At 42.5% G+C, this 144179-nt stretch overlaps 10 protein-coding genes and 1 pseudogene across 11 annotated transcripts in view; 5 read left to right on the top strand and 6 right to left on the bottom strand.

Moving 5' to 3' along the window:
• chchd6a (coiled-coil-helix-coiled-coil-helix domain containing 6a) overlaps positions 1-27226 on the bottom strand; it is a gene marked incomplete at its 5' end in the record, with an annotated part of 107429 nt that extends 80203 nt beyond the window's left edge. The window contains 4 exons of the mRNA XM_080734048.1: positions 19820-19958; positions 23625-23775; positions 24604-24790; positions 27143-27226. Coding sequence (XP_080590174.1) covers positions 19820-19958; positions 23625-23775; positions 24604-24790; positions 27143-27226 — 561 coding nt within the window. The remainder of the gene's footprint in view (positions 1-19819; positions 19959-23624; positions 23776-24603; positions 24791-27142) is intronic.
• On the top strand, positions 6598-7998 carry LOC308291769 (armadillo repeat-containing protein 6-like; the record flags this gene model as incomplete). The annotated part of the gene is made up of 1 exon (XM_080733897.1): positions 6598-7998. The coding sequence occupies one exon, from the start codon at positions 6598-6600 to the stop codon at positions 7996-7998; it is 1401 nt and encodes a 466-aa protein (XP_080590023.1).
• Positions 27227-30900: 3674 nt separating the features above from the next.
• Positions 30901-38898, bottom strand: LOC308291906 (E3 ubiquitin/ISG15 ligase TRIM25; the record flags this gene model as incomplete). Its single annotated transcript, XM_080734047.1, has 4 exons — positions 30901-31609; positions 31984-32151; positions 33371-33510; positions 38260-38898. The coding sequence occupies 4 exons, from the start codon at positions 38896-38898 to the stop codon at positions 30901-30903; spliced, it is 1656 nt and encodes a 551-aa protein (XP_080590173.1).
• A 7574-nt stretch (positions 38899-46472) lies between these two features.
• LOC308290939 (P2Y purinoceptor 13-like) lies at positions 46473-60022 on the top strand (the record flags this gene model as incomplete). Its single annotated transcript, XM_080732854.1, has 4 exons — positions 46473-46529; positions 56700-56825; positions 56924-57313; positions 59582-60022. The coding sequence occupies 4 exons, from the start codon at positions 46473-46475 to the stop codon at positions 60020-60022; spliced, it is 1014 nt and encodes a 337-aa protein (XP_080588980.1).
• Positions 60023-72088: 12066 nt separating this feature from the next.
• LOC308290938 (P2Y purinoceptor 12-like) lies at positions 72089-76095 on the top strand (the record flags this gene model as incomplete). The annotated part of the gene is made up of 3 exons (XM_080732853.1): positions 72089-72271; positions 73591-73980; positions 75670-76095. The coding sequence occupies 3 exons, from the start codon at positions 72089-72091 to the stop codon at positions 76093-76095; spliced, it is 999 nt and encodes a 332-aa protein (XP_080588979.1).
• A 1698-nt stretch (positions 76096-77793) lies between these two features.
• Positions 77794-82199, bottom strand: LOC308290937 (uncharacterized protein; the record flags this gene model as incomplete). Its single annotated transcript, XM_080732852.1, has 6 exons — positions 81881-82199; positions 80913-81052; positions 80037-80241; positions 79394-79498; positions 78965-79149; positions 77794-77892 (listed from the first exon to the last, which is right to left on the bottom strand). The coding sequence occupies exons 1-6, from the start codon at positions 82194-82196 to the stop codon at positions 77794-77796; spliced, it is 1050 nt and encodes a 349-aa protein (XP_080588978.1). The 5' UTR covers positions 82197-82199.
• A 13041-nt stretch (positions 82200-95240) lies between these two features.
• icmt (isoprenylcysteine carboxyl methyltransferase) lies at positions 95241-100150 on the top strand (the record flags this gene model as incomplete). Its single annotated transcript, XM_080733162.1, has 5 exons — positions 95241-95459; positions 96423-96511; positions 97513-97682; positions 98464-98681; positions 99433-100150. The coding sequence occupies 5 exons, from the start codon at positions 95241-95243 to the stop codon at positions 99610-99612; spliced, it is 876 nt and encodes a 291-aa protein (XP_080589288.1). The 3' UTR covers positions 99613-100150.
• Positions 100151-104491: 4341 nt separating this feature from the next.
• rnf207b (ring finger protein 207b) lies at positions 104492-116464 on the bottom strand (the record flags this gene model as incomplete). Its single annotated transcript, XM_080733705.1, has 16 exons — positions 104492-104570; positions 105120-105237; positions 105697-105748; positions 105851-106036; positions 106515-106692; positions 106996-107120; positions 107850-107918; positions 108001-108069; positions 109230-109302; positions 109950-109996; positions 110816-110941; positions 111487-111562; positions 111964-112045; positions 113187-113331; positions 113985-114117; positions 116274-116464. 16 exons carry the CDS (start codon positions 116462-116464, stop codon positions 104492-104494), a joined length of 1749 nt encoding a protein of 582 aa, XP_080589831.1.
• Positions 116465-119006: 2542 nt separating this feature from the next.
• On the bottom strand, positions 119007-120517 carry LOC308290936 (E3 ubiquitin-protein ligase TRIM35-like; annotated as a pseudogene). The gene has a single exon. The product of its transcript is annotated as an E3 ubiquitin-protein ligase TRIM35-like (transcript).
• A 4708-nt stretch (positions 120518-125225) lies between these two features.
• Positions 125226-130359, top strand: LOC308291354 (large ribosomal subunit protein eL22). Its single transcript, XM_080733348.1, has 4 exons — positions 125226-125270; positions 125866-125976; positions 126640-126764; positions 130165-130359. The coding sequence occupies exons 1-4, from the start codon at positions 125259-125261 to the stop codon at positions 130307-130309; spliced, it is 393 nt and encodes a 130-aa protein (XP_080589474.1). The 5' UTR covers positions 125226-125258; the 3' UTR covers positions 130310-130359.
• Positions 130360-132977: 2618 nt separating this feature from the next.
• Positions 132978-142724, bottom strand: rcc2 (regulator of chromosome condensation 2). The gene is made up of 13 exons (XM_080733564.1): positions 142585-142724; positions 140870-141095; positions 140505-140598; positions 138991-139134; positions 138706-138837; positions 137968-138056; positions 137620-137734; positions 137341-137507; positions 137062-137242; positions 135663-135768; positions 134876-134948; positions 134592-134669; positions 132978-134240 (listed from the first exon to the last, which is right to left on the bottom strand). The coding sequence occupies exons 2-13, from the start codon at positions 141071-141073 to the stop codon at positions 134136-134138; spliced, it is 1488 nt and encodes a 495-aa protein (XP_080589690.1). The 5' UTR covers positions 141074-141095; positions 142585-142724; the 3' UTR covers positions 132978-134135.
• Positions 142725-144179: the final 1455 nt, after the last annotated feature.

The raw sequence follows: 144179 nt of genomic DNA, 5'->3' as shown, positions 1-144179 counted from the left end.
ACACACACACACACACACACACACACACACACACACACACACACACACACACACACACAGAGCAGTGAATGGTCCTCAGGAGAGCTGTGTTCTCAGCCATCTCCTCGGGGAGGAGGTGCTGGTGTTGTTATGGAGGACAGATGGATGGAGGCTGCTAAGCTGTCACTGTGTGGGTTTACGGGGGTCTACTGTTTACAGTGGCACCGGCTCCATGTCGCTGGAACTCTGCTCCACACACACACGAGCCCGCGCGCGTGCACATGACGCGTGCGCGTATGCAGGCGCTTTACTTATTTGTTACTTAAGTAAACGTATTAATACTGCGATGCAGAAATACTCTGTTGCAAGTCAATGTCTGGAATGCAAAATGTACCTGGGTAAAAGTACAAAAGTATTGGTATCAAAATGTCTTTTAATTTGCTGTATCTTCTTTGCTCATTTTATTAATTCATCGTTGTATTTTATTTAGCGAAAGGGAATTGCTCTAGTAATGTTATTCCAGTGCTGTATTATTCATTTATTTGCAGAGGAATAGAAAAAATATTGAATATGTTTAACAAAAAAACCAAATCGTTATTGGCCTTGAAAAACTAAAACAAAAAACATATCAGTCGTACCCTGTAGTGTGTGTGTGTGTGTGTGTGTGTGTGTGTGTCTGTGAGTGTGTGTGTGCGTGTGTGCGTGTGTGTGTGTGCGCGTGCGTGTGTGCGCACGCTGTGTTGCAATCTGATAGCAGCAACAGTGTGCTCTCCGTTTGGTGCGTTTATTTAACACATAGCTCGCAGCGAGGCAATAAATTAGCACTCAATAACAACGCGAGTGATAATTAACCCCTGACAGACGCACAGAGAGAAGGCCACTACACCTCCCCTCCTCCTCCTCCCTATGTCCCCGTTTACACTCTACAATACCTCCTCCCTGTTTTCACGGCTGTTTAGCTCAGTGCTTTTCAAAGTGCGGGCCCCAGGGGGAGCAGCTGGATAAGAGAAAAGAAGAAAAAAATGAAAATAATCTCACTATCTATCTGTGTGCATGCATGCATGTGTGTGTGTGTGTGTGTGTGTGTGTGTGTGTGTGTGTATGTACTATGTATGCGTGTCATTTTAAGAGCGGCAGCAGCTAACGTAAGTTATCTATTTAGGAGGAGCGGGTGAGACTGTCACTGAATGAGAATGCCACTTGAACCCCAGCATGCCTATATTCTGGTGGGAAGGTTAGCGCAATATCATTAGCTGGTTAGCTCTATGACATCATCTATTTGGTAATACATGGGGATCTCGAACATTCGGCTGACAGTCTATAACGTCAGTCATCTATGACATGTCAGTATTATTTATGACGTTGTCAGTCATCTATGATGACACTACTATGACATCAGTACTAGTTCCTGCAGGGAGTCATGCCTCCCTGCAATCAGTACTTGTTTGTTTGGTTGCTTCCTAGTATGTCTGTCTGGCCTGTGTACATAGTGTATATTATGAGTACACAGCGTATATAAGTGCATGTGGGTTTACAGTGTATGTGAGCACATATAGTGAGCAAAGCCAGCAGAATCTAATAGCTTTACATGCAGAGCCATGTGGCCCACTGCAGATTACAATTACTGATACAACCACCACCTTATCAGTGCCCAGTCCTACTGCACACTCTCCTCTCCTCTCCTCTCCTCTCCTCTCCTCTCCTCTCCTCTCCGATCCTATTTCCATTATGTTTCCTCTGATTCACTCATGCTTGTTGTCTCCGCCAGGCTGAAAGGCCTGGCCGAAACGGTTTTGCACCCTGCAGCAGCGGCCCTGCTCCTAGGCGAAAAAGTTATGCCCAAAGGCGCAGAATTATGCCTGAAGGAGAGAGTGTAGAGAACGGGGTTCGATCCCATGTTATTGTGTCTAACACTGAGCCTAGCACACCACCGAGGCAGCTGACAGAATTGGGTATTGGTAATGATTTGAATGTCATGTTTCACAGCCTGGTGTGCTTTGCTTGCTTGAACCAGCCTCCCGCCCGCACCGCAGGCCCGGTTCCACGGGGGTGCTCAGTCCTGCTAAGCACCCTCAGTTTTCCAGTGGAGCACCCTCAGATGAGATTTAGAAAAAGTTCTCTTTTTTATTTTATTTATTTTTTCGTTTTGTCTTCTAAGTTAGCTAACAATGGCATGTTAGCTTTGAGAGAACCTGCAGCTTGCGCCTCCCCTCCCCACTCATTAGTGAAGCCAAAAGGTGTTAATAGTCGGCCAACGGCAAACATAGCTTTTGTTTGGCTCCTACATTTGCATGCACATGACATGCATGCACGCACGTGTGACGTGTGGGGGGCTGACTATAGGTTAACTTAGCCCCCCCCAGGTTAGAGACCTATGTTTAATATTTTTCTCAACATTTTCTTGTCAATTATACCAATTCAATGTAAAGGAGCCTTTGGCATGAGAAACATAAGTTTACATTGCCTAAGCAAGTATCAAAATAGTAATACAATAAAAAAAGTAGAAAAAGGGGACCTTTTTCTACTTTTATACCTGTACAGTTGGAGGGGGCAGGGGGTACAGCATTGTGTAAACAGGACTATGTCACATGTTGTCCTAATGTACATGTTAATAGTCAATATACAGGCTATAAAGTAGCAGTATGAAATATGAAATACCATTCCTTTTGCAATTTGTCTTTGGAATGCTTTCTACATAGTAGCCAATAGCCTACTGTGTTTTATTTGTCATTCAATTTAAACTAGTTTAAAAAGGACACCAATTTAAACAAGCCCAAAGACCATTTTTAATGTGTTTGTTTTGCTATTTTATTCACTGAATAATAACATGAAATAATACAGTAATACAATAATAGTACATATTGAGATCATTTATTTAAAATATTATTAATAGTATTGAATATATATTTTAACAAGCAAAATCTTATCTTGCAAAACGAATGTCTTAAAGTCTGTTCCTTTCAAATATTTAAGGGCAAAAATTACCTCATGACTGCTGCTGTTGTTTTGCTTGTAAAACCTCTGTCAGGGACTTAGTCACTTAAATGTTACATATAGCCTACATTTCTGTTGCTTAGTGTACTTTGTGAAACTATCAGAGGAGACTATTAACGACCTATAACGGGCTTCACCTGTGGACATTCATTAATCCAGCGTGTGGACTGGATACACCACAACGTTTCTTTTCAGCAACAGAGACACTGGAGCTGATTTTCCTTTTAAACTGGCTAAAATAAAGGGACTAATGGCTTTTTCTGTAGCTTGCAAAAGCTTTTGCAATGCTGTTGCATTCTGTTAAATGAAAGTTAAGTAGCCTAAACTCCTTCTGCATGGACCGTCTGGACAGGAGGCAGGAAAGCATGATGCAACGCTTTTTTTCCCCTTCTTTTTTGAGACGACATTGACACAGGATTATGGAATATATCCTTACATTGCAAAGGTAATCAGCACCATTTGTCAGACTGGCTGCTAAGTAGCCTACAAGTCGCAGTCCTGCAGCTGGTGGTCCCAGAGCATCATGCATGCTGAGTGAACAGTACTGAGAATTTATGTCAGTGGACGCTGGTTACTGATGCGGCCGCTTTCGGCGGCCGATTGACCGGCACATCTCTAATGAAAATAGATTGGACATCCATCCAAATTAAATTGACAAAGACGAAAACTAAGGACATTTTCTCTATCATTTTAGTTAGTTTTAGTTAGTTTTGCAAACACACAATACCGTTTCAGTTTAGTTATCGTTTTTTTTAAAAAGCTTAGTTTTAATTTTTATTTCAGTTAACGACAATGTTTTTCCATTCTAGTTTTCGTTTTTTCGTTCGTGTTCATTTACGATAATAACCCCCTGGTGTTGACGTCACAGGCAAGAGAAAGCGAGCGCTTGATTTGTTCAAAAATAAAACTACCATATTCCCCATCCACCTTCACCACTACTGCACTGACAAACCGGACGGAGCCAAGAAGAGAAAAAAAGCGCTCCTCTTCTCACTGCTGCTCAACGCAGCCTAGATGACATGACACCCCCCCCACCCCCCCTAAATATTTTTACATCGAATCTGAACGAATCACACAAACGATCAATTTGGATTCAAAACAGCGATTTTCGCCGAAAAGCTACAAGTTTGCATGCCTGAATAATAAAACAAAGCTTCCGATTGTTTTGCTAATAGTGATGGTTGGTTTAATTGTCTGGCTGTCATTGCCTGCGCAGTGGGCACAGTGGGCACAGTCAGATATAGACAGGCTACAGGGGGCGCCGCTGCAGCTGCCGCGCTTTATTGGACATAAAACATTTTTAAATATATGGGCAACCTCACTTAAAAGGGGGGCACCCTCAGCCATTATGGGCACCAGCCGGCCCTGCCGCACCGCCGTCGGCTCTCATTTCCATTTATTTGATTTAATAAGGATCTAAGGATGTCTTATAACGCCATAAAAGTAGCTTACTTATTTTCTAATAAAATATTTTATTAAAAAGTATCCATCCATTATTTCCAACCGCAATTTTTTGTAAAAGACCAGCATATCCCTCATTGTGTTGTAAAAAAAGAAGAAAAAAAAGTCAAATGGGCACTGCCGTTCCAATGAACGAGGCTGAAGTTTGTCCCTCGGTTGTAGACATAGAAATGGAGAAACTAGATCCAGGCATAGAAATCGACCAGAAAAGTAATCTCGCCGCCATGTTGTTTATGTGTGCTCCTGATTTGAGATTAGCGTTACGGGAGCTGCTGCTACTGTACACACCCGCGCCACAGAAGAAAAAGAACAAGCGTTCGTTCGGCGGCAAGAGAGTTAAATGCTTCTCTCAGAACACGGTCTAATGAATATACGTAAGTCACATCTCTGTCTTCTTGCACGATGTAAATGCTGAAATCAGTGAAGAGGGGGTCCCTTTAAATTAAAATAAAGAGTCAGAACCTGTGCTCTAAACAACAACAAGTGGACCATGTTGCCAAACACCTGACTACCAACACCACCCAACTAAACACCTGACTCAATACATGCACTACCAACACCACCCACCTGAACCCACGACACGATAAAAAAAAAAAGGCATTCTCCCCCTCATATGTACTGCTATAATGAAGGATGTCTCCATCTGCTGCAGTGCTTGGTGTGTGGAGGAGTTGTGCATTTGTGCAAGTGCATGCCTCTGTGCGTGCGTATGCATGCACGCGCGTGTGTGTGAATGCATGTGTGTGTGTGTGCGTGTCTGTGCGTGTAATGGCAGCTGTTTCTCTAGCAGCCCGAACTGAATGGCTTTCTTGAGTGTTGTGCGAGCAGAGACAATATTGTTTTTCTATCAGCAGGCAATCTGAGGCCGACTAGACGGGCGAGTTGCGGGTATAAACGGGAGAGGCGGTTTGCCTTGTGTCCAATCAGCGTAAACATCTGTCTCATTCCCCCAGACAGATAGACAGAGATCCCCACAGACAGCACTCTCACTCTCTCTCTCTCTCTCCACAGCTGCCTGGGAATTGTACCAAGAGGAACATTCTGACCCCAGAAGTACATAGTTAAAAATCCTGAGAGTTAACCACTTCACGTGATATACTTTCGCAGTACGTCGAATAGAGAAAAACGCTTCCCGTTGCGATGTGCTGTGAGCTTGTCGATCGGCTATATTTGCGTAAATGTAAAATCTTCGCCAAATGTTGACATGACCAAAACACGGATGATGTTCATGTGGCTAAATTAACTCTGGATTTTGCAGTGTACAGTACATGTAGTTGAATTGCTGAGGAGAGATGGGCCAATTGCAATTAGGCCAAGTTCATAAATCTTCTATAAAAAATTACGTTAGGGACGACTGGACGGAGGGCGGGCAGGACCACGTCGTCACACTATGTCACCATGACTCAGCCATAACCATTTGAGTTCCCAATGCAGCTACGCCCAAATATGAAGAGGGTGGTCTAACCTCAATGTGTCGTCATGGCAAATCGGTCAGCTCCATATAAGGGCACAAATTGGGCATGCCCAAATATGGGCGTATACCGATGATATTATGGGTCTCTCCAAATATGGGCATGAATTGGACAAGAACTGACAGATACAGAGATCTCCATATATGGGTATATCAGTGGTAGCACCCCGAACCTCTAGTTGCGACCGTTAGGTCGCAAGTTACTATGAAAAAAGATTATTGTGCAAAACACATTTTTGGACACTGCGCCTACAGATTTTGGCCTAAAATCACACATAGCGGTACATAGTATCTCTAAAGTCATGTCATCAACATGGATCTGTCCCATTTCCCATATTCCCTCCTGATTTGCAACGATTGCCTTCTAAAGTTTGTGTATGCAACGTGAAGGTCGATTAACTCCTGATTAGAGTGTCTTACTGGTATCTATAACTTCCACATATCTCTGTATGTGAGTATATTATGTCTGTGTACAAGGACCTCCAGAGCCCTTAGGCTCTGGAGGCAAATAAGGTCCCGCATCGTTGGGACCTAGTCGTCTCACCTCCTGACCTCCAGATATGCCCAAATATGGAGACAGACATCATACTGATGACGTAGTTGTCAGACATTTTATATTAACACCAAACAGCATAATACGTCCTTCATTATTTTCAATAGCTTATCACCGTGTGGTGTTAACAAGAATTACAATGTCCACACAAAGGATCACACAAGAGACCTTTGATGATGTAGTCAAGGAGAACATGGAGGAGTTTGACATGGATCCAGAAGACGCATTGAGAGACACTGTGGAGCAGTTTGTGTCTCAAGGTGTGAACCTAAGCTTCATAGTGAAGGATGTACCAACAGCCTCCTCTGATGGCAAGCAGGAGGGCAAAACTCACAAGGTCTTGCAGGCCTTGGAGGCCCTTCGAGTTTCCAACTCGAAGGGGAACATGACAGCAGAACTCAAAAGTTTTATCGAGCAATGCTCCTTGGGATTTGCACAGAAGTACCTGGCTGCTCAGAAAGGTGCATACCCCATCGTTCTGTCCTGCTGCGGAAAGAGTTTGGAGGACCAAGGAGTTCTGTTGGTGGCTCTTGCTGCCCTGGCTATGTTGACTGATGGACAGCCAGACTTGTTAGATAAAGCAGGCGTGGGTATCATTGTATCCATCCTAAGGAGATACATGTGTGACCCTGCTGTAATAAGTGCAGTCATTCGCACCGTACGCAACTGCTGTCTGAAGCACGAGAAGAATCGACAGGATTTGGTGACCGCTGGCGTTCTGCCACTTTTGACTGGCGCCATCTGCAAGCACATTGGATGTGCCAAGCTGGTTAAGGAGGCCAGCATGGCTCTCACGGTCATGACCTTCGATGATGACGTCAGAGTTCCATTTGGACGTGGCCACGAACACGCCAAGCTTATCGTAATGCAACACAGCGGACTGAAAGTTATCGTCAAGGCCGCGAAAGCTCATGCTGACAAGATCTCTGTCATCAGTGTACTCTGTTCCACTTTGTCCCACCTGGCCGTGAGGAACGAGTTCTGTCAAGACATCTGTGACCTCGGAGGGCTAAAGCTCCTGATGACGCTGCTCGCAGACAGCTTTGAGACCCAGGAAGTAGTTCGACAGGTACTGAGTGCCATACGAGCCATAGCAGGAAACGACGACGTGAAGGACATGGTCGTGAGCGCGGGCGGGGTGCAACTCATCGTGGTCGCCATGAACGCGCACGCGAGCAACGCCAACGTGTGCGAGCAGGGCTGCGCGTGTCTCTCCGTCCTGGCTCTCCGGAAACCCAGCAACTGCCGGGTCATCATGGACAGCGGGGGGGCCATGGCCGCCGTACAGGCCATGAAGGCTCACCCCGGTCAGGTCAACGTGCAGAAACAGGCCTGCATGCTCATGAGGAACCTCGTGGCGCACGCAAACGACTTCAGCCAACCCATCCTGCAGATGGGAGCCGAACACCTGATAGCGGAGGCTCTACGCTCCTATCAGGAAGACTGCGGCGATGTGTGCAGAGCGGCCCTAAGGGACCTGGGCTGCCGGGTGGAACTGCGAGAGCTGTGGACTGGCAAAAAGGGTAGCATCGCCAAATGAATGTGTGCGGTCCTGATTTGTTCTTTCTACGAGCTCACAATGTGTCGCTGACGATCTTGTGACACCCGCGCACTCAACCAAGTATAAAACAAGCCTTATAAGCAGAACGCAGCACTCAAGGCAGAAAACACCTTTTTCTATTCTAGCACCCGAACTCTTGGTAACTATAGCCTCTATGAATGAATGACCTTTATATATATAGCACCCTTCACAGCGCGAATGCACGGTGTGCTTTACAGATACACAATAAAAAAGTAAGCTTCATATGACTTAATGGTGGTAAAAGTAATGTTTTGGGGTGTTTCTAGGAATGATCTTTTGTTAAAAGTTCTGTGATCACAGCTATTGACTGTTCAGTAACAGAGGTCTCCTGGTCCTGACCAGAAACAATTATTTTTACAGGTCAGGATACCAATACTATCCAGTCAGGAAAGAGAACCTTACAAAGATTATTTATCAGCTTAAATAGTTTTTCCAATGGATCAATCGCGGAGGCCGCGCCCCCACCTCTCCACCTAGACCTCCGACCAGAATCACAGCCGCACCATTCACTTGAATGGACATACAGCGGATTTTACACATTAAATATTAATTCCGTTTTGGACCCAGAGCTTCGAAATCTTGGCCAATCCGTCAACAAGGCCTGGATATGTATTGGAAAAATATGTAGACCTTTAAACTTTTAAAACAATACGACAAAGGAATATATAAGGACGCAACAGCAGAATGAGGAAATCGCCTGTCTGCTGGACCTACAGAGCCATTTTCACTTTTCACTGATTTGTTTAGAGGCTATTACTCTCCATTACACAAACAACCAACCAGAATAAACTGCTTCAAATGTAGGCTACATGTTTCTTATCATGCCGATTGCTTATAAATCTATAACATTTGATATCTCTGGCGTGAAATGTTCGCGATTCCTGACAAGTTTAGCTGCCGAGCCGCAGAGGGAGAGGCAAGGGTGTCGCACCAAATTCTGGGCCCTGGGTACAAGGATTCGCTGTGGGCCCACATGAATGTTCTTCATCGTGGGATTTCAAAAATAGCAAATCTACATCTCGCAGCGCGGCACTCGGTGCCACGCTATGAGCTTGTATATCTGCTATTTTTCAATAGATAAAGTCTAAAATAATTAAGGCCCTTCCACATTGGGCTCTGGTAAGTCAGTCCCACTCCCCCCCCCCCCCCTTGTGACGCCCCTGCCCACAGCCTGCAGTCGAAAGCAGAGTTGAAATACAACACTTCGCGTCGCTACCCATGTTTATTCAGACATTCACCGACGTACATTACTTAATCAGTTGCTATTTAACATAACAAATAAGGTGTTTGTAGTAATGGGTTATTGCCGTTTAGGCCAATACAGTCCATTCATATTTAAATTGGTTTGAAACGACTTTCTGTGGTCCAGCAACCATGGACATGTTCCTTATTCCTCTGCTGCGACCTTATATATTCCTATGTCGTATTGTTTTAAAAGTTTAAAGGTCTAAATATTTTTTCCAATGCAGATCCAGGCCTTGTTGATGGATTGGAAGAGATTTCGAAGCTCTGGGTCCAAAACGGAATTCATATTTAACGTGTAAAAATCCGCTGGATGTCCATTCAAGTGAATGGTTCCTTTAGAGGCGGCTGTGATTCTGGTCGGAGGTCTAGGCGGAGGGGGGCGGAGTTGCGATTGGTTTATAACAGATATCTCTATACTAATATACAATACGTATGTACAGGTATAATATAATATACTAGACTGCACCCTGTCGAGGTGCCAACTTGCGCCTTGTGCACTTGTGGCCATATATGGCCTTGTGTGGCAGCAGAGTGCACAAGTACTGCGATCGGTGCTGTATGTATGTGTGTGGGTGGGCAAGCTGGCACTATGTTGAGGTGCCAACTTACGCCTTGTTATTTATATCAGATCGCACTTGTTGATGGTGACGTCACCAAGAATGCTGGTCCCTCATTGGCTAAAGGCGGCCGTAAACACAGACAGATACCGCTGGAAATAGACGGAACCGGACACAGTAGTTGCACTCTACTGGCGCAACTTAAATATGTAGCTATCCCAGCACATTGTGAGCTTGTAGATCGGATATTTTCCAGTGAACAACACTGCCATAGGACAAACACTAAATCAGGTTTCATTTAAACCCCAGCGTCTGTATTCCGGAGAAAACCGTTATGTCCATATTTAATGTCGAGCGAAAACAACAAACAAAAACACATAGTATAGACGAATCAACAGAGCGCTGCCCTGTGGTTGCGCAATCATTATTGCGGTGCTAGACTTTACCTGTTATTTTACTAACTAAATGCTCTAGCAGATGAACTTGCATCAAGTTATGTCACTCGTTTACATTGGAAGTGTCAAATAGTCTACTATATTCAAGGCGTAATTATTAATGAATAATGTAGTTACGGTAGTAAAATAGCAGGTAAAGGAAGCGGTTTCCACACCGCAACAGGAGCCTGACACAGGGCAGCACTCTGTGGATTATTTTATAAACTAGAGCAGTGGTTCTCAACCTGTGGGTCGGGACCCCCATGGGGGTCCCCACATGATTTTTTGGGGGGTCCCCAGATGACAGTGAAGTGACAATTTAAGGACTTTTAACACATTTCTAATACCTTAAAAAATGGGGGAAAAAGGGGGGCCATTACTGCATCAACAGTAATCATCAAACTATACTATAAAAACTTGTCAGATATTGGCCAAATTGTCAAATAATATAAGAAAGAGACAAACATTTAGAACATAGCCAATCTATAAGCTCACAAGACCTTGTAGAGCTGCTATTTTGATAATATTTAACGGTGGAACCGAGTCAAACTAAATTGAATGCCTTAACTTCTACAATTCCAAGTGCTTCTCAGGGTTCAAATAATTTTGGGGAGGTCACAGCAAAAGGTTGAGAATCACTGGACAATGTGAGGGGGGTTTAAGTTTTTAATATACTGTGGATGTGTGTTGGACTCACTACATATGTGTGTGTGTGTGTGTGTGTGTGTGTGTGTGTGTGTGTGTTAATATACTGTGGATATGTGTGGTGTGTGTGCAGCAGCATTCATTCTGCCTGTAAGCAGGCTCGCCTAATCAGAGGGAACATCTGTCTCATTGTGCTCCTTTAAGTTTGTCCGTCAGACACTCAACACATACCAGCAGCGCTATGCGCAGGGGTGGAAAGTAACTAAGTACATTTACTCAAGTACCGTACTTATGTAGACTTTTGAGGCGTTTTTTAACCTAGTATTTCCAATTGTCTATCTATACTTTTACTTCCACTCCAGTACATCTCAGAGACAAAAACATATGTATCTCCACTACAATTAGTAGTTATGTTACATGTTTAGATTGTTATTACCAAAATGTACAAAAACCTCTTCAGCCCTATACTGTGTATATACTCTGGATTTTCTAAAATAGCTCCCAATGCATGGCAAATGTAGATCGGCTATATTCAAAAATATTTTCAAACATTTTGAAAACTTGAAATGGGACATTTCTGTATAATGACTCCTTTACTTTTGGTACATTATCATGCCAATACTTTTGTACTTTTACACAAGTAAATTTGAATACCAAACTTTGACTTGTAAGGCTGAGGCCACACTAAAGTACCTATGAGAGTGGATTCAGCGTTTTCATGCCAGTAGAAGATTTCTGCAAAAAACGCTCCCTTCTCATTGAAATGCATTGGCGGAATGGGGAATCCACTCTCATAGGTACTTTGGTGTGGCTTCAGCCTAACAGAGCATTTTTACATTGCGGTACTGATACTTTTACTTAGGTAAAAACATATGAGTACGTCTTCCCCCACTGCCAGTAGCGCTATGCTATCTATCTCCTTTCAGCACTATACTCCAACCACCGTCTGTCTGGCAAACCACTGCTGCACAGCCAAATACAGTGTGTTCATGTAAGCACTTATAAACCCTATATTTTCTGTTGACCAGGGTCCCACAGGGCTCTTCTCAACCTGTGGGTCGAGGTCCCCAAATTATGTTGGGGGGTCCCAAGATCATTAACTTAATGTGAAACATTGTTTTCTCACACAACATTAAACAAACCAACATAAAGTGTAAGTGTATAGAGCGTATCGACTTTTTAATACCTCTAAAATGACAAATGAAACATTGGCCAAATTGTCGAATGTTAGAGTCTGAAATTGTGAAAATAGCCGATCTACATGCTCACAACACCTCGCGTTGCGAGGCGTTGTGAGCATGTAGATCTGCTATTTTCACAATAGAACCGCGTTATACAAAATATAATGGCTCAACTCTTAGGGTCGATTCAGACTCTAATAAGGTGCAGAGTTTATTTTGGTTCAAAGTTCAATTCATACTCTCTTAACGGCTAGCGCCGCAGTCACTTGTAAATATTGGATGTCCTTGGCATGAAAACGTTTGTCGCCGATAAATGAGCTTAGCAGGACGGATACATATCTGACTGGCCCTCGCGGCTGCATGCTGAATGACTGGAGGTTCAGTGAGCAGCAGCTCCAACCGCACCAGATGGAAACGGGGTCTCTCTCTCGCACATACGCGCGAGCTCTGTCGAAAACATTTAATCTACAAGCTCACAATATAGACGTGCCGCCTCTCTTTCTGCATGCCCACAGTCACAACTCGTCACGGACGCAACAGGTTTTAAGCTTGCAGATCGGCTATAAACCATAGAGGTAATATAGGAGGCTATGTCTACACGGAACACTAGCAAAGTTGTGTTTAAGCTCTTCTTTTCTCTTTAAAGCGGTCAGCGACTAGCGAGACACGCAGCAAAGCTGTGTGTGTGTGTGTGTGTGTGTGTGTGTGTGTGTGTGTGTGTGTGTGTGTGTGTGTGTGCATGCCTCCCAGTCTGCCTGCCATCACTCTCCAGCCAGAGCGAGAGCCAGCTGACAATGTATCCGCTATGCAACGCTCAATACACAGCCTCAATCATTTGGAGGTTGGCTTGTCTCCCTTCCAAACGACCGCTGTTTCCTTGACTTCACAGCCGAAATTATGAACTTGAAGCTGGGCTGAATGAATGAGAAGACACCGCTGAGCACGGAAATTAAGTCGGGAGGTCACAACATTTCGGCAGCACTGAGGAGCTGAGTTTAGTTGGTTGGTGCTCCCCCGAACCGGGGGTGGCGACCCATATTTGGGTCTGGACAGTGCCGAACCAAAATAAACTTGGCACCTTATTAGAGTCTGAATCGACCCTTAGTGCTCGTCATGGTGGTGGGGGGGTCCTCAGTCAAAATATGATTATTTTGGGGGTCGCGGCCTGAAAAGGTTGAGAACCACTGCTCTATAGGGTATTGCATAACCAGCAGGAATCATTCCCAATAGGTATCGTTCCCAATAGGCCTAGTAGGTGAAAATCTCCAGACATTTTCAAAAATGGCAGAAATGTGACATTTTTTAAAATGATTTTTTTTAAATAATATTTCACTGGTATATTTTTCACATAACCATTACACGTGCAAACCTGCACAGACTCTGGCGAGCACTCGTTTTGGAGCAGTATACACCATAGAAAGAAGAAAAGAAACTAATAAAATGAATGTTACACAGAGTGAAAATGGGATAATAATGTGGGTCCGTTTTCACACTTAGATTCATACTCTCCCATGCCACAACATCGCACATTTCGATCAGTGTAAACAAATGAAATATATAAGCCTCAATACCACAGAGTTCATAGATCTCCCAGTAAACCCATATAATAGAGCGGTAAGGATGGTGTCTAATCCAATAGGGGAGGCAAAATACTAGTGATAATGAAAAGAACTAAATTACCTTGCGAGACGAGGTATAAAGCAATTCGAGGAAACATGTGAGCTCGGTAAAAATAATGACACATGCCGTCTGCTAGAAATTACATTATGCATATGCACCTAGAGAGGCTAAGCATAGATAAAACACAACCCCCTTTGCTCTCTGCATCCTTGAAGATGCATGATTGAATGGTTATACCATTTCAACACCACAAACACTTCTAATTTGGGGAAAAACTAGAGAACAGAGCAATCACTGTATAAATGGCAAATGATTAGGCAGATTAGATGAACAAGAACCACCTTTTGTCTCTGGGAAAGAAAATGATGCACTTGAGACGTGATGTAATTCCTGGTACTGTACACTGTAACACCCTATATGAAGACACTGATGGGGAAAGAGAGAGAGAGAGAGGGGGGGGGGGGGGAGGAGAAGAGAGAGAGAGAGAGAGGGAGAGATACAGACAGACAGAGTAGGCCTAGGGGATACAGAATGCTTTTGCTGCCATCTAGTGTCTATTAAAAGAACTGCACCAATTCAACCAACAGACTCAAGTATCATCCTCTGCATTTTAGAGGGAGCTCGCATATGCCCATTTAAAAACTAAAATAAGGCCAATATGTTCAACAGAGTGTTACTGGAATCTTTTGGGAATGAAAATCATATTGGTAAAGATAACTACAACTATGTCATTCCCCATTGTATTTCTTTTATAGTCAGTCTGAACGCTGCCATCCACTTTTCTTTTAAACTATAGTTTTATAGTTATAGTTATAGTGCTCAGTGTGAATGGCCCTTAAGACAGATTCATAGTTAAAACACAAACACACCTGGAAGCAGTTTAGTCATGCGCGCTCGCACGTATGCAAATGCACCATGAGATCAGCTTCTACATATCTCTGTTCTAGTTCCATCTATACAGTTACTGTATAATAACATGTAATGTAAACCCTATTATGAACTTGAATCGATTGATTTAACCATGCAATTATCGGCCAAAATGTCAATATCATGCATCCCTAAAAGATTGCCTACTGGCAGCAAGGACAACAAATGTGGCACTGGTCGGTGCAGCGGTTTGTGAGATTAGCTGTGGACAGACATGGATGGACACACAACAATGTGGGGGACATATGTACTGTACTGTACATTGAACACTCTTAGGGCGCCATGTGGTAAAAACCTCACATGTGGTTGTCTTCCTTTCAACAAACGCAACCAAACATTCATATAGCCACCCATTTTTGTAGGTGGAGGTGCGTTTGTGTACTGTATGTGTGTCTCGCAAAAAGAGAGGATTGTTTTTATTGGCACAGCAGAACATTGAGCTGGAAACGGGAGTTGAACTGTGATGTTTGACAGAAGTGAAGCTATTCTAACCTGCGCTACAGTGAGCTTAGCCCGCTGCTACAGCTGACTCCTCCGCTGGCCCCGATTCTTCTTCGCTAGCATCAAAAAGAGCGCGACGCCGACAACCCCGCCAAGCACGGACGACGGTTGCGCGTGAGGCAGAGGCTCCATCACAGAGTGGGCTAAAGGCCAGTTAATAACACAGGCTTCCTTAAACGCTCTGAGCAAAGAGACAAGAGGGTGGAATCGAGCATATCATATGCTAATGAGACTTATCACCTTTTATTCTGCTTCTGATGGGCAGCAGGGGGAGGGGGGGGCATTAATACATTTCTTTAAAGAAAAAATCCCGTTGAGCCCTTTAGCTCCGCTCGCTCCCTTTCTTTCCGTTCTTCATCTGCCTCCTCCTCCTCCTTCCTCTCTCTCGCCCCCGAAAATTAATCTGCGGAACATTTGCTGTTAACAATGACTGTTCACGGGGCACGGTGCACAGCGGGGCGAGGGCACCGCCTGAAAGAGAAGGATGGAGGGAGGGAGGGAGGTCAGGCGGTTCGCCCAGAAGACAAAAGACGAGGGAGGGAATGAAAGAGGAATTAACCGATGCCTCACATTGCTGTGATAGCAGCCCACCCCCCAGCCCACCCCCACCCCCTCATTAACGTGTGTTCTGGTCCTTCGCCTTGACTCGTGACTCCGTGATTCACCCCGAGACCCGGCATATAGGGGACGGCTCACTTAGCCCACTGGTTCTCAACATGTGGCCCAGGGACCCCTAGGTGTCCTTGCATGGGGAGTTACAGGTCTGTAATGCAGAAAGTACAAATTGCTAAATCTCTGTGTTAGATTATCACAGAGGATTTTACAGGGGGGGTCCTTGAAATAAAAATTAAAACATTTTTGAATTACTAGCTTAGTAGTTCTGTCACATCTTAACTCATTGAATGCCCGTTTCAAGATGGCCGCCAAGTACCAGGATGCCACGTTCCTAAATTTCTAGTGCACGGATCAATTTTTAGTGCACGGATCGTGCACGCCCATGCACCATATATGCACCATATGTGTAGTACTTTTTAACAGCTTTCAAACAAAAAAATCCGCTTGGAAATCCGTTCAGGCATTCATGAGATAGAAGCCTTCAAAGTCAGACAAAACAAACACTGCCACCTTCCTAAATTTCTAGTGCACGGATCAATTTTTAGTGCACGGATCGTGCACGCCCATGCCTAGATCATGCACCATATGTGTAGTACTTTTTAACAGCTTTCAAACAAAAAAATCCGCTTGGAAATCCGTTCAGGCATTCATGAGATACAAGCCTTCAAAGTCAGACAAAGCCATTTTTGACATTTTGAAAGATGTGTTTGTTATGGGGCTAAACATGCAATTTCGCAATTGCGATCATGCCTAATACATTTGAGGCATTTTTAGATTTTTTTTTATAAAAAAATATTTTGATTTTTTTTTTTTTTTCAAAATGGCTTCCAACTCGGGAAACTCGGGCTGTGGCAGCCTGGGAGTACTGTAATAACTCGTGAAACTCGTGCCTTGGCAAATAATGATGATGATAATAACAATAATATTAATAACAACAACATTTTTTCTTCTGCATTTAACCCATATTACTGTTAGGAGCAGCTGGCAAGTGCCATTAATACAGCACTAAAAGTCCAGAGAGCAGTTACTGTACGTAGGTGTTCATTCATTGTCTTGCTCAAGACACTTTGACCAGGGCCGGGGCAAACCAGGGAACTTCTATTTCCCTTGTGGCCTCACTACCTATTCAGCTATGGCTGCCCCAAAGGCCATTCTTCATCCCTTTTCTCATACTCTTCACCCATGCCATGGAAAGGTTTGTTTGCATGCTGTTCAGTATGTCATGCTTTCTTTGGCTTTTCTCAACCTCCTGATTGCGTAAAAATCAACAGAGCCCTACATAATTGCTGGACTATAAGCCGCACCTGAATATAAGCCGCACCAGCTAAATTTAGAACAAAAAACTAATGTTTACATATATAAGCCGCACCTGACTATAAGCCGCAGGTGTCCTTCCTGCTTCCTGCTAGAGCACCCCTGGTGGCCTTTAGTTGTAAAAATCTATATATAAATCCTTGTTAAAGACCATTGTAAAACTAACTAACTGGCCGTTAGCTGTAAAAATCTCTGTATAAGCCTCACCGTTGTATAAGCCACAAGGTTCAAAACATGGGAAAAAAGCCGCGGCTTATAGTCTGGCAATTACACCGGTAATTAGCATTGGATGCATTTCCAGTGACATAAATGGTAAATGGTGCATTTATCCACGGCTTTACATTCACACACATTCATACACCGATGGCAGAGGAACCCATGCAAGGTCAACATGCTCCAACATGCTCAACGGCAGCAATTAGGGATTCAGCGTCTTGCTCAAGGACACTTCGAGGCCAACTCTGGGGGAGCCCAGAATCTAACTGGGAACCTTAACCTTGACCAAAATCATTGTGATTATGACCATAATCGAGCAGCCCTTTTCAAAAACGTCTCGTCCACTCGCTCGCTGACACTGAGAAACCACAGCATTCCCCATTGTTGCGGGAGTGCTGTCCACACGGATCACCATCAAAGTTTTCCTCCTCATCTCATCGTATCTCCGTCTCTCTCCGTGCCGAGTTACCCGTCATCACTTGCGTCTTTTCATCACAGGATATGAGATGAACGCTGGCCCTGAGCCAAGTGTTGCTGGCTTTTTAGCTGTTCCAGCCTGGCTGGGTTTATCTGCGCTGCTGCTGGGCCACGTTGGCAGTCACCCAGCCATCGTCTGGATGCTGCATTAGAAAAACCCACTGGAATGTTGGACAGGTGTACCTTAAAAGACTAGTCCAGGCCAATGATTCGCGACGAGAAGTAAGCGCTGCAGAACGTTGCAAAGACAAGTTGCAAGCAGGCTGAATTACCCTGTTGTAGGTAATTCTCAAACAACTTTCTAGGTTTTACTCACACAAAACTGCCATTGTAATGTAAAATGCTGTCTGCTGAGAGACAAGTAGACTCTGCTGAAATTATTTCAGGACTCAACACACATATGTAGGTAACTCTAAGCCTACAGTATATGTATACAGTAAGTTCCAACGATGGCTTCTACACTGCAAAATCCTGAACGTTAATTACTGGTAACTCAAACTGGAAAGTTATCCATAAACACTTCCAGACATGAGGCAAAGCCAGAAATATATACCCTCTGAAATCTTGCAATAACAAATGTAAAATAATTTCTGATGAGATTATTTTGCATTGCACCGATTCAGGTTAATGTCTCATTAACCAATGGCTGGTACAAAAACATCTGTACAAAGGAACATAAATTCACACATTTGCTGATTATTTTATAATAAGCGCCCCCGAAAAGAATGATAAAATTATGAATATCTGCACGCTCTGTCAGAGGCAGAACCACTGTTCTGGATTAATCTCTATAGGGAAGTGGGTTCAAGTGTGCGTGCGTGCATGCATACGTGCATGCGTATGTGCATATATTCATGAATTTGTGTGTGCCTGGCCTGCACACATCCTAGTGCACGTGCACACACGCATATGGGAGCTGTAATTACAACGCGGCCTCAACATTACAGGTCTGCCGGTGTCTCCATCGGTCATTCTGCTCACACGGTCCCTCCAGTGGTGTTCTATTAGCCGCCCCGCGCGTGTAGGAGACGAGATAAGGAGCTCGCTACAGCGTGTCTCAACACGGGAGGGAGGGAGGGGAGGGTCACATGAGAGAGAGAGAGAGAGAGAGAGGGTGGGTGGGTGTGTGTGTGTGAGGGGGGGGGGTAAAACAGCCCAACCCCCCGCTCCCCTCCTCCTCACCGCCGGCCACTTCCAATCTTAAGCCCCCGGATGGGAAAACTCTCCGGGTGCAATTTAGCGCTTGCACCGTGCTGATAATACAGTCTCCAGAGGAGGGGAGAGAGAGAGAGAGAGAGAGAGCGCGCGCGCGAGAGAGAGAGAGAGAGAGAGAGAGAGAGAGAGAGAGAGAGAGAGAGAGAGAGAGAGAGAGAGAGAGAGCAAAAAGGAGGGAGAGATTGAAAATGAGTGAAAAAAGGCAGGAAGCCCTGAGTGAAGGACGAGCGAAAAGACGAGGCAGGGAAAGAAAAAAAGGGTGAATGACGAGAGAGAAACTCAACAGAAATTACAGACTTGACGTGACCCAGGTGAAGTGTTGGGACGTGTGATTCAAGAAGAAAAAACTGTTCGGACTGAATCATTACCGACACCCCCACCCGACCCCCATCTCTTCACAGATAGGAGAGTCAAATTAATCCAGCACAACTCAACTCAGCTGGTGTGTAGCGCCTACAGCCAACTCTAGGAAAGCGCCACAGCTCCACCTGCTGTGCACTTGGGGTTAATACAACCAAGACAACTTCCACAGCTGAGGAGGAGCACTCTACACTGGATAAAACATTTATTCTATTGCTTAAAGGTGTAACTCTAAATGCTGTTATGCAGTTTTTTTTTCCATGTCTCAACAAGTGCTCCATGGCATATGTTTTTAAACGTTTTAAAAGACATTGTACCTACTGTATGTTATATGTATTTCAACTGAACGAACACTATAAAACATTACGAAAGTGAGAACGTAGTGAAAGCTTTCAGATACACAACAAGAGTGTTACCAACTGTGAAAGTGTCATAATGAACCCATAATAGTCATAAAAGTGTGAATCTTTACCAGTTTTTTGGCACCCTCTTCACATGTGCGTTGTCTCTCCTTGCTCAGCACCTTGCTCATCTCATCCTTCGTCGCCTCTCGTTCCCTCCTCAGCATTTTGGCCAGCTCCTCTTGCAGTATCGCCTGCTGTTGCTCAAACCTTGGGGATGGACAAACACACAACGATCTGTATACTAGAGCTCCTCGCGGGTCCCTCGATTCCGAAAATACGCGACAGGACCCGCATGGGTCCTGATCTGTGTTTTACCATAATCACTCAACAGTTCCGGTTCGGGTCTGTTTATCATTATATATAATACCTGAGTGGATCCGAGAAGACCCGTGCTCAGCGCTGATTGGTAGGAAAAAGCATGAAGTGCTATGATGATTACACTGACCTTGGATCAGATTACTGCAGCACAATATACGGGGGAACAATTTAGGAAGCAGAGAGCATACAGACTCATCAAAATATACCTCCATGGAATCAAAAAGAGCATGTTGCATATCATGAATTCCTTATTCATCAAGGGTGAAATCATTAAAGTTTGTCATTGTCTCTTATCCCATTAAGACCTGGAACGCATTATTACTTTTAACCATTATTTTATGCTATAGCTATTACAAAATAGCAGATTTACAAGCTCACAGCACGGCACTCGGTGCCGCGCTGCGAGCTTGTAGATCTTTGTGCAAGTCTTTCAATATTTTCTCTAAATCCTTCTAAGGTTTTTGAAAAACTCAGTGGTTCTCAAACTTTTTCATGTCAAGGAGCAAGGCCCCCCTAGAATTATATGTATTTGGCCGCCAACCCCCATCTCAAAATATTATGTATCAGGGACCCCCCAGAAGCAAATATTTACAATTGTTACAAATGTCCGCTTTAAAAAAGCTATATTCAAAGATTTGCAAAAAATTACATGATTTTTCAAAAATAGCAGATCTACAAGCTCACAGCATGGCACTCAGCGCATCTAGCCTGTTGGAATGGCATTTTTAGGTATGTCGGGTCTATAAAATAATTGGTATGTTATTATCTCGGATCTCAGTCTGTCTTAGAATGTCGGATCCACGCGGATCTTGAAACCAATTTCACGGGTCCATCTGGGTCCGGGTCCATTCTCAGAACCTGTCTGGTCTCGGAACAAACTGTCATAGTGGTTATGAACAATTACTCCAGTTTTAGTGTCGCTACACTGGCTCCCGGTTGCTTTTAGAATTGATTGTGAAATTATTTTACTTGTTTATAAAGCTCTCAATGGTCTGGCACCTTCGTACCTCTATGACAGCCTGCTTAGATACGTTCCAAACCGCCCCCTCAGGTCTTCTAGTGCAGACCTGCTGATTTTTAAATCCCTGTGCTGTTATTCATGTCCGCACTGTTCTGAAAATGTTTTGTTTTTATTGATGTTTTTAATATTGTTTTATGTTTTTACTTTTCTTTTCTGCTTTACTGTTAATCATGTGTACTTTTTCTGTTAGGCACTTGTGCTTCATTTCTGCTCTGTAAAGAACTTTGAGCTGCATTTCATGTCATGAAAGGTGCTATACAAATACAGTTTATTATTATTATTACATGTCCCTGGATGAGCTCTTAAGCGTTATTCATAATTTGTTGCAAGCCAAACATATTGCATCACGCCATGCATTGTGAGCTTTCAAATCTGCTATTTTAGGTGCGACACAATCATACAAGTACAAGGATTAAGCATTATCCAGGCTGGATAAGGAACCTGGTAACTTGGATAATTCAAATAACCTGGAATATTCATTATCTGACATATCTACGTTGAATTGCCTTGCTATTTACCTGCAAAGACGCAGAAAGAGGTTGTTGTATGTTTGTTTTTTACTTTTGTTTCTGGTTATCAAAACCCTGAACAATGACCAGATTTCCATGTCAAACCTCTTCCATCTTTAAACACCCTTTTGCACAACAGAGAACACACACTTTGTATGTATTGTCAAGCATACAGGCGACATAACAGTAACAGTGTAATCTGAGCATGTTGAAATTGATGACAGTATTCATTTCAATACTGTCATGATGTTTTACCACGTGCTACGTTGCAAACGGAGACAACCGTCTTCCATGAATCTCCTTCTAAAAAGGTCCTTAATACCCACTGGTATTATTGTACATCAGCCATTTTTATCTCAACTACGATATATGAACCTGGTGTCTCTATTTTGGGCATGTCATCATCATACTGTATGTAATGATTTTTTAAACTTGTAGATCTACTAGAGATGTTACCGATCAATCGGCAATGGATCGGATCGGGCCGATCAAAGCGTGATCGGCGATAATCGGTGGTTTAGATCAAAAGGTAAATTCACCGATCCGATCGGATCGGTGCATTCGATCAACCAGCCGTTCAGTATGCCCACTTGAGGCCATTTTGGGGTATTGATTTCCACAGTGCTGAAGGAATAATTAGTTACTGCTATGATAATAAATACATAGTAATGCTGGTAAATAACTATAAGGCAAATATATAAATGAATTCATGAGTGAATTAATTAATTAAAGTTAAAACATTAACATTTAGAAAATATAAATAATATATAAATAATAACTTGATCGGATCGGTGATTGATCGGTATCGGGTGATCAAACTTTTGTGATCGGTGCTCGGTTCCAAAAAACCTGATCGGACCATCCCTAAGATCTACGTTTTGAAGATAAAAAAAATAAAAAGACGACTTATAATGTGGGCAAGTTCTATGAAAATGGCCGTCCAAAATAGGGCTACTGGGCTGAAAGTGGCAAAAAATTGGCAGCATAAATATTGATACTGTCAGACAATGGCGACCAAGCTGATAACTCCAGCAACAGAATCCACTCGTTTCACCTCAACATATGCAGGGGTTGACACTAAGGTCTCAGAGGCACTTGCCTGTCGGGCAAGTACAGGTCATGTTCTACTTGGCCAAAGGTCATGCCCACTTGCCTTTAAAGTAAATTGTCCATTATAAAATGATAGGTAAAATTTGAATTACCGTTCAATTTAAAACGTTTTCTTTTTTACTTTCTGGGGCTGTGCGATAAAAAAAATCATACCTAAATTTGTATGCCAAATACCTGTAGCTATGAATACGACTATTGGTTCACACTTGTTATTTTATATTGTAGCAACAGTGAAAACAGCACATTATAGGTAAACAGTGCTCTTATTTTACATTCCACAGACAAAAGACAAAAAGCACTCTGGCCACGTTCAGGTGTTTTAGACAGGTATCTTGTGTTGTGTTTATAGACGGTTGCATCCCCTCTCAAATGGGCACTTGCCCGGTCGGGCAACCTGAAAGCAAACTCCAGCTGCCCGAAAGTTGTATTTACCTGCCAGGGGCAGGTAGGCAACCCTTAGTGTCAAAGCCTGATAAGTACACCCACCAGGGACGTGCAGAGAATGTTAGAGGGGCAGGGGCTGAAATTTCTAAAAGGGCCTTTTGGTATATTGAAAATAGCATATCTCCAAGCTCACAACGGTCGGCTATTTTCAGTAGCCTACTTGATATACGTATACACTAAACTAAGCATAAAAAAAGGCAATACTGGAGATGTGGCGTATGGCATGGATGTCTACACAGTGAGGGCAATTCTTTCAACATAAGATGCTGCATTCAAGTTCAGGAGAGTTTGGACAAGGCAATTCTCTTGAATGCTGCCCTCAGGTACGGCATGGAAAGAGGGCAGTTGCATTTCTTTCACCTCAATGAAAATGGCATTCATGATCTGGAGAGGGCACTTTTCACAGACTGTTAAAAGGGCAGTCGCTCCCGCCCCCTTTCATGTCTATGTGTGCACGTGCCTGACACTCACCTCTTCTGTTGATCCTCTGCATTGGCGGCAGTCGTGTTGGTGTCGGTGTTGGTACTTGGCGGTGGACTGGGCTGCAACGGAGGCGGTGGGCAGGGGCAGGGAGCGGGACTGGGAGCGGGAGCGGGAACGGGGCTGGGACTTCGTGAGGTGCCTTAAAAACAACCACAAAGACTATTAGCCGGTTTTACTTTTAAACATCACAATTAATCAATTGTAGAGGCTCGGTTTAATTGTGATTCATAATAATAACAATAATGCACTTGTGTTGTGGGGATAATGTAATAAAAACGCTACATAAACGCATTTATAAATGCTCATGTGATTTTATACATCCATGGTTTTGTGGAATAAATGATACACTTAACCTGTTTGGTGCCAATACCGAGTTTCCCGAGTTTGTATTGGTACCCTACCTGTGCCAACCCTGAGTTTCCCGAATTTATTTTATTTTTTTCAAAAAAAAAATGTTTGACCTAAAAAAATGTATTAGGCATGATCACGATCACGAAATTACATGTTTAACCCCCATACCAACCCATTCGTTCAAACATTGCAGCCATGTTTGTTCATCTGGAGAAAACATAATGGCTGCTATATCATGAATGCCTGAACGGATTTCCAAGCGGATGTTTTTGTTTGAAAGTTGTGAACAGTGTGCACACATGTGGTGCATGATCTAGACATGGGAGTGCATGATCCGTGCACTATGAATTACATGGAAGTCTATGGAGACCATGGCATCGCGGACCTTCAAAGAGATTTAATTGATAGCAACAAAAGTGTTAATAATCGTGAATCCATTATTATTTCTCTCACTATAACTGTACCATCAAAATCAAAATCCACCCCTAGACATACCATTAGGTGTGTGTGTGTGTGTGTGTGTGTGTGTGTGTGTGTGTGTGTGTGTGTGTGTGTGTGTGTGTGTGTATATATATTTATAAAACAAAACATAAGAAGGCGTCAGCCATTGTGGTACCCTGGTCTTCCTGGCGGCTGCTTGAGGTTGGTGATGGTGAGGCTCGTGGTGGTGTGGTTGGTGATGGTGTGCGTGGTGGTGGTGTGGTTGGTGGTGGTGTGGTTGGTGGTGGTGTGGTTGGTGATGGTGTGCGTGGTGGCGGAATGTTGGCTACGCCTTTCATCCTCTGAAGAACATCCTCTGACAGCTATAGAAAGACAACAGAGTCACAGAGAGAGAGAGAGAAAGAGAGATGCAGATCGAGTCAGAGAGAGCAAGGGAAACAGAGAATTATACACACCACACAATGTAAAGGGATGTTCATTTAATCAACACAGGGGTGGACTAGGCATCTGGCATACCGGGCCCGGTGGGCCGACTATACAAGTGGGCCTTTAGGATAGTTACAGTATTTTTTGGGCTGGGCGGCCACTAAGTGGAGAGGGACAATCCTTCAGTAGCACCAGCCCACAGAGCACGGAGACATCACATGATTGGCCCAATGGCTTGTCTATCAACTGAATACTGCCCTAGTAGGGCAATCACATATAAAGCAAAGTTGCGCTGTGGAGTCTTCTCAACGTGAACATTAATGCCAGTCTGACTCGACTAATTCAGCAGGTTGGCCTAGAAGTCTAGACAAAGCAGCCTAGTAACCTTGCCCTGGGCCAAAAAGCATACACCTGCCTTATAATGAACAGGACTGCCTTAGTGCCTTTGGCTTTTTACACTGGCAGATAGGTCTGGTTTCCAGGCTTATCTGCCTTAGCTGACGGAAGAAGGAATAGGCTAGATAGATTCTGACTTTCTGAGGGGTATGTGCGTGGGGGAGAGAGCGAGAGAGCGAGAGAGTGAGAGAGAGCAAAACCTCCTCCATTCACTGACTCTTGCATGAGTTGCATCTATGACTCATAGCATTTTAAATTAATGTTTGGTTTGGGTTTAGACTTTAGAGCCTAGATGCTAAGGATCAGCCTCTGCTAAAGATCAGCCTCTGCTAAATGCACCCATCCCATGTGTAGAGCCTACATCTTTGGCAACATTATAATGAGCTTCCCCTTTAACTTTTTAAGATGTTAACTAGGTTTTATATTAGGTTTACTTTGAAGTGGGGTTTATTTTAACTTTTTACAACAAACGTATCTTTACAACTGCCTGGTGTCACACCCAGTTCATACGAGGTGAATGGTGTATGTCACAGCAGAGGTGTTACACTGACATTGGTACCCTATTTAGTTCTGTGACTCAAGAGGTCGCTGTTTTTTAATATTGGCAAATTAATTATTTTATTGGTGTGGGCTGTAGGGGATGTGGCATTAAAAGTTGTAGCGCTCCGTTTGTAGTAACTGGTGAATGCTAACCTGCGATGCTGGTGGTGAATGCTAGCTGGTGGTGAATGCTAACCTGGTGTTCGTTATGGGGATGTTTCCACTTTCACAACTTTGTTGTCACCCTGACTAACCCAATAATACATTTCTGCGACTTGTGGTCAGCTATATTGTCCTAGAGGTAGTTCCATAATACTGTATTTGAAAGTTAAGGCATCAAACGTGTGTTCAGTAAGTTAAATATCACCCTTCACCACTTTTCCGGGTTCAATTTCACACAGACCACATTTCTTCCAGTCGGTGAGCGGCGCACAAATCGACAGGTGTAATTAGCCCACAACAAGATAGATAGATAGATAGATAGCAGTTAAGCCAAGGTTACAAATACAGGAAAGTAAGAAAAAGAAAAAGGCAACCATACAGTGCAACTAAGTTAAAAGTGTCGAGAACAGTTGAATTTGACACAACACAATAAATATAGTAGTACATAAGGTTATAGTGATATAAGCTATAAGCTATAATGGATAACAATTGTATAGCACCTTTCTAAGTATATTACAAACTCAAAGCACTTATAATGGTCCATTCATTCAAACATTAGGAACTACTTATCAATGCAGTGCCAAAAAATATACATACGTGCCTGCACCAAGACAATAATACGTAGCCTAAATATATTATGACGCATCAAATGTGCAACAAATTGGGGATGTCCTGAAATGAAAATGCCTGAGGATCAATCAACTGCATGTTTGCCAAAAAGGCACAACAGCGACACCCATGAGGTTACAGAATCAGATGGGTCACCGATTTCGGTGTGACCCAAGTGTGTCATGAAAGAAAACTGCCCTGTGTCAACATAACCCCTCAGGCACGACAGGCAGCCCCTTGCCTGCCTGCCTCCTACTCTGGCATCCTCATCCCACCATGCTGGGATTCAACGATGGTGCAGTACATAATCACTGAGTGAACACCTATAACAACATACATAAATAATATAGGTACAATAGAACAGCGAGCATCATAAACTAAGCTAGTTATCGCCGAGTTAATCAGCAACAAGCCCATAGCAAACGAGCGCTACAACATTAAAGCCCTCCATCCATCGACGACGCTGAACGTCCCTTTGACTAGAAATAACGGATCTATAAGATATAAATGCGTTGCATTGAGACGCCTTATTGTCTTGTAGATCTGTTCTTTTTAGGCTACGCGACAACCGTAATCTTTACCTTGATTCCACGCAGGATTCGGACTCTGTCCTCATCATCCACGCCGAAGGACACCTTCCTGGTCGTACTCTCTCCAGATCCCATCACTAATTTATAGATTATTATCTGCTGCTACAGTTTGTTTTTGTTATAGAGATATAACGTGGTTCAACCTCAGAATCTCAGCTGATGATCCTCTCCATCGACTGGAAATTTTGACAGATGGGTGCCCCGGTTGCCAGATTAGTTGTTGGCCATCCCCCTATACTGGATATTATTCGAAGTTCAAACACGTACAACATAGTTGTTACAAATGTTATACACTTAGGTTACCGTATTTTTTATACATATTTGATAAAGGTTATTTTTATTTTATTTGTGTTTGTATAACTTGCATATTAACTCCCTTGTTTCCTCTTTGGTAAAATGTATATTAAATGCAACCTGGCAACCCTGATATCCATAGCAAGTACTCCAAACTACTTGACTGACTGAATGAATGAATCCATTTGAATGCATTTTGATGAATGATTTATTTCAGTCATGCATTATAAAGGACAAAACTTGACAAGCCGTATGAATATGCAACATAAAACATAATACAATGTATGCTTTTTTCACATATCTATATCACACAATTCACATATTAATCCTTTTTATTTATTTATTTAATATATTATTTTTACTGCGTGGCAGCCTCTGGGTCAGCCATCTATGACAGTAATCTGTATGTATGTATGTATGTATGTATGTATGTATGTAATACTATGTATGTAATACTATGTATGTAATACTATGTAGCCTATGTATGTACGTATGTACTGTTACTGTATGTTTGTACGTGCGTGCGTACATACGTATGTAACTATTATTGACACCTGTGTTCTAGCAGCTTCTATTCCATTGCAGACCTGCCTTTTGGTAATTTTAGCTATATCTAGGGTGTGGCGAGGGAGATTCTCTTGGTTTTTTCGTCCAAAAAACAGCTTTTGTGGCCTTTATGGTTATGTTATATCTATTTCACACTAGAAATGTACACTCCATGAGTATAAATTCTCAATAGACAGATTAAGTGTTGAATGGAACGAAGAGTCAAGTACCAGAGAACCAAATTTCTCAAGAACTCTGCTGCCCACCTCCTCACCAAAACTCCATCCTGAGACCACATCACCCCAGTCCTCAATCACCTTCACTAGCTCCCAGTAAAACACAGAATTGATTTCAAAATGCTGATCACCACCTACAAGTTCCAACTGAGAACAAACACACGTACGTGTCTTATTGTAGTCTTAGAGTGGATGCCTAAAGGGAAGGTCACAGGGTCGATTCCAGGCTACGGCTATGCCGACTGGTCAAGAATTGTAGTAAAAAGCTAGTGGAAGTGGGTGGAGGTGGGTGAAAGTGGGTAGAGGTGGGTGGGTGGGTAGGGGGATGGAAGTGGGTGGAGGTTGGTGAAATATAGTGTATATTGCTTTTTTCCCTTTATGCCGTAGTAGTCTATAGCTTGGCCCCATTATTGCTGTTTTTCTTTTTTTCCGCTTTTTTTCCTTTTACAAAAATATTTATATTTATTTTAAGCCATCCAGGATCCTGGTGAATGATCATAAAATATGTGATTCTGTGGGGAAAAAACTAAAAACATTTGAATATTCAATTATATTATAGGCCTACGTTTAATAAATACCCTTTGTTTAGCTTCTTTTTTTTTTTTTTGTTGTTTGTTTTTTCCCTCTCTCTTCTTTTCCCCCCCACAGAATCAAAGGTTTTATGGTCATGATGCACCAGGATCCTGGATGTCTTGATTCTATGCTTAAAACAATGTATATATTTTTGTAAAGGTCAATCGCCGATCTTTTAGTGGCCCCAGTAAACCACGCACACTGCTATGCCCTATTGGCCTCATTTTAACAACAGGATGCTTGCAGCCAGAAGTATGTATGTATGTATGAATATACATGTACTGTAGTGTGCCCCCTGTATGTAGCCTATGTACAGTTAGTTGCGACCGTAAGGTCGCAGTTTAGTATGAAAACCTCCACCGGCCGTCCGTCCGTCCGTCCGTCCGTCCGTCCGTCCGTCCGTCCGTCACACACGTCACACCTTTGCCCTGCTCAATGTATACGTGTAACGCCTGATACTGAGGTGATGTGTCACTGTGACATCACAGATACTGAGGTGATGTGTCACTGTGACATCACAGGTGAGATCGCAGTGATGTCAGATACTCAGAGCAGGGATCTCCATATTTAGGCATAAACAGGTGACATCACAGTGATGTCAGATACTCAGAGCAGGTATCTCCATATATGGGCATAAAATGGATTCTGTTAGGGATCTCCATACTGTATATGGGCATAAAAGGGATTAGTGATGTCAGATACTCAGAGCAGGGATCTCCATATATGGGCATAAAAGGGATTAGTGATGTCAGATACTCAGAGCAGGGATCTCCATATATGGGCATAAAAGGGATTCAGATGGCGATTCAACTTCAATGAGTAACAATGGCAAACTGTCAACTGCCCGTATGTCTTGATAATTGGTAAAACAAACTTTTGGCCTATTTGTGGCTTATCATCACATCCAACCATCTTAAGATACTCAGCTAGTGGGGAATGCTCTCTTCCCTGGTGAGAATTGCCCCTTTATATAGGGCTTGTTTGTGTATTGTATGACATCACGCCACATCATCAGCTGTGGACTCTGTGATGTCATCGTATCTCCATATATGGCCATCTCCGTATATGGAGATATAAGTCGTCCATGCCCAGGTATGGGCTGGTGAGGTCAGACTTTGTGTGATGGGTAGGTTATCTCCATATATGGAGATTCAACATTCCAGGTGTAACTATGGCTGCCCGTATGACGTGAGAGGTGGAGGCTGTGATATTTGTGGAGATAAGCGACCAACGGTCGCTTATCTCCCGATTAGGGAGTCTTACTGGTAGTTAGTAGTTAGTAGGCCAACTTCAGATTGCACAATTTAGCATTAATAGACCCCTTCCTGTTTTGTTTTCCATGGTGGCAGATTTGTTGAGCATGAATATAACAGTGTAGTAGTAATCTATCTTTGAAGAACATTTGTTTTAAACAGACACACACACGCACACGCGCACGCGCACACACACACACACACACACACACACACACACACACACACACACACACACACACACACACACACACACACACACACACACACACACACACACACACACACGTGTTGTCATTGAGGGCTGTAGGAATGAATCAGAGATAAAACAGTAAAGATATACAAAAGAAGTTGTAATTTCAGAATAGAAGAAAAATAAGAGTCAATCTTTCCATCTGCATTTGAACTGGTCAGGTTTGCATAATATATGAACCATTAGTAGATTTATATAGGCAAAAATAATCACGTCATAGATAAATATAGTCATTGATTTGTTCAATTCGTGCCATTTCTAAAGAAAAAATGCAAAATAATAGCCTGTCCGACAACATTTTTACAGCCTCACAATTAACAACTACAATAAAGCTGCAATCCATAACTTTTATGTCTGATTTGAACCTGGATCTCATTAACAGACCAATGTCTACTGCTCATCCAAGAGGCAGTTGCCAATTGATCAGGGGAAACAAACATTGCATTTAGGAGCGTTAGGCAGTATTACTATCTATCATACACATTGGTTAAAATAAAGCTTTATTCATTAGAATAAGTTCTGTATTGCAGCTTTAACACAGAGGCTTGGTGATATGGAGTGACAAGCTGCATTTACAACATATTGTAGCAGCGTCTACACTCCACTCTGCAGTGTGATCCAGGAATCGGCGTTGCTGGAGTGGATGCTGAACGCCGGGTACACAGCCTCCCTGAACACGGCCTTAAAGGTATGCATGTGCTCCCTGCGCCCTTTGGTGCTGTGAAACGCCAGCGTCCCGCTCTCATAGTCCAGCGCCACTTCGACCCTCAGTGGCTGATTGGACATTTCAGGCAGCGCCACGTTGGACGCGGCGTGGCATGCCGTCAGCTTCTTGTTCTTCCACTGCACTCGCCAGGAGACACTGTTGTGTCCCAGGCGACTGTGGTCGCCGCGGCGCGGGATCGACTTGTAGCACAGGCCCAGCGACCACATGCTGTTCTCCCCCATCTCCACCACCCACACGTGCCCCCCGGCAGAGAAGCCTTGGCCGCACAGCACCTGAGGCGCGCTGGCGAATCGCTCGTGATTCACCATGTAGGGCTGCTTGGTGGCGCTGTACTTGATGGTGCGCAGGTCACTGGAGAGCACCAGGCTGGGATGAGCTGTGAAGAGGTTGAAGGTGAGCTCCATGGGGCTGAGGAGGATCTGAAGAGACTCCAGCTGACGAGTCAATTCAGAGTGGAAGTCCTGGGTTCGGAGATGTCCCTGGAGCCGACTGGTGTTGAGGGGGGCCTTCGAGGGGACCCTGGAATGGACGGTGCCTTGGATGGCTTCTCTGATCTGGGATTCAATCAGCAGGTACCTAGGGAGAAGAGCACAAATATGATTTGCTCACCTCTGGAACTAAAAATCTAATTGAGTTTACTGCTTTGCTCACATACATATGGACATACAGTACAGTAACAGACCAATACAGGAGATAGACTATAGGTAGTTTGAATCCAGATGGGGACCCATCCGGAATCAATCAGGGTAAACTATAATCACATGTTTGTCTTAGGAATGCGACAAATACACAAAAATATTATTGAACTCAAGTCTCCAATCAATAGAAAAAAAGTCATTTTGGGGGTGAACTACTCCTTTAACCTTGATTCGACCTCAACCGTGCAGAAGAAAACACATCTTTAAAACAACAACAACACAGCATTCTGTTATATTATAGCAACACCATACCTGTGTATGAAGAGAAACTTGTCTGTCTCGGTGAGGGCCTGCAGGGCACACTGCTGGGCCTCCACCAGCTGCTGCTGCTGTTCTTCTAGTGCAGACAGACCGTTCTGCCAGCTGTCCCTCCGCTGGCCGCGCTCTTCGTCCAGCAGAACGCGCAGTCGTTCCCTGTACCTGAACGTAACAAATGAAGCTTTCAGCGCAAGTTCAATAAAAAAGATCTAAGCCGCATTTGTTTCAGTCTACGTCATTTCCTTTTTCCCACGCTGTCAAAACCCTCTCATTCACAAAACTAAACATGACCTCCTCTAACCAATCAAATCCTACAACCTGTCTGCAGCCAGCCAATCAGCGATTAGGCTCCTTTCTATGAAATAGCACTGCCTCAAACATGTCATTCTCATTCCAGACGGCATTCAAGCATCCCACCTCCATCCCTCCACGGCCCAACAAGACTATGGTTTAGTGATGAGTCATCACTTTTCACAGTCTGTTAGGGTCAGTTTCTAGCCCAAGAATGTTTTCGTGCAAAACAAATGCTTGCAATGGATTCAGAATAATTAAAAACCCCTAGTTTGACCCCTCACATGCTACTTAAAGCAGATTTTTTGGGGGTATTTTTTTCCTTTATAGTATAGTGTATAGCAAGTGAATGAGACCCAGACTTTCAGTGGCTGTCAAACATTTTGCTCACATTTTTGCGAGGGGCATGGGAGCTCAATTTGTTATTTAACCTTCATAGTTGACAAAACCACTGAGAAACTGACCTATACTCTCACGGTCACGGATTCGCCCCAACTATTTGCCTTGCCAGGCCACAATAGTAGGCTAAATACAAATGTGTTCCACTTCCAATCTTGCCTGCCTGGTTAAATAAAGGTTAAAGTTGTACCATGTAACTTTTTTTATAAAACAAATCTTAAAATTGTCCTAACTCTTAAATCGCTAAAGTTTTAGAACACCCACTCCGTTATTTTCAGCTTCTGAAGCCTTCTCTTTATATGTTTTCTATGATCCTGACCGGGGTCCGGTTTTCGCGCAAAAACTACGTCATCATACACTATCGGCCAATCACAGCGAGGGTTATACACTGCCGGCCAATCACAGCGCATCTTGAAGTGGGGTCGCTAGCTATCACAATAGGGCGGCCATATTTGTAGGCGCCCGTGTGTCTCTATCTATACTCGGGTGAAACACTCCGTTTCTCCGGAATGCCTGAACGCACAGGAACCAGGGACCCCTCTAAAGATAGATCTCGGCGAGGTGGAGGCAGACGCGGGGGTGACGCGGGGGTGGCGAAAAACGGCCGAAAGACGCGGACGCTACTGACCACTAGTTGAGCAACTTACACAGTATAGCTTTAAATAAAAAAGGAAACAGTTTTTAGTGATACCTGTCCACCATGGAAGCCATGTTGTCCATCAGGGTGACGGCCCTGTTGACCAGTTTGTCCCCCACGGCTTCAGACGAACCCTGGTCATCTGCTGCCCTCTGCAGGATACTCTCTGTCATCTGCAGCCTGCTTGACACCACCTGCCAGCCCCCAGGCAATAATGGACCTGTTAATGTACAATAATGTGCCTCTCTCTGCGTGTGTTACTGTGGTAACACCACACTCTTAAAATTGTTGGGTCAAAAACAACCCAAGTTGGTTATTTATATAACCCAACACGTAACACTGTTTTGGACCAGCCCAACATGGGTTATTGCAGACCAACAGGGTTGGGTTAAGGCTGTGACCCAGCATGTTGGGTTGGGATTGTACAACCAAGTAATGGGTTAAAAGTGACTTTGCTGTTGGGTTAATGTGATACTGCTGATGGGTTGGAATCTAACACCCAAAAATGGCTTAAAAGTGACCTTGTTGTTGGGATTGTACGCTCATTCACATTAAATCTATTCATTTTTTTTTTACAACATTTTCTTCAATGACATTTTTCATGCTTAATCTACTCAAGGAAGAATGCATGCGGAGTAAATTATGTATTTAGTCATGGCAATATATCACAACTTTGAACACAACAGATTATGTGGTGCTTCACATTAAAAGAACAGCAAACCTGTTTGTATGTGTCAGTCTGGACCATCTTAGTCATGGTTTCTGTTTCTGTAAGCAACTATGTTTTTTTTATATATTTTATAATTAGGGATTATGACTGGGCTACATCCACTGCGATCATCTACAATACAATGTTGTTTTCTCTATCTAAAACCATCAAATAATGGAAAAGTTTGTAAAAAATATCTGTATGGGAGCACAGTTGCATGCTGGGTAACTGCCCACCCACTTAGTTTAACCCAATAGTGGTGCAATTCACAAACCAATGTGTTGATAGACAGAGAGGGCGGGTCTATTTTAACCCAAGTTGGTGCAATGCAGTGAACCATGTGTTGGGTAAACTCAAATTCAAAAGCCTATACCAACACTTGGGTTATGAACTCAATGCATTTTATCTGATGATGTGGGCGGGCCATCCATAGCCCAACAGATGGTTTACTAATTTTAAGTATTTTTAATCCAATGTTTGGTCAAACTGACCCAACCTTTGACCCAACAGTGTCAACCCAGCAAAAGGGTTCAACATTTGACCCAACATTTTTAAGAGTGCATAAACTAATCTACAGAATGACTCCTGGTATAATAATGGGCCCTCGTTCTAGGACAGTGGTTCTCATCCTGTGGGTTGGGACCCCGAGGTCAAACAATGTTGCCCATTAAGATGAGCTTAATGTGCAACATTGTTTTCTCATTCAACAGTGAAAAAACAAACAAAAAAACAAAGATTTTAAGGCCAAATTGTTCAATAATAGAGGTAGAAGTTGTAAAAAACCTAAAGTTGTCCTTTAACTACTGAAACCCTAGTATAGTTGACAGGGTTCCCCCAGGACTCTATCCACAAGTTTCCCCGGGAGTTTACTGGAGACTATCAGGACCAAACTTCCGGGTTTAACAGCAGACATACAAGCTCACGTCGCGTCGCAGATGCAACCCGTTGTGAGCTTGTAAATCGGCGGCGGAAGCTCGGTGCAGACGTCTGCGCAATGCACTATGGGGCGTTGGAAACTCGTGGATACTAGGTCCACAAGCATTTCCCTACCACAAAAATAGCCAATCTAAAAGCTCTCAGTGTGTTACATTACCTTGCATTGTGAGCTTTTAGATCTGCTATTTTCTCTGAATGTTTGCCCCAGAATTCAAGCAAAAGGGTTCAAGTGGTTCAATTAAGGACAAGGAAATCTAGCTACTATCTCTGACCTAAATTCCATTGATTGCTTGATTGAAGGCTTTATTAGAAGTTTTGCATAGGAAAATGTACAGTTTCATGACGGTACAGTTCACTGGTACAAGGTCTACTAAAAGGAGATCCATGAAAAGACTAAGCTTATTTCAACAGGAAACCATTAAAGTATCTCATATAACATTGAATGACAGACAAATAGAACACAGTACTATGCAGTAGATATGTAAAGAAAAGGGAAAAAAAAGAAAACAGTAAGTCTAAACAAACAGTAAGTATATACAAGGAAGGGGCAGGGGAGGGTAGGGTTGGGCTAGGTTTTTACCAGTTGCGAACGGCTGCTGCCTGTAAGTGGTTTTTCAGGGCAATTTTAAAGGATGCTAGTGATCCACACTCCTTTATGGCCTTCGGTAAGGCATTCCACATTTTTGTGGTATAGCAGAAGAACGAGTTTGACCCTTTCTTTGAGTTGACTCTGGGTTGAACGTGATCTGTGGCACTGCCTCTGGTGTTGTAATTATGGACATCCTTAACGTTTATAAAGTATTTTGACAGGTACTTGGGTATCATAGTGGTGTAGTGTATCTTGTATCCTCTCTCTTATCTTGTCAAACCATTTTAGGTTTGTTTTTATAAGGTCAGGAGGAACATTCTACTTCTATGGGAACATTCCTATCGTGACAGCAGTCAGGTTGATTTCTCAGAAGTCACGTGACAAAACACATTTGAAACTGGAAACTGGAATATGTTCATGTAAGACATGTTTTCAGGCATGTCAAATCTAGTAATGATTTAAGTAAACATTTTTCCTTGGGTGTTATTGTTCTACTACTCTTCAATGCACCCTGTCTCACTGCCCATGGTGGCAACTTCAAGATAAAGTCCTGATGTGTATAAGTGAATAAAAGTGGGCTTTATTTAATGAAAGTTGGGGCATTAAATACAGTATACAACATGTGAAGTAATGTAGGCCTACTACACCTGTAATGTAGCTTACGTCGCACCAGATAGCGCCATAATCATTGACTAATGTTTTGCTCAAAGTCTATGAATGGACTCCTTGGATCAGATCTAAGCTCATATTTTGTCAAAATGGGGCATTGCAGCTACAATCCATCATGTATATAAATTGATGAACCCTTTTAAGAAATCTGTATGGTAGATTATGTTTATACAATATAAATATATATATAGTCAACACCTGCAGTGATTGTAAGTGTTCTCCATAATCTTTCAATGAGACATTTAGACCCTGGACACTTACTGGTTGGCAATGACATTAAAGTTATTTGAAGCAGATTAAACACCAGATTGGACAATAAATAGCTTCTTAATTTGTAGTTTGGAGGTTGCAATTTCAGCCCTCTGCCAGGAGAGGGAGACAATAAACATACAGCTGACAGGGTGAAGCCTTCATTTCTTCATTTCCAACCCATTAAACAGAAGGCATCAAAACATCTTTAGAAAAAATGGGCAGCAAGTAGGCCTACCCCTGCAGTAACAGAGGTTAGTTGGATGAATATAGTTCTAGAGTGTAAAATGTATTAACACAGATTAACCACTTAAACCAGGGGTTTTCAAACAGGTGGTCCATGGACCACTTGTGATCCGTGAAGATATTGCATGTGGTCCCTGACTATTTGAGTCCCTGAGTATTTTATTCCACGGAACAGTGCACTAAATGACCTAGTGACATAAGGTGACGTGTCAATATTGTCAGTTACCGGTAAGTCAGAGGCCACAAAATTCCAAAAGGGAGTTAGAATCTCGAAGGGGAAGTGTTCCGGATTGACTGGTTTAGTCATCATAATTAGGTAACAATAATTATATCAAACTGCATTCCTTTCTGTTTAATACCGTGTGTGTCTGTGTGTGTGTGTGTGTGTGTGTGTGTGTGTGTGTGTGTGTGTGTGTGTGTGTGTGTGTGTGTTATCCTGTTTCCTTGTATAGAACTTTGGTTGGCTTTTGTCATTTTAAATGTGCTTTATAAATAAACTTTGAGTTGAGTTGAAATGTGCCCATATAACCCAGTGGTGGAAAGTAACTTTATTTAAAGTACTATACTTACCTGGAGTAGTTCGAATTTTCAGTACTTTTACTTCTACTTGCAAATATTGTGCTTTTACTCCACTACAATTCGTTGAAAACTTGAGTTTCTAGTTACTTAAAACATGGTTTAATACATCAACCATTTAGCAGGCCATGGCTATTTCAAGCCTCTTCTTATTCTTTTAATTTGTTCTTGTTTTCTTCAAAGGATTTTTGTGAAATCAAATGAGATAAGTATTGTGCATAATGAGTACTTTTACTTTTAGTACGTAAGTATATTTTTACACCAATACTTTTGCACCTGCATCCTTCCACTTAATGGAAGGATGGATAAAGTAAGAGAATGGAGCCTTTTTTGAGCTCTGGACCACCAGTTAAATAATACCTGGGCTTGATAAAATCTGTTGCACGTAGTATCATGCAACACATAGAATCAAGCCCTTAACAGTTAATGTCAAGTGTGGACAGATAATCTTTATACTAAAAAAGTATTATTCAAAATAAAAGGTATTTTATTCATGTATTTATACATTTTAAAACATTTTCCCATGGACCAACTGCTGGCCTAATTATGCCACTAGTAGTCTGTGGCCTATTTGTTGAGAAAACAGTGGGATGCATAGATATGGGATGCATAGCAAGTGTTACCAAAACACTAATCTTAGCCCATATCCCCACCCAACACAACAGTGTTGTGTTGGGTGGGGAACAGGTTCATTATTAGTCAGGGTGGTGGTCCGATCCCTGGTTCACCATTAGTTGAAAACCCCTGACTTAAACCTTACAGTATGCTACTTCACTGTATCAAGAACAGCAAGAACATATCAGATCTACAAGCTCACAACCTGTCATGATGTATTGCCTTGTGAGCTTGTAGAGCTGTGTTTTTGACATTTACTTTTTGAAATAAATAAATAAATAAATAATAGGTTTATCGGCTACCCAAAATAGGGTGGGCAGGTTGAAAGTGGCTGAGTTTAAATCAATAACATACCTTGTTGTGTTTCTCCAACGCTCGCCTCATCTCCTCCTCGGCCACGTCGAAGGTGAGCACGTCGTGATGCTGGTGAGCTCCTTCTATGAAACAGGTGGCGCACAGCGACGACATGTCGCTGGAGCAAAAGTACTCGAGGGGCCGCCCGTGGGTGGCGCAGGCCCTCGTCCCTGGCAACCCCTGGGGCTCCACCATGGCGTGAGCCCGGAAAGACTCCTTCTCGTGGTGCTTCTGGAGGTGCCTGTCGCACAGGGACACCTCGCACCTCAGGCAGGTCTTCACCGCTCTGGCGTCCCCCTCGACGCAGTGGTCACAGGCCACCTCCGGCTGTGCCAGCCTCGTCTCGAGGAGGCCACCTGTCATGGCAGGAGGAGGAGGCCCGGCGGCTCGGTAGCCCTCGACGATGCTGCAGAGCTTTGAGTTCCTCTGCAGCGCCTCGATGCCGCTGTACTCCACGCGGCACTCGGGGCAACAGGGCTGTGGATCTTTGTCGCTTCCCTTGGTGAGGGATGCCTGTCGGATGCAGGCCAGGCAGTAATTGTGACCGCAGGGGAGAACCACAGGGTCAGAGAAAAGATGAAGGCAGATGGGACAGCTCAGCTCATATTCGAGCAGCTGCTCTGGCTTAGATAAAGACATGGTACGCGTTGGATGGACAGTGGTTGCCACGGTGGGTCGCTACTGTGACTTCTGTTCTGCCTGTGCCTCGACAGGTGTCTTCTTTTAGCACCCCTTTGCCATCACCTTTATTTCTTCTACAGACTGATAAATGCTTACCTTCCTGCGCTTTCTTCCTTCAGTCACAGTCCGTTCTCTCCAAACGGTCACACCGTCCAGAAGGATACAGGTGAATCTGAAACAAAAGGCGAACAAATCAACATCGTTGTAGGCATCTTCAGAATGCCAGCATAAATCAGATTACGGGCCTATCCTGATTGCAATCACATTGGTCACAACTCAGTGATGCGAGAACTTGTACTAGATCTGCAAAAATTTTTAATGGAGCAACAACATCACATGTCAAAGTTTAAGTTAAGAATTACTTACGCCAATGTAGATGGGTTGATGATGTGCGAGTCAGTGAATGTCTGCATACACAAATCCGATATGATGGCTAGCAAATACGGTACCAGACGGTCAGTCCACAAGATTATGTTTGAGAAATGGGTTTCCTCTGCATGCGTTCTGAACAAAGCTGGCAGCTGGCAAACTGGCAGGAACGGTGTGTGTCTAGAAAGGTGAGTAGGACAACATTCCGTTTCCAACTGCTAAGCCCTCCTTCCTTCCTGCGTGGAATGCACACGGACATGCGGGCTGCAGTTTACGGTAAAAATATATGTCAAGTGGAACAATGTGATAACAATCTCATCTGGGTTAGGCCTGTGAGAGGAGCTTAAAATCCTGAACATTAATTGAACACTTTGTTTTACTCTCACAGAGTTAAATTAACACTCAGGTCTTCAAAGGTGTCAGATAACCTTATAGCTGCTTATGAAAGCTGAATGAGTTGTAAGAGATGTTTTTTGTAAACAAATGAAATAAAAAGTTAAAAGGTGTATGCTCTATATTTAGAGTATACATATATTTAGTAGCCTAATAATTGCTACTGTATCTGTGTTTGTTCACTAACAGGAGTCTCCCTGTCTCTCCAGCTCTTTAGTAAACACAAAATAACATTTCAGGTCGGGATACCAATTTTATCCGGAGAGGAAATATATGTTGATGTTTAAAAAAAAAAAAAAAAAGCAGTAAAATAATTGTTATTTAAAAAAAATGAAAATAAATCTTCCTCACTCACCGTGTGTGTGTGTGTGTGTGTGTGTGTGTGTGTGTGTGTGTGTGTGTGTGTGTGTGTGTGTGTGTGTGTGTGTGTGTGGTACACGCGCCACACGTGGCTGCCTACCTGCATGTGTGAAATCATGCCCTACGGTAAAAGCCCATGCACTGTGTTGACAGTACACGCCATGGGGGGAGCAGCCATGTCCTCTCTGTCCTAGAAATGGGTCTGTTTGTTTACTATTTGAACAATGACTGTGTTGAGTGAATGTGGAGCGACACTTATTAAGTTATAATAATACATATTTAATGTTCTACTCAAAGTCGCTTTACAAAACAGCAACAGAATAATAACAACTCAACTAATGCGCTTTGAGGAAAAGATTGAGCGGTTTCTTTATGTCCTGTATGACCTTTTCCCTCTGCAAATGTGTGTACACTTTGAAAGCGTGCCATACATATGTTGGTGTTATACTTCCAAGCAGTTCACCAGGGATTGATTCCTGGCCAACACAGTTAAACATCTCTTCATGCAAGTGTCTTTGCAATGGGAGCAATATCCTTGCCGAGCCTGCAGCGTTCAGAAGAATGTTTGAAGCTGGTATGCTTCCAGTAGAATGATGGACCACTTCACGGTTTTAAGTGCCCAAGACATTTACATCTCCCATATACAGTAAGTTGCATGCAAAGCTGCATTCAGCCATTTAAACATGTTTACATGGCTGAAGGGAAGGCTCGGCAAGGGTCCAGTTCTTAGTGAGTAGTCTGTGCATCACCGACCAATACTGCACTGCTCCTAGCAGGGCAGTGTGTGTGTGTGATACTTTCCTACCACAGGGGACTAGGGCTCTGGATCTGGGTCTGTCAAGGAGAATCTAACACATCTGGTCTGATCTGGTCTGGGTTCGTCCAATCTTGGTTAGCTCGCCACTCCTTGGCTGACCAGAGTCAGGCTAAATCAAAACAGAAGTATCCAAACAAAAACTGACCTGCATAAAGCAAGGCCAGAGGCATCTCTGTGTTAATGTCTAAAACAAATACCATTAAATACAGAAGGTTTCACTTCAAATACTTATTGGCAATAAATACATTCAACCTTTGAAATTGTCATTAATAAAAAAATATTTAAATTAATTAACTATATATATATAGGCCTATATAATATTCCTCTCACTGATGATGTTGTGTTCCTTACACTCAAATTAGTGATGGGGATCCAGCAAATAATCATGTGACACTACAAATAAAAATGAGTGACATCGAGAATGAGAACACGTCTTTTGATCAAATAAAATCACAATACACTTTCTTTTTTCTTTTTTTAGCTGAACGCAAAATATACTTCAATAGTCACCAGTGCTGGTTACAGTAGCACAAGTTAGCCACCTAACAGCTAATGCATCCAAACATTGTTTGTCACTCACCAAGGTTTGCAAATGAAATCAGCATCAGCACTTAAGTAGCCTACTGCTTAGATGGCTCTCACAACAGGTTAGAAGTCATTGTCTCCACCAGCCGAAGGCTGAGGGGAGAGTATGTTTTCCCCTCCGTCCGTCCGTCCGTCCGTGCGTCCGTCCGTCCGTGTGTCCGTGTGTCCGTCCGTGTGTGTGTCCTCGCAGTTTGTGTGCAGCTAATCTCAGTCGCCGTTGGCCCGGTCGCTGCCAAAGTGAGCACACACATTCCCTGGATGCCAATCTAGAACCTCTGCCCTAAATTTTTCAAATGGGCTTTTTCTAGCGCCACCTAGTGGCCGATGTTCGCAAGACACATTTCTGTGCACTACTCTTACAGATTTTGTCCAAAAATCCTACAAATCGGTAGGCAGTATCTCGACAGTCATGTGATCGACACCGATCTGTCCGATTTTTCATATTCCATCCTGATTGGCTAAGACTGGCTTCCAAAGTTTGTAGGATTGAGCCGTTTTGAACAAACTACCTCAAATCCCAAACGCAAAGTGCAATTATCATGAAATCGCGCACACACGTTCCCACTAGGTCGAGGAAGAAATGCCACTTCAAATTTTTGAAATCAGCCTCATGGTGGCGCTATAACAGGCCGATTTGTGGTTTTACCTATAACTCCACCGATCAGTTTCAAACTTTGTAAGCGCACTCCCTAGAGGCCAAGGAAAAACCCTTTCTCTGCATTTTTCACATCAGCCTTTTATAGCGCCACCAGGAGGCCGACTTATGTAAAACACAATTTTTCCGATTATTCCTTGAGATTTTATCCAAAAATCATGCAAATCGGTACACAGTATCTCTATAGTCATGTGATCAAGTCCGATCTGTCTGATATTTCATAATCCATCCTAATTGGCTAATATTGGCTTCCAAAGTTTGCAGGATTGCTCAGTTTTTGAACAAAATGCTTCAAATCATCGACGCAGCTTGCGATTACAGTGAAATTTGCCACACATATTCCCACTATGTCAAGGAACAAATGCTACCCTTTTCACGTTGGCCCGTTATAGCGCCACCAGCAGGTAGCAAAACACATTTTTGGAACACAATGCCTCAAATCATGCATGCAGCGTCCGATTGCCATGAAAGGTCTAAGGTGAAGAACATATGCCAGCCTTTTTACATTGGCCTATTATACAGTAGCACCACCAGGACGCCTGGCCTGGTGGAGACCTGTGCTCGGAAGACCCAAGCATGCTTACTCAGTTATTGTCTCCACCAGCCGAAGGCTGAGGGGAGAGTATGTTTTCCCCTCCGTCCGTCCGTGCGTCCGTCCGTCCGTGTGTCCGTGTGTCCGTGTGTCCGTGTGTCCGTGTGTCCTCGCAGTTTGTGTGCAGCTAATCTCAGTCACCGTTGGCCCGATCGCTGCCAAACTGAGCACACACACTCCCTGGATGCCAATCTAGAACCTCTGCCCCACATTTTTCAAATCAGCCTCATGGTGGCGCTATAACAGGCCGATTTGTGTGGCCTGGTTGTTACCAGCTAATCTCCGGCGCCGTTGGCCCGATCGCTGCCAAACTGAGCACACACACTCCCTGGATGCTAATTCAGAACCTCTGCCCCACATTTTTTAAATCAGCCTCATGGTGGCGCTATAACAGGCCGATTTGTGTGGCCTGGTGGAGACCTGTGCTCGGAAGAGCACTGCTTCTAGTTAATATTGTGCTCTGATGTACACAACTGAAGTTAATAATTTTTTCTTAAGCTGAAGTTTAGCTGAAGCTTCTCATCTCTGCTCTGCTTCTCATCTCTGCTCTCTCTCTCTCTCTCTCTGATTGATTGGAATTTGTTTCATCTGGTGTTCCTGTACACAGGCAACAGGCACTCAAGGCACTTGTTTCAGACCATAGAATGGGGCGCACTCCAAGGCCTTGTTGTCAGCGCCTGCATGTGATTGAAGATGTCGTATGCTTTTGCACATTAATATGCATGATGAGGGAATCAAAATGACCACTCCCCAATACAATTGGCCTTATACAGAAGGCCTACATCCAGCTCCTCCTGCATGTAGGCTACTGCTGTATGTTGAGTGAATAGCCTATTTTGTCTTCTAAATGATAGGGAAAGCGGTTGTAAAAGTTTCAGACTGATGGAGTAATGTGATATTATCAGAGGGTTTCACCACTGGCCATCCTGGAGCCAACCTGTTTCAGCCAAAGGAGTGACAGCTTGTATCTTTTCAGCTTTTCATCTCTGCTATGTTTACTGTCTTGTCACCAGCAGATACGCTTCTTACATTCCATGTTCCTATTTTGTATCTTCTGGTGCTAATTGGTTCAGAGGCAGACAGTCTCTCTCTATATGGTTTTCATCATCATCATTAGCCTATCTCTTCAAGTATGCATGAAGAGTCTTCCTTCACCATGCAGACCTAGAGTGTTTCTGTACTCTTCATTTATCCACAGCCTATGAAGTTTTACCAGAGGCCTCGCCTTGAATTAATTAATTAAATTCAAATTCACAAGAGAGGAGGTTGTAAAGAATACCCCAACAAGGTTGACAAAGCTGCTGGCATTTCTTGTTTCCTGAGGAATACCGACATAGATAGAACACACTGATTAGGTCATGAACACTTTAGGTGCAACTCCAGGTTATGTGTATTGAGAGGATTGGAAAACAAACAATAATGTCACCCTTATTGTCTCACATACACTTTCAGTTTCATCTTATCATAAAGTGTGTGAATTATATAATCTCTGTCCTTGATGGACATTTTGTGAGATTCATGTGTCGTCTGAGCAGACATCAAACTTGCTTGTGAGTGACCCAATAGTAAAACAGATGTCTGTAGTGTGTTGCATGTGGGTGGAAATGGAAAAGCAGAGCAGGATCCCTTAACGGGCCTAGTGGTCATTATTATTACCTATACATTACCTATAAAGCACCCCTCACACACATATCACTACGTAAACACTGGCACATGTCACTTTCATATGACTGCATGTGCACACTCATTTGTTTAAAAACCTTTTTTGTTTAAACAGGGTGGGCATAATAAGCTTCGGCTTCAGCCCACACCTTTTTGCTCAAAAGTTATCTCACTGCCTCTATGTTTTCTGTATTGTTATTGTCTCCACCAGCCGAAGGCTGAGGGAGAGTATGTTTTCCCCTCCGTCCGTCCGTGCGTCCGTCCGTGTGTCCGTGTGTCCGTGTGTCCTCGCAGTTTGTGTGCAGCTAATCTCAGTCACCGTTGGCCCGATCGCTGCCAAACTGAGCACACACATTCCCTGGATGCCAATCTAGAACCTCTGCCCCACATTTTTCAAATCAGCCTCATGGTGGCGCTATAACAGGCCGATTTGTGTGGCCTGGTTGTTACCAGCTAATCTCCGGCGCCGTTGGCCCGATCGCTGCCAAACTGAGCACACACACTCCCTGGATGCTAATTCAGAACCTCTGCCCCACATTTTTTAAATCAGCCTCATGGTGGCGCTATAACAGGCCGTTTTGTGTGGCCTGGTGGAGACCTGTGCTCGGAAGAGCACTGCTTCTAGTTGCTGTCTGTATTTTTTTAAATGACGAGATAAATAAACTAACTAACCTATATTCTCATCTATTTCTTAATTTCTCCATCCTGCCTGCCACTTCTGAGTGTCCTGTCAACATATCCTGTCATCTTAAGTTGCATACAACACCCTATCATGATACAGTAACCACAGTAACCACTATTCAGGCATGCGTGTGTGTGTGTGTGTGTGTGTGTGTGTGTGTGTGTGTGTGTGTGTGTGTGTGTGTGTGTGTGTGTGTGTGTGTGCGTGTGTGTGTGTACGCGTGCGTGTGTGCGTGCGTGTTTCAGTAACATTCTGTCCCCCAGATGTGTCATTTTAGCTTTACACAAAGGGGTAAAGGGATTTGATTAATTCTTCATTATTGCAATCTTATGAGGCCCTCTGTGCTATACTCCTTCTTATTAATTCTTCCCTTCTTTGACCATCATTTAGTAGGCCTAATAGGAAGAAATGGAGACCTCATATCACCTGCCCTGGGCCCATGTACAGTGCTGACATACAGTACATATGGCTGAGATTTCAGTTCCTTCTTCCTTCTTTTTTCTTGTCAAATGATTTGTGGTTTATCATGAGATGTCATGAGTTCATTTTATTAACCACTGCTGCATTGTTGTGACTAATGAGACAAACACAAACATATTCATTGTTATGTATGACACTGTTTAGTATCAGTGATGTCAGTATGCAGACGACAGGCGGCGGACAGACAGACATTTGCTAAATGAATAGGCTAGTTAGAGATATGGGCCGGGGTGGCTGCATGATGTCTCTATAGATCTGGTTGGCAAATTAGTTCAGGTCTTTCTGTTCATATCAATCAATAGTGACTAAGAGGAAGACAAGTTAGCTGTGGCAGGCACAGAGCGGAAGCTGAGAAGTAAATGGTCTGCCAGTCAGAGAGGAAGACTGGATATTGGAGTTGTGACAAGACAGCCACTCGACAGCTAGAGAGCCAGACCACCCACTGTAAGTCCAGATTAGTATACTATGCTATGAGTGAGCAGCAGTAATGTTAATGAATAGAACAGGATACCTTAATCATGCTAATCATTTGTTTTTAAAATCGTATAATTATGCTAAAGTTTCTAGATTTGGTGACAACGGCACAACGTTTAAAGCCCGGTAATATAGTTTAGCTGGAAACATTCAAAAGCTCTTAAGGAGAGACAGAGAGATAATTATGATTTAAGAAACAAACACAATTTTAAACAGACAATGATTCATACAAATAATACAATAAATAGTGATATAACTCTCTGGAATAATCTTGATAAAAATGTTAAAGATTGCAAAAATATTAAACAGCACTGCTATAAGCAGTCACTCATGCATACAAACACATTTTTTATTCTTTATTTGATATTATGTATTTGTATTACTTTTATTATGAATTCTGTGTTTCATCTCTCACATTGTAAATAATCTCTCCTTTTCACTCTCAAGGTGCATGCAGGTGAAGATGAACGCCACAATATCCAGTAACTCCACAGATTGCATTCGAGATACCAGCGTGACTGTGTAACGGGTCCCAAGCTGGGCCGGGTACCACAGTTACAGTATTGAATATGTTGGGTTCAATGCCTCTCTTGTAGCGGTCTGAAAAACAGAGGAAATGTACACAGGAATGAGGACACTGAACCATCTCTTGTGTTTCCCAAAGCTGATCTGACATTTATTCACAATTCAACATCAATAATAATAAATCACAATAAATCCATTCAATAAATCATTTCCCCATACTGCAACAATGTCTCTTTTTCACAAAGTCCTTTCTCAGGTTCAAACTACATGTAAGTATGAAATGTGTGTGTGTGTGTGTACTGTTCTTTCTTTCACAGGTCGGTAAGTATGTATGTGTGTGTGTGTGTGTGTGTGCGCGTGTACCAGGTGGGTAGGTATGATGTATGTGTGACTATGTGTACTGGAGTGTGTGTCTTACAGGTGAGTATGGAGGTGAATATGGAATGTCTGATGTGTGTATGTTCTGCTGTCCCTTCAAAATACATTTGCATATACAGTATGTCCACTTTCTCAATAACACTGTTTCCACATACAATAACCCTTTGGCTTCAATATTCCCATTAAACCTCTTAGTCATCATATAACATTGAAATACATCCAAGTGCATCTTCAGTATTTGTACTGGTCCCATATACAGTAGCTACCATTACTTAGTGCATTAGATTCAACAGTGTTGCATCTGCTATCAAATAAAGGCTCAGTGGCTCACAATTACAATGCAGCATAAAGCCACATTATTAGCTCAAAGCTATTTTCAGTAGTTGACTATTGTCTGTTCAAAACCATTTGACATCATCACACAGGGAATAATAATTGAAAAGGAGATTAGCATATTCAAATTCACTCAAAACACAATAACCTCTATAAATGCACTTCTGACATAAAGCCAATAGCCATTAATCAATAAAGATAGTTTCAGCACCCAAGTACTCATTAGGAGATAGAAATATAAAGACAAGAATATCAAATGCAATATACTGTATGTTCACCACCTCAGCTCCAAGTAGTGAAATAAAATGAATATAGCTGCATCTAATCATTACAAAACCCTTCACCAGTCATACATCTGTCAAGTGTTCAGGCAACCAACAGTGGAAATGTCGTGGATAAAACGAAACAAGCATGTTAACTTGTGCAGTACACAACAAAGCAGGCGGCAACTTCAAAGGCTTCTCAACGTGGCCGCAGCCATTATGCAACCCTGCAAGCGTTCATTTCGCGGACTTTTTCCCGACTTTTAAACTCGATATTAAACACACAAAACCTTCATCAAAACCCAGCACAGTCTCTTCACATAAACACTACATCTTATGAGTTAAGTTGGTGTGGTTTTCACGTTGTACTAACCTGAAAACAGAGTAAATGTACACAGGAATGAGGACACTGAACCATCTCTTGTGTTTCCCAAAGCTGATCTGAAGGGGGGAGGGGAACGCACCTTCACCTTATAGAAGGAACTAAGGGAAACACCTGCTGCAGACAAAGGTTCCGGCTCTCCATCTCAAGTGCACTGTATTGAATTACTACTGATATTATTTGGCTTGTAACCATTAGAGTAATAAAAATAATAAACATACTGGACTTAAAATAATAAAGTGCACAAACATTTTATGCCAAAATAAAAGGTTACTTCACATTTGTGAGGGTATCACACACTCCCCGACAAACAAAAGTGGCTCCTGACACTTGACCTTAATAATAGAAAACCCCAAAGTTCAAATCTCACACTCAATCGTGTACATAGTATAAGAAAAAGAACACAATAAAGCATTCCCAGGTAGGTAACGAATGTCCTTAGTGTGCTGTAAAGTTCGTGGCACTTTAGTACTGTTCGTGCTCGCAAGTGTGTGTACAGTCTTTGCTGTGTCTCAGTTCAGTTCAGAAACAGTGAATGGGATATGTAGTGAGTGGGAATGGGTATGGGTATTGAGTGATGGATGCGGGCATTGGGGGCTGAAAGGGAAGGGGATAGGGCTGGGGGTAGCACATCTGGGTCCACTGCATCGGATGGACTCCGACTGCATTCACGGTGGGACGGGGCTGGTAAGCTGGTTGGCCAAGAGAAGGGTAAGTAAACACATAGTTAGGACGTCTCACCCTGGTGGAGTGTCTGGGAGGTAGTTGACCTTCAGGCTGAGGCTCTGCGATGTCTTCCTCCTCGCTGACTGCTTCAGGTATCTCTTGGTCATCGTGGTGCTGAGGCTGATCCACATCCTGTTCAGTCTCACTCTGTACTTCCTGTTCCTCTTCTGTGACGGTTTCTCTCTCTTGTTCAGGTTCAGCTTGTTCAGGTTCGACCTGGACACGCTCTTCCTGATGGGTCTCACTCTGCTCATGATTTCTTTGTGGCTCGGTTACGTTTTGATCTGGGAAGTCGTCATCTGATAGGTTACAACTGCAGATACCTCTGGGCACCCGCAGCCAATAACGATACACACCTTCCTCTTCTTCAGAGTCACTTGCGTCTGGGCTCTGTGGCTGTTCTGTAGGTTTTGGAGGTTCTTTGTGTCTCTTAGCCCTCTTGTGTGACTCACGTGTGTTGGTGACTGGTTCCTGGGGTGGCTCAAATGGCAGGTCATTCACTTGTAGCAGCAGGTTTCTATGCAGAGTGCGAGTGGGGCGGTTTCCTGTCTCAGGGGCCACTTTGTAGACAGGATTGTCTCCAACCTGCTCTTTCACAGTGTAGATGGTCTGCTCCCAGTAGGACCTTAGTTTACCAGGACCACCTCTCTCACTGAGGTTTCGCACAAGGACTCTGTCTCCAGGCTGAAGAGTCACACCTCTGCACCTCTTGTCATAGTACTTCTTTCCCTTAGAGCTGGACTGCTGACTGTTCTCACTGGCTATTCGATATGCCTCGATCATTTTTCCTTTCCACTTTTCAGCATATCCTCTGTGGGTCTCAGCTTCTCCCTCTGCTATGAGGCCAAAGAGTAGGTCGACAGGGAGACGGGGATGATGGCCATACATCAAGTAATAAGGGGAAAAGCCTGTGGCCTCGTGCTTTGTGCAATTATATGCATGGACCACCTGGGGCAGGTGATCTTTCCAGTTAGCTTTTTCTTTCTCTCCTAGGGTCCTGAGGATCTGCAACAGTGAGCGGTTCAGCCTCTCCACAGGGTTACCCTGGGGGTGATAGGGAGTGGTCCTGGAGTGGCCAACTCCGGCGAACTGTTTCAGGGACTTGAACAGCTCGTTTTCAAACTCCCGCCCAAGGTCATGGTGGAGTTTAGACATATAGCCAAATCTGGGGATAAAGTCATTAAACAGCTTGTCGGCGGCCGTCTTGCCAGCTTTGTTACGGGTGGGGTAGGCCTGCGCAAACCTGGTGAAGTGATCTAATACAACGAGAATGTACTCACATCCACCGCGGGAGGTTTCCAGGTGCAGGAAGTCGATACACACCAGCTCAAGGGGATAGTTTGATGTAATACTGCCCATGGGCGCTCTTTCAGGCACAGTTGGCTTTTTCTGTTTCAGACAAGGGCACTTTCTGGTGATGTATTCTTCGATTTCTCTCTTCATGAAAGGCCAGTAGAAGCGCTCTCTTGCTAGAGTCAGGACTTTTTCAACACCGACATGGCCCATGTTGTTATGCAGGTAGGTGAGAGCCAGTGGTCTGTAGGTGGCGGGCAAGACCAGCTGTCTTCGACCTATGGTCTTCCTGTAGAGTAGGCCGTCCTCTATGTGTAACTTGCCCCACTCCCTCAAGAGTCTCATGGTGTCTGTGTCACAGTTCCCTTTGTTGCACTCTGTCGGTGGGGTGTTGTTCTCCTTTAACTCCATGACCTTTCCAATTGCAGGGTCTGCTCTCTGTTCTTTCACTAGCTCATCATGGCTGATCGCTTGCAGTGGTTCCACGTGGGGCTGGGTTTGGGATGTTAAGCTGAGGGCTGCTACCCAGGCAACGTCTCCCTGTTCAGCTCTGCGGGCTCCTTCCCATACAGTACACACAGCCTCGTCTGATAGCTCCTCAGAGCACGCTGTCATGAGGTTTTCAATGTCAAGGGGGCAACGAGATAGGGTGTCGGCATCGATGTTGCTCTTGCCTGGCCGATATCTGATGTCGAAACGGAAATCAGCAAGCTGTCCCACCCACCGGTGGCCTACTGCGTTGAGCTTGGCAGTACTTAGGACATATGTGAGCGGATTATTGTCCGTGAAGACAGTGAAATGAGGGGTATAGAACAAATAGTCTCTAAATTTATCACATACGGCCCATTTTAATGCCAGGAACTCAAGCTTACCGCTGTGCAGGTGGTAGTTCTGTTCCGCTGGTGTCAGTGTGCGTGACCCGTAAGCAATCACTCTCAGCTTTCCATCCTGGTGTTGATAAAGGACTGCTCCCAAGCCCTTTTGGGACGCATCTGTATGTAGGGTGAAAGGTTGATTGAAGTCTGGGTACGCCAGCACTGGGGGTTCCATCAGCATGTCTACAAGGCGTTCCAAGATCTGCTGGTGTTTCTCCTTCCACTCAACTGGGGTGCGGGAGGACTGTTGGGGAGATTTAGTCTTCCCTCGTGAGGCTTTGGACGGGGGGTTGTCAGACTGTACCTTGAGCAGGTCATACAGGGGCTGGGCTATTCGTGAGAAATCTGGCACGTAGCTTCTGTAGTAGCTCAGGAAGCCTAGTACTTGTCTGACGTCTCCGACTGTCTTTGGTGTTCTCTGTTTCAGTACCCGCACTGCCTCCAGGTCTTTGGGATCCACTCTCACCCCGTCTGCAGACACCAACCGGCCAACATATCGAACCTCTCTGCGGAACAGTTCACATTTCTCTGGCTTCAGTTTGACGCCATGGCGCTGAAGGGCTTGGAGGACATTGCGCAGTACTTGTACATGCTCTTCAAAGGACTTAGAAAAACACAGCACATCATCAAGGTAGGGGATGCAGCATTCATCTCGGAGTGAGTCGAGCATCTCCTCCATGCTCCTTTGAAATGCTGCTGGGGCGTTCGATAACCCAAAGGGGATTCTGACCCACTCGTACAGTCCCCAGGGGGTCGTGAACGCTGTCATGTACCTTGATCCTTCAGCAATAAAGCCTTGGTGATAGGCTTTGCCCTGATCGAGTATCGAAAACCACCCGTACCCTCCCAGTGAGTCAGTGAGGTCTTGGATCCGGGGAAGGGGATGACGGTCGGGCACTGTCTTGTTGTTTAGGAGACGGTAGTCGATACACAGGCGCAAAGATCCATCCTTCTTTCTCACACATATGACAGGGGCTGCATAGGGGGACTGGGACTTGACAATCCATCCTTTCACCAATAGGTCCTGGACATATTCCTTCACTTCTTTGTAGAGTGGTTTCGGGATCGATGCGTAGGCCTTTTGCACTGGGATGTTGTCCGTGAGCCTGATCTCCATCTGTAGTGAGGGGATGCGACCGATGTCACCACTGTCCTTAGCAAAAGCCCCAGACTCCTCACAGAGCACTCTCTTCACCACCTGCTGTTGTTCAAGGCTCAGATGGCTGACATCGACAGGCGGCAGCCAGGGCTCAGCAGGGGTTGCACTGGGAGAGGTGGTGTGGTTAACCTCTGCTGTTACCTGTGTCAGCGGGACATTAGATTGGTGTGACTCTGCTGCATCAGTCTCTAGGACCTTGGTGACATGTTGAATGACACCTAGGGGCGTTCTCTTGGGCAGGGTGACCTCATGCTTTGAGTGGTTGGAAACAGGCACTTTAACATAAGGCCGCTGTGTGTGGTTGATTTCCAGGAGGCCTTCTCCCACACTCAGCTCTCCTAAAACAGGGTTCTCTTCTGCAGGCTCATAGAGGACAAGGGGATCAGAAGTGTCAAAGTTGGGGGGGACCCTGCACCACACATGTACTGTACTTCCTGCTGGAATGAAAACATTGTCTCTGCCCACTCTCACAGTGGCTGGGTCACAGAAGGTCTTTTGGGGGGTCTGAATGAAGTTGACCATGGCCTCCGCTTGCTCTTCCTCCATTCCGAATGCACTGCGTAGGAGGCTGACTACGGTGGCTACCGCAGCACCAGAGGACTCTTGTCTTTTGATGATCTGTTCAAGTACGTTGGCTCCTAGCAAGGGCTGGGGTAGGGACAACTGGCTGACGAGGAAGGGGGCTTGGACAGTGAGATTTGGGTTGTCATTTCCTGCGAGGTTGACGGTGAGCTCCACCCACCCGTCATATGGGATGACTTGGCCATTAGCTGCATAGACTTTCAGGTCTGTTTCGAGGAGCTCCTGCAGCGATCTCACTGGGTAGCTGGGGATGTGAGCACTAGCCCATGTTCTGTCAATTATGCTCACCTGTGAGCCGGTGTCAAACAGGACTGTTGCTGGGTGCCCATTAATCGAACATTTCAGTTGGCTTTTCTTTCCAATTAGGGGCGCTTGGCATCTGGTGGTACTTTGGCAGGTAAGGGTTTGGGTTGTCTGTGGTTTGGGGTTCTTGGGCAGTCTTGGTGGGTGTTTAGGGGTGGGGTTTACTGGTCGGGACTGAGGCTGTGCACCGGTCTCTGGCTGTCCCTCGGCAGAGACCGGTTCTCGTTTCCCTGAAACCTGGTCCTCTTCAAGCATCCCACCGCCCGGTGTCCTGTCTCTCCACACACGAAGCAGTGGTTGCACTCCTGCAGGTTCTGTTCTGTACATTTGGCACAGCGAAATGTCCTTCCCCTCGCTTGGAAGGAGGATTGGGGGATGCGACTGGGGGGTGACTGGAAGGGGTGGGGTGATGGAGCATGGTGAAATGGCGATGGCATGGGAGGGGTGTGACTGGGCGGTGGCTGGACGGGGTGGTATGACTGAGTTTGGGGCAGTACTCGGGCTGGCAGGGGCAGTGAATGGGCCATCTGGGTGTTGTTTACCTGGTGATCCATTAAGCTGGCCACCAGCTGCGTCAGGGTCTCCACCTGCGCACTGAGCTGTTGTATGGTCTGGAGGTTCTGGTGGTCTGCAGCGGGACCTCTTGGCTTATCATCAGTCTGTTTATCTCCTGTCTCCACTTTGGCACTGTGGGCCTGTGTTGTCTTTTGGCGCGGGAGCTGGCCAAGTCTGCGCTGATGTTCATTCTCGTCGCTGATCATTTTTGTCATTTGGCCGAGGATTTCTTCATCGGTGACTTGGCTGTTTGAAACGAGGGGCCTCAGTCTCTGTCGGAGGTCTGCATGCTTTGCTCCCAGGCCCTGGTAAATTGTATTGAGGAAGACCTCTTGGATGGTCTTAGGATCATAGGAAATGTCTGTGTTGGCATGCTTTGACTGGAAAAGGAGTCTCTGCTTGAGTCCAATCATGCGGTACAGGAACTGCTGAGGTGACTCGTGTTCAGTTTGCCGGGCACACATTAGCTCCTGAAACATCTCTGTAGTAGCCTTCTCACCAAGATGGGACCTGAGGAAGACCTTGAGTTCAGGGATGGCCAACTCGTCTTTGTTTGACAGCATGTCCTTGAATGTGCCCGGTTTGATGATCCTCAGCACGCCCCGGACCACCTCTGCGTCTGCGAATCCATCTTTGACTCCTTCCTCGATCTGCTTACTGATGCTATTGTAGCTGATGTCAGAGCTCTGGTCCCCAATTTGGCCCCCATGTACCTTGAACTCTCTGCGCTGGAGGTAGGGGAGGTCCTTCAGGGGAACCATTCTCTCTGGTGTGTTCTGTGGAGGGGGGTAGGGCACTGACCCACCTTGGTGGTTGTGTGTAGGGGCAGGGGAGGCAGCTGTAGCTTCACAATGTCTCAGTTTCTTACCCAGCTCCTCATACAGTTTTCTCAGTTCCTCTACTGGCTGGGAGGTGCTGTCGTGTTGGGGGTGGGGTGGTAATGACACGTGATCTGGTGGGGCCGTGTTGACAGGGGGGTTTGAATGGGGATGGGGTGGCATGATGTTGCTGTCAACCTGGGAGTTGGAGGTTGGTGAGGTGTGGTTGGAAAAAGGAGGGGTTGGGCTGGTATTGGGTTCCACATGTGGTGTAACGTCACTTGACGACGTATTTGATTCTTCCTCCATTATTATCTTGCATATCACGTCACTCAGCATCAGCAGCTTGCCCACGCCTTCATCCTCACTTCCTAGTAGGGCTCCAGACTGCATGTAGGAGATGATGTAGTCCATGCATCCCTCCTCATCAGTCGGGCTCAAGTGCTCGATGTCCTTGGTGTCAGATGAAAGGTCTTTGGCAATCTGGTAGATGTTGGCACTTGAGAGCTTAAACAAGTTCCTCTTTATGCTCCACACCAGCTCCTTACGTACTTGAGACATGGTGCGCGTGGCTCTGATGTAGGGCGATGTCTTCTTGTGGTGAATGCTGGCTTTGTGGGCCAGCAGCGTTGCTCCTCGGTGACTGGCGTGCGGTGACGTCCCAATTCAGCAGTGCGGCTCCCTGGAGAGATCTTCTTCCTTATCTCCTCCTGTGGACACCCACTGGCTGACTCCTGGACTGCAGTCACGTCTCGTCACCTCGGTCTCCTGGTTCTGGTATCACTGAATCAGCATCCCACCAGCAGGTGGCGCTGATCCCGGACGAGCCCCCACAATTTGTAACGGGTCCCAAGCTGGGCCGGGTACCACAGTTACAGTATTGAATATGTTGGGTTCAATGCCTCTCTTGTAGCGGTCTGAAAAACAGAGGAAATGTACACAGGAATGAGGACACTGAACCATCTCTTGTGTTTCCCAAAGCTGATCTGACATTTATTCACAATTCAACATCAATAATAATAAATCACAATAAATCCATTCAATAAATCATTTCCCCATACTGCAACAATGTCTCTTTTTCACAAAGTCCTTTCTCAGGTTCAAACTACATGTAAGTATGAAATGTGTGTGTGTGTGTGTACTGTTCTTTCTTTCACAGGTCGGTAAGTATGTATGTGTGTGTGTGTGTGTGTGTGCGCGTGTACCAGGTGGGTAGGTATGATGTATGTGTGACTATGTGTACTGGAGTGTGTGTCTTACAGGTGAGTATGGAGGTGAATATGGAATGTCTGATGTGTGTATGTTCTGCTGTCCCTTCAAAATACATTTGCATATACAGTATGTCCACTTTCTCAATAACACTGTTTCCACATACAATAACCCTTTGGCTTCAATATTCCCATTAAACCTCTTAGTCATCATATAACATTGAAATACATCCAAGTGCATCTTCAGTATTTGTACTGGTCCCATATACAGTAGCTACCATTACTTAGTGCATTAGATTCAACAGTGTTGCATCTGCTATCAAATAAAGGCTCAGTGGCTCACAATTACAATGCAGCATAAAGCCACATTATTAGCTCAAAGCTATTTTCAGTAGTTGACTATTGTCTGTTCAAAACCATTTGACATCATCACACAGGGAATAATAATTGAAAAGGAGATTAGCATATTCAAATTCACTCAAAACACAATAACCTCTATAAATGCACTTCTGACATAAAGCCAATAGCCATTAATCAATAAAGATAGTTTCAGCACCCAAGTACTCATTAGGAGATAGAAATATAAAGACAAGAATATCAAATGCAATATACTGTATGTTCACCACCTCAGCTCCAAGTAGTGAAATAAAATGAATATAGCTGCATCTAATCATTACAAAACCCTTCACCAGTCATACATCTGTCAAGTGTTCAGGCAACCAACAGTGGAAATGTCGTGGATAAAACGAAACAAGCATGTTAACTTGTGCAGTACACAACAAAGCAGGCGGCAACTTCAAAGGCTTCTCAACGTGGCCGCAGCCATTATGCAACCCTGCAAGCGTTCATTTCGCGGACTTTTTCCCGACTTTTAAACTCGATATTAAACACACAAAACCTTCATCAAAACCCAGCACAGTCTCTTCACATAAACACTACATCTTATGAGTTAAGTTGGTGTGGTTTTCACGTTGTACTAACCTGAAAACAGAGTAAATGTACACAGGAATGAGGACACTGAACCATCTCTTGTGTTTCCCAAAGCTGATCTGAAGGGGGGAGGGGAACGCACCTTCACCTTATAGAAGGAACTAAGGGAAACACCTGCTGCAGACAAAGGTTCCGGCTCTCCATCTCAAGTGCACTGTATTGAATTACTACTGATATTATTTGGCTTGTAACCATTAGAGTAATAAAAATAATAAACATACTGGACTTAAAATAATAAAGTGCACAAACATTTTATGCCAAAATAAAAGGTTACTTCACATTTGTGAGGGTATCACAACTGCTGTGGTCTTGCCCTGTCTGTATAGCATCCTCTTTCTATTCTCTCTGGCACTGAACAGCCTGGCTGCATGGATTTTCTTCAACATCCCCACAACCTCCACATTAAGGGTCTATCTAAAAAATGTGGTGAGTGAATGGATTTGCAATGGAAATATATTTGTCAGTGCAACAATATGGAAATATAGAGAACAAAGTAATTTATAATGTGATCCTTCTCCCAATAGGTGGTGGCAGACTTGCTTATGACTCTGACCATACCTGTGAGGGTGCTCGAGGATGCTGGAGTGGGATCGTGGCGCCTGCGTGCCTTCTACTGTCGCTACTCGTCTGTTCTGTTCTACATGTCCATGAACGTCAATATTCTTTTTCTGGGCCTCATCAGCTTGGACCGCTACCTGAAGATAGTCCGGCCGTCTGGGAAATATGCTCTGCAGAAGGTCAGGGTTGGTCAGGTGCTGAGTGCAGTTGTCTGGACGGTGATGTCATCTCTAACGCTGCCATTCACCATCCTGTCTGACAAGCCACCACAGCAATCTGGAGTCAAGTTCAAGTGCTCCTCCCTGAAGAACAAGCTTGGTCTTATCTGGTATGAGGGATCCAGCTACTTTGTTCAGGTACGGCAAGGTAATTGTCTAAATACTGCTGTTGACAGGCACATGCACACATGGAAGCCAACCTGTCCTGGTACTAGAGAGTACCATCATAATGATAATTTCTCTCATTTATAGTTGTTCTCCGCCCTGCTCTTATGAATACCAAAGGCTATAGTGAAGGCTGGTTTGTAGTACATCATAAGAAAGAGTGAACTTCCTTTTTCACAGACCAATCAGTCAAAATTCTAAGGGCTTATCAGTTAATCATTATCATTATTATTATTTTTTTTTTTAATCCAAGGATGTAAGGTTTTACTCAACTGGGTCTAGATTGCTTGTTCATTAGGGCACATTACCTTCCAAAAATGTGTGGCCTTGCCTTGCCTACTATGAATTTGATTGATTGATTGAAGATTTTATTAGACAAAAATGGAGAACAATACAAGTATAGTCAATACAATAGAAATGTAGTAGCCCTACAGTACAAGTACAGTTAAACACCCTGCCTAAAAGGAACATCCCAAACAAGTCCTTTTACAGTCTTTTTTACTTTGGAAGTCCTAGGAAATGGAAGGAGCTAGTTAGTGTCATCATGACCCAACACAACATCCCACTACATAATCAGAATCAGAATCGCCCCAAAAAAATGCGTGTGTGTGTTTCCATCTGTAACTCCACGTTCAGCAGTTGTTCAATTGTCTAAAAAACATAATACAAAAATCAATAACGCATGTACCTTGCCCAACATCAACTTTATCACCTTCAGATGTGTCTCTACTTCTCATAATCCCAAAATGTTTACAATTTTTCCCCACATTCTGGCCTGTAGGCGGCATATTGCGCAATCCATAGTTGGGAGCGAAGTGTCATTATCATCACCAGGTCTCAGGTTACAAGAGGGAAGGGGGGGGGGGGGGGGCAGATGCACGCACACACACAGAGAGAGAGAGAGAGAGAGAGAGAGAGAGAGAGAGAGAGAGAGAGAGAGAGAGGGGGGGGGGGGGGATCTAGAACAAGAATCAAAAACATAGATCTAGAACACAGAATTCATAGTTCTAGAACACATAGAATTCATAGATATAGAACACAGAATATGTACAGTACAGTACAGTACAGCAAGGTAGAGTACAGCAAGGTACAGTAGAGTACAGCAAGGTACAGTAGAGTACAGCAAAGTACAGTACAGTAAGGTAAAGTACAGTAGATTACAGTAGAGTACAGTACAGTAAGGTACGGTAAGGTACAGTAGAGGATGGATGGATGTGGATGGATGTGGATGGATGGATGTGGATGGATGGATGTGGATGGATGGATGTGAATGGATGGATGGATGGATGGATGTGGATGGATGGATGGATGGATGGATGTGGATGGATGCATGGATGGATGGATGGATGGATGGATGGATGGATGGATGGATGGATGTGGATGGATGGATGGATGGATGGATGTGGATGGATGGATGGATTGATGCATGTGGATGGATGGATGGATGGATGCATGGATGGATGGATGTGGATGGATGGATGTGGATGGATGGATGTGGATGGATGGATGGATGTGGATGGATGGATGGATGTGGATGGATGGATGGATGGATGGATGTGGATGGATGCATGGATGGATGGATGCATGGATGGATGGATGGATGGATGGATGGATGGATGGATGTGGATGGATGTGGATGGATGGATGGATGGATGGATGGATGGATGTGGATGGATGGATGGATGCATGGATGGATGGATGGATGGATGGATGTGGATGGATGGATGGATGTGGATGGATGGATGGATGGATGGATGGATGGATGTGGATGGATGGATGGATTGCCATTTACACTATTTTGCATTTTGGAAAAAACTGCATATTTAATGTTGAGCTATCCTACATTTGTATTGCTTAGCTGCCCACTGGACTGTATCCATCTCTGGGTACAGGGGACTTTCACATAGGAAAGGGGCCAGGCCCCCGCAGGGGGCTTTTTTCTAGTAGTATTTATTCAAATTAATTGAGAACGGCATGTTTTTAATAATGAAAATCTAAGTAAAAGCATTTGTGTAGGCTACTAGTGATAAAAGCCAAGCTGCGGTCACACAGTGGCAAGTTTGGTGAAACATCCATGAATGAGCACTGAATGCATGAGACAAACTGCAAATGTCCGTGGACAGGAGGAACATACTGCCCCATAGTTTGTGCACAACTGCCCTTAACTAACCAAAAGCAATTGCATGTGTAAGTAAAGTTAAGTGAATACTTGGTTGCTTTCTGTTGATGTATTGTGTCCAGGTGGTGTTCTTGGGCACACTGGCTCTGATGGTGTTCTGCTACACCTTCATCAGCAGGACTGTGTACAAGTCATACAAAGCCTCCAGGAGCAGCTCTGAAGCGACCAGTCGCAAGACCAACGCCAAGGTCTTTGTGGTGGTAGCAGTGTTTTTCATCTGCTTTGCCCCCTTCTACTTTACCCTGATTCCCTACTCACTGAGCCAAACCCGGAAAAACACAGCAAACGACTGCAGCTCAGAGAATGCCATCTTCATCGTCAAGGAGATCACCTTGTGGCTGTCAACCACAAACGTGTGTCTGGATCCAATCATCTACATATTCCTGTGCAAAATGTTCCGGAGACAACTGATGGACATGCTGAGACACAAACCTCGCTCACAAGGCACCATGGACATGGTATCTTCTACGCATTTAGAGATGAATACTGAGCTCCATCACTAGTGTGCTGTGGTGTATTTAGCTGTAAGGCAACTCTGCTGACTGACACTCTCTGCACTTCCTTCGCTCTAGTCTTGTACTAACAGAATTTTCCCTTTGTTTCACTTTAGCAGAATGGCGAAACAGAATTTTCCCTTTGTTTCACTTTAGCAGAATGGCGAAACAACAGAATTTTCCCTTTGTTTCACTTTAGCAGAATGGCGAAACAACTTGACAGAGCTCATTTATCTACAGAAGGTCAATGGCCCGTTCATGCAAGCAAAATATTAATGTACATGTAAAATACTATTTTCCATAGTGTTATGGTATACACTTTGAAGCATTTGTGTAATTGACCCTTTGTCAGCCTTCTGATTGGTCCCTGACTAGCCAACCAGAAAAATCATTCTCTTTTGCTACCGGGGGCGGGGTTATGCAGTGGGACAAAGTCCACATTCTTCCATTAATATTAATGGCGAGAGTGTAGTTTTAAATTGATATTTATTTGTATTTTTTATTTTTTTGCTTTGTCATGATATTAGGAACATTTTGGAACAAAATGGAGTGAATACACAGTGAATATTTGTTGAAATGATTAAAAAAAATCACTATGTGGATTACTAGTCTTGCATACAGTAGACATCTCCTGCTAGACACTGCGCGGCATGGCCACGATGCGGTGCGGCGCGGCACGGTCATAGGGATTTCGATAAGTATAATGAATAAGCTTCAACAAACTAGTTCACATGAACGATATCGATGTAACTAAGATATTCGATTGGGTACATATTATATTTTAAATGGGCAGAATTACAATTAAAATACATTTTATGTTGAGGGCGAGCCTATAGTTCCAAAACTTCCTGGTCATTGCGAGTCACCCAAGATGTATTTTCGGGGGAAAGCCCCTGTTTTGCAATGTAACAACTGTACTTTTTTGTTCCTTTTTTATTAATATCACGTAGATGTTTTTCTTTTGGTACTTTAAATAGCAATAATGAGGCTATGAAAAAACGTTTTTTTCCCCATTCACTTCCATTATAAAAATAGTCTTCCCTGGCTTTTTTGTCCCACCTAGTAACAGAGCGACATGGGGTGGGACTTGACAAAGAGTGAATTGTTCCTAACTATTAAAGGGGAATACCACCCATTTTCAATATTGAACTACCGGTATGTCATTAATATACCTTAGAGGAGTTGTGTAAAAAAAAGCCCTTCTGTGTTGCCTAGAACTGGAGGATTGATTTGGGGGTTTGTATTGTAAAGTACACAGTGATGACGTCACTTTGCAATACAAACCCCCAAATCAATCATCAGGTTCTAGGCCACACAGAAGGGGTGGAACTTTTTTTGTATTTCCACTCAACTCAAGGTATATTAATGACATAGTTCAATATTGAAAATGGGTGGTTTTCCCCTTATGACACTTTGAATTCATTAGTCAATCTAAAATAAAAAAATCACACCCGTGTGAACTGAGCGGTGGTTTAATGATTTATAAGCCCTCAACCTCATTCAATGTCTCAAAATCAATTCTATTCCTGTATCTTTGCCTTAACCAAAACAAACTGATTCTTAAAATGTATGCCATAATGACCCAAAACGATATGCATGCAGTAGTAATACATTGCCACCTGGTGTCCACACTAATTTACTACACACTACAGTAATGAACCACAGCTTTGTACACACATTTCCAACACTTGCAATTCCTGTATATTTGCCTCAACAAAACCAAACCCATTCCTAAAACTTAAACGGAAAGAAGTGGTTCAGGAGTGGCTGCTTGGTAATTGGGAAGGTTCCTAGACTCAAGTTCAATCACGGGCTCTCCCAGAATTACTGTGGAAAGTGTCCTTGAAAAAGAAACATAACACCTAATTGCTCCCGATGAGCAGGTTGGTGCCTGCTACACCATCGGTGTATCAATGTGTGTGAGAAAGGGTTAATGTAGTGCACAACAATCTCTGGAAAGCGCCTTGGATAAAGTCGCTATAAATGCACCATTTAAACATTTTCTTATTCTTTAGTTCGGTGGTGTGGCTCTGGTGTGATTACAGATTCTAAAGAAGACCTTGTGTCGAAACGTTAATCTATAAAATAACTATATAGGCTACTATAACAAATAACAATAAATTGACTCCAGCTACAAAGTGATAAAGCAACAACTGCATGTAGTGATACGCGGAAGCGGGGATTGAACCCGAGACTCCCACTTGCCAGTCCAACGCACAACCAGTCGCGCTAATAGGGCTGAGCTCGATTAGCAGGGCTGTTGTCGCTGGTTCATGGCTGGTACTAACTTTGGGGGCTACAATCACCCCCCTGATCTTTGGAGCGCGCCCTCGCGCTTCACACTTCACGCCACAGACCACCGCACACGACGTGGACCTGTCCCTCACGCGAGGATATCACGCTCCTCATCCTGCCGACAACGCCAGATTGTAGTGATACGCGGAAGCGGGGATTGAACCCTGGACTCCCACTCGCCAGTCCAACGCACAATCAGTCGTGCTAATAGGGCTGAGCCCGATTAGCAGGGCTGTTGTCGCTGGTTCATGGCTGGTACTAACTGTGGGGGCTACATACAGTACACATCAGGCTGGGCTGCGAAGCTGCAGATAGCTGCTGTTGCTCCAATGTGCGCTTGCTGATGAGTGTAGCCGTCTCCTTGTTCAGCCTCATGTTTCTATAATCCAAGACATTTCTCAACAGAAACATAGGCCTATATATTTCGGATGCTGCGTCATTCAGGAAAAAATCAGCTTCTCTCATATTGTCGAAAAACTGTTCCACTACTTGTGTATTGAGAAGAGTAGCCAGTTGTGGCACTAGACTTGCACGTCGCAGAACATCCTTTGGGTCACTTGAATTTCTTTCATTGAATCTGTTACTCAGAACATAATGGTCTGAAGAGCCTGTGCATGGATGACAGTCCACGTCAGGGGGATTCTTTCTTTTTGACAGCCAAGGAAGATTGACATTGATTCTCCCCTCTTTGGCATCTCGGATGACTTTTGGAGTCGGGTACAACAGCTCACCCTCATGTGGACCGAAGGGGATGTGCTCTGGTTCCCTCGAGTTGGTGTGCCTTGGCCAAGCCTCTTGCACGGTCGTACACACAAACATTCGGAATGTGCTTCCATGACAGAAGGAGATCCGCAAAGTCCTGTGGGCTTTCTCCCTTGAGCAGAAGCTGTAGTGAGTGCAGTGGGTCGTAAAGTTGTACGGTGCACTCAGTGTGGCTTATTTACGAACGACCAGTTGAAATGCTAAAACATTGGCTAGCTTAGCTTTCTCTTACAACAATTCTATTGATAGTAAATGCTCGTTAAGTAACGTTGCTATGACATATAATGTATCTCCTCCCTGTAGCCTGCCTAATACTCTGGATACACCTCAGTAATACAACCTCAGTAAAACTATGCCTAAACCTAACCCTAATTACTAGTGTTAAGTTTAGGCATTACCCTAACCTCAGTAACCGTCATGCGAGCAGACACACCCGGTGCGCATTTCCGAACGCACCCTTTGATACACTCGGACTGAACGACCTGCAAAAAATACTCTCCCCACCAGCAGACACGCTCCTTACATTCCATGTTCCTATTTTGATGATGGATCTTCTGGTGCTAATTGGTTCAGAGGCAGACAGTCTCTAATTATGGTTTTCATCATCATCATTAGCCTATCTCTTCGAGTATGCATGAAGAGTCTTCCTTCACCATGCAGACCTAGAGTGTTTCTTTAATCTTCATTTATCCACAGCACATGAAGTTTTACCAGAGGCCTCGCCTTGAATTAATTAATTTAATTCAAATTCACAAGAGAGGAGGTTGTAAAGAATACCCCAATAAGGTTATCATTCAATTTGACAAAGCTGCTGGCATTTCTTGTTTCCTGAGGAATACCGACATAGATAGAACACACTGATTAGGTCATGAACACTTTAGGTGCAACTCAAGGTTATGTGTATTGAGAGGATTGGAAAAAAACAACATTAACAACAAACAGGATGATACAGCAGTTCATCAGGTTAAGCAGGGTCCTGCTTAACCTTCCCTATCAGACTCACCTCACCGCTACTCACCAGTTAAGAGTGGGGTGGCTCAGAGTAGATGACAGAGTACAGCAACTTGCAATGGGCCTGGTGTACAAGATACACTACACCACTAAGATACCCATGTACCTGGCAAAATTCTTTAAAAATGTCAAGGATGTCCACAATTACAACACCAGAGGCAGCGCCACAGATCACGTTCAACCCAGAGTCAACTCAAAGAAAGGGTCAAACTCGTTCTTCTGCTATACCACAAAAATATGGAATGCCTTACCGAAGGTCTTAAAGGAGTGTGGATCACTAGCATCCATTAAAATCGCCCTGAAAAAACACTTAGAGGCAGCAGCCGTTCGCGTGTATTTTGTTCTTTCATTTATTTTTTGAGCGGTGGTGACGCCGCTCCTTAGAATGGCCGTGTGTGTATGTCCGTGTGTGTGTGTGTACACACACACACGGGGAGGGGGGGGGGGGGGGGGGGTCACACACACAAGCACCCCCCCCCCCCCATATTATTATTATTACCCTTTTTAATATTTGTTTTTAATCTTTTTTAAATCTTTTTTATTATTATTTTTATTATTATATTTATATTTGTTTTGCTGTTGCGCAGCCTCCACAACCACCGCTCAGTTCACACGGGTGTGATTTTTCTTTTTCTTACTGACTATATCTACTGCATAGTACTGTGTTCTATTCGTCTGTCATTCAATGTTATATGAGATACTTAAATGGTTTCCTGTGGAAATAAGCTTAGTCTTTTCTAGGATCTCCTTTTAGTAGACCTTGTACCAGTGAACTGTACCGTCATGAAACTGTACCTTTTCCTATGCAAACTTCTAATAAAGTCTTCAATCAATCAATCAAGAGGTATCACTGGACTGGCCACCAGATGTCACCCTTATTGTCTCACATACACTTTCAGTTTCATCTTATCATAAAGTGTGTGAATTATATAATCCCTGTCCTTGGTGGACATTTTGTGAGATTCATGTGTCATCTGAGCAAACATCAAACTTGTTTGTGAGTGACCCAATAGTAAAACAGATGTCTGTAGTGTGTTGCATATGGGTGGAAATGAAAAAGCAGAGCAGGATCCCTGAACGGGCCTAGTGGTCATTATTATTACCTATACATTACCTATAAATTGCCTATAAAGCACCCCTCACACACATATCACTACGTAAACAGTGGCACATGTCACTTTCATAAGACTGCATGTGCACACTCATTTGTTTAAAAACCTTTTTTGTTTAAAGTAATTTAAGTATTAACACGGTGGGCATAATAAGCTTCGGCTTCAGCCCACACCTTTTTGCTCCAAAGTTATCTCACTGCCTCAGAGCCTCTATGTATTCTGTATTGTTATTGCTATCTGTATTTTTTTAAATGACCGAGATAAATAAACTAACTAACCTATTCTCATCTATTTCTTAATTTCTCCATCCTGTCTGCCACTTCTGAGTGTCCTGTCAACATATCCTGTGACATCTTAGGTTGCATACAACACACCCTATCATGATACAGTAAACACAGTAAGCACTATTCTGGTGTGTGTGTGTGTGTGTGTGTGTGTGTGTGCGTGCGTGCGTGCGTGCGTGCGTGCGTGTGTGCGTTTGTGCGTGTCTCAGTAACATCCTGTCCCCCAGATGAGTCAGATGAGTCATTTTAGCAATACAAGCTTTACACAAGGTTCAAGGTTCAAGGTTGTACTTTATTGTTACATCTTTTGTACAGGTACATAAGAGTAAAACTTATTTTTGTTCGGCTTCCTTCAGACAATGCAGTGGTAGAACAGCAAAAAAAAAAACACAAAAAAAACACAACACATCTAAGATAAAAATATAAGTAATAATGGCTTAGGAAAGAAAGAGTGCAAAAGGCAAAAGAGCAAAGAGTGTAAAAAAGCATCCTCAGCTGTACATGGGCATATGGCTAGCTCTGGACCGTTCTCATCTTTGACAGTTTGTTCGTGTGCCAGATTGTTTGTGGAAAGAAGCTTTTTTGCAGTCTGTTGCTAGTAGCTTTGAGACTGCGTAGCCGCTTTCCATGCGGCAACATCTTGAACAGGCTGTGGTTGGGATGGTGTAGATCTTTGATGATTCCTTGGGCTTTTTTGACACAGCGTTCGTCGTACAGGGCTTGGATTGGTGGGAGATCGCATCCGCTGATCCGTTCGGCTGTACGCACAACCCTCTGCAGGACCTTGCGGTTGAGGTCAGTGCAGCCGCCGTACCATGCAGTGAAGCAGCCAGTCAGGATGCTCTCTGTGGTGCCTCTGTAGAAAGCTCTAGGACTTTGGGGCCCATCCCAGCCTTCTTCAGCTTTCTGAGAAAGTAGAGGCGTTGTTGTGCTTTCTTGACACGCAACATTATGCAGTAAAGGGATTTGATTCATTCTTCATTATTGCAATCTTATAAGCAAGGTTTATGAGGCCCTCTGTGCTATACATAGGCTACTCCTTCTTTCTTCTCTTCTTTGACCATCATTTGGTCAAAGAAGAAGGCCTAATAGGAAGAAATGGAGGACACCTCATATCACCTGCCCTGGGCCCATGCATATTGTTTGGACACATAATGTCCAAGGCATAGACACATATAGACACAGATAGTCATTTTGGTGAGTCCATTCCATATTGTAGCAGCTAAAATGGAAGTGGAATGTGACAATTGTGAAACAATGTTGTTCGATGTTGCAGTGTAAAGTTCTCACGTACGTTTGTGTTTGTATATTCGTTGTCATGGCAACAATATGGCTAGAACTTCTCTCTTTGCATCTTTATTATTACATAATAAATTAGGTCCTACGTCATAAATTAGGTAACTAGTAAAAATCACTAATTTTGAAAGCCCTACACAGCACCTTCAAGTACCTCAAAGTGTGCTATGATTAATATTAGTACATATGTTGCCATTTTTCTTTACTATTGTTGCTATTCTAGTTATTGTTGCTATAATGTTGAGGAGCCAAACCAAAGAATGTGTGTGCACTGACTGCACTCCAAAATGAGACATCTTGAATCTCAAATAATGGCTAAAATTATGATTATTTCTACACTGTAGAGTCTGATTGTACCCTATCATTTAAATAAATATGTGCATGGGTAAAGGCATAGACCAACTTCATTGCGGCATGTGGTGATGTTTTTTTTGTTTTTGGTCAAGGAGGATGTACAAAGGTTTTTCACGTGGTTCTTAAAGGTTAATTTGTGACATAGGTGGAGAGGTTCTGATCATATTTAGTTTTGCACAGTAAGCTGCAAGTCAGGCCTTTTACACATCTGTGCCCATACTGTAAGGCCCAATGTCTCATAATCCACCAATGGCGTCAAGGGGCACTCAGTGTCCAGGCCCTTCAATCCACCAGCGGTGCATCCGGCTTGGCCGAGCGTCTGTCTTTGGGTGTTGATTGATTGAGTGATTTTATTTGGTGACGTAAAAATGACCACAAACGTACTTTCATACATATAGTCAATGTATCACTGAAGATGAAAACACAATAAAGCCTTCAACAAAGAAATCGTACCGGTGAGATGTGAGCGGTGCTCACTTCACATGGGGTGCGTTCGGAAATGCGCACCGAGTGTGTTCTCAGTTTAGTGAGTGCAGTGGGCGGTGACGTTGTAGGGTGAACTCAGTGTGGCTTATTTACGAACAACCAGTTAAGGGGCACCTTGTTCACCACTGAGAAGCGCTCAAGACACTGCAATAAAAAGCAACCAATCAAAACACCGCACTGATGCACCACACTGTCAACCCCAACTTCTGAGTAGGGTCGGTCAGTGCATGCACTGAGCACACCGGGCGCGCAGCGCACTGGATCTTCGAACGACAACGCACCAAGTGCACCAAATAAACAAACGACAAGATGGCATACTTTGCACATTTTCGAACGCACCCATGGTATCAAACACAACACACGTGCATATCTCCTTGTATGGGCCTAAATTGTCTATCATGGTTAAAATGGAGTTTGAAGTTACAATGGGTGTGTATGGGGCCCTCCTCCTGGAGGAGGAGGAGGACTGATAACATCAAATATCTAAATATTGAATCAGGAAAATTTAATCTCTTCAGGGTGTTCATAAAAGCCAGATTAGTTGATAAAATGACCAAAACCTTTTTTGAAAGTGAAATATCCCTTTAACTGTACCAATACATTGTTCTCATTCTCTTTCCTTATGCACCACAGCTCCTCCCCTGTAACTTTAAATGTATACACCAGTTTCCAGTTTTATTGTTCCCTTCTACATTTATTCAAGCATTTATTGAAAAGGTCATGTATTTGAACATTATGCATGATAAGGGAACCAAAATGACTGTAGGCCTACTCCCGAATAAAATTGTCTTTGTAATTGCGACCGAAGGTCGCATTATACCCTGAAAAACCTTGTCTGTCTGTCTGTCTGTCTGTCTGTCTGTCTGTCTGGCTGTACAGGAAGTAATGTCAGTGTGATGTCAGTGAGATCACAGTGATGTGGTACAGAATGACACATACATGGGCATAAAAAGGATGTCACGTGACATCACTTCCTGTACTGACAGTCAGACAAGCTACGAGATTTCTCAGGGTATAAAAGTCCACATATGGTCATTCCCAGAAAAAGAAAAAAAACTTTTATGCCCATACATGGAGATTTCTGATGTCATAAATCCCAGGCCGAAAATGAGAATGTTAGGGTACCCCATTATGCCCATATATGGAGATCAACTCCTTGCAACAAAACTGTTGCATGAAACTACTTGCAACCATTATCCTCAATGGCTGTTGCAAGGAGTTGCATTGGTGTGACATGACCTTAAAACTGTTTGTTGCAAGGAGTTGCGACTATTTGCAAGGAGTTGCATTGGTGCGGTCTAGGGCTGGGTGCAATAACTGCAATACAGCGGTTGTGTAATGCATACTGAGGTTGTTTTTTTATAATTCAAAACAACTTATTTGGAGGTACCGTATACCATGCAAATACAAAGCTGAGAGTGAAAATGATGAATATATGTAGGGGTGCCTCGGAGGAAAAAAATATGTATAGGGGTGCCCTGAGCCAAAAGAGTTTGGGAACCCCTGTTCTAAACAATAGGGAAAGCGGTTATATGGGTGAAAAAGTGAAATGTTCCAAGTCAAATTATTTGAGGTTTGTCCTAAAATGTTTAGTGTTTACCCTTTCTTCACCATTGCTGTGCAGTTGTTGCTGATGAGACAAATAAAATACTGATGACAGCACTTTATTCAGTTTCATGTAGACTTAACATATAGGTCTACAGTACATACATATGGCTGAGATTTCATTCAGTTCCTTCTTCCTTCTTTTTTCTTGTCAAATGATTTGTGGTTTGTCATGAGATGTCATGAGTTCATTGTATTAACCACGGCTGCATTGTTGTGACTAATGAGACAAATACATTTCCATTCCAAATTACCAAAAAATATTCATTGTATATGTATTTTGGCTCATGGTGTCTGTTCCCAAACTCATTCTACTGATGTCGTGTCTCATTAGCTGTGGTTGAAAATAAATAAATTCTAGTAGTAGCCAGCTATAGCAAGCCATCGAAAGCATCACTTGGAGACAACCCATAATCACTTGAACGCTATAGCATCCCTATTCTGCTGCTCAAAAGAAATAACTAACAATTTGCAGAGGATATAATATTTCCTGAAGCAAGTCATATGTATAAAACAATTGTTTTACGATGAGCGTGTTAATAAACTGAAAACTATTCCTGTTGTTCGATACAACTCCCCAGGTTTGACTGCTCGCTGCATGAATGACCAACTATAACCTGTTGAATTAATGGAACATAACAAGCTCACACTTTTGAGCATGAAATGCATGATGTCCAAAATGTACTTTTTCACTGGGTGGGTGTGAAATTCACTTCACACCCACAAATAGTCTGAGAAATGCGCCTGTAACGGCTTGTTTCCTTCTGCTGCTGTACGTTATTAAATGTATTGCCATTATGCAATCGGGCACACATGGCATTTTCACCATCACATCACAGCCACCAAAACCCATGGCACCCTGTGAGGTGTCATAATACTAAGTACACCATATATTTGGACAAAATAAGCTTTCAGTAAAGTAAACTACTTGCTAGTAAGGAATGTGTATAACACATATCTATGCACATACTGTAGGCTATCTACTTACATTACATACGTTACATAATACAGTACACACAAAGCACCCCTCACACACTTATCACTACGTGAACACTGACACACTGTCATTTTTTAGACTGAACGCAAAAATGGACACATGGACACTATTTAGTAGGAACCATGCACACAGCACCTTCAAGTACCTCAGAGTGTCTATGACTAATATTAGTACACTAGTCCTGTGCCTGGGGGGCACAGTATATGAGGGATTGAATGTAGGAGTCTCAGAAGTAATGTTGGAGAACCCAGAACGGTGCCTGTTGTGCAGAACAGTCACCATTGACGTCCAGTTGTGCAATATCAGTTGTATTCGTCTGTGATGTCTCCAAATTTAAGCATTGTTTCAGCATGCAGCTGTTGGTGGCAACACTGTTTATTATCATTGATGTTAGCATGCAGACAAATGGCGGACATTATCTCTAAATTTGGGCATTGTTTTAGCAGGCTGTTACCATGGTGGCAACAATGTTTTTTATCAGTGATGTCAGCATGCAGACGAAAGGCGGCGGACTGACAGACATTTGCTAAATTAATAGTTAGAGATATGGGGTGGCTGCATGATGTCTATATAGATCTGGTTGGCAAATTAGTTCAGGTCTTTCTGTTCATAATATCAATCAACAATCACTAAGAGGAAGACACTGTGGCAGGCACAGAACGGAAGCTGAGAAGGAAATGGTCTGCCAGAGAGTAAGACTGGATAGTGGATATGCTCATTGGGGTTGTGACAAGACAGCCACTCAACAGCTAGAGAGCCAGACCACCCACTGTAAGTCCAGATTAGTATACTATGCTATTTGGCATTCAATGTGAGTGAGCAGTATGGTTAATAAATAGAACAGGATACCTTAATCATGCTACTCATTCTTTTTTTTCAAAATCGTATAATTATGCTAAAGTTTCTAGATTTGGTGAAATTTTAAACAGCACAAACCACGTTTAAAGCCTGGTATAATAGTTTAGCTGGAAACATTCAAAGGCCTTTTAAGGAGAGACAGAGAGGTAATTATGATTTAAGAAACAAACAGAATTTTAAACAGCCAATTATTCATACAAATGTAAAAAATATAGTGCATTTCAATATGTGATATAACTCTCTGGAATAATCTTGATGAAAATATTAAAGATTGCTTATCGCTTATACAAACAAATTTTTTAATCTTTCCTTGACATTATGTCTTTTTATTACTTTTATTATTATTTTTTTGTGCATTTAGTGTTTCATCTCCGACATCAGGGTTCAGCAACCTTTTGGAAATTAAGTGCCACGTTTCTATTTTCTAGACTCTAGACTAGAGAGTGTGCTATGTCAACATAATGTACATTTTAATGACAAATATTTTGTCATATTTTGATTGGCAGGACATTGTTATAACAATCATTAGACCCAGAGCAATAATCCACCTATCTCCCCGACTCCCTCCCCAGTCAGAGTTCAGAGTTTTAATGAATGTACCGGTAGAATTATCTGCAAGATGTAATTTTTTATAAATTAGCTAACTTCATTTAAGTGACCACGTTTACATTTTTTTTAATGACAAATATTTGTCATATCTTGATTGGCAGGACATTGTTATAACGATCATTAGACCCAGAGCAATAATCCACCTACCTCCCCGACTCCCTTACCAGTCAGAGTTCAGAGTTTTGTGCAATATGTAATTTCCTATACATTAGCTAACTTCATTTAATTGACCACATTTAAAAAAAGATTTGTTTTTAAAATAAAAATCCACTCTCACACTTCTGCCAGTGTGCTGGTGATCACCCTCCCCTGTGCCAATGTTGGCACCCGTGCCTAAGGTTGCCTACCCCTGTCCCACATTGTAAATAATCTCTCCTTTTCACTCTCAAGGTGCATGCAAGTGAAGATGAACGCCACAATATCCAGTAACTCCACAGATTGCATTCGAGATACCAGCGTGACTGCTGTGGTCTTGCCCTGTCTGTATAGCATCCTCTTTCTATTGGCTCTGGCACTGAACAGCCTGGCTGCATGGATTTTCTTCACCATCCCCACGACTTCCACATTAAGTGTCTATCTAAAAAATCTGGTGAGTGAGTGGATTTGCAATGGAAATAATAATAATAAACCTTTATTTCTATAGCACCTTTCAAAATCAGGTTACAAAGTGCTTTACAAGAGGGACACAGAACATCAAAGGACAAAGAACATTCACACAAAAGGTTATTAAAAACAATGCAGAAAAACAATGCATGGAAATAAATACAAAGCTTGCATAAGGTAGGATACAAATACATAAAAGTTACGGGAATTAGGGATTAAAAGCTAGTCTATAAAAATGTGTTTTAAGGAGAGATTTAAAGCAGGGGACAGACTCAGTGAGGCGAATCTCAAGGGGCAGGGCATTCCAAAGGGTAGGGGCTCTAAAAACAAAGGCCACATGTCCTTTGGTCGTATATTGACCTGTAGGAGGGTCCAGGAGTGCTTTGTTAGCGGATCTCAGTGAACCTGAGGGCACGTAATCAGTCACAAGGTCTGAAATATAGGCGGGGGCAAGGCCCATCCTGGCCTTACATGTAATTAGGAGGATTTTCAAGTTTATTCTAAACTCAACTGGGAGCCAATGCAGAGATGCTAGAATGGGTGTGATGTGATCATATTTTCTTGTACCAGTTAATAGACGGGCTGCTGCATTTTGGACTATGGATGGATTTTTTTGAGCGGTGGTCACACCGTCTCCATAGCGTGGCCGTGTGTGTATCCGTGTCTGTGTGTCTGTCTGTCTGTCTGTCTGTAGCCTCTGGTGTATGTAGCCTCAGTACCCTGGGTGACCAGAGAGGTGCTGTTGAGTCTAGCCTGCCCTGAGCATCAACTGCAATGCACACACACACACACACACACACACACACACACACCCCCACCCCACACACACAGGCACCCCCCCCCCCCCCCCACAGGCACCCCTCCCCCCTCCACACCCCCCCACACCACCCCCCCCCCCCCCCACACACACAGGCACCCCTCCCTCCCCCCCCCCACAGGCACCCCCCCCCCCCCACGACCACCGCTCAGTTCACACGGGTGTGATTTTTGAAAGACATGTAGGCCTATACAATGAGTTACAATAATCGAGACGTGAGAATATGAAGGCAAGGACTACTTTTGACAGATCGGAAGGGGTTAGGAATGATTTAATTTGTGAAATATTTATTAATATATTGATAAAATGAAGATTGAATGACCTTTTTTATATGTTGTTGTAGGCTGAGGTCTGGGTTGAAAGTTATACCAAGGTTTCTAACTGTGGCTTTAAGGTTGGGAAGTAATGGGCTGAAATATATTTGTCAGTGCAAAAATACAGAAATAAAGAGAACAAAGTAATTTATAATGTGATCCTTCACCCAATAGGTGGTGGCAGACTTGCTCATGACTCTGACCATCCCTGTGAAGGTGCTCGAGGATGCTGGTGTGGGCTCCTGGCGCCTGCGTGCTTTCTACTGTCGCTACTCGTCTGTTCTGTTCTACACGTCCATGAACGTCAGTATTCTCTTTCTGGGCCTCATCAGCTTGGATCGCTACCTGAAGATAGTCCGGCCGTTTGGGAAATATGCTCTGCAGAAGGTCAGGGTTGGTCAGGTGCTGATTGCAGTTCTCTGGGCGGTGATGTTATCTCTAGCGCTGCCAAACACCATCCTGGCTGACAAGCCACCACTGCAATCTGAAATCATGTTCAAGTGCACCTCCTTGAAGAACAAGCTTGGTCTTATCTGGTATGTGGGATCCAGCTACTCTGTTCAGGTAAGGTAACACAGTTGTGCCTTGCTTTTTGTACACAACAGTACTCTTTTTCTTACTTCTTGTTCTTTGTAACGTAACCTTAAACTGCTGTGCTGGGCAACTGATTTTCCCCAGTGGGATAATAAAGGTCTTTCTATCTATCTATCTATCTATCTATCTATCTATCTATCTAGTTGTTTAAATCAGGGGTTTTCAAACTTTTGACTCAGGGCACGCCTGTAATTATAACCTTTTTATCCACGCACCCCTGAATTACACTGTTATTTTTTAGAATCTTATATCATGTTATTACACTATAGCACACCTTTCCACCTGAGATATGGTAAAAATATCCATTTCCATCAGAACTGACTGAAAATAACTTTATAGCCTACTTTACGTTTACAGGAGGCCAGAGAAGGAGGTAGTTATCACTTCTTCCATAGACAGGCCAGAAGTGACTGTACTGTTCTCCATTTTTGTCTAATAAAATAATCAATCAATCAATCAATCAACCAGCTGAACCCCAGCATCCCACACTCACCAAAAATAGCCGATTTACAAGCTCTGACGCGTTGTGAGCTTGTAGATCTGCTATTTTTGGTGAAGAGTTGGGGTAGATGGAAAAATAACTCATAAAGTACAGTGCATCAGGTCTGTTTTACTAAGCACAGAGTGTCTCTCTAAGTGGTTGAACATACTGAAGTGATATCGAAGAATTCCAAATATTATCAAATTATTCTGTGGCGCCCTTGGACTGGCACGGCACCCAACACTTTGGGAAACCGTTGTCTAAATGCTGCTGTCAGGCACATAAGTCGGAGGCCTTAGGGATTTGTTGTGCTAATCAGTCTAAAAGTGCCAGATTTTTCACAGATGTAGCCCAGGGCTTGCTCTAATGATTTAGCTAGGGCGACCTTCAGGGTCGCCACAGCGGCCAAATCAAGTTGGGCTCCCATCTACTTTCTATACAGGAGGAAAATACCCAGAAAAAACTTTTTTTTTTCTGGGTATTTAAGTAGGATGTGAGGGGTCTAACTAGGGGTTTGTCATGTTGCCGAATCCATTGCAAGCATTTGTTTTGCACAAAAAACATTCATTGGGCTACAAATGGCCCCAGTAAACGCCTACAAAACTGTGAAAAGTGGTGAAAAGTGATGACTCATCACTTTTCATCACTAAACCATCGTTCCATTGTTTACAATGGTTTGTAATGCAGGCCCCATGTAGTCATGTGATCAAAGATAGCCACGGTGTGATTAAGGTATAGGCAACATAGACATATAAAGGTAGACGCCTCCTCCGGCTCAGGGGCGTTGGTAAAAGAGGACTGGCAAGCTTCCTGAATTCCGAGGGACGCTTCCTTGTGCGTCACAGAATGGGATGCTCGGCAGGCTAGCCAATCACATGCAGGACTGGCGGGACTCCCTCTTTCCCACTGCAGGGGGCAGAGTGCCTTCCACAGTTCCGCACTTCCGCCAGTCCTGTTTTACCAGTCGCGCCAATGAACTGTAGCAGTGGATGAGGTATCTAGCTTTTTATATCTGTGATAGGCAAGCCCCATGGCTTATAACTCTATGGTTATAGGCCTATACTGCCCCAGTTTGTGCACGTCACGACTGCCCTTAACTAACCAAAGCCAATTGCATTGAGTTTATGTGTAAGTAATGTTAAGTGAGCACTTTGTTGTGCTTTCTGTTTTGTGTCCAGGTGGTGTTCTGGGGCACACTGGCTCTGATGGTGTTCTGCTACACCTTCATCAGCAGGACCGTGTACAAGTCATACAAAGCCTCGAGGAGCAGCTCTGAAGTAACCAGTCGCAGAACCAACGCTAAGGTCTTTGTGGTGGTAGCAGTGTTTTTCATCTGCTTTGCCCCCTTCTACTTTATCCTGATTCCCTACTCACTGAGCCAAACCCGGAAGAACACAGCAAACGACTGCAGCTCAGAGAATGCCATCTTCATCGTCAAGGAGATCACCTTGTGGCTGTCAACCACAAACGTGTGTCTGGATCCACTCATCTACATATTCCTGTGCAAAATGTTCCGGAAACAACTGATGGACACGCTGAGACGCAAACCTCGCTCACAAGGCACCATGGACATGGCATCTTCTACGCATAGAGATGAATACTGAGCTCCATCACTAGTGTGCTGCTGTGGTGTATTTAGCTGTGGCAACTCTGCTGACTGACACTCTCTGCACTTCCTTCGCTCTAGTCTTGTACTAACAGAATTTTCCCTTTGTTTCACTTTAGCAGAATGGCGAAACAGAATTTTCTGTTTCGCCAATAATCAATAATCTCAAGTATGAAAGTGCCCATGAACGTTAGTGCTGCTCGCCGCTCAAGTGCAAAGTACCTACTGCTACTACCTACTGATCCATTACAATAATACACGCAGCATAATAGGCCCAAAGAAAGCCATATCCAAACTATAACAATTTAACTGATAATCAGTAAGAGTGTTTATTTTGAGCACAGTAGTGACAATTAAATTAATAGCTTTCTCAGTACGTTTTTCTCTTTAGCAAAGTTACAAAGTTTTCCCTTTAAGCACAGTACAATTAAGTCAGTTTCAAGATTTTTTTTAGCACAGTTTATTTGAGCACTGTAGTGAGAAATTAATAGTTGTGCATTGTGCAAATGCAGGCTTTTCTCAAGTACAAGTCTTCATGCCTCTGACTTTATCCACCCTCCATGTGTCAGGCAGGGATTTCAGCCACTGGTGGGTTTAGGAATCACGCAAATACTGATCACTAGTGTGATGTGATGTATTTAATTGTACGGAAACTCTGCCGACTCACACTCTGCACTTCCTTCGCTCTAGTCTTGTACTAACAGAATTCCCTTTAATTCACTTTAGCAGAATGGGAAACAACTTGACAGAGCTCATTTATCTACAGAAGGTCAATGGCCACAACTTTCATGCAAACAAAATATTAATGTACATGTAAAATAGTATTTGTGTAATTGCTCCTTTGGTTACTTTAAATATTAAGGATGATGACAATTTGAATTCATTAGTCAATCTAAAATAAAATAAAAATTATCTCCCCAACAAAGTTACGTACATTTGTTTTTTTTATTCCTGAGGTGGCTGTGCTAAACATACATTTTCTGTTAAGTATAACATGTTTTAACTGATACAATATCAAATTGTGGCATTATCTGAAAGTAGAAATGCCATATTGTAGGCTACTCATTATCACGTCATGGAATGACGGGTTCATTCGTTTATAATGATTTGTAAGCCTTCAACCCCATTCAATGTCTCAAAATCTATTCTATTCCGGTATCTTTGCCTTAACCAAAACAAACTGATTCTCAAACATGTATGCCATAATGACCCAAAACGATATGCATACAGTAGTACATTGCCACCTGGTGTCCACACTAATTTACTACAGTAATGAAACAGCTTTGTACACACATTTCCAACACTTGCAATTCCTGTATCTTTGCCTTTACAAAACCAAACCCATTCCAAAAACTTGTGGCTGCTTGGTAATTGGGAAGGTTCCCAGACTCCAGTTCAATCCCGGGCTGTCCCAGAGTTACTGTGGAAAGTGTGAGCAGGTTGGTGCCTCCTACACCATCGGTGTATCAATGTGTGTGAGAAAGTGTTAATGTAGTGCACAATCTCTGGAAAGCGCCTTGGATAAAGTCGCTTTATAAAGCACCATTTAAACATTTTCTTATTATTTCGATCGGTGGTGTGGCTCTGGTGTGATTACAGATTCTGAAGAAGATCTTGTGTCGAAACGTTAATCTATAATAACTATATACTAAGAATAACAAGAATTGACTCCAGCTACAAAGTGATAAAGCGATAACTACACATCAGGCTGGGCTGCGAAGCTGCAGATAGCTGCTGTTGCTCCAATGTGCGCTTGCTGATGAGTGTAGCTGTCTCCTTGTTCAGCCTCATGTTTCTATGATGCAAGACATTTCTCAACAGAAACATATAGGTTTCGGATGCTGCGTCATTCAGGAAAGAATCAGCTTCTCTCATATGTTCAAAAAACTGTTCCACTACTTGTGTGTTGAGAAGACTAGCCAGTTGTGGCACTAGACTTGCACGTCGCAGAACATCCTTTGGGTCACTTGAATTTCTTTCACAGAATATGTTACTCAGAACATAATGTTCTGAAGAGCCTGTGCATGGATGACAGTCCATGTCAGGGGGAATCTTTCTTTTTGACAGCCAAGGAAGATTGACATTGATTTTCCCCTCTTTGGCATCTTGGATGACTTTTGGAGTCGGGTACAACAGCTGACCTTCATGTGGACCGAAGGGGATGTGATCTGGTTCCCTGGAGTTGGTGTGCCTGGCCAAGCCTCTCGCACGGTCGTACACACAAACATTCGGTATGTGCTTCCATGACAGAAGGAGATCTGTAAAGTCCTGTGGGCTTTCTCCCTTGAGCAGAACCTTCAAGCTGTAGACAATGCCGCATGGGCAAAGTACAGCTGCCCAGCCTCCTGGAAAAAAAAACATTTTGAAAATAAATAAACAGACACACACTTCAGCCAAATGAAAACCTAGCATCCCAAATCTGGGCATGTCATAGGTGAACATTCCACAAAATACCAGATCTACAAGCTCACAATGTGTTGCAATTAAATTATTTTCGTCAACAGATTTGGTGTAGAGGGGAAAATGGAGGACAAGTAGAGGTCCCAATGGCCCAACGATTTATTTTGTGTTTAAAACACAGGTTTATACTGTATATAACATGTTCAGTGGGAAATAATACCTGATGCACCCCAGATCTGTTCAAAGACTTTATTATAGGTCGCTCTTGAGCGCATCCCATCCTTCAGTCGTAGAACAAGGTCCAACATCGAGCCAGTGGTGTCCAAGCCGCACTCTTTACAGAGCGTTCGAACTACCTCAACCTGGTTAATAAGTGCATACGTGTTCAAATTCAGTGGCATTTCATCATCTTTACATTTTCATGATTGCAAATGGGGTTAACCCAGAGTCTGCAAAACGTTCAATACCTCCTGATTCACAAGCTCATCTACAAGGCCATCTGTCGTGTGCAGCTCTGCCTCTTCATCAGGAGCTGCATGGAGCTTTTGGAATTCCGTGTTCAACACAAGCGAAGACCTCCTGGTCTTGGGGCCAATCCATGGCGCCCAGGATTCAAAGGATGGCGGGACCTTGAAAGGATTCTCTTCGTTACCTTAATGCAACAGAAAGAACCAAAATGTTCAGTGAAAATGAAGTCAACTGTAATCTCTTTTGTCACCAATACCGAATGATCAATTAAAAAAATAAAAACTGATAGCTCCTCAGATCTCAATTTAACACAGCGGTTCATACAATGATTGGACCCTATCGTTCTGTGATTGTGTAATTCATTTGATGACAGTTGTGGGAGAGCAATTCACCACAGCTGCAAATCAGTTTTGTACTACTGTACTTACAAATAAGAAACCCTCTGGCGATCATATGTTTAGAGACAGAATCCCAAAAGTCCTCGATGTGCACTTCCCCCTTGTAGCCCTCAGATGGTGCTTTCAGGTCAGTCTCTACAAACACCAGAATAATATCATTTATTAATATGACCACCACAGAAATGCAATGCCATTTTTCTCCCCTATGAAAACTAAATACATTTCATGTCTTTTTTAACAAGGGAAAGGTTGTGTGGTGAACCTACAGTTATTTTTGTTTGCCAATGCCTAATAAAAATCGTAATAACTTAACCACATGAACCCTCGTGTCCTATTGGAAATGTCACAATAGGTGAAAATAGGCAAACATCTGGCAAACATAATAGGCAAACATCTACAGTAGCAAACATAGATTAACAAAGAATAGGCTGAAAAGTTGCCCAAAACAGACAATCTACATTAAGCTCACAAAGTGCTGCATTGTGACACATTGTGAGCCTGTAGATCAGCCATTTTTGCTACCGATGATGTACAACTAATATTATGGAGTTAAGAAGTCAAGCCCCATTTCATACTTCACAAATAAAAATAAAATAAATCCCAATGCTTGTGTTATGGCACACCATATAGAAACCACTGCTTCATGGGCCAGTCAATTAACAGATTGAATTACCTGAAATGTTGACCACTCCTTTTTTGTGGAGATCCATTATGACAACTGGTGGATGGTCCCCACAACGCACACAGTTGTAACTGTAGACGTGATTGGAAAGTGCCTCAAAATGCAGATACCCATGCCGAATTGATTCGGCAGAGGGGAACTTCACTTCTGTGTGGTACTCCAGAGCCTGAATAACACTTCCAATAGACTGATTGTTCTGAAATTTTAGAGAGATTTAGCACAGAAAATCTGAGCATGTTGAGAATTCACTTTGCTTTCCCTAGAGATGGTCTCGTAGAGTAAGTGATCTTTTGCATCTGAATGGATTCAGATGGATTTCCATCCATTCGGATGGAAATCATTCATTCATTTAGTGTTTGTTCAGTAACCGGGGTCTTCAGTGTCATAACTTCCAACTTCACTTGTTAGGTTGTTCCTTTGTGAGTTCTCTTTCCTGATTGGATAAAATTGAAACCTCAAACTGGAAATACATTTTCTGTATAAAAAGCTGGAGAGACAGGGAGACCCCTGTTACCCCCCGACTCTCTATAGTCTATAGCAATGATGATGATTACTATCAGAATTTAGGGCTATTTAACACTTATCTACAGTATAAAAACGGAAAATACATTTTCAGGTGGCTTTCAAATGTCATCCAATGAGGAGAGAGAACCCCACAAAGATGTTTCAGCTCATTCATTCACTTAAACAATTCCAACTCCACTTGTTTAGAGTTCTCTCTCCTGATTGGATGAAACTGGTATCCCTACCTGAACATGTATTTTGAGCTTCATTCAGTTTCAGCTGAGGAGATTGGAGACCTCTGTTATTGAACAAACACTCTGGGGAATATGGGTAAATGCAGCAGCGGGTAAAGAAAATACGAACCTGAAGATGAGCCCTCAAATATAGACAAAAGTGAAGACCAAGAAGTATGCTGTCATTGAAATTATGTAGTCCATCTTCAAACTGCTGATAACGGTAGAACATACCGCACTTGCAACACATTTTGCAGTATGTAGATATGTCTGAAAGAAAATAGTAAATATTTTACTGACACTGCTGTCAACTGGTACAAATGATTTCTATTTCTATTTACACATACGTAGGGTTGTATTTGTAAAAAAGATAAAAAGAAAAAACGTAATATACTTCTTTGCACAACGAAAAACAACAAAAATGGCTGACCTACAAGCTCAAAACACTTTTGTCATGTGACATGTTGCGAGCTTGTAGAACAGCTATTTTCCCTATTTAAAATAATAAAATAAAATAGTTCATAAATGAACTCATTGACTGCCAGGATTCAGATTGTTTTTCACCAACCTGAAAAATCCCTGAATATTCTGCATCTCTCCCGATTCGCACACGGAATCGGAAAATAATCCTTGTCCAGGTGCGACCATTCACTTGAAAGATAGAGGCTTCCGCCTAAGCCTTGCAACCAGCTCGTCGCCACATACACATGGGTCATTTTACTAAAAATCATTTAACTTAAAATCAACATTTTAGGTGACGTCCAGTGGAATCGGAAAATAATTGGTGACCCATAGGTTAGCGAACAGCGCCATCCAGCATCAAACCGCAAAACTCTTCAAACTCGTCCCATGCCAGAGAAGGAGTTAACAAATTCTGCCCAGATATGGACACCAAAGTTAATTTGGTTAACATGATTTTTTTATAGTATTTTTATTTTATTTTATATTATCAAACATAAACCTCAAACATACTGTATGAGACCGTCTACCAACACATCGACCAGAAGCAGATATAACATATCTCCACCGGCTATAAAAATTAATCGTTGTGTGGATCTCAGATCCCCCCGCCAAGCAAATCGGAACCTACTTACTTACCTTCAATAATGCCATCAGCAGTGACAATTTGGGCATTGGAAGTTATGAGAATGGGGTCAGTCAGCGGGCCTGCTCCAGGGCAGACAGAGCACAGGTTCTCAGGTGGAATCAAGGACTTTGGATAATCGGTAATCCGACGAAGTTCTTCGGGTAATGTCGCCGGCAGCTTCTTGTGGTTGAACGTGTATTCCACCATTCTCTTCATCAGATCACCTTTGGGAGGGTAGATTGCTGCTGCCAGAGCGGTGGTTACCACATCCTCTGTGTACAACGCTGCCTCTGTCCATCTCGTCTGCTTGAAGATGTCCGGATCCATGCAGTCCAGGGGCTTGCTTCTTTTGTAGGATGTATTGCTTTTTGAATGTTTTCTCTGCAAATGCTTTTTCAAATTTTTGGCATTCATCGTGAGACCACACTGGGGACAGCAGACTGACCTCCCTTTAGAGCCTCTTACTTGTGACGCCTTCTCTGTTGTGGTTGGCTCGTTCCAGTCTGGCTCGTCCATTGGCTCGCCATCTGGCTCGTCCAAATCTGGCTCACCTAATCAAAATCAATCAATTGGATTTATTTAGCACAATAAAACAACTGCAACTCAACGGGCAGTATTTCAGAGCCTTATGCCTTAAAGCAGTGTTTCTCAACCACTGTGCCTGGGGACCTTTGGTGTGCCTGTGCCCCTGAGAAGGGTCAAGTGTGCCCCTTGAAACTGCTTGAAAGCCAGTATTGTATTTATCATTTTAAAAATGATTTAAGCTAGTGAAAACAGCCGATCTACAAGCACACCAACATAATACGGGGGTGTAAATATCGTCACTGCAAAGTAAAGCCCTGCTTCATCATACAAGGCTGTCGCACAACAGTAGTGAAAACAGCAGATCTACAAGCACACAACGCCTCGCACCCCGTTGTGTGCTTGTAGATCTGCTGTTTTCACTACTGTTGTGCGACAGCCTTGTATGATGAAGCAGGGCTTTACTTTGCAGTGACGATATTTACTTGCCTGGCTGCAAGCGTCAGACTCTTCACACACTACGTTTCACTTCGTTTTACACACCACCCACCAACAGGGGGTGGTAATGTGCGGACTGATTTATCAGGCTAGATATTTACACCCCCGTATTAAGTTGGTGTGCCCATGGATTCTTGGGACATGAAAAGTGTGCCCATGCAGAAAAAGGTTGAGAAACACTGCCTTAAAGCATGTTAGATCTTTGAGGACATAAATCTCACAAGTCATAGACATGAATATCATTACTACAACCTAATTATAATAATAAAAATAAACTGACACAAAAAATGCATTCTTAAATACCGTCCAATGTGCTTAAAACTAGCTTGAGGATATCTGGATTGGTGCTGTCCAGGGACTCACTTCTTTTGCAGGATGCTGGTGTGACGTCCATAATGTTGTCATCTGAATGTTTCCTCTGCAAATGCTTTTTCATATTTTTGGCTTTCATCGTGAGACCACACTGGGGACAGCAGACTGACTTCACTTTAGAGCCGCCTCCTACTTGAGACACCTTCTTTTTTGAGGTTGGCTCTTCGTCTGAAGCTGACTCGTTCCAGACTGGCGCGTCCTCTGGCTCGTCCAAGGATTGATCATCTAATCAAAGCAACCAATGTTATTTATTTAGCAGAATACAACAACTGCAACTCAATAGGCAGTATTCGAGAGCCTTATGCCTTAAACTATGTTTGACCTTAGAGCAGTGGTTCTCAAATATTTTTATTTCAAGGACCACCATCTATCTATAAATGCGAGAAGTCTCTGCGTGTCTGTCTGTCTGTCTGTCTGCGTGTATGTAATCCGCGTATCTCGAGAACCGTTCGTCCCACCGGCTTCAGATTCGGCACGCGCGTTTTCCGCCGCGGCGCGGAGTGCAGTGCCCGGCCTCGACCCGACCCGACGCGCGTTTTTTCCGAAACGGCGCAAAACGTTCGGAATCTCCTTATGCGGAGCTGATTGTTGACATCAGGCTGTTCCTGAGGAAATCGGCACAATCGCTGACTCATTGTGACATCACTTCATAAAAGGCTCTGACATCACGTACGCCACATGAGTCAACAAAAAATCTCGGTGAATGTGTATGTATGTATGTGAATCTCGAGAACCGTTCTTCCACCGGCACGCGCGTTCTCCAGATATGGGCATAAAATGAATCCCCGAATGGGGAGCTGATGTCTGACATCAGAGTTTTCCGCAACCGGTACTGTGTGTGCAGAGATCTCCATATATGGGCATAAGGGGACAAAGGCAAACAGATGGTCAAAACGGGTCCTATGACAACAGGTATATTGGGGTTTGCATTAAAGGGTGGGGACAAAGGCTAACAGATGGTCAAAACGGGTCCTATGACAACAGGTATATTGGGGTTTGCATTAAAGGGTGGGGCATTCATGGGGTCCGCTCCAAAAAAGAAAATAAAAGAGACAAAGACAAACATAAGACAAGCGACAAAGCGTGGGACTGGGAGGATGACTTGAATGATGCAGATTTAAGCAGGCTGTGTATTCTGCTTAAAGAAGAAACAAACAAAAAGCGACAGAGATCTCATATATGGGCATAAAATGGACGCAGATAAACAGATATCTCCATATACGGGCATAAAGGGACACAGACAGACAGATACAGAGATCTCCATATATGGGCATAAAATGGACGCAAATAGACAGATATCTCCATATATGGGCATCTTGAATGATGCAGATTTAAGCAGGCTGTGTATTCTGCTTAAAGAAGAAACAAACAAAAAGCGACAGAGATCTCATATATGGGCATAAAATGGACGCAGATAAACAGATATCTCCATATACGGGCATAAAGGGACACAGACAGACAGATACAGAGATCTCCATATATGGGCATAAAATGGACGCAAATAGACAGATATCTCCATATATGGGCATATGGGCATAAAATGGACCCAGAACTATATCTGCAGTGATCTCCATATATGGACATAAAATGGACACAGGCAAACAGATGGTCAAAACGGGTCCTATGACAACAGGTATAATGGGGTTTGCATTAAAGGGCGGGGCATTCATTCCCTATTTGCATCGTTCCCGAGTTGGCCAGGTCGCCGACTAGACGCTGGGCCGCCCGAAGGACGGCCCAGCTTCTAGTAACTCTAAATGTACAACCAGATGGACCCAAGATAAACAAAAAAGGTAAACAAAAAAGGCCTTCATTACTTTAAGGCTCTTAAATACTGGCCAGTGTACTTAATATAAAACGAGTAGGTGCAATCATTAGAGTGCGAATCTCCACAAACAGCATGCTCAACTAATAATAGTGATGTATGGAATAAAATGTCACCATTCTCTTCATCCTCTCACCTTTGGGAGGCTGGATTGTTTGATCTCTTTTCCAGCTGTCCAGATCTATGGTTACTACACCCTCTGTGCGTAACACTGGCTCTGTCCATCTCGCTCGCTTGAGGATATCTGGATTGGTGCTGTCCAGGGACACACTTCTTTTGCGGGATGCTGGTGTGATGTCCATAATGTTGTCTTCTGAATGTTTCCTCTGCAAATGCTTTTTCAAATTTTTGGCATTCATCATGAGACCACACAGGTGACAGCAGACTGACTTCACTCCTCTTACTTGTAACGCCTTCTTTTTTGAGGTTGGCTCTTTCGAAGACAGCTTGTCCAGGGACTCGTCCAAAGTGGGCTCCATTGGCTCGTCTAAATCTGACTCATGAATTGGCTCATTCAAGACTGGCTCGTCCAAGGATGGCTTGTCCAAGGATTGTTCACCTAATCAAAATCAATACATTTTATGAGGGGAGACTGTATACCACAAGTCCAACTCACCTGCCGGTATTTAATAGAACCGTATACCGGTCAAAGCAAGTAGGACTGGGAGGCAAATAAAAACTGCTGATTACATACTTTTCTAAAATAACCAGCCCTAAAAGAAATAATAAAAATAGAAAAAGAAAAAAAAAAAAAAAAAAAAACGGGGTGTCAAATGGGCTGTCAAATTGAACTTCTTTTGTTAGGCACACCAGAGATCTGAAATTACCTGTAAAAAGAGTGTTTTTTTCAAGGATAATAACACAACCTTTAAATACTGCCCAAAATAAAACTATAGTGTGGTCAGAAGATGACAAATCTCCACCATTGTATATGTAGTTACACTTCAAGAAAGTAAAAATCTTACTTTTACATTTTGTTAAGTGGTAAATGATGCCATCTCTTCTGGAATATGTTAACGTGCAGTACGCACAGTGAAAGTGTGCGTTTGGCACACATGGCAGATGGCATTTGTAGATGTCATAACCTGCAAAAAGGACAAAATAAGCAAGGCAAATGTACATTTCTATAGCATTTCAATAAGACATTACATAAAACATACTATAATAAACTTGTGTTTTTATTGTACCCATGTTGTTGTCATACATATAGGCTACACAGCAGATGAGAAGTCATACAAACCTTTATGATGTACAGCTCTTTTTTTGTGTGCCAACAGATGTTTTTTGCACGCACTGTGCTTTGTGAGTTTAAACATATCAGTAGTGCAGAGTGGACAATGGTACTTATCGCAGCACTGAACACACTGCTGGAGAGGTGGCAGTACACCATGTCGTTGCACTGCAATGGGAAGCTGGACAAAAGAGAAACAGAAATCAATATTCTGCTACATCAGGAGTAGGTTCAAATCAGCAATAAGTGTCAGTCATTGGTAGAGCACTAGCTGCTAGACACACACTTTGTCAGTAGAACAAAGCCCTTGTTTTGACTTTCTAAGACTGGTTTATAATGAGATGACATTAATTGGAATTAACTGTAATGTATTGCTAATGTAATATTATAAATGTAATATGAATTAAAAACAATATCAAATGAGCATGGCATTAAGAACTCCAACAGTCCAGATTCATTACGAGCGATTGTTTTATTTCAGTGAGGCTTACCTTTGTGTTGGGGGTGCCCGTCCTCTCAGTTTTGTTTATTCTTCCTCTAACACTTGTACTTCCTGTAATCGGATCAGTTTGGGAAAACAAGCTACATGTTATTGATGAAAGCAACAAAACATATTATATAACATTGTGGAATGAACATTAGATTACACGTTTCTTATTTTGTTCCTATTATAGTATGGAAATGTTACAGCTTTTTTTATTCTGAGAAAATAGAATGTAAGATAATCACATTTTAGGGCTGCAACAATTATGATAACTTTGTGATTTTTGAGGGGAAGGGCCAGTACATTATTGAACATATGGAGATTGGGTATTTACTATTTACTTGCCATTAACTTGTAACTCCTTCTCTTTTGAGGTTGGCTCCTCCGAGGACAGCTTGTATTCGGACTCGTCCAAAGCTGGCTCGCTCCAGACTGGTGCGTCCATTGGCTCGCCCAAATCTGACTCATCAATTGGCTCATCTAAGGATGTCTTGTCCAAAACCAGCTCATCCAAGGATGGCTTTTCCATTGACTCATCCAAGGATGGATCATCCAATACTGGCTCATCCAAGGATTGCTCACCTAGTCAAAATCAAAACAAATCAATACATTTTATGAGTGGAATCAGTGTACAGTATACCACAATTCCAACTCACTGGCCGGTATTTAATAGAGCATTATATCTGAGTCAAAAGGCACCCGGTCAAAAGGCAAATCAAAACAGCTTGAAGTTGTTGATTGCATATTTTTCTGAAATAGCCAGCCATAAAAACAACAATATGGGCTGTCAAATTGAACTTGTTAAAAGGCTAGGCATACCAGGGACCTGAAATTATCAGTAAAAAGAGAGTGATTGTTTTCAAGGATAACAATGCAACCTTTAAATACTGCCCAATATGCTTTACATAAAACAAGAAAATCAGATCAGTAGAGGACAAATCTCCACCAATGTATATAAGTTCGGTCCATTTCAAGAAAGACAAAATCTTACTTTGACATTTTGTCAAGTGGTCAATGATGCCATCTCTTCGGGAATATGTTAACGTGCAGTATGCACAGTGAAAGTGTGCGTTTGGTACACAAGGCAGATGGCATTTGTAGATGTCATAACCTGCAAAAAGGACAAAATAAGCTAGGCAAATGTACATATTTCTATCGCATTTCAATAAGACACTACATAAAACATACTATAATAAACGTATCATGCAACTTCTGTTTTTATTGTACCCATGTTTATGTTTTTGTCATACATATAGGCTACACAGCAGATGAGAAGTCATACAGACCTTTATGATGTACAGCTCTTTTTTTGTGTGACAACAGATGTTTTTTGCATGCACTGTGCTTTGTGGGTTTAAACATATCAGTAGTGCAGAGTGGACAATGGTACTTATTGCAGCACTGAACACACTGCTGGAGAGGTGGCAGTACACCATGTCGTTGCACTGCAATGGGAAGCTGGACAAAAGAGAAACAGAAATCAATATTCTACTACATCAGGAGTATGTTAAATCAGCAATAAGTGTCAGTCACTGGTATAACAATAGCTGCCAGACACTAGCCTGGCGTTGCTCATACTAATTTCTTGTTGCGCATCGGATATTAGTCTGGACCCGCGAGCAGAATTTTCATTTCCAAGGGGTGGGTTAAAAAATGGCTCTCGACACGATTGGCTAGAACAGGCCAATACTGGGCCCTGATTGGTTCCCCAAATGTTGGGGAAGAAGAAATGGATTCACAATTGAGCAGGGCCAGACCCATATTCGCCAAGGGCAAGTTTTTTTGCCCATGCAGATTGGTCTGGTTCCAGGCTAGCCAGACACACACTTTGTCAGTAGAACAAAGCCCTTGTTTTGACTTTCTAAGACTGGTAACAGTTTATAATGAGATGACATTAATTGGCAGTAACTAATGTATTACTAATGTAATATTACTAATGTAATATGAATGAATTAAAAACAGTATCAAATGAGTATGGCATTAAGAACTTCAACTGTCCAGATTCATTACGAGCAATTGTTTCATTTCAGTGAGGCTTACCTTTGTGTTGGGGGTGCCCGTCCTCTCAGTTTTGTTTATTCTTCCTCTAACCCTTGTACTTCCTGTAATCGGATCAGTTTGGTAAAACAAGCTACACGTTATTGATGAAACCAACAAAACATAATATAGAATTGTAAAATGAACATTAGATTTCATGTTGTGTATATTATTATTATTTTGTACATATTATAGTATGGAAATGTTACAGCTTTTTTTTATTCTGAGAAATAGAATGTAAGATAATCACATTTTAGGGCAGCAACAAATATGATAACTTTGTGATTTTTGAGGGGGAGGGCCAGTACAATATTGAACATAATGGAGATTGGGTATTTACTATTTACCGTACATACCATTAACTTGTAACTCCTTCTCTTTTGAGGTTGGCTCCTCCGGGGACGGCTTTTCCTCGGACTCGTCCAAAGCTGGCTCGTTCCAGACTGGTGCACCCATTGGCTCACCCAAATCTGACTTATCAATTGGCTCATCTAAGGATGGCTTGTCCATCGACTTGTCCAAAACCAGCTCATCCAAGGATGGCTTTTCCATTGACTGGTACAAGGATGGCTCATCCAATACTGGCTCGTCCAAGGATTGCTCAACTAATCAAAATCAATACATTACATGAGTGGAATCAGTGGATATTGTATACCACAATTTCAACTCACTGGCCGGTATTTAATAGAGCATTATATCTGAGTCAACCCGGTCAAAGCAAGTAAGACTGGGAGGCAAATCAAAACAGCTTGAAGTTGTTGATTGCATACTTTTCTGAAATAGCCAGCTCTCACAAAAACAACAATATGGGCTGTCAATTGGAACTTGTTAAAACTGAAATTATCAGTAAAAAGAGAGTGATTTTCTTTTCATGGATAATAATGCAACCTTTAAATACTACATAAAACAAGACAAACTGGTCAGTAGAGGACAAATCTCCACCAATGTATATGTATATGTAGTTCCATTTCAAGAAAGACAATATCTTACTTTGACATTTTGTCAAGTGGTCAATGATGCCATCTCTTCGGGAATATGTTAACGTGCAGTACGCACAGTGAAAGTGTGCGTTTGGTACACAAGGCAGATGGCATTTGTAGATGTCATAACCTGCAAAAAGGACAAAATAAGCAAGGCAAATGTACATATTACTATAGCATTTCAATAAGACACTACATAAAACTTACTATAATAAACGTATCATACAACTTCTGTTTTTATTGTACCCATGTTTATGTTTTTGTCATACATATAGGCTACAAAGCAGATGAGAAGTCATACAAACCTTTATGATGCACAGCTCTTTTTTGGTGTAACAACAGATGTTTTTTGCACGCACTGTGCTTTGTGGGTTTAAACATATCAGTAGTGCAGAGTGGACAATGGTACTTATTGCAGCACTGAACACACTGCTGGAGAGGTGGCAGTACACCATGTCGTTGCACTGCAATGGGAAGCTGGACAAAAGAGAAACAGAAATCAATATTCTGCTACATCAGGACTATGTTCAAATCAGCAATAGTGTGAAGTGTCAGTCACTGGTAGAGCAATAGCTGCCAGACACACACTTTGTCAGTAGAACAAAGCCCTTGTTTTGACTTTCTAAGACTGGTAACAGTTTATAATCAGGTGACGTTAATTGGCATTAACTAACTTATTACTAATGTAATATGAATTAATTAAAAACAGTAACAAATGAGAATGGCATTAAGAACTGTCCAGATTCATTACGAGCGATTATTTAATTTCAGTGAGGCTTACCTTTGTGTTGGGGGTGCCCGTCCTCTCAGTTTTGTTTATTCTTCCTCTAACCCTTGTACTTCCTGTAATCGGATCTATTTGGGAAAACAAGCTACAGGTTATTGATGAAAGCTACAAAACATAATATAACATTGTGGAATGAACATTAGATTACACGTTGGGTGTATTTTCTTTTTCTTTTTTCATATTATTGTATATATTAGAGATTGTTTTATTCTGAGCAAATAGAATGTAAGACGATCATATTTTAGGACTGCAACAATTATGTAGCCTAATAATTATGTTAACTTTGGGATTTTTGAGGTGGAGGGACAGTACATTATTAAACATGTGGAGCTTGGGTATTTGATATATATCAATAATCCTCGAGCATCTGAGGAACAGCCCTTGCAGTTCAACCAACCTGAGTAGAAGTCAAACTTCTCCTGCAGTTCCTCTGTTAGCAGTTCTTTGTGTTCTAAATCCTGTAGCAGGGATCTCATTTTCTTCCTATGCCTTCTTTCCCGATCCATGGCATTTCTTAAGTCCTGCTGCAATTCCGACACCTTCTCCTGAACCTCAGTTAACCTTGTTGTCACTGAAGAGCCAGAAGAGCCAGAGGTTGGCTCTTCAGAGGACGGCTTGTCCACAGACTCGTCCAAATCTGACTCAACTGGCTCATTCCAGGCTGGCCCATCCAAGGATGGCTTGTCCAATACTGGCTTGTCCAAGGATTGCTCACCTAATCAAAATCAATACATTTCATGAGCGGATACTGTATACTACAATTCCAACTCACTGGCCAGTATTTAACAGAGCCTTATACCCTGATCAACCCAGTCAAAACAAGTAGGACTGGGAGGCAAATCAAAACAGCATTAAGTTGTTGATTATAGGGACAGTACATTATTAAACATATGGAGCTTGGGTATTTACTATTTACATATAATGTTATATGTAATACTGTATATATATCAATGTTCCTCATGCATCTGAGAAAGGGCCCTTGCAGTTCAACCAACCAGAGTAGAAGTCAAACTCTCCCTGCAGTTCCCCTGTTAGCAGATCTTTGTGTTCTAAATCCTGTAGCAGGGATCTCATTGTCTTCCTGTGCCTTCTTTCCCGATCCATGGCATTTCTTAAGTCCCGCTGCAATTCCAACACCTTCTCCTGAGCCTCAGTTAACCTTGTTGTCTCATCTATAACTGGGTCAAGGGCATACTGATGATCCTGAAAAAAAGAGTAAGTGAGCAGTAATTTATTTTTGTCTTTTTCTTTTTTTATCAAAGTATTGTTCAAAGATTGCTCTATATTCTGATAACAATCATTGCTATTAGAGTGTTTGTTCAGTAACAGGGGTCTCATTGTCTATCCAGCTATTTAGTAAAGATTTGGGATACCAATTTTATTCCAATCGGAATAGATAAGCAAATATTTGAGTTACAAATATTATTCAAAGATTTGTATTTTTCAAAAATAGCAGATCTACAAGCTCGCAACGCGGCACTCGGTGCCATGCTGTGAGCTTGTATATCTGCTATTTTTTTTTACTAGCTAAAGCATAAAATAACGGTTAAAGTGGTTCCAGGTCTTTTGAAACAGCAGTTGTTTACTCACTGGGGTGGGCTCCTCCTGCTCCTCTGAGGGCTGATCCAAACTGTCTGGAGTTTCTGCAGCTGACTTCCTGCTCAACCTGGAGGTACTGCTGGGCACCTAAAAACAACAGTGGTGGAAAAAAGTACTCAAACTTTTTTACTTAAGAAAAACGTATCAATATTGCAATGTAGCAATGCTCTGTTTACAAGTAAAAGTCTGGAATTCAAAATGTACTTGAGTAAAAGTACCAAAGTATTGCCATAAAAATGTACTTAAAAGTACCAAAAGTAAGAGCATTCATTAAGTAAGAGTACACGTCATTATGTTTTTTAAATGTCTCATGCCTCGCGACGCATTGTGAGCTTGTAGATCGGCTATTTTCAAATGGCCGAAATGTTTAAAGATAGGGCTGAAGTGGTTAATGTATGTTTTGTAATAATAGTGTTCAAATAAATGTAGTGGAGTAAAAGTACAATATTTGGATCAGAGATGTAGAGGAGTAGAAGTAAAAGTATTGGAAATTGGAAATACTCAAGTAAAGTACAAATACCTCAAAATGTTACTTAAAGGGGAAGACCACCCCCTTTGTATTGTAAATTACAATGTGTGATGTCATCAAGTTGTAATTTACAATACAAACCCCCAAATCAATCCTCCAGTTCTAGGCAACATAGAAGGGGGGGAACTTTTTTTCTATTTCCACACAACTCCTCTAAGGTATGTTAATGATATATTTCAATATTGAAAATGGGTGGTCTTCCCCTTTAAGTACAGTAAGTAAATGTACTTTACACCACTGTAAAACAAGATCCCGATTTAAGTAATTACATAGAAACAAATGATGGGACCTATTACAATCTCCATTGATACTAACTTTGCGAAGATGGTCCGGAAATATAAGAATTGATGGGATCACTCCTTCCTTTAAACGAGTTGTCTGTCCAGTCCTGTCAAAGTCTTCTGACTTGAAATGACAGCTGCAGACGATCGAAGAGTCCTTTGGCTCGAAGTCTCTTCTCCTCAGCGATGTGGTCCATGCCTTCCTTCTAACTTGGTCTTTTGGGAACCTAAACACAACACAATTCCATCTGAACAATGCTGATTGTATATGCTACTAACTATTACTGACACTGTATGTCACAATAAGTGCAGTCAAACATCATTTAGGACTACAAGGAGATAAGTTAGGACTCTTTAACATAACCCATAGCCTATACTGATATTGTACAGCTATGGCTGATTTATATCATTTTCAGCATTTTACTGATATCCTACTTGTCTTTAATAAAGCCCCTTTTCAACTGCTGCTTTAGCATCACACCACACCACACCACACCGCACCACATAAAAATATATACATTTTCCATTACACAAAAGTACCCCAATCGGTAAGAAACAAATTGACCCTTTTAACTGTGATTATAACACAATATAAATTTGTATTAATTTACAACCCTAAATTATAATACACTAATGGATTGTACACTATAATAGATTATAATAGTGGTTATAACACAATAAAATCTATCATCATGTATTACACCTATCCTGATGGTCTAAATGAAAAGTCAGTGAGTGATCAGTCATTATGAAGTGTTTGGCCCTGTTTGGCCTAGCTCAGACCTACTTTAGATTGGATACTTTTTAGTACCACATTTAGTACCACTTTCACACCACTCTACCCAGGTCCTTGGAAAACCTGGCACAAGTGGGCGGTGTGTGTGGTGTGGAGTGGAGTCGAGTGGTGTGGGGCCTGTGGAAAAGGGGCTTAACAATGTTATTATTATCTTGTTTTACTTTACCTGACATAATGTGTATCAGGACAGATCCCTAACTTTTTTTGCCCTACCTGGGATTAGAACTGTGGTGAGTTACCTAACAACATATATCTTCCTAGAAGCAATCAATGCTTGGCCAGGTTGCCAGGAGATAAATTGTGATTATGAGCTTGCCTTGAGGCAGTAGCTGTCCTACCCAAGAAGGGAGCACATTTCTCAAAGGAGGCGTAGGGAGACCGTCTCCAACCAACTTGTGCTAATATACATTTATTTTAAATAATAATAATAAGGGTAATAATAATAATAATAATATACATGCACTTTAAATTAATTCACACTGATTGTAGGCTATGTTTATGTTATTGATAGAATCATAAATGACTGCCAGTCTGCACTGGTCAGATATAAGTTCAGCTCATTATTTTATTTAACCCTACCTCCACTGTGTTTCAATGCTGTTCTCAATTTCCCTCCTGGGAGGTTTGTTACCTTATCTTAAAATAAGGATTAGTTCATAAACAGTAGAATGCTGTATGTATAGCTACAACAACAATACAACTTGGTCACCTGTGAAATGTGATTCCCTGTTGCTTGGTTTCTGCGTTCCTTTCGTTGGAACATCCAACGGCGGCACAGAAGTCTGGCATGACGGTTGCACGGTTCTGCTCACTGCAACAACCCAGCAACAACCGATCATACCACAGCCCCGGAGCAAGATGGCCGACACATAAATGTGACCAGTGTTGCCAGGTTGTCCGAAAGAAATAAGCAATCAGGTCCATCACAAATTTGCGAGAGAAATAAGCAACGAACGAGCGAGCGAGGTGAGGTCTATCATGATAAAACAAGCCCAAAAGGAGTGACTACAGGCCACATTTAAAATATTCTTTAAAAATTACTATTTTGAAACATTGTAAATACACAAGTGTTGCAGTAATTATGTGCGGCCAAGTAGCAAGTCGGCAACATGTTAATTTGGTCACCAATTTTGGTGGGTCCTTGCTCCTTGACATGAAAAGGTTTGAGACCCACTGATTTAAACAACATTTATTTAGGAAAGCCCAAAAAGGCAACTGATATTTTGAAACAAGCCCACCGCGGCCCCTATACTACAAGCTTTACAGAAGATCAAGGCCAAAGTAGCTTATAATAAGCGCACATGGCAACAGTGAATGTAACGTGAGCATGCGCGTCTCCGAGACCCCGGATGCGGCATCACGGTGTATATTATTTTCCCATCCTATCTATCGCGAGAGATGATTAAAGCAGGGCATAGATCTTCTCCATCATGGCAGGCAGCAAGTTGGTTCTTGAGGGCAGAATAAGTATAAAGAGCTTCTTGTTGGGACTCAGCGTGATCCTCATCCCCGCCACCAGACTGTGCTTCGGACATATCGACTGGGTGTTCGACTATCTGACCGAAACAAACGGCAAAATAGCCATTTGTGTCCACATAGCTGTCATCAACGGCCTGCTGCTGCTGTTATACAGAGGACCTCTGTACCAGGTGAGACCTGGAAGTGCTTCTGCTGTCACACAAAGCTGTTGTGTGTTTATATATTTATCTATTCTTTCTATTGCTGTCCTCTATTAATCTATAACATTACACGTCGTCATTTTATCTGACAGCTCAGTTCATAGTCATATAACAACAGCTCGGTTGCTAATGCAGCTCTAGCTAATCTATTAGTGCTGAGCATCTGTCTATCTGGATTCTATTCTAATCTGCAGTGCTTTTTGTTAAATAAGGCTACGAGTTGCAATGTTGAAATTCTTACACGTAAAATGTTACTTGAGTAAAAAGTGTTGGCATCAACATTTAAGTATACTCATTATGCAGAATGGCCCATTTAACAATAGTAAAGCAGTAATTAATGTGTTCATTGCTATAATGTTGCAGCTGGTAAAGGTGGAAATGCATTGGTTGCCTACATCAGTCAATCAATGCATGTTTTGTATTAAAAATCTAAATCTAAAAAGCATAATAACTAATGCTGCCAAAGACTTTTGCTGTGTACTTCAGTTGTGTAAGAGAAAGAAGTCACTAAACATCACCTCTCTGTTCCTTCCCCTCTAATCTATGTTAGCAGAAATCTGATAGCAGGAAATAAAGACATGTTAGAAAAGAATAAAGATGGAGGTGCATATTGATTGAATTGTCTTATTAAGGAAATTCATTTTAAGGAAAGCTTGACAATATGGATAAAGTCGATATGACGATATTACTGTAGTTAACTTCGGCCCTTCTTTAGTTAAGCTCATTATGTGGCTTGAGTAGGACAGACACGGCTGTCAGACTCTGCTCAGGATAGACCACTAAGCCAGGGCAAGCCTTTTGTGGCTGTATTGCTCACAAAGTGGACAGGCTTAATGCTACCTTACCTATTGAACCTTTAGCAATGTGGCCTTGTAACTAATCACAAGGCTTGAATGAGCAAATATTTGGTTTTGGTGCGATTTCTCCTTATAGGTTGCTGTACGAGCCTGCTTCCTGGGTGCTGCCTTTGGGTGTGGCTTAATCATAAGCTGTTCACAAACCACATGGACCCATTTCGGCTGGTATGTAATATTTCAGTGACATGGTCATTGATTGAGCTGTTCACAGTGGTGAAAGTGGATCATTTCCCACCACACGACACATCTTCATCCTCTTAAACATTTGATACTTCTTAGCATTTTCCATCATTATACTTATTCCATACATGAGTCTGTTCTTGACATGTTTCCTTATTCCTTTATGTGGAGGCATTTGTTTGACGTAATGGAGATTTCAAACTGGTACTAAATGTGGAGAAATACAGAGTACCGAACCATACTGACATACTTTTATCCAGGGTTTAAGTTGCAACACCATAGCCTGTTAGTATGTAGTACTGTTTTAAACCATCAAAAACACTTTTAGCTTTAGGGTCGTTAAAGCACTTGCATGCCTGAGCCTGATTTTGGGATTTAGAGGTGGAATGGGTTTGCTCTGGAGACTCAGAAATCTGCCTTTTCATGACTTTTCCTAAACAAGTCTTGTTTTTTTTGTACCATCTGAGACGTTTCCTGAGCAAACTAATTCCATTTCTAAATTTCAAAAAAGGTCAAAATGACCTGCTCAGACATGCGTATGTTGTTAAAAAGGTGTAGTTATACATTGGGCATGTCAGACAGTCATCATAGGTGAAAATGCCCAGAAATAGTCTCTGGCCTAGGCCTATATGCTTAATGTACACTCTGTCGTACACCAGTGTCACATGGTGAAAATTGTGGATCGGCTATTTTGTCAGGACAGAGTGATGCCATGTGTACTGTATGTGATCTGCTTTGCCCACCCCCCCCAAAAAATAAAATGATGCGACTCCAGATAAGTGGTTGATCATGAATGGATGAAGAATGGTTATTAATTATGATTGGAAAACAAAAAGATATATGTGATTGTGAAGAGGCATAATGTACTTCATTTTTGTCTTTTGTGAAATGTTACTTTTGGATATGTGATGCATGCAACACTGGTTGCACTTATTACATTGAAGCTTAATGTCAGTTTGAACTAAGTGCATTCCTAACTGTCACAGGTACATGTGTTCGTTGTCGTTCTTCCACTATTCGGAGTACCTGGTGACGGCTGTCATCAACCCTCGCAGCCTGTCCCTGGACTCCTTCCTGCTCAACCACAGCATGGAGTACACCCTGGCCGCTGTGTCCTCATGGGTGGAGTTCACTGTTGAGAAGCTCACAGTGCCAGGTAAATGCTTTAGTAAAAGTAACACTGATGGTGTACAGCAGGGTTCCCCAATAGGCGGCCAGAGGGCCATTTGCGGCCCGCGGGGGGCTACTGTCTGGCCCACACCAACCCCAGTAATAATGGTGGTATAAGAGCAGCAACAACACTAGCATATCGTCATTGTCGGGTGGAAATCTCGTATCTCCAAATTTGTGCGTTCTTTCGCAAATCATACAAGGCCGTCGCACAAAAGTAGTGAAAACAGCCGATCTACAAGCACACAACGCCTCGCACCGCGAGACGTTGTGTGCTTGTAGATCGGCTGTTTTCACTAGTTTAAATAATTTTTAAAATGATAAATTCAAAACCAACGGTTTTGGACATACAAGATTTTCACCCGACAACGACGTAAACTGTCGCTGGAGTAATGGGAACGCCACCGTCGCCCCCTGCAATGTTGTGGCCCTCGGCTTGGTACCCTAGACATAATTCGGCCCTTGGAGAAAACTAATTGGGGAACCCTGGTGTACAGTATGGTCCATGTGGAGGTGTTGTGTTGTGCAATTCCCAAGCGTCACACTGCAACGCGTTGAATTTGTAAGCTTGTAGATCTGCTATTTCTGCCACACAACACCATCAATTGATGATAATAGTATAAAGTCTGGCTTAAAGAGGTTAAATGAACACTCAGGATTTCACTGTGTCTACTGTGTAGTTGCTTGGAACCACACCACATACCACGCATGCTTTTGACTGGATGAAATGGGTTCAATCAGTGTCATCTGTCGCTCTCCCTCCACAGAGCTGAAGCAGCTCAACTGGTTCAGTGTGGTGGGTCTGGGGATGGTTCTGTTCGGGGACTGCCTGCGCAAGGCCGCCATGCTGACGGCCGGCTCCAACTTTAACCACATCGTCCAGAACGAGAAGGCCAATAGCCACGTCCTGGTCACCAGCGGCGTCTACGCCTACTTCAGACACCCGTCCTATGTGGGCTGGTTCCACTGGAGCATAGGAACACAGGTCAGTCATGCAGAACAAGATTTGATCGCTACAGCAGCCAGAAATGGGATACAGATAAAAGAGGTTCATTTTATATTTAGTAACACATCCATATCAACAAAATGAAAATGTATAAGGCAAGTGTTAAAAGGCTGAGCAAAGGGCTGATTCAGTGCAGAACTCCTTTGCAAAGTATGCAAGATGTGCAAGTACCATTAAGGTGCCCTCCACACTAGGCAACACTAGGCGCGGTTGCCTAGTGTGGAGGATCAGCGTTGGCCGCACTGCGGTGAGACACAAACACACTCGCTCAGTGAGTAAACGCTGTGCGGTATTTCACAAAGATGAACACAATCCATCTCTCACCGCCCGTGTACGCATGCACAAACGAGCACGCTCGCGGGGATTTCACGGGACCGCGCCCGCTCTCCTTTTCTGCTTAAAGCACTCAATGTTCTCCACAAAAAAAAACACTGAGAGCACTGAAGCGTCATGCTCGGCACTGGCAAGATGATCGTTCTATGCAGTGTATTGTATTGTATTTATTTATTTAGACGGGACAATGCATATTAATGAACACTACATAGTGTGTCTTTACCATTATAGAAATGCATGGCAGAAATGCTCTGGCAGCTCATAGAACGTGGACGCGGCCCATTATTCATTGAAATGCGTTATCGATTGCAGCTTTAACCTTTTTATATGAGCACAAATATTAACGGAATGTATTATAATTGCACCTCACTGACCTGGTGCTTGTTCAACTTTCCAGGTGATGTTGTGCAATCCTGTGTGCATAATTGGCTACAGTCTAGCCAGCTGGCGCTTCTTCCGTGAACGCATAGAGGAGGAGGAGCTCTCTCTCATCCATTTCTTTGGCGAGGACTATGTGGAGTACAAGAAGAAGGTGTCCACAGGGCTGCCTTTCATTTCAGGCATCCGTGTCAACTAGGCACTTGGGAGACATGCGCCGGACATACAAACTTGGCTAAATGGCACCAAGAATGTGTGGGGGGGGGGGGGGGGGGGGGGGGGGCGGCCATGGGAGCTGCACCTCTCCAAGGGGAGGACCCTGGAACTTGCAAAGACCCAGAAAAGCTCTTTGCTGCCCCTTCCCTGCCCAGACAACTCTGATGGCGGACAGTAGCTGGGTTGCTTATTCCTCTACCAACCTCTTAAGTCTAAACAGACAAAAACAAGTCATTTAGAAAGACATGACAACCTCCAGTACAGTACCTGTGTATTCACTTCACATATTCTGTCTGTTTTTAAGGTTGATTTGCCCCCCCTCCCAGAACACTTGAACCTTGCTTGACGTGGCTCTAAATGCTACTCGGCGGACCTATCACCAGAATAGCTGGTATCTTTGCTTGTTGGCGGGATTTGATTCAGTTAACTTGACACAGCTTGAATTTGAATGGCTACTGCCTCCTTACATGTTGTATTATTGTATTTTTAATTTCATATAAAATCCACACACTGAACTGAAAGTGACTTGACCTCCTACGTCTGCTTCTCACTTAGGTCTTGGGTTACTACGGTGGACAAGTGGATTTAGGTACATTTTGGTGTTGAAACAAATGGTGTTGAAACAAATGAGCCAATATGTCACAAGCTCAAACAGGCTTATTGTAGTGCTTCAACACACCACAATGTCCGCAGCTTTCTCAACTTCCTCTTAAAAAAAAAAAAAAAACGCTACAGTATCTAAATCCAGATTTATACTTAGTTGCGCACCAGTGTAGTGCGTTGAAATGAGCACATCTACGAGATCACACCACGTGCTGCAGTGCGACACGTTGTTAGCTTGCAGATCGGCTGTTTTCAGTATACAAGGCAATGTGCAACTAAAGGCCAGTCTACAACAGTGCAACTCCTGGCAAAAAAACAGTTAAGTTAAGGTCAGTCTGTCCACACCAATGCAAATCCTTGCTACTCCTTGCAACCAATATCCCCAAATGTCACCAGTCTGCAACTGGTCAGTCCAGACTGCTGCACCGGTCTCTAAAATGGTTTTGTTGCAAGGAGTTGCGTTTGTGTGGACTGGCTTTTAAGTATACATCAGGTATAACAGTTTGTATTAAAAGGTTTCTAGATTCTGAATTACGAAGAGGCATAACAGGACAATCGGTTCATGGTTGTATGCGAGGGTGCTGCTGTGAGTGCAGACATGTTACTGGGAGTGGGACAAATGGGAGCCATAAGTTAAGATGTATAGATATGGATCACTCACAAGCTGTGATGATTGTGATTATGATAATCAGAAAATAAAGATATCCAAGGTAGGTTGAGGTTCATATTGGCTGCCTTTACATGTACACAGTACATTTTTAAAGGTTAACCGTTGTACATGGAAATACTACTACTATTAATACAATATTGTATATAATTGTGTATCTCAAACAATTCTCTAGCAGTGTTACTGTTTTTTAAAGTGACTTTCGGCAGTCTCAGGATGGATTTAACAATTAGTTTTGCAATTGTTTTATTCTAAATCTGGGACGCCAACCACTTTAAGGTGCAGACATGCACCACTAGTAGTGACAGCTGACCTGCATTTACTATAGCAGGGGTCTTCAACAGGGGGTCCTCCAAATCTTTGTGTGATAGGAACTCGTTTTTCCCCCCTTTCTTATATTAAGCATTTTAACCCTAGCGTCCATATTCTGAGAACTTTAGCCAAAAATAGCAGATCTACATGCTCACATCGGCTATTTTCGGCAAAGAGCTTTGGAGGGGGAAAAGCAGACTAAGTACAGAGTGAAAGGTCAAGTTTATTAAGTATTGACGGTTCAAGTGGGGGTCCCTGCTTCATCTATCTCTCAACTAAGGGGTCCTTGGCCTGAAAAGGTTGAAGACCCCTGTACTATAGTATGTCCAGGGTGCGATACTTTATCCTGTGGGATGTATCCAATGTATGTATCAAATATCAAACAATATTACTGGGCGCCACAGAATCTACAACATGTCAAATCAAGCAGCGTGTTAAGGGGCAAAACTATCATATTGTAATGTATGAACCTGGTAAGTTTCATTGTGTTTAATGCCTTGTCTTTTAAAATAAACAAAAGGCTTTGATCTGACACAGAGAAATCTAGGAAACCGTATTTAACCAAAGACAGATGACTGCTTAATTGTATTGGACTATGTTCACCTCGTAGGCTCTTGTCTGTAAGGAGACCTTGAGACGGCTTCTTTCACTGCATTCAAGTCTGGAGGTCTTTTGCGCTACATTTATAATACAGTTAACGTGTCCAAGACTTGTGATGTCCTCTGCCATGTTAACTTGTATAAATATGACGTCACACTTATGTTTAACCGCATTTAACCATTTAACCACTCACTCCCAAGTGTTTACATTTACAACGATAAATGTCCATCCCAATTACACAGTATCTGGTATACTGACTCCTATCATGGTTTTACATTTAGACGTGTTCGGGATGTGCAACTGATGTACAGTACAATTTCAATAACTAGAATTATATATGGCCTTACTGTAGTTTCCAAAAAAGGGCCCCTGTCTAGAAACAGTTGCATTTATCATGTGATGCCATTTTGTCTTTGTATTCATTTACATTTCCGCTACTCGTTTACTCTCTATTCTTAAAAACTGACCAAAAAGATGCAGTCGTAGGGATGGAGGGGTCCAGAGTAGAGCTGCGCTTATCCCGTCCCACTGCTGCCCTCTACTCTGGCCCCTCACTACCTTATTTTGTGTGTGTGTGTGTGTGTTTAGGTAGCCAATAAAGATGGGAGCAATGATGGGTCTCTAGGTACACATCTTATTGATCCAAGTATCTTAATGCAGGAAGTTTGCGTGTACTGGGGCAGAACAGGGGTTATTTATATTTCTTACACTGACATGTATTTGTAGCACACATTTGTGAAGAGCACTGTATAAAGCCTGATTTATAATTGAGGTCCTTGCTTGTGCCGAAATGAACCAATCTGTTAGCTTGTGAGCTTTCAGATTGACTATCTTTGGACGTGATGCCGTTCTATGACAGGATAAATTAAGCATTAGGCCTAGACACAGGACCAATTTGAGTTATACGGGTACGTATACTTGGTTGAGACACATGAGTGCACTGCTGTTAGCAGCATTATACACACCCAAGTTGATACACACAGATACGTTGCACTGTTTCATAAAACTTTATTGCATTTAAAAGTAGTATTTATCACAGACTGAAGAAGTGGCAGTGACCCTGGGGCATTCTTTCACAAGACAGACTGTCTTGTCTGAAAACCACTGTGGGCCTGTGAAATAAGACGTTGACTTGAAATAAAAGAATCTTGTAAACGCGTCCTGCTTTCTGACTTTGTTTTGGAAAGTAATGTGATTCCCAATCCCAACCTTTAAATTTCAAGGACCCCCATTGATTAGACAAAGACCAGATATATATTTTTCATCACTAGGACCCTAATCCACTGTAACATCTTTATTATCTTAACTCTGAGACTTAATGGACATGTAGGGGTCCATTTAGTTTCATTTGTACACTCTGAAACAGGTCCATTTGTTTCCTTTCAGTCATTTATTCGGGTACCCCTGGAACCGAAAGCCTAAAGACCTTCAGGGTCCCGACTCCCCAGACACCTACGGATTCTGCCAATGCATTTCAATGGGAATGGAGTGTTTTTCTTGCAGAAATCCGCAAATGGCAGCAAACCGCTCCATTCCCATTTAAAAACATTGAGTAATTCACTTTCTGAAAGTGGGACTTTGTTTTAGCTTTTTCAGTGTCTCTACTTGACAGTAGGGCTGCACAATGAATTGAAAGTAATTGAAAATCCACAAATTGACAATAATGTAAACGTGAAGATTTTACAAATCTCTCCAGCCATCAGGTCACAATAAAATCCTAGGACATTAAATACCACTTGACCAAAGAATGGCATTGATATGCACATTGAGTCAAAAGGTAGTTATTTTCCACCAAAAATCAATATTTCATGATAAAATAAAATGTTGATTACTGTATTGAGCAAAATCTGGATCATTTTAGTCTTTTGAATGAAACTGCCAACAAAGCGTCTGAGATTAATGGTTCAAAGTATGTTAGTATAAACTAAATAGTTGCATATGAGTGGGATCGCAACCATAGCCCCTGTATTCATCTTGTTGGCCACAAGTCTTGCCAAGTCCTGTATTCAATAGGAAAAATACACCAAAACAGTATGCATGCTATTGACAAACTAAACATAATAATTATTGTTACTGTACAACAACACATTACAATGCTTTACCGTAGAAGCACAAAAAAAAAAATATATATTTGTCATCATGTCATGTTCTTGTTTTCTACGTAAAATATTCGTTTTTCTTCTAATCAGTTTCGGAACATTGGACTGATATAGAGAAAAGGTTACACTTGACAAACACAATTAGGTTTTGGGGGTAAGAAATTATAACAAACTGATGAACAAAAATGAACAAATAAAAGAAAAATATGCTTACAGACCGCATACACTCGCTTCAAGTCATTTTTTGACTGGTTGGGACAATTTGAATGTTTTTTTTCCTGCAATGGGACATGTCGTCGTTGTCGGGTGGAAACCTCGTATCTCCAAGTTTCAAATGTGTATGTTCTTTCTCAAAGTAAAGCCCTGCTTCATCGTACAAGGCCATCGCACAAAAGTAGTGAAAACAGCAGATCTACAAGCACACAACGCCTCGCGGTGCGAGGCGTTGTGTGCTTGTAGATCGGCTGTTTTCACATCAGTTTACATTATTTTTTAAAATGAAAAACGAACGGTTTTGGACATACAAGGTTTTCACCCGACAATGACGATGTGATGGTGAAAGGAAGGTGTGAATCATCTTCTCAAGCCATGGTGCTGTCTTCATAGATCTTCAGCATGGCCTCTGTGCGGTCATCTTTCAGTTCTTTTGGCGCCTTTAGCCTGCAAACAAGCAAGGGACTCATTTGAAAACGCCAGGTTAGAAATGTGTTTTAAAATCTGCAATCCTTGTGCATGTATGGTAGAAATAAATTATTTCATACAGAGGACGAGTGTTTAAATCCCAGGCAGGACATAAACGTTACAAATTGTTGCTTTAAACATTCATTGATTGATTACTTTGTGGCTGGCTCAGCTGGTTAACAGCCCACACATAAGTTGCTTCATATGGATTCTGTCTTATGTCTCTCTGTCTCTCTCTCTATATATATTTTTTTTCTTTGCTGAGACTCAGAAATGTCTTAATAGAATCTAAAATCATCACTTGGATCTCATAAAGTTGTGATTGTGAGGCATGTGATAGAGCCTGTACCTCCCTCCCAGTGACTTTCATTCTATAGCATTCAAACCATTTAAAGCATCATTGTATCTACACAGATAGGCCTAAATACTGTAGCTGCAAAGAATATGTCAGAATGAGAATAATACAGTCATTTGAAAGTTATTGCATTATGTTTTGAAGTTTTATGGGGAATATTTAAGTCCCAATACCTTGGTTCAAGCCGTTCCTTCACCTTGGCAATGGATCGGATGTAGGGTCCAATCTGTTTGGCAATAGTGGTCAGGTATCTGTTCTCTTGCTTTAACTGCATCAGGTCATGTAGCTGTGCTGTTAAGAGATGAGCATGTGCAGTATGTTGAATATGAATTATGTATAAGCAATAACTTGTATCCGCTGTAATATGACATAAAGGATCTCCATATATGGGCATAAAAGGGTCAAGGACGGCCATATATGGAGAGTGACATGAGGCATGACTGACTGACTGACTGACATGAAGCAGAGGTTTTGATACTAACTGCTCCCTACGGTCGCAATAAAATCAACTGACCTTTATGGTTTGGTCCCAAAAATAATTAATAGTGATTTCTTTTGTTTTGTTTGTTTGTTTTGTTTACATATGTATGCTGTAGGCAGGCATTATGCATGTTGCTTCAGTTGAAATAAGGAACCTTACCTAGTTGCTGAATTTGTCTATACAACCTTTAAATGAACACTCATTTTAATGTACATTCCTGTCCATTCCTGGCCTCAAAGTTGTCTAGCAGAATGCACGCGCGCCAGTACCTTCATAGATTTCCTGCTCGTTGGCAACCCTCTGAAAGGCCTCCTCCCAAACCTGATTAAGGGATGACAGATGGGATCAACAGGTGAAACAGTTGATCAGAACAGTTAACAAATTAACTAATGCCAGAGGGGAAGCATCTTCTACCCCACTCACCTCCTCAAACCTGGCCCTCATCAGCTCCACGGAGGAGTACTGGGAGGAAATGTGCCTATCCATTTGCAGAGAGTGATCCATGATCTCGGCCATTATATCAGTCTTTATCAGGGAGTGGTGCTTCGTCAGATCACGGTGGATCTCCTGGACCTGTTCCTTTAGCTGCTGGAGGGTCATCTGCAGCGCCTGGTCCGATGGACAGACAAGACGATAAGAGATGTTTATGGAGCAATACGGTATGATCAAGTATAAATGATTCTTTACAGTGGACTATTCGACTACTGAGGAACATTGAGGAACAAGTTGTGTGAGAACAGATGTTACAAACAAAGGAAGGGTTGCACACAGATGTTGTGGAGGTGCTGACCATGGTAAATGGGTCCAGTTAAAAGAAGTCCCACAGCTCATTGACAAATGCAAACAATATATGTATTTAAAGGGATATCGTTTTACCGTCTAATCAGGCTTTTGTGAACACCCCAGACAGTTTTTAAGTTACTCGATTCAGTATTTAGATATTTGATATTCATTTTACCAGACCCATTGTAACTTCAAACTCATTTTAACTATGATAGATTCATCAAACACACCCGTCCTTGGTTTTGGTGACTCAGTCCAAAAGGTGGCATCTAAACCATATGCCCACATGCATGAATATTAGCACCTGGTAGCTGTTCTCATAGTTGCGGCAATGATTGGCGAATGGAGTCTCGCCGCCTTCGGACAGGAGGACCTTGGTACTGATGTAACGGTGGGAGGTGGGTTTCCTCACCCCAGACGACGCCAGGGACAGGTCACTGCCAACAGGGGAGTGGCACACTCCTGTCAGCGATTGCTGGAGACTGAGAGAAACGGGAATAAAAAATGTCATTCATTGCCCACCTTTAATTTAGCTGATTCATTTTGATGATATGTGATGGCCTACCAAGGCACCACATCATCATATAGGCTAAACACACAATTTGGTTGTGTAGGTATGCATACAGTGTGATGTGATTGTGTATGTATGTCTATTTGATATTGTGATACAGATGACGTATGCAGTCTTTGCGTAATGTTTTTTATTATCAATTAGTTAGTTAGTTTAGGGCTTTATATTAATTGGCTCTGCTGTACTTCACTTAACACCTTCATTCAGAACTCACAGCCCATTGATGGTGCCCATACTTAATCCAGAGGCACTGCCAGCTATGGACATGGAGCGTCTCTGACCAAGCAGCAACAAGGACTCCAGGCAACGAGCGAACTCGGCACGATATTCTGTGTTAACCTGAAAAGAGAGTTGTACAAAAGACACATCAACAACAGATATTGCGACTGCAACAAGTAACGCTAGACTAACAAAAGCTATACCTCAGGTAATTTTTCAACCCATATATTAGGACTGGGGCCGATAAAACAAAGGTTTTCTGAAAATAAATTATGTTGCTATATACTGTACGCGCAGCAACAAAAACCACAAAAGGGGTTTCCGTCCAAAATGGGTTCATACATTTATTTTAAAAAATCCCCAGCGAGTGAGCTGCTCACTCATTCAATCCATTGTTTCTCCAGACCTGCATCTTATGAGCAAGATTGGAGGGCTGGTCACGCGAGAGGTCGGTAGGAGGCCACCTATAAGAGGGTCGGTCTGTGGTTTTGTCTATGTGTGTGTGTGTCTGTTTAACCTGAGATAATCTTGTGCCAAATATCATATGCACACTGCCAGTACTCCAACTTAAATCCTCCATTCATTCTTTTCATAATATGTTTTATACTTTTGTACTGTCATTCAATAATGGAAGTCTAGTTGCCTCCGATCAGGCTGAAACCTTGCCCTAATATGGAGTCATAGTGTATGTTACTATCATAGATATTGTAAAGACGACTGGTGTCACAGGCTGGCGACAGGAAGTCCGACATTCCAAATTTGAGCCACACTAATTCCTCATTTTCCCCTCCTTAATAACCTCAATGACATTTCCTCACAATAGTTCAGATCCTGTCTTTTGGTACTTACCTTGCTACTCTGCGCTGGCCTCAGTCTGTGGGGCAGCTTGATTATCTTCTTCAGCCGCTCCATCAGTTGCTATGTGATGAACACATAGGTTAACTCAATGCACAGCTGTATGAGTACAAATTCAAAATGCACCGTCGCTTATTAGACTTACGTAGCCCATATCCAGAAACTCAAACTTGTTTGCTGAATTCTGAAAAGCAGAACACGTGACCAGGTGAACCTGGAAAGACGAGAGGATTGTCAGGGTGTGAAGGTTCCTCTGGTCGCCTCCCTGGCTATAGGCCTGATATGCGTATCTGGTTTTGCATCAATGTCAACAAGCAACGCCAATTTTCATTGTTGATGTTTCACTTTCCTATTGAAAAGAGAAATAAGTAATGTTCTAAAATTGCATCATGCGAATTCTTTGACATAAAAACATTCCATTTCGGTTGGAGCTGTGTCCCTCCCTGTGTCTCATATTGTGTCACTCATTATGTTGTCTGTTGATATTAATGAAAAAGGTGTATGGGTGCTGAGTCACAGTACTATACGTATAAAAAACGAAGGAAGTGGAAAATAGTGGCTTTCCAAAAACTAAAAATGAAAAACCTTAGCTCAGAATGATTTACATGTTAGCGATAATAAACATAACATGGATGCACCTGGGATGTATCATCTCACAACATCATACCCTGCATTCAGGTGACCCAGCCGGGGTTGATCAAGTCCCGACTTGCGTCCCAGTAGCTACCCACGATTAGTCCTAAATACAGGGCAAAACAATTCGCTACTCCGGAACTACTCTGCTGGGACTGGGAGATAAATCAATCTGGCGTGTGGAAGGACTAGGCTCTGTGGGTTGACACCTGGCTGGGCTCATCCTACAATACGTCTCACCAGGTCCACTCCTGCTCTCACCAGGTCCAGGACCTGTGCGTTGCACCAGACTCCCAGTACCAGACATTTCATTCAGGAGTGGTGGATTCTTGAGCCGCAATGATGCTGCAGGCTCTGCTTACAGCCGAATGGCCCTCCTAAAGGCCTCACCGTGGGTTGTTGGGCTTCTTCCTCACGGATGTAGTAGCCTATATAAATAAAACCTATGCATCTGAGCTAAAGAGTGCTGCATTTCCATGTTGTGTGATTTTTAATGGTTTGATTTATAATCTGGCAAACCTTAAATACTACTACTACTACTACTATTAATAATAATAATAATAATAATCATGGATTTAATTTATAATGCACTTTACATTTGGGTCAATCTGAAAGACTTAAGAACTGACTGTACAGTAAAATCCATGCAAATGTGGTTTAATTTACTTTAGTTAAATTAACACATTATATGTGCAGGGTATACGGCACATAACAGCATATAACACTAGAAGAGTACTTTACCTGCAGGGTTGGCAGCAGAGCAGCCAGGTGAGACAGCTGCTCTTTAAATGCTTTCTCTTTCTCTTCATGCTGGCTACAAAACAGTAATATTACGTTAGTTTGGGTGGGTGGTCTATGAGCATCGGAATGATTACTATACAGGGTTATCAGGGATTTCCCTCTAGCATGAGCTGTACATTTTTGGTCTCTCATGCGGGAGACCCGGGTTCACATTTCGGGTCTCTATCGGAAGAGGAGATAAAACCTTTCTATGGATTGCAGTTTTAACTGCAGCAACACTTTAAGTTGCAGTGCCATGATTTATTTCCATGATTATCAGGTATTATGATTATACTAGGAGGAGGAGTTCAAATTAGGTTTTTATGTGGCCACACCCACCAGTTCATTAAGTATGCCTGGTTGTCATGGTGGGTGGTGACCCAGCTGAAGTTAGCCACACCCACAGTGTTGGGTGAATGATAAAAGGGGAGGGGATAATTATATGATGTCATTTAATCGCTGTTTTTGGATCTGCACTTTTGACCCACAAGGTTTCAGCCTCCAGGAAGAAATACAAAAAACAAAGGGAACACATTTGCTCATAACAACCACACCAGGGGGTCTAATGAATACTGTCAACCTAATAGACACATGAAAACCAGAAAAAGAACAAAACTACGGCGCGTTGTGATTAAATGAGCCTAAAATGATGAGTGTTGGAAATCAGTAGATCCATCTGACCTTCGAGCTGTTTTCAGCAGGATCTTCTTCCTCTCAGCCAGTTTCTCCTTAAAGGGCGAATAAAGATTCGGTCAATATATTGTAATTCTCATCCAGAAATCATAATCTCTCTGTCATTCATGTTGTGACAAGCACATACACAATCCCCAATGTGTTTCTTGAACTATCTGCCTTCTAATTTGTGATGAATTGAGTACAAAGGACCTCAATAGAATAGCCATAGTGCTTTCATTTAAATTCCTCTTAGCAGACCATGTATTGAAATGTACTTTCCTGCGCTTGTTTTTGCAAACTGTTAATAAGTTATTCAAATCAGAATCTCATACTATGTCTATGAGCGACCCCAAGTGGTGACACACTCAACTGCCTTTCAGTTGAATCCTCACCCTAGGCTGATCTTATTTGTTTGCCACTTCAGGTGGATAAAACTAAATCAGATTAAAAACATGCTAGACTAGAAAGCAACACAACTGCAGCTAATCAAATTACTAATGGGTGTGTTGGATCTTGTGTGTCAATACCGTCTATCATGCTTGTACATTAGCATGCCCTTGAACACGCCTACGAATCATTATTAATTAACTGTGTTTCTTACTATTCTGCCATGTTTTTAATGTTGTTTCACCTGAAGTGGAAAACAAGCTACAACATCAGCCTAGGGTGTTTGTTGTGCCCCTTTAAGAAAGCATTTTTCCCCCCTTCTTTCGTCTTTGAGAATGATCTTCAGAGATGGTCAAAGGTAGTCAGTAGATGTTGAGATGCTGTCATGCTTGTCATGCTGTCATTTCAGTGCTTTGTCAGACTATCTCAAGCTGTTTAATACACACAGTTCAATCACATTATGCTTTAATAGTAGTTTGGCTCACCTGGAGATTATTGAACAACGTGCTGATGGCACTCTCCTCATCCTCAAGATTGGTTCTCACCTCACCGATCATGGCCTTGAGCAGGACGATGGCTTCCCGGGCTGATGTCTGGAGCTCCTTGACTGCCTGATCAGGTTATATATTATAGGCATGTCATAAGTATGGTATGGTATTACATTATCTTTACATATGGTATTGAGTTAAATGCTGGTATAAACAAACACAATCAACAGTTATATCATAGTTGTATTGCACATATTTGTTGTTCTGACAGTTGTAAATAAACCCTGGAACTTTTAATTTATCCATTTGTAACTCTGGGAGCATATCATGTCAATTTGGGTGGTTACATTTATACATTCAATTAACTCAATTAACAATCAGAATTTTGCAGTGTACTATAATTATTCAAACACCATTGCAAATCTGGCAGGTATTGGCAAACTTCACAAACTGTCAACTGTATGAAATAGGCCTACCATATCTATGTAAATAGCTCAACACAACCAATATTATGAGCGCAACAGTACATACATACATGCATACATAATGAAGAATAGTGACAGTAACATAAACAGGCTCTCCCAAGAGCTTTAGCCCTCTAATCAGCTGTATAAATAAATCATAAATAAATCCTGTAGTAAAGCCAAGAAAATGAGCGGTTGCCTTACGATGACAGCTTGGTCCAGTTTCTCACAACCTTGCATATAGGCTGTTTCAATGTCAATGCAGTGAGCCCGGTCCTCCCTGAGGGAAACAAACACTTATTAAATAATCATGAATCTGATTAGATTCCAAATTTAACAAATGTGGAAGCTTACATACAGTATCAATATCTATTGAAGCGTGCACACACACTATCTCTCTCTCTCTCTCTCTCACACACACACACACACACACACACACACACACACACACACACACACACACACACACACACACACACACACACACACACACACACACACACACGCACACGCAAGTGTATCGTGTGTGTGTGTGTGTGTGTTGTGTGTGTGTGTGTGTGTGTGTGTGTGTGTGTGTGTGTGTGTGTGTGTGTGTGTGTGTGTGTGTGTGCGATACGATAAAAGCAGTTACTATATAGTTAGACCCCAAACGCACACACACGTATACGCACAAAAACTCACACTTGCATGTCTCTGAAACAGTTGATGCACAGCATTGACTTCTTCTCTGTGGAAAACATGATGTACAGCTCCTGGTGGAGGGCTGAGGAATCACAGAGAAAACACAACCTCAGACCCAGCAAAATGAATGGACATAAAGGGTGGGTCTCAGGCACCGGCACTTTATATTGATAATTGTACTGTACATATACATTTATAGATGTATTAATTAATTGAATAGATAGGACCACAATGGGAAAAAATCCCATTGGACCTTTGCACTATCCTTTTAGCATTGCTGTATGATTGTATCGCTGTACTATTTTGCAAGATTTATTGTTAATGGCTATAGTTGTTATAGTTACTGTCATATAAACTGTTAAGTATTCAATCAATCAATGCATAGTTGAGACGGGACACATTTCAGCCCCCTCTGGACTTTGTTACATATTAGCTATAATTAAAAGTAACAAGTTATGTTCCAAATAATGTGTTACATACATTATATATTTTCTAGTCAGGAATGTTGTCTCTCAAGCCAGGCTATCTCTTAATCTTTGAACACTACACTATCGAGCCTGTAATCATGGTAATTGAGAACAGGAAGCTGTCATGTGCTCTTCCAGCTGGAAGGGTACTATTCAAATCTAAGTTCTCTCTATTTAGATTAGTGGAATAGTGCCTATTTAGTGGAGTACTGGATCTGGGTTCAATGCCTTTATACAGTACAAGGAACACAGCAAAGAAAGAGTTGGAGGTGCAACTTACAGACTGAACCAAAAAGACATGGCAGGAAACATAGGATTAAACCTAATATAGGCACACAAACACCTATTTTGGCCTAAGTCAGTAAATAATTGGTCTCAAGTACAAAAAAAAAACATGTGAAAAGAAATTGACTACGGTATTTTAGCCAAGTCACTGGCCATTATACTAAAAGGGGTGGGAACAGCATGCTTCTTCTCAATTAGGAGATAGGCGATTTTACCAGAGGTGGCCAGTGTCATGAGGATCTGACTTAGGCAAAAATATAAATTTCTTCAAAAAATGACTTGGGCCATTAGTTTAATAAGGTGACAACATGCAAAACGGAAGTGTATAATGTGTTAGTTACCTCCATAGACTGGTTACCTCCAATACTGCCACTGTCAAATTTGTCTGTCAATTTAACTCTGAAATCTCAGAGTTAAACTATCTGGATTGTGCAGTGTACAATGGTTGTGCACTGGAGGATGTGAACCCACCACACTTCTTGTGGGTCTCCTTGGTGCGCTTGGCCAGTGAGACGATCTCGTGGTGAGAGAACATCTTAGCACGGTGGGTGATCTCCCTGCAGGCGCCACACAGCGGCTGACTACAAGTGTTGCAATAATACATTGTATCCACATCCTACACACAGACACAGACACACACACACAGACACACACACACACACACACACACACACACACACACACACACACACACACACACACACACACACACACACACACACACACACACACACACACACACACACCAGTGTCAACTTTGTAGGACCTGACCTTGTGTCATATTAAGCAAATAAAATACAAATAAAATACAAAATATATACTATTTTCACTGTTTGTATACGACACCATCATACAGTGAAGTATAAAACAGGGCTCAAGAGGCTAATATAGTTGCGCAATCGCTTTGGAAAATTAACAGTCCAGAACTACTGCATTTTATGTTTATTTTTCAATTGTAGGTGATGTGTAAAATACAGACTATTTGTAACACTCACACCTGCATGTTGCACTGCACATCACACTGAACGCACCTGCTTGTGGCACTGCAGATCACACTGATCACACCTGCTTGTTGCACTGCAGATCACACTGATCACACCTGCTTGTTGCACTGCAGATCACACTGATCACACCTGCTTGTTGCACTGCAGATCACACTGATCACACCTGCTTGTTGCACTGCAGATCACATTGATCACACCTGCTTGTTGCACTGCAGATCACACTGAACACACCTGCTTGTTGCACTGCAGATCACACTGAACACACCTGCTTGTTGCACTGCAGATCACAGTTGGCACACTGAACGGCCTCCTCGCTGTCCGTGGTGTTGTCCACCAGGAACTTGAGAAGACGGTCTTCCGGGGGTAACGCACTGAAGCCTTTTACTGTAGATGGTTGTCTGTTAGAAAAACACATATTATGGACACATATGGACACATAAAACCCTGTCCTCTGTATTTGTCTTGATTCCTTTTTGATCCTGATTGTGATGTTAAGATATGCTTGATGGAGAATACAATGCAATGAATAATGAAGCATTTCTGAAAAATCATGTTTTCCACGTTTTTTTATATTCAAGAAATAATAAATAAATAAACAGTAAAATAAATAGTTCAGTAAGAGTATAAAACAGTAGTGCAACATCAACTGATTCAAAATAAAGAATTGTCATTTTCTGTGTAATAAATTACATGGTATCGGAATACTTGCCGGTACCAACGCCGGTCTCCGATACTGGTGTCGGCATCGGAACAACTCTAATTAGTACAGTATCATGAATAAAAACTATTATGTTTTTTTCTTTCTGCCATTGAGTGCTTTTCATCCAAACAGAAACAGAAAATCTTTCTCGTGTGGGCCTCTCAGTCGGATGTATTCTCTTCATCGACTGCCAAGTTTTTGTTCTCTATCTCTCCCCTCCCATTAACAAGTGTTCCACAGGTCTCCATAGATAACATGTCCACAAATAGCTGCACGCTCAATCCATGGATTGATGTCTGCTATAAATATAACAGCACATAATCTACCACATGGATACATACAGTAGAGGCCAAAATCCTTCAGTCAAATATCATGTGGACATTAAAATATATTTTAATGACTTGGTTTGACAATTCAGGTCTGCCAAAGCCATATTGTTGCTTTGTGGTGTAACTATGTGACTTAATCATTAGAGTACTCAGTTCCCAACATTTGGGAGAGAGAGAGTGAGCAAGAAATACTGTTTCTGCCTGTATTGTTTCATTGTATGAAGAGCACTTTGTACTTTTACTTTTGATAAATTGCTTGTACTTTTACTTTTGATACATTTTAAAACTTTTCATATCATACATTGGTGTGTGTGTGTGGGGGGGGGGGGGGGCTATAGACCCCTTGGGGCACCAGTCAACACATTAGGGTTTAAATGGTTAATGATATAAGTTGACGACGACGACAACAACAACAACTCATTATTGTGCTATAGTTGTGTTTTACTTGGGATTGCCGATGACACAAACACTTCAGAGGTTCCCAGTGACCTCATACAGCCCTCACTCTTACATAAATGTGATGTAAACTACTACGCTGCTACAAGCTGTAAACAGTAAACACTATGCTGAACGTGAGCCTCTGGGCACGGCAGGAAAATAGTTTTTGACCATACTAATGAACCCAGTATGATTGGTGCCTGATTTTGTGATTAACTTAATTTCTTAATGACCTCAAAGGCCTCGCTCTAAATGTTAATGAATGATTAAACAGACAACATACAGTGTGTACATATGTTCATATAAAACCACATCTACTGTATGTGAAGACAGGTCAACATCCACTAGCCTTACTGTAGCTCCAATCCTTAACCAGTGGTGGACGTATTCCTTATTGAGTAAAACTACAAAAGTATCCACATCAAAATAAACTATACTATAGTCTATGGGAACAGTATGTTCTGTATTAATCCAATCCTATGTTAAAATTGAGTAATGGGTGGATGATGGGCGTATGGTGGATGTCACAAACGTTAACAGCCAGACATGCGAGGTGCACCACACTTGGCACAAACATTGTTCAGGGGTCTGCCATGGCAAGAGTCACACCAATGGCCATGTGTGGCCTCCAGGGGCCCCTAGGGGCCTCTCGTGCACCAATGCTCCAATCCGCACTAAACTATTTTATGTTTAAGTTGACACAAACACTTTTCAGGGGTCTGGCATAAGATAGTCACACCAGAAGAAATTGCAGTACAGCAGTGTTTAACACGTCAAATGGCCATAACTCTGTGACCATTGCTCTGATCAGCTCAATTTGAAGTCGGCCTGAAAATCGAGTAATCTAAATCCTCAAAGAAAGTAGTAAACAAAGCTGTCAAATAACTGCAGTGGAGTAAAACCTATTTGTCGCTGAGATGTAGTTGAGTAGAAGTATAAAGTATAACAAAATATTGCGTTGCAAGGCGTTGTGAGCATGTAGATCTGCTATTTTCACAATAGAACTGTGTTATACAAAATGTAATGCCTCAACTCTTAAGTGGTCATAATAATAGTAATACATCTATGCCATGGATTTGGTGCTTACCCACACAGTGGACAGGTGAGGCGTCCTTCCACAGCCCTGCCACGGAGACAGCTGGCACAGAAGGTGTGGTAGCAGTCCAGAAGACAAGGCTGCTCGTACTGTTCATGACACAACAGGCACACCAAAGGGTGACAACTGGCACCGTCTGGATCATACAGGTTTTCCAAGGGACAGAAGATTCCACCAGACATCTGGAAAAAAAAGTCAGACGAGGAAAGAATTCACAATCAATAATTAGATGCATGAAACATACACCCATTTAGTGGTAACAAAAAACTAAAACTAAACAAAAACACAATCTTCTCCTGTTAAAGTAAAACAGGAAAGGCTTTATCAGAATTAATTAAAATATCCATCCATTATCCTCTTCCTTTATGAAGAGGAATCAACTCACAAGACTTAGCTGCAGGCATTGTTCTCACTCAGCTGTCATACTAAACTAAATAGCCAAAGAGAATACAATAACTTAGACTCTGCCAAGTCCACGATATCATGTGAATCATGAATAATGCTGATATATTTACCTCGGCTCTCCTGTTGCCACTGTATGCCAGAGAGTCCCTGAGTTGACTGAGCCACAAGGATGCAGCTCTGGCCCCGAGGTCAAAGCCAGCTCTTAATTCTGGGTGTGTGTTTGTGCATGTGTGCTTGTGTGTTATGTGGCCATGGAACAATACACAATGTAACCTGATGACAGGCATTCAGATGCCTCATAACTGACACATAAGTGACCGAAATAGGCTTTGCCTTCTCTGACCCCCTCCAATGTCTCTCTCTAGAGGTAATCTGCAAGTATTACACACTCATAACAGGGTCTAACTAGAAAGCAATTCTGGAAAATTGCAAGTGTGGTTGCACTGATGCGAGTCACAAGGAATCTCATTTATATTACATAGTGTGATGTCAAGTGAAGCATGACCAATCCTGTCTGACTGGACATTATATTGTCAGAAAAGGTTACAGAAATCGTCCATTGAACTTAATGGACTTTTGGGGTTACAGAAAAGTTAAATGAAAATACTTTAGGTGACATGAAAGTTCTCAGACCTAGAACAATAGTCTTGTTGCCTTAACTTGCCTAGCAACCACACACTAACTAGAAAGGTCAAAGGTGCAGTCAGTCAGTAGTGTGTGTGCACCTCTCCACTGTTACTTGTCTGAGACGGATTTTGGCTGAATGAACCACACTCACTGAGTAGCCCCCATCTCTTGAATCTGGTGATTAATCAATAACCAACAGGATTTCATATTTTCCGTCTTATTAAAAGGACAATGTCTACATAAAAAGGAAACTAAGATGGGGTCTTTTTCCAACATATTAGGCTAGACTCCATCGAGGCTTCACTTTACCATGGGCTCTTGATGAGAACACTGTTCACGGCAATGGCCTATGTTCCTCAGGGAATTTAAAGGCCTAAGTAATAAGTAAGTACAACAGAAAATAGAAGTTCTACAAGCTCACACATGTGACACGTTGTATCTGACATCACTGTGATGTCACCTGTGATGTCACGGTGATGTGTCAGGGGAACCACAGTGTCAGGCTACAGACAGACAGAGATACGGTCAATTAAACTGTAATAAAGGGTTAAGAGGCAAGCCTGAGGAGCATTGCCCCTGATTCTTCGAGAAGCCCCTGATGTCAGGGATACTTGGATTCTTCTGATGATACCAACTGATCTTGAAACGTTGTTAGTTTATGTATGTGTTCTTTCCAAGACAAATTTTCATCGACTAGATTTAGATTAGGTAGAAATTTGGTGGCTTTACAACGTAGGCTACGCTTCACATTAACCCTTTCACACATTGACGGCAGAGGCAGTCATGCAAGTCACCTGCCTGCTCACCATGAGCATTGAGGGCCGAGTAAGGTGCACTCAGTGTACTGTAATATTATATAAATCTCCACCAGGAGGCACTCTCCAACCAAAATGACCAACATAAGTATTTAGAGCAGTCAGCCAAAGTACAGCAACCAGCTGATCACCTTTTTCACCAGCTGAAAGTAAAATACATTACAAACTAGACCAAGGCTTTCAATGTATGCTTTGTTTTTTAAATATGCTTTTTTCAATTTCTTTCAATTTAATGATCCCAAATTGTGTATATATTTTTAAAACAAAATCACAACTTCTTCCTATATAATTTAGAACATTGGTAAAGGCATGTACATTTCTCAATTTCAACTCTAAATATCACATTTCACTATATCTTTAATTAGTTTAATAATTGTAAAACAGTGTATTCTGACATTGTCCTTAGTAGAGGAGACAGTGAGACACCATCTTTTATTTAAAGATTTTTGTACTTGCTGGATCCATTTACATCAATGTAAATGTTCCCCTGCTATTATTTCAATGTATTTCTATGGACTAAAATGACGTAGTCTCAACTGAATATATCAGCCAACACATTTTTTAGTTAAAAACACATTGTGACATTATAAAAACCTACAATACCTCCAGAAGTCTATGTCTCAGAAACAAACAATGATGAAACATGGAAGTGCAACAGTAAAAACATCATATTAGTCTGGTACATTGTATGATAAAGTACACAACTCAACATTATCACTGGTAATTTAATTTATTCCTTAAAAAACATTTGTTCCCATTGTTAGCATTACTGACATTACATAGAAAATGTACCGGTATAATAGACAATGGACACTAAACATGGTCTCTTTCTGAATTTTGACACTTAAGACTCCATAGTTTGTCAGCATCATCAGCATCATTGTTTCAGAGTGACACTGACCTTCCATGGTAACATGTTAAGAGGTTGAGTATGAGCATTACCAATGAATGGAAAGATTGTGTCAGTGAAGGAGTGTGTGAAGGTGTGTATGTGTGTGTTAGTATCAGGGTCAGAGAACGAAAGCTTCCCTCTGTTCCAGTCCAATTGGACCCTGATTCTCTGGGGGTTTTGCTTCAATGAGAGATCAGTATCTGTACCTGCTGAGGAATCTGCTCCGTGTACACCTTCATAGAAGAATATGCTCCAGAATTTACCCCCTCTGTCTCCCTTCCTCTGGTAAGACTCTGCTAAGACACCCAGTCTCCAGTTTATATTGTCTCCAACCTCAACATCCCAGCTGTGAGTCCCCGAGTTAAAGCCCTCAGAACCCAGGACACGGTGCCAGTTGCCAAACCTCTCTGGGTTGTCAGGAAGCTTCTGTATGTCTCCACATCTCACGCTGGTCAAATCGTCAGACAGGACGAGTTTTGGATAGGCAGTGTTGGGGTCCAGAACGACCGGAGTGTAGGAGACAATGTCCTTCATCTTGTCCCAGACTCTGAAGGTCAAGTTCTTAAGGTGTTTGACCTCATCTATCAGTGCTATTGAGACTGGCTGTGGGTTCGGCAATTTTAACTGAACTCTTTTCATTGTGGTCTTGGAGTTCCGCAGCAATGAGATGTGTTCAGCTCTCATTGCCTCCTCTACAGCTCTGATTGTGTCTGAAAGGGATGATATATCTCTGTTCAGACCCTCAATCTTCTCCTTCATCATGTGACTCTTCTGCTGCTCTTCCTCCCTCAGTGCTTTGATCCTGGCCTCCTCTTCCTTTTGTAGAAACTGATGAAGTTTCTTAAACTGTTCCTTCATCTGCATCTCTGTGTGCCGGGCCCGGACCTTAATGTGTTCTGCTGTTTGATCATAGTTTGTTTTAACTTCATTAAATACCTTCAGTTTCTCCTGTAAAGGCTTCAGTGATTTCTGGACTTTCGTCTTGTGATACACTGCAGCTTCTTCAATGGGTCTGAATCTGTGGTTATTGTGTCTTTTAGAATCTCGACACAACACACACCGGCTGTTGACATTTCAGACAGAACAGTTTGAGTGTCTCAGCATGCAGACTGCAGAGAACCTCAGAGTCAGACCCTAATGTTGAGGCTCTCTGATGTCTCTCCTGTACGAAGGCCTCACACAGGTTCTTCAGAGCCAGGTTTCTGTGTGGATCCACTGAATGTCTCTCCTTACAAACTGGACATTCCTTTATTACCTTCTCTCCCCACCATTTATGCAGGCAGGCTTTACAGAAGCTGTGGCTACATGACAGAATAACAGGATCTTTAAAGATGTCACAGCACACAGGACAGGAAAAATCTTCTTCTGAGAGAGATGACTTGTAAGCCATTTTGTCTCCGAGTGAAGCTACAAACACTCACAACAGGAAATCAGCCAGTCAGTCTTGGTCCCTCTGAATGTTCCCTGAAGTTTACTTTCACTTTGAATCCTGGTTTGTTCAAGTCCATTCAGGGTCAGCAGCAGGTTCCAGTGGTCTGGGTCAGTATGCCCTCCTGTAAAACAGTCTGTCCTCCCTCACTGGAAGCTGTGTAGCCTATGTATCTGAAGGTGAATCTTATGCCCATACTGTCTCTCTGTGTGTCGACAATGAGGAGTGTGAGTTTCTGTTTCCTGCTTTCTGTCAGCTGAGTCTGGGAAGGGGGTGGAGCTTTGACATACCACAGAGCAGATGTGACTCATCATTGCGCATGCACACGCACGCGCACACGCGCACACACACACACACACACACACACACACACACACACACACACACACACACACACACACACACACACACACACACACACACACACACACACACACACACACAGTGTAGACAGGAAACAACAGAGATTTTAGTTTTTGAGCGGTGGTAGACCGCTCCATAGCATGGCCGTGTGTGTATCCGTGTATGTATCCGTGTATGTATGTATGTATGTATGTGTGTATGTAGCCTGAACTACCACTCAGTGACCAGAGAGGGTGCTCTTGAGTCTAGTCTGAGCATCAACTGCAATATTCTCTCTCTCTCTCTCTCTCTCTCACACACACACACGCACACACACACGCACGCACACACACACACACACACACACACACAACCACCGCTCAGTTCACACGGGTGTGATTTTATGTCTCAGAGTGGACTTTGCCCCTTCAAAGTGCTAGAATAGAATGTGCACTTCATATTGATCCTTTCACACACCGACAAACAGGAGCAGTATGGTTCAGTGACTATAGAGCATCGCAGCGGAAGTGGTTTACTGGTGCAACTTAAAAATCGTCATTCATTTTCCCCATAGACTTTTACAAAAATATTTATAACAATTATAACTAACCCTGTCATCATAGAAGTCTAACATCATAGACCACATGAGACTAACACAGTACAGTATGTCCATATATAGCCATTCCAAGATATGGGATTAATATTGATGACATTGGGGATCTCCATATGGGCATGAAAAGGACAAGGACACAGAGATCTACATATATGGCCATTAATTTATTAGTTTTAGCCCATTACCCATTGACTTGAATGGGGAAAATTCAAATGGTAAGACGGAATTCATTTGCAAGTGTGACTCGCGTCACGGAAACCTCACTTTCTAGTTATTTTCCCCATGTTGCCAGGGGTGTCACGGGTCCAGTGACGTCACTGTGACGCCACAGACCATTATATAGCTGGTGTGCATGATAGTTTTTCGCACAGCGTGGTGAAAAGAGAAAATGATGAACAATAGAGCTGTGCGTGGGGTGAATGCAATGCAGCAGACCAGATGGAGCAAAGCCCTTAACACATGGAAGAAAGCATTCAACGGTACTGCTGTCTGGGAAGAGAAGGATGAGTTTTTAGATGTGATTTACTGGTTTCGGCAAATCGTTGCAGTAATCCTTGGTGTGTTATGGGGTGTTGTACCACTGAAAGGATTCCAGGGGATAGCCAGTTTCTGCATCATCAATTCTGGCATTCTGTATGTGTACTTCAGCAGCTTTCAGAAGCACATTGACGAGGAGGAGTATGGAGGCTCGTGGGAACTCACCAAAGAAGGCTTCATGACGTCCTTTGCGCTGTTTCTGCTGGTGTGGATAATATTTTACACTGGTCTTCATTATGACTGAGAGCAAGCCACCGGGTACTCAAACATTTCTGTTGAAGTACAATGTGATGACACAAAGAGATTAGGAACTTCATGGTGTGAGGGGATTCAACAACACTGCTGCAATGGGCCTTTCAGTCTGCAATGCACTGTGGGAATTGTAGTTTGAATTACAACACTTTGCAAGACCAATCAGGAAGGATATCTAATCTATCTGTCAAACTATAACTTGGTTCTCATACATTTTCAAGTCAAGGACACCCAAATGTATTTGACCACGGACCCCCATCTGAAAAAGGTTTTGTGCCAGGGACCCCCTAAGAGACGATTTGCCAACATCTGTCATCTTTCAAAAATAGCCAAAAATAAAGTTAGCTTACTGTACCTCATTTTGCTGGGGAATCCCTGGGACCCCCTCAAAAATAAAGTTTAAACTGTACCTCATTAAGAGATTTGAGAAGAGGTTTGGCGAGTGTTCTCTCTCATCCACCACAGTTCTACCACACCAGTTTCCTCAAACATTTTCATATCAAGGACTCCCAAATTGAAATGTATTTGGCTGTGGACCACCGTCTGTAAAGGGTTTGTGCCAAAAAAATATTCAAAAATGTTCAATATATTTAAAATATCCCATGTATTCCTCATTTTGCTGGAACCCCATCAAAGACCACTCGGGGGCCCCATGGCCTCCCCTAAGTAACAAGAAATCCTGTGAAATAAAATGTCCTCAACCAATCATCAAGGACGATGATGCATGAAAGAAGAAGGGGCTCCACGGACCCCACTTTGAGAATCTCTGTACCACACTAATGCATCATGAAAAAGTTTGATGCCGTCATAACACCTCGAATAAATCTGAATGTTGGCCTTCAACATGTACTGCAGTATCATACATCTATACATTCCACAAATATGTAGGCCTATCTGTCTCATCTGTGTGTCTGTCTCAGATTGGCAACCTATGTGTGATGTTTGTTCCGTTCATCGTACTGAGGAAGTTACACACAAAGTTTGGGGATGGGATTATTTTATTTTGACCAATAGGCCAATCGGCCCTCCCTTTTCGTCAGTGTTAACACAGAAGATATAAGTTATAAATGCGAGTGGCAACCAAATTAATTGCCATTAAGGTGTCCTTTTTTTCCCTGGCTGGCGTCGTCCCTATTGTCTGTTGGAGAGTCGCTTGGGCTAAAACCTTGCCCATATTTGGAGATGACTGAGTCAGTGTGTCCTGGCCAGGTCCATTTCCGGACCATGCACACTGCCAGTAGGTCAAGGAAGTACCTCCACATTTTTTTTCCACCCTCAAATGAAAATATTTTTTAAATATCCTGGGAACCATTCCTCTGGAATGGAAATTAAAAATGTATTTTTACTCATTTCAGTAAAAATCGCATCAGTGCGAAGTGAGCGGTGCATGCACGACACACATGCATACAGTATCTCCATGGGCCGCTCTGTCCGTGACGTCAGTTACTTTATGTGTATGAGCACGGATCTTCATACATGGAGATCCGTACTAATACATTCCATACTAAAACGCACAAGGTGAAATGTAGGAGCGGTTCGCACCGCTCAAAAACAGTAAAAGTTGTAAACAGAAGAAGACATCCTTTCCACTGATACCATGTGGGTGGGGCTGGGACATGCTGACAACTTCACACTGTCCTCCAGACAGTGTGTGCGTTTGTCACTCTGTCCCGGGCATAACTCAGAAAGTGTCCGACCGAGCGGGCTCAAATTTGGCATGTGTCTCTTGTGTCGTCTCATATTACCCAGAGGTTAAACTAACAGACCAATGGTTTGCTAGAATTGAAAAATAACACCCAGTTTGAAGTGAGCGGTGCCTTTTATGAGTTCTTTTCATTACACGTACAGCGAAGCTTGGCCAATGCCCAGCTTTGCTGGCCGGACAAACTGTACATACAGTAAACTGTTCATACAGACAAAGCCAGGTGTAGATGCGGTTAGCACCGCTCAAAGACCCTTACGGGTCATTTGGTTTCATTTAACACTCTCAAGAGTTAACATCTGCATTACTTAATTTAGAAGAATCTACACAATTAAAGAATGTAGAAGAATTGCTATTTTGATCAACGTTTGCCTGTAGAGTTCTCTCCCATGGTACCATATCAATACAGCATGGAATTGTGGACAACAAAATAGTTTTGGGTCTGAGAGGTTAAATCTCATCAATTTAAAAGGTGGTCCGTGGCTGAAATGCCATATAATGGATCTTGATATGAAAATGGTTGAAAACCACTGGCTTAATTGATTTGCCAAACATTTATGTGCATAGCCATGGCAATAGGCTATATGAATGGCCCCCAGTATCATGCCTGCCTACATGATACTACTGTGGAGTTGAAGGCTTTCTGGCATAGCAGAAATAATAACAGTGTTTTAGAAGCACCCCTAATGTTCCTCAAAAAATGAATATAGGCCTATAGTGGTAGACAGTACGCACGCACACACACACACACACACACACACACACACACACACACACACACACACGGCACTGTATGCATGTCACTGTCACATTAGGTCGCCTTCTTGATGTATAAGTATTATACAGTATAACCATATGCATTTGAAATTAAATGAAAAATTATACTTTTCAGGATTCCCAAAAAATGGCAAAACATTAAGGATTCCAATTCAAAATAGCAAAAATAACCATTTAAAAATAATAGTAAACATAGTAGATTTTTACTACTTTTGTGTGACATAAGAAGAAAAGAAAAGTAGAAAATATGTAGAAAATAAGTTTCGGCCTATGCCTTACAAATTTAGGCCTATACATATGTGGGCCTCTCCATCATCAAAGTATCCCACCCCTGGGCTGGACCTACCTGTAAAACAAGTGGTTCTGGCTCCAGCCAGGGACCCTCAAGCCAGGTTCCTTGGCATGAGAAAACATACGTTTACATTGCCAAAGCAAGTGTCAAAATAAAATAAAAACACTTTCTTCCCTGTAGTAAATCAATTACCGATGCGTTTAATACTCAATCGATGACTCTGTGTTTGATTCACACAGCCACATGAGGCGCGTGCGCACACGTCGCTCTTCCTTTCTGCTAGCATCGCCGCCATGGCCCCGGTCGTAAGTGTGATCGCGTGTCTGCATGTTCACCTCATAACAGTTCATATTCATGCCTAAAAGCGACACAGACACATCGACATGTCGCATTAAACCTGTATTAACGCAAAGCTCGGGGGTTTGCGTTTCCAGACGCCCTGCGAGCCTCTATTTTGGTCATATTTCCAGTCCGAGGCCTGCTAAGCTAACGTTAGCCTCCTGTGAAACACACCACGTTGTGTTTTTTTCCTCGCGTCCAAGATGTGTTTTTAAGTTATTACTCAGATTTGACAAATGGACCATTATAATGTTAGGTTGTGTGCTATAAACATGTTTATGTGGTTACAATGTGATTGGTATTTTATGTGTGGACAGCCAGACTCAATTGAATGGTCGCACAAACTACACAGCTGAGCTGACAGATGTTATTTAGGTGTCATTAGAATGCTAAACTGTACAGATAGTGTTTTAAACATTTTAACTCTTGAGTGTATAAATGATACGAAATGTGGACCTTGTACACACAATTACTGATCACAGACCAATACTTACACAGATCAATAAGGGTCCATTTGGTACCATTTGCTGTAAATAATCCCCTCTATCCCCTATGTTTTAGCCAAAGAAGCAGAGCACCAGCAAAGGTGGTAAGAAGAAGAAGCAGGTCCTCAAGTTCACTCTGGACTGCACCCATCCTGTTGAAGATGGCATCATGGACGCTGCCAACTTTGTAAGTCTTGTTTGTTGACGTTTGTTCTAGGCCAGTGGTTTTCAAACTTTTTCCATGTCAGTGAACCACATGGCAGGATTGCCATTTCTTTACTGTTCCTCCTGAATGTTGAAATGATGGATTTCAGGTGGGAGGCTGGATGACTTCTGCTGTCGAATGGGCGGTTGGGTACACTGTTGTGTTGGGTCGGAAGTTCTAGGGAAGCCCTGAAAGCTCGGCTTACGACTGTCAGATAGCAGTGGGCTTGTTGTTGAAAAATACATCAAGCCATATACTATTTTAGCTCCATAGTACCGTCTGTCAGTGTTGGATCTCGGGTGCATTCAGTAACTTTTTCCACACCTTCCGACTGATTGGTCTCCCAGCTTCATTTGACTGCCAGTCTGTAGTAATCTGTTGTAGTCTGTTTGGAGAGCTACCTAAGCGATAGGGACAAACAATGGAAAAGGATCGTACACCAGTGGTGAGGAGGTGCTGCCCACGAGAGATATGTCTTCTAAAACTGAGGGTAGCTCAGTCGATAGAGCTCTCGCCTTTTGACCATAAGGTCATGGGTACGATCCCGGGCTTATGCCTGTATGTTGTAGTCTAAAGTTGGCTTTACATGGGCGTATAAGTGGTGAGCTAGCTGATGTTGACCCCTGTGTTGTTGAATATTTCCAGGAGACGTTCCTGCAGGAGCGCATCAAGGTGAACGGGAAAGCCGGCAATCTTGGTGGCGGTGTGGTGTCCATCGAGAGGAGCAAGAGCAAGATTACAGTGTCCTCTGAGGTTCCCTTCTCCAAAAGGTAATTTATCCAAAAAACTGTTAAATGGGAATTTCACTTAGACTTACTTCACGTATAGGGTGTGCCAAATGTAGTTCTAAGAGCGGCCATTTCTTGTGACAACACAGCCTTACACAGGTGTTCTGATTAGACTATAGCATTAGTTCTATGCAATCAAACAATTGAAACACCTGTGTTTTGTCACAAGAAATGGCCGCTAAGGACTACAATGACGTAGCCGCTGGCACACACTATACTCTAGCTTTTGTGTGCGCCCAGTAAAATATTGCATAAAACGTAAGACTGAAGTGCACTGCACACCTCTTTTTTTGCTTGATGTGTATATTCTACAGCCTCATTTTAATAAGGTTAGGCAATATAGTGGATAAAATACTGTAAAAGTCCAGGCTATTAATTTAACTTGTGATAAACACGGACCAATCTTTATATTGATATGGAATATGAAATGATTTTACTCTACCTCTATCCTCTCTTCTCATGAAAACTACAAAAAGATGGAGCGCACACAAAAGATTTGGGATTTATGTAGGGAATGCGAGTCTGAATAAGTAGGTTTTGAGTGGTTTTAAGCATGGTGGTGAGGGTGGGGCAGCTCTGAGAGTTTGGAGTGAGTTCCACAAGTGAGTGAAATCAAATAAAGTGGCGATGTGTGATTTCAGTACAGTTCTACTGAGTCAGGCTTTGTCTGTTTTCCGTGCTGACTGCAAGGGAGGGGAATAACTTGAAGCTGTAGTTTGCAACCTAAAAACGGATGGCTCTGTGACCTTGCGAGACCAGCTGCTACTTGGGCACAGGGTCTCTCAAGAATTCGTTTACAGCCCTAGAAGGGGCTAGAACAGCTGAGAAAATCTCCGCTAACAAACCTATGCCCACTGCTTTGAGAACCAATCCTGATAGTGTACCAATATGAAGGACCGCTCTAAAATAAGTAGCTGTCTACTGTTTCAGTAGCGTGAGGCAGCTTGATGTATAAGTAGACCCCCTGCACATGACGCTACTGTAGTTTGTCACAGGGACTTCCTGTGAACGATCCAGCCCTCAATAGGCTTGATGCACAGCAGCTATATTGGAAAGAAATTGGGCCGCTTCCTTAACAATGATTTTGATTAAGGCTCTGTTCCATTTAGTGTAGCATAGTGGTTCTAACTCAGAGTGTAACAAATGGAACCAAATGAACCTGCATTTGGTTCAATTTGTTAGTTACAGACCCATAAGGGGCCATTCGTTACCCCTTCAAGGACACTTTGAGACCCAATGGTGTAGCAGTGTTTCCAGTGAGCCAACATGCCACCATATATTTCTCAACAATATGGCAATATGTGCATGGAGCCTATGCCGAGTTCCGAGCACGGAGGCATTGGGTACCATTGTCATAGTCTTTGGTATGATTACTCGGCTGAGGATTGAACCCCCTGTCTCAGGATTGACGCTCTAACCACAGGGTCACTGAACTGGCCATTTTGAGTATGATATTAATTTAACACTAGCATGTGTGTATTACAGTGAATGAAAGCTGGTATTAACTAGGTTGAATGCATATGGCATAGGTTTCTTCCCGTTTAAGGGTAGTCTTTCTTTGCCACTGTTGTGGCAAAGTGTTTGCTAATGAGCAAATGTTGTGTCTCTGCTCTTGTGCTCTATATTTAAAGTGTCTTGAGACAACTTGTGATTGTGTGCTATAAAATACATTTAAATGGTAGCTTTGTTCTCCCATCTTGCTCTGTTAGACCAGACCAAGTGTTCCCAAACTTTTCAGGCCGCGACCCCTCCAAAATAATCACATTTGAACTGGAGACCCCCCAACCTGACAAGCACTTGGAATTGTAGGCATCACATTTAGTTTGACTCAGTTCCACAGATGTAAACTAAGCACAAAAAGAAAGGAAACTTGACTTCCGTCCATTATATCGCCCCTTTAATAATACCAATTTGTTTTGTTTTATATAATTTTTATAGTTGATTCGTCACCTTTACGAGGTACAGTGTGTAAGCATCGGGCATTTAAGGCATGAGCTACACAGCCAAACGTGTGGGTAGCGCCGACCAAAGGTTTGCCAAAATAACTTGCAATACTTTTCTGCTGGCATTTACACTGGTAACATGTCATTAGGTCGAACACCCTTTGGATCGACCACCAAACTCTAACCCAAACCCTAATCCTAACCTCAGTAAAACTATGCCTAACTAATCCTAACCCTAAACCTAACCTCAGTAACCGTGACTCGGGTGATTATCTAACCTGCCGACGCTCACGGGTAATTAATTATCTAACCTGCCGACGCTGTTCGACCCAACGGGAGTTCGACCTATGGGGCAGTCCCCATTTACACTCACTGTGGGCTTCCCTGACACTGAGCTTAAACTTAAAGTGTAAAAATGGCCAATACAGTATGTGTTGTTTTTCTTTTCCTTATTACTGTGGGAGAGTGCAATCATTTTGACAATTGTTGGAGGGGCGCTACCAACACGTTTGGCTGTATTGCTAATTCCACGACTGCCAGATTACAAGCTGTACCTCGTTGTAAAGGTGACAAATCAACGATAACAATGATTTCAAACACCATACCATTTGGCATAATTAAAGGGAAGATATAATGGACCGAAAGTTGGCAAGTTTTGGGTCGGCGCTACCCACACGTTTGGCTGTGGTGCTCATTCCACGAATGCCAGATGCTTACAAACTGTACCTTGTTGTAAAGGTAACGGATCTACGATGAAAATGAGTACAGTACAAATTGGTATTATTAAAGGGGAGATATAATGGACCGAAGTAATGTTTCCTTTCTTTTTGTGCTTAGTTTATTTTGGGAAATTAGCCGAACTACAAGCTCACAGTCACAACGCCTCTCACTGAGCTTGTAGATCATGTTTAACCTCTTTCCTACGTAATATTTGACAATTTTGGGTATAAAAAACGAATTAAATTATAACTTTACATGTACTTGTGATACCCTATATACGCATATTGTTTGTTTACTTTTGAGTGAGAAAACAATGTTGCACATTCATCTAATCATCTGGAAACCACTGTGTTGGACAACACTTGTAACGTAATGTTGAAACAGTGGTGCTTCTGCTCCCTGCCGAGTGTAGCTCAGTGGTCATTAGGATGTGTCGTTCATAAGAATGAATCATGAACGATTTTTCATTTCCTTAAAGAGTTACGTTCACGCTTTTGATACCCCCAGTCCCCTCCCCCTAATAGCCCCCGGCACACAGGACGGGAGGGCGGGCTGTACACGTAACGTTATAAAAACGCTCCCGCGGGATGATGAAAAATGCTATGAACAGTGAACATTAACGAATAGTTTGAACGGATCATTATCGTTAATGAAATGATTCGTTCATCATTACTGAAAGACCCAATGAATCTAAATGCCCTTCCTGTCTCTGATTGCAGATACCTGAAATATCTGACCAAGAAGTACCTGAAGAAAAACAACCTCCGTGACTGGCTCCGTGTGGTGGCTAACACCAAGGAAAGTTACGAATTAAGATACTTCCAGATCAACCAGGATGAGGAAGAAGAGGAGGATGAGGATTAAGCTCACCGCAATCCTGTTTTTTCTAAAGTTAATAAATTGTTGAGTACGACCGCCAGCCTCTTTGTCATTCATAAGAAACCTGCTGGCATTCTTCCACATATTTATCACAGGCCAGGTGAGACGGCATGGATAGGTTGGTTCGCCATTGTGGTTTAAAATCCCTGTTAAGGCATTGTTTATTCAAACTGCTTCTTTAAATTTGTGATAGCAATGTTTATGGCAAGATACTTTCTATAACTGAAAACATGTAATTAACTTTATGATAAATGTTATCCTATTTGGGTGATTTAACTTTTCAACAATCTGAACTTATTTCCACATTTGTCTATGAAATGCATGAAGCAGTTTGAAGTGGAACCTCTGATTGCCACGTTTAAGTCCTGGCATTGATTTGACTAAATGAAAGCTCAATGCAAAAGTGTGTCTTAAGACCGGGATAAACATTGACCGTTGACGTGCCATACGTCGAAGACAAGTCAAAGTTAGATTTGTGATGTACACAAATAAAATAAAAATGGTCAGCCTAGACAAATCTCATGTTTAGTTCTTGGTTTTAATATAGTCTTGTCATCAAAAAATGGTAATCAGTTTAATTTGAAACTTGATTGAGCCCTACTCAATATTACTTGAATGCTTTTTTTATAGTCTGGAGATTACATAAAAGGTAAAGGGAGGAAAAATTGTAATCCTGAGATATCTGATAAAAAAAAAAAAGAAATACTCAGACCTGGGGTCAGAACTGTTCACCTGTCTCCTCAAAAGGCATCTTCAATCTTCACACATTAACCGCTTTCAACTTGACATCCACATTTTGGGTATGTTATTCCAGGCAAATATGTGTGTATATAATTTATTTTCACTAGTTGTAATACAATAGGGCTGGTTAAGTCATATTTCTGTACTTCAACAGTTCACTTCATTCTTGGCTTTTCTCATCCAACGCTTGCAAGCATTGGTTGTACTTGATATGACAGATGAATACATTATGTAGTGAGTTAGCGGCTTAAACCCATCAATAAGGATTGACGATGGACATCCTCAAGACTGGACTTGCATGTTGACTTAAAGGAGTAGTTCACCAAAATGATGGGGACCCAAATGCATTTGGGTCAGAATCAATGGGGGGTAAATTTAGGGTCAAGTAAATTTACCCCCATTGATTCTTACCCCAAATGCATTTGGGTCCCCATCCAGGGCCTCGTATTTGGGTCCCCATTCAGAATCAATGGGGGTACGTTTACTATAATCAATTTTGTCTTTGGAATGCGACATATACAAAACAATTATTGAACTCAGGTCTCCATGGCATAACTAATCAATAGAGAAAAGGTCATTTTTGGGGTGAACTACTTTAAGTCAAAGCTACTATCTGTAATTTGATTAAAAATGTGTATTTTAAATCAATCTACGGTAGAGTAGTATGTTAATACAATATAACGCAACTGCAGTGGTGGTTTATTTCAGGTGGTCTCCCTGCTTCTATTCAGAAGTCTAGACTCAGTGGTCAGGTAGGACACCTACTGGTTGACAACTAGTACTGCCTGAGGTCAACTAGTACTGCCTGAGGTTCATACAATCTTGATGCCTTAAAACGTGTTTACACTTGAATACACTGAATTGCTGGATGCTAGTAAATAGTAAACTGTTGGCATAGGCAGTGAGACAACCAACTTTGTGTCCAGCTGAGATTGGGAGGTCAGGGTTTAATCCCCAGCCGAATCATACAAGACAAAATGGTACCCTGCTTGGCGCTCAACATTAAAGGTTTGACAGGGGGGTAAGTCCCTGTGATATACTAGCGTTATGTCCTGGAGGTGTACTTTTAAATCAAGTTGCCTCACGCTCCATTAAATTAGGAGAAAAGCTCTTGACCTATGGGCCACAAGGCTCTGGACATATTGGTTCCCATGTCTTACATAGGTGATGGGAGATGCCCATCAGTGGCAGAAATGACATGAAGGTTAAGGATTCCAGCTTTAATAGTGGATAATGGTTCTTCCCACAGATGGGGCAGCATCGTTTATTTACTATAACCTCTTAATATGTATGGGTGTGGGCATTTGAAACCTGTATTAAATAGATGGGTCATCCTCAAGGTTGCAAAGAATACTGCATTTGCAAGAGCTTTAATAGTGGATAATGGTTCTTCCCACAGATGGGGCAGCATATTTTACTATAACCTCTTAATGTGTATGGGTGTGGGCCTTTGAAACTTGTATTAAATAGATGGGTAATCCTCAAGGTTGCAAAGAATACTGCATTTGCAAGAGATAACGACCCTTGTAACAAGATTCAGGACAGCAGATACCTAAATGGTAGGTATAGGCAGTAAGCCATTTTTGAGTGACCAGTTACCAAAACTGCATGTGGCATTAGACACAATCCCTTAATCTGGGTCAGTGGTGGCTCAGGTGTGGAATTAATCCTATGTTTTTGTTTCTACATTATCAACATTGTCTATTTGACATGGAGAAGCCAATAAGTTCCAGTACCAAAATGTCCCAATCACTGCAGCATGTGTAAAGAAATTGAAATCATATTTGATAAATTATTTTTACTGTTGCTGCGATCTTGAAGCCTAAGAGAACAGGTATGACAAAATGCTTCTCTTAAACATGTACAGTTAAGAAAAAGAACATCAGTCACAACAATTTACATGAATCTTTATTACCATTTCAATGACAAAAAAAAATAAAACAAACTTTAACTTGTGAGCTTTGTAGCCCAGAAACATACACCACCATAAACAAATTAATGCAACAGGAAAAACTAAATTTGAGAAAAGACAGCCTTGGCTGTGATTAAAAACAAGGACATGCCTGCATTTGTTAGACGTTCAACCATATTCAAGAGTGCATTACTGGTTCTGCCAGGTTTCTTTCTGACATGGGGCTGGAACTGCTTTAAGCGCTGTTAACAATTATAGCGCTCAAAAGTCAGGGAAATGGTAAAAATAAAAACCCTAGGCAGAAACTATGGCCTTGGAAGGACTGAGGTGTGCATCTTTCGATGCGAACATTTAATCAAACGAGTTGAACAAAAGGAATGTAACAGATATCAATAAGTGGAGATTACGTCCCCCTGTCCTGATTGTATTTTCTTGGCAGCAGCACATGTAGTTGGTTAATACTGCCATGGGAACACAGTCGTACAACTGGTCTTTGGGAACGTCGAAAATCAAATTGTAATTCCATATCCTGTAAACACGCTTTTGTATAAAAAGGCACAGATATGGAGTGTTGGTCTTTGAAAAGATCCCCCACTGGAAAAAAGGTCGAGGGACCTGATGTAGCACCCGTTAATGTGAAAGGGAAGGCGATTGGTCAAAATAATGGTGATGAAAGGAAAAGTACGAAGCCCAATTCGTTTTTTGGCAGCACAAAAGTGCCACACAACCAAATTGGCCGACCAACAAGGTCTCAACACGTTGCATACGCGATCCGTTGTGAGCTTGAAGGCCTGCTATAAAGAAGGCATAAGGACTGCGGATGGGAATGGATGCATCTACCGACTAAAAATGCAGAGGTATTTGGGAAGCACTGCTCTGGAGAGCAAATAGTGCTTCGGATAAATTTTGTTTTGTTTTTGTCTATAGCTGAGATTGAAGATGTCCGGATGACCGTTGTTGATAGCCAGGCGGCTAAACCCTCGGAGAGACAAGCCAGCCTCCTCCTTAAGACTTGACCATTCCCCAAGTGCACGATCGTTGACATTTTATTTTTAACAGTGACTCAAAGAGAGGGCAGTGGATGCCTCTCTTGACGAGCATCGCCAAGGCCACTCCTGAAGTGAAAATGTGAGAGGGTGTTTTGGCAACATAGGCCGATTACAGCGTACGGGGGACGTACTCTGGCAGCTTCTTCAGTCTGTCCTGGTCTTCCTCGCTCTCCTGCCTGGCAATGACCAGGGAGTGAGAGTATCCCATCGCCACCTGCAACCGTAAACACACAACATAAATACGGGCCACATAGTGTTTCCACAGGATGTACCGTTGTATCATCATCTTCACTGGCAACATCTGCTGATACCCTTTTAACTAGATTTCTATTATTTATGACATTTCAGGCAGCATATTATGCTCATTTTCTTCTGACTCTTGTCCTGCACCAAAGAGCCAGATAATCAAAATGAGCACCTTTTAAGCTGGGTTTAGAAGGTTTGGATGGTGGGGGCATCTCAGAGTTTTGGAGAGTGCATTCCACAGGGTTGGGGCAGCAAATGTGCCATCGTCTCAAATAAAACTCTTATTCAAGAACAACATCAGAATTTGATTATGTTTTACCTGCTCAGCATAGATTCCTTCCAAGGACTTCACCTCCTGAGCAGTGGTAGATGATTTGGGCTTGCCGTCTCCATAGCCCTGTATGACAGAAGACAAATACAGTAGTGAAAACACAATACAGGTCACTAAAATAACAATTCAAGCAACTGAGGCAATTTTTATTCATCCATTTCCAAAGCTGTGATGAGCCCTTAGAATGACAGAACAATGCAGTCATTAGAATAATTAGTTCTTCTAGAACCAGGAAGAAACTTAAAGGCATAGCTACACAGAACTTAACTTACCAGCTCACCAAACGTAGGAGAGGGGCCCCAGCTTATGGTGCTCTCATCTGCAGCTATAAGGATACTGCTTTTCCTGTTTAAAGAAAAACAAGTGTTCAAAAGACTTCAGTTATGTACTTCAATTCACATCAAATATTATACATTTCCGTCAACATCAAATATCATTTGCTGAAAATAGTCAAGTCACCTCGACATTATGCCATTTTTGCTACATGTCTGCCCCAAAAAAGGGACACTAGGGTTTCATATGGTTAATGAAGACCTCTCCGTTGCCCTCTTCACCAAAATGCTAATACACTGCTCCCACTAGGACTAGGATTGGGTAGTGACCCTCCTCCAGCATGTAGTGTAGTGTCGTGTGTGGAGTAGGGATCTGGGTGGCGTGACTAGGGAGGGGTAAATATCAGATATCCTGGTAAAAAACTACAACACTGTATGCAAAATGGTGCAATGGGCTCAGAAATTAAAATTTGGTCTAAAGTTATATATTTTCAATTATATATTGTACCATTACATCCACAAGAGGGCGTTTGATGCCAGATTATTGTCAAGAAGGCCATACACTGCAGCAGGCTTTCACTTTCAGCATGCCTACTACTTAGATGTATTTTCTTCTTACAATCGATTGGACATTTTGTTTCCCCCACAGTCAACGATTAGTCCAGGTTGAGTATCTGACAGCTCTATTGTTGAACACACTTAAATGGGCAGTGATTGATAAACACCGCCCCCATACTTGCAATAAGACATTAGGAAATGATTGAACAAATACAAAGTTAACACTCACCCACACGCCAGGTTGCGGACTTTCCAGCCACACAAGTCCTGCACAGCTTTGGGGTACATTGTAGATTCTCTGGAAGGGTTTGTTACCCCCCAGAAAAACAGCCCTCCTGCAGACCAAAGACATGGGTGAATGTAAAGATTAGAAATTAGCATATCACTATGATCCATTCATTTATGTTATGTGCAACATTATGACATGGGCAGCCAGCCAGGATACATGGTTCATTTCAATCAAGTCATTGAAGGATGAGGCTGGCAGTGGCAGGGCACTGTGTCAGGCACACAGAATTAGTGACAAGCAAATGGATGGACACTAGGGAGCCAACCAGGGCAAAGCCAGAAAAGGCAAGAATCGCACCACCTACGTAGATGCACTGCGGCAAGGGCTCACTGTAGAGCTTAAAACCCGAATGCTAGATAGTATTGTCCCAAGTTGGTGTTTAACATTCTCGCATTACAGCTGGCCAATTACTAATCTGCATGCTATGCTACTACTAGAGCGGTGTAGGTATCATACATGATGTAGCAGTGTGACAGTAGTATGGGAATGCAGTCTCGCAGGCACACACACATGCATGTGCTCAAAAGACTGGTGGAGCGCCGTGGTGGTGCGTGAAGCGAGCACCACAACCCTGCCTGTAACTTAAAAACTCTGACCAACTGTCAGTTGGTCCTAGGGAGAGCACAAACCTTCATCGATACTTGTGATATTAAGGCCACTTCTTTTCACCCGAGAGCAGTGGTGTGATATGGATTTTAGAAGTGTGGGTCCTATAAATTCATGACGTCATGCGCGCACGCTGTTTTTATTGTTAATTAGTGTGCATATGAGGCGCGCGTGCGTGCAGCAAAATAAGTGTGGGCTCGCCGAGCCCACGCAAGCCCATGGCATCTCACCCCTGCCCGAGAGTAAGGAGTTTCACCGGAAGGATGTAATGCATGCGGAGAACACGCTATTCCTCCTAGTTCCACATCCCACTCAACAGGCACCCTGACCAACCTGTAGAACGGTACAATGGAAATCACCCCTGAGGCTTTGTGTGTTAAAACTTATCTTTTTAGCATTGCTCTTTTAATCATACGTCTTACTCTTTTCAATCTTGTTAAGTATTCAATCTATTAAAATGGCGTCACTAGAACAGCAACAGCGACCACCCTCCCCAGCGCTCAGCTTCCCTCCCGTGAGGCCGTGAACTGCGAATTGTGCTCATCTGAACGTCTCGAACCTTGAGGTACGGTAATTTATTTTATCACTTTTTTTAAACGACCTAACCAATTAAAATGCCCTTGACCGTGCGAAAATGTGACTAATTATGTGCATTATGAATCCACAATTAACATTTTGGATGTCATTATCCTCCCTCAGATTCGCTGAGGCTGGCACGCCGCTTAGTGCTTACCCATCTCGTTGACAGAGAAGGAACAGGTGTAGCCGGCAAAGATCTGGGAGGCGCCGCGTCCGGGGATGTCAAACAGCTTAATCAACCGGGGCACCATCTCATCCTTCTGCTCAGCGTGACCCAGGCGCCCATAGCCCCCGAACCCCCAGCTGAACACACGCTTCTGAGAGTCCAGAACCAGCTGTGAACACACACTTTATCAATACTCCCATTGGTGATGGCTTTTTGATCATGATATTCATTTATGAATCTTAATGGGACAACAGCCCGTTTTCTCACCGAGTGGTTGCACCCACATACTACGTCTCGGACCACCACGTTGGTCACTGGCGTGATCTGGCCGTCCTTGGCCTTGTCGATGAAGATCACCACGCGCCGAGGGATGACCTCACAGTCAAACTCAATCTTGTGAGCATGTGCGATAAACTTCCCATCAGAGTTGTGTCCTGCATTTAAACGGGCAAAGGAGGTTTGTCATTGGTTCGAGTTTTGTTGTGTGAATATAATCTTTTACTGCACAGATGCAGTACAAATATGGTTGGCTGGTTATGAGCTTACCTAGCTGGCCATATTCAGGGCAACCGAATGAGTAGATATTCCCTTTGCAGTCGACCACCATGCTGAACTCCGCGCCGCACGCTACCTTGACCAGAGGTTGGCCGTTGTACGAGATCTAGAAGGAGGCAGCGCGGCAACATGATTAGAAACGATAGGTTTACATTTATAACAGTAGAGGTCAGAATCTAAGTGTCACCTGTGTATTCTTTCATACCAAAGTAGCAGTACAATTCAAGATATTAGTCACCCTTAAACAGTGGGAAGCCCAACTGCTACAAGGCATGGATATGTACACACAGTCAAACAGGATGGGAAAATATTGATTTCTATCCCTTCTTGACAGCTTACCCGAGATGGACTTAAGACGGCGGATGTCTGGTTACCCAGGCCGAGCTGGCCCAATTTGTTCTCTCCAAATGCGTGGACAGTGCCATCCTCTGGGAAAGACCAGAGACCATGTCAAGATTGTCAAGTTGATCATTTTCAAGCTCCCCTCCAACAAATGTTTGCCTTTTAAGATTACAATCTTCACCTTCACCTTCAAATAGAGATGTGAGATTCTAGCCTGGCGTTGCTCATACTAATTCCTCACTGCGTATCGGATATTAGTCTTCTGGACTCGCGAGCAGAATTTTAATTTCCAAGGGGTGGGTTAAAAATATGGCTCTGGACACAATTGGTTAGACCAGACCAATGCTGGGCCCTGGTGGAAATGGATTCACAATTGAGCGGGCCAGACCCATATTCTCCAAGGGCAGAGGGATGGCAGATGAAACATCAAGGAATCGCTTTAAGTTAAGTGCACTTGTCAGCAGGGATGTCAAATATGTTTAACATTTTTAACACGTTTTAGTGGGAGAAATATGTGAAAAAGGTGTTTACCGTCAATGTTTGAATTCAGCGCACAAAAATACCCCTAGGTGCAAATGTCCAGCTTTCTGCCGGAAGTGAACACATTTGCATTTTTTTGTTACATATTTCTCCCACTATTTGTCAAAAATGGTCAATGGTCTTTCAGGAATTTTGTGTTCAAGACCAAAACAGTCCAAATGAAGCACTTACAACCCTGATCAGGGTGAGCCTTACCTGCGAGTGCCAGGGTGTGGTTACGGCCGCAGGCTCCTCCAACAATCACCTCGTCTGCCAGGGCTTCGATAAGCTTAGGGACATCAACGCGCTTTGTGTCACCGTGTCCGAGTTGGCCCTTCTCATTACGACCTACAGGGTGGCCACAGGAATCCAAATGTCAATATGGACACATCATGCCTCTCCAGATTCAAACACATGAAATTAGGTACATGTGTAGAGTCAGTGGGTTCATGTCATTCATAAAGGTGAAGAGGAGATTGGAGATGCTGCGTGTGAGCTTACCCCAGCTATACAGCTTGCGCTCTGTGGTGATGAGGAGGCTGTGGGCAGCACAGGGACCAGAAACCACGCAGCTGACCTGGACATCGTTCAGACTGGCGTAGCGGTGGGGGCCCCACAAGCTCACGCCCAGATTCCGGTATGCCACTACAAGCAAAAATACACATGCCAGTCATGTCAACACGAAGAGCCATGCTTTTGATCTGTGTGATCATATTAATTTACAAAAACAATGTACCTTGAATGCCGATAGTTTTAAAACTTTATGCTTGGCAAAAGAAAACTAACATCTTTTCACTTACCATTTTATTTATACATAAATAAGCCTTAAACATGACACAGCACGGACAACGCTAGCTGAACTTTCTTGGATTTTAACTACCTGATGTCGATACTAAAATATGTCAAATGGATTTTGCATGCATTTTTGTTGCCCTGTGAATTGAATGGAGAATCACAGTGGTGCTATAAATAGAGATGTCTTTGTCCATACAACGCAGCTGCACTTAGCAATACCCCACCCCCCCAGTCTCTACAATGCAGGCTTCTTACTGTGTGCCAATGTAGAAAAGACAAGGCGCCTTGGAGGCAGGGCTATCTATACCATACCCCAGACATGAATCAGGGGTGGTAGAGGGGGGGCTATTGTTATGCATACATATGAATAGACATTATGGGATGAAAGACAATAACCACAACAAGGGTGTTAGTGAAATCTGTCTGGTTTAAAACAAACTGCTGCTGGCATATGTCCTGTTTTATTTTTTATATGGGTGATAACATAACTTCAAATAATTTCTTTTGGTTTTGTTTAGTTTTTATGGAAAGAGTTAATGAATAAAGTGGCTGGTATAGCCTTTTGTGGGATTTTGCGTCAGACCCTAAATAAACTATAGGAGAAACTGATTACCGGTATGAATTTACAATATTTGGTCTTGCATAATACTCACGCAACTATACAACCCCAGGTTCAATCAAAGTTCAAATTGGCTTTAAGACCAAACTGGTGAATTAAAGACAAGCAATACATTCTGACATGGGCTTTGTTCTTGGGGTGTAGAGCAGAACCCAGGCATGGATTGAGAAACATCAATGTTCCCCTATTATAGGCAGATGCGCTGGCGCTTTTCAACCAATCATTCATTGATTCTGTCTTGACTAGTGCAGACAGACCCACACTGTCATGTCCATCAGGTCATCTACGCACGAATGCCTGATTTATGCTTGGTTCTCGGTTCCGCATGGTGAAGGGTTAAGTATAAATCATCCTTAACAACCAAGTTCAACAATGGGAGCGAGGTACAGCCAATAAGTCACTGTCCAACTGTTAAATGTCAGCCAAATAACAATAGTCTGTGTGAATAATAAGAAATGACAGACCAGTCCATGACTTATGGCATAAAGGCTGTGTGTTATTGCATTTTCGTTTTAATAGGTCAACATAAAATTGCAAAGCATGGTGAGCTTGTAGATCCACCCCGGTGTGGTAAAAGGAACAACTGGCTGTATCCTCCTACCTTGCTGTTTAGGTACCTCTTTCCTTCCAATTAGATCCCAGTTCGTCGCTCCAAAGATGACCAACTGACCCTTCACTTTGGGACACTCCAGTTTCTGCAGAAGCGATAGCATAAAGTCAGTGAACAGCCATGCCCTTGTCTGAACTGAAGCATCACCACATTCTCAGAATTCTTCGGAATTACTCATTTTGTTTTCAGTCCTTCAAAGATGATCCATAATGCAATCAATCATATTTACAAATATAAAACAGATGTCTTAGATGACAATAATTCCTTGGGAATGACCGGATGCTTAACGGGTATTACAAGCGTTTAACAGTAACAACAGATGTAAAATGAGGTGTGTGTGCAAAATCTGAACTCACTATCTTTTCCTTCACATCGTCCGCCACGGTGACAGGCTGGAAACCAGACTTGGCTGCAGGCCTCCCAGGTTTCTTGTTGTTCTCCTGCTCAAAATCGTCAAACTCGTCGTCGCTGCTGAAGTCTCTCTCTTTCCGCTTGCCACTTGCCCTCTTCTTCTTCTTCCCATAGTCAGCGTCATGATCTGTCACCTTCTTGCGGGGCATCGTTCACTCACAGGCTAAGATGCTGCAAGACAAGAGGATTTTTAAGGGGGCACGACACGTTAAATCACATTCAAGGCAAAAGTAGAAAATAAGGCAGTACACAGACTTTAACGTGGTAAGACTTGGTCTCGTCTGTGGCAAATTCTAGATTTCATTTTTACACGTCATTATAATGTTCTAATTTTTATCATAAGACCAAATTACTGAATGTCAGTCTCCAAGTTTTCTTCTGAATATGTACAGTATGACACTGATTAACTGACACCAATAGGAGTCCACCTGTCATTTAGGGCAAGCTCTTTATGCGTTAGTGTACTCATTTTGCATGTCTGTGGCAAAAAATAGCATGTACATTTCTACGAGGGAATCCTTCATGTGTGTTAGGCTATAATTGTACTATATAGCAGTATCAATATCCACTACTGATCGATCAAAACAAGTTGAATAGTAGTCACTGGTCATGTAGCAGTGGTCAAACTGAAAAGAGTATTATCCGTTCCGCAGGAACACAGAAGCCATTGCTTTCAGGAGCTTTCTTTAGATCAGTGGTGGTTTTCAACCAGTGGTCCGAGGACCACCAGTGGTCCTTGAGGAGGTTCCAGGGGGTCCCCAGCTAAATGATGGAGTTGGTAACCAAATGGACCCTAAGATATTTAACTCTTGAGTAATTTACACTGTCAAGAGTTCAATTATTCTTAAACATCTGTATTACTTAATTTACAAGAAGTAAACTCCTATTGTATCTCTCCTATTATATGGTACCAACATCAAGACAGAATGGAATTGTGGACAAAATCTTATCTAAGTTTTGGGTTAGGTTTGAGAGGCTAAATCATATCAAATGGTGGTCCGTGGCTCAAATGTAGAATAAATAATGGACCTTGATATGAAAAAGAAAGGTTGAAAGCCACTGGCATAGATGGTCTGCATCTCCCTGACCGAGTCAGTTTAAGTTAACCTTTATGAATTAATAAATGTGACACCTGCAAACCTATACGTGTTCCTTAAAGTGGACAGCTTCTGAGCCATCTGTTATGTAACCTCCTGTAGTAGTTTGTCATTCCTGCAAACTACCAGTGCATTGTTATTATTCTATGGATGTTCAGTCCCAATTTCATTTACAATAAGTCAAAGTTTAACAACAATAACCAACATGAAGGAGCCTGGTGAATTAGCATCATGAAGCTAACTCACCTAGCTCTCTTTGTTCACAACGGCTAACCGGGGCTAGCCGACGTGCTAGCACTTCTTTACCAGCTCAACAAAAACTGCCGTAAACAAACAGTGGACGGAGAAGTTGGAATATTTTACACGGACGGTTTTAGTTACACCTATAAGTACACAACGTGGCAAAAGCAGCGTTCATTGACACACTTATTAACGCGTTATTATTCACGTCCCTCGCCGTCGCCGGTCTTAAACAAAAGCCACAACATGAGCACTGTCTGGATGCATCATATACATATCGCGATGTTTAATAAAACAAACTTTTTAAAACACAAACTATTTACCAGATCGTCGTAGATCAACGCGATAGGACGGCAGGCTGCACGCGGCTTCGAACAACGGGCGTCTATCGTGCTGTGTTTTTTAGCAGAATTCTTCCGAGATGACAGAATAAATCATCTGGTTTCCTGATTCAGCAGCAGCTCGAGCTCTGTCGTTCTTCCTCGTTATTTGATTGATTTGGAACAAAAGAATCTGCAGCGTCTCCATCAGACCACGTGGTTTTCATTCATTTACTATTCATCATGCCGGCCGGGGTCCACGGTGGCTTTCAACCAGTGGTCCGGGGTCCACCAGGTGGTCCTTGAACTGAAGGGATATTCCAGGTGGTCCCCAGACTCCCCCCAGCTATATGATGGAGAGTTGGTAATCAAATACCCTTATTATATAGATCAGTAACTGTAACTCTTGAGAGTGTAACATTTTATGCACTCAATAATTACATTATTATTACATCTACACAATTAGATTTATAGACAATGAATATTTTTTATTTTGATCAACGTTTTTTGCCTGTCATCTCTCTAGTCCTAATACATCAATCAATACCAACGATAACATATTCAAAGTGTTTTGTCTGAGAGGCTAAATCTCACCAAATGGTGGTCCGCGGCTCAAATGAATAAATAATGATCCTTATATGAAAAAGGTTGAAAGCAACTCCGCAGTGCCGTGGTTAAACAGGGATCAATTTGATTTTGCGCTTCACATATCCGGTCCAGGGCCAATAACGGAACCTCTGTGTGTTTCCATGTATGTGTATGTGGAGATTACCGGATACGGGTAGGCGGGGCTCTAAACCGGATCTGCGCAACAAACAGTAAACGGTAACCGGGCTTTCCACTTTTTGACCGCTTTTATCAAAAAGATCTGTTCTTTTTTTGACAAGAAGCGAGTCTCGTGCGATGGAATATTATCATTAATAAGTGAATGTTATTGCTCGTGTTAGAAATCGAATTGATTAAACATAGACCTATGTTTTTATTTTGTGTCATTTCTGCGACAGAGGCTGGTGTATGATTAATAATATTCAGAATGTTCTGTATAGACTTTTTTATTATTATTTCTATTTTTTGGTAAAACATGAAGACAAACTAAAAATGTATTACATTTTCATCCCAGCGCTGTGATCGTTGTCAGGGTATCCGACACCGAAGCCAATCACGCGCGATCGCTCCTCGTGGCCATGGGATGAAGACGCTACCGTCCAGTCTGTCTGTGATTGGTGGATCCCCCCCCCCCCCCCCCCCCCCCCCCCTCTCTCTCTCTCTCTCTCTCTCTCTCTCTCTCAGCACCGCAGCAGTGGAGGGAGGGGATAAAGGAAGAGAGGGAGGAGAAATAGAACACGGCAAAAACCATAGAAAGAACAGTTTACCAGGGAATAGCTGACTGACAGACCTTCTTTAGTTCTGCCAGAAGAACCCTCTTAGGTTCTCTAGTGCAGCAGATGGAGAAAGCCCACCAGAGCCTTGAAGAGGGGAGCAACCATGGGTGGTGGTGGGTGCTGCTGCAGCCCTTAAAGCAATCCTAAAGCAATGCGTCCAGGTGCTGTGCGGGATTTAAGAGGCTGAAGAACTGTGTCACCGGCCGGGACAGCAGG

Source organism: Nannobrachium achirus (assembly GCF_963921795.1).
Source record: "Nannobrachium achirus genome assembly, chromosome: 9".
Lineage (NCBI taxonomy): Eukaryota > Metazoa > Chordata > Actinopteri > Myctophiformes > Myctophidae > Nannobrachium > Nannobrachium achirus.
The sequence above is the reverse complement of the archived record's forward strand: the minus strand, read 5'-3'. Positions and strand labels throughout refer to the sequence as shown.

What these genes read in the sequence shown, in the direction of transcription:
- LOC308291354 (XM_080733348.1), top strand. An exon ending in TCATGGACGCTGCCAACTTT is followed by an intron (nt 125,977 to 126,639) that starts GTAAGTCTTGTT and finishes GAATATTTCCAG; the next exon opens with GAGACGTTCCTGCAGGAGCG. An exon ending in GAGGTTCCCTTCTCCAAAAG is followed by an intron (nt 126,765 to 130,164) that starts GTAATTTATCCA and finishes CTCTGATTGCAG; the next exon opens with ATACCTGAAATATCTGACCA.
- rcc2 (XM_080733564.1), bottom strand. Translation starts at nt 141,073, where the DNA reads ATGCCCCGCAAGAAGGTGACAGATCATGACGCTGACTATGGGAAGAAG. An exon ending in AGAGGTACCTAAACAGCAAG is followed by an intron (nt 139,135 to 140,504) that starts GTAGGAGGATAC and finishes TTTTGCTTGTAG; the next exon opens with TGGCATACCGGAATCTGGGC. An exon ending in AAGGAATCTATGCTGAGCAG is followed by an intron (nt 134,241 to 134,591) that starts GTAAAACATAAT and finishes TTACGGTTGCAG; the next exon opens with GTGGCGATGGGATACTCTCA.